General features: G+C 36.4%; 7 protein-coding genes and 1 long non-coding RNA gene across 9 annotated transcripts; 7 read left to right on the forward strand and 1 right to left on the reverse strand.

The window, feature by feature from the left end:
* Positions 1–7,158: 7,158 nt before the first annotated feature.
* Positions 7,159–9,202, forward strand: LOC142621264 (RPM1 interacting protein 13-like). Its single transcript, XM_075794582.1, has 3 exons — positions 7,159–7,523; positions 8,320–8,406; positions 8,518–9,202. The coding sequence occupies exons 1-3, from the start codon at positions 7,290–7,292 to the stop codon at positions 8,818–8,820; spliced, it is 624 nt and encodes a 207-aa protein (XP_075650697.1). The 5' UTR covers positions 7,159–7,289; the 3' UTR covers positions 8,821–9,202.
* Positions 9,203–13,692: 4,490 nt separating this feature from the next.
* LOC142619858 (uncharacterized) lies at positions 13,693–17,906 on the forward strand. The gene is made up of 3 exons (XM_075793195.1): positions 13,693–14,386; positions 15,980–16,066; positions 16,179–17,906. Exons 1-3 carry the CDS (start codon positions 14,060–14,062, stop codon positions 17,544–17,546), a joined length of 1,782 nt encoding a protein of 593 aa, XP_075649310.1. The 5' UTR covers positions 13,693–14,059; the 3' UTR covers positions 17,547–17,906.
* Positions 17,907–20,518: 2,612 nt separating this feature from the next.
* Positions 20,519–28,708, forward strand: LOC142618549 (uncharacterized). Of its 2 annotated transcripts, none has more exons than XM_075791497.1 (8): positions 20,519–20,749; positions 23,954–24,166; positions 24,277–24,468; positions 24,553–24,753; positions 24,925–25,005; positions 26,848–26,983; positions 28,090–28,179; positions 28,323–28,708. In XM_075791497.1, the coding sequence occupies exons 1-8, from the start codon at positions 20,645–20,647 to the stop codon at positions 28,394–28,396; spliced, it is 1,092 nt and encodes a 363-aa protein (XP_075647612.1). In that variant the 5' UTR covers positions 20,519–20,644; the 3' UTR covers positions 28,397–28,708. The 2 variants fall into 2 exon arrangements, with proteins under 2 accessions (XP_075647612.1, XP_075647613.1); XM_075791498.1 differs by having other exon boundaries at positions 20,614–20,749; positions 23,907–24,166.
* Positions 28,709–30,906: 2,198 nt separating this feature from the next.
* On the forward strand, positions 30,907–32,397 carry LOC142618370 (ammonium transporter 1 member 4-like). The gene has a single exon (XM_075791292.1). The coding sequence runs from the start codon at positions 30,907–30,909 to the stop codon at positions 32,395–32,397; it is 1,491 nt and encodes a 496-aa protein (XP_075647407.1).
* A 30,593-nt stretch (positions 32,398–62,990) lies between these two features.
* LOC142619989 (alcohol dehydrogenase class-3) lies at positions 62,991–69,629 on the reverse strand. Its single transcript, XM_075793414.1, has 9 exons — positions 69,425–69,629; positions 69,132–69,268; positions 67,978–68,024; positions 67,564–67,889; positions 65,916–65,998; positions 65,765–65,840; positions 63,768–63,925; positions 63,528–63,689; positions 62,991–63,324 (listed from the first exon to the last, which is right to left on the reverse strand). Exons 1-9 carry the CDS (start codon positions 69,456–69,458, stop codon positions 63,208–63,210), a joined length of 1,140 nt encoding a protein of 379 aa, XP_075649529.1. The 5' UTR covers positions 69,459–69,629; the 3' UTR covers positions 62,991–63,207.
* A 3,170-nt stretch (positions 69,630–72,799) lies between these two features.
* Positions 72,800–75,390, forward strand: LOC142618275 (uncharacterized). The gene is made up of 3 exons (XR_012841229.1): positions 72,800–72,942; positions 74,085–74,170; positions 75,013–75,390. It is a non-coding gene; the product is annotated as an uncharacterized LOC142618275 (long non-coding RNA).
* Positions 75,391–76,273: 883 nt separating this feature from the next.
* Positions 76,274–89,609, forward strand: LOC142620912 (WD repeat-containing protein WDS homolog). Its single transcript, XM_075794221.1, has 4 exons — positions 76,274–77,763; positions 79,102–79,203; positions 88,062–88,697; positions 88,786–89,609. Exons 1-4 carry the CDS (start codon positions 77,110–77,112, stop codon positions 88,969–88,971), a joined length of 1,578 nt encoding a protein of 525 aa, XP_075650336.1. The 5' UTR covers positions 76,274–77,109; the 3' UTR covers positions 88,972–89,609.
* Positions 89,610–108,591: 18,982 nt separating this feature from the next.
* On the forward strand, positions 108,592–119,930 carry LOC142619996 (uncharacterized). The gene is made up of 13 exons (XM_075793428.1): positions 108,592–108,915; positions 110,888–111,031; positions 111,178–111,294; positions 111,376–111,460; positions 115,600–115,708; positions 115,832–115,899; positions 116,038–116,163; positions 116,240–117,279; positions 117,646–117,846; positions 117,976–118,036; positions 119,141–119,254; positions 119,396–119,509; positions 119,593–119,930. The coding sequence occupies exons 1-13, from the start codon at positions 108,836–108,838 to the stop codon at positions 119,689–119,691; spliced, it is 2,358 nt and encodes a 785-aa protein (XP_075649543.1). The 5' UTR covers positions 108,592–108,835; the 3' UTR covers positions 119,692–119,930.
* Positions 119,931–144,179: the final 24,249 nt, after the last annotated feature.

A 144,179-nucleotide genomic window follows, 5' to 3' on the forward strand; every position in this document is an offset into this window, starting at 1 on the left:
AATAGTCAAACAAGATTCTCAGCTAGTCATCAACCAAGTGAATGGAATGTGTGATGCCAAGGAAGATCAGATGAAAAAATACTTCAGCAAAGTGAAACGACTTGCAAGAAAGTTTTCAGAGGTAAGTTTTATTCGACTCCTTAGGGAGGAAAATATGGAAGCAGATACCTTGGCGAAAGCAGCTTTGGCTGGAGGAGTTATGGACTAGTACGACGAAGTCCAATATATGCCAAGCATAGACCTTGTGGACATACAACAGATAGGAGGGGGAGAAAATTGGATGAGTCCAATAGTAACCTATCTTAAAGATGGAAGGCTTCTAGAAGACAAGGACGAAGCTAGGAAGTTGAGGGTCAGGGCAGCCAAATACGTCCTCATAAACGAAGTGCTGTACAAGCGAGGCTTTTCCCAACCTTGCCTAAGGTGCCTAGCTCTGGACGAGTCAAACTATGTTTTGAGGAAAGTTCATGAAGGAGCATGTGGGAATCATACAGGAGCGAGATCGCTTGTCCATAAGGTCGTTCGTGCAGGCTATTATTGGCCTACAATGCAGGCAGATGCCAAGGCCTATGTCAAGGTGTGTGACCAGTGTCAACGCTATAGCAACGTCCCTAGATAGCCGTCAGAGTACCAGACCCCAATGATGGCCCTTTGCACAATGGGGACTGGATATTCTAGGTCATTTTCCCATGAGAACTAGACAAATGAAGTTTTTGGTAGTAGGGATTGATTACTTTACCAAGTGTGTGGAGGCCGAACCTCTTGCAAAAATCACTTAGCAAAATGTCAAAAATTTTGTTTAGAAGAATATTCTATGTAGGTTTCGAGTACCTAGGGTACTAGTGTCAGATAACGAACGTTAGTTTGACAACGCACCCTTCAGGGACTTTTGCGAACATTTTGGAATCAAGAATCACTATTCCTCACCCTTCCATCCACAGGCGAATGGACAAGCAGAAGTAGTGAACCGATCCCTACTGAAAATCATCAAGACTCGGCTCAAGGGGGCAAAAGGGATATTGCCAGACGAGTTATCCGGTGTTCTTTGGGCCTACAGGACGACCGTAAGAACTTCAACAGGAGAAACCCCCTTCAAGCTAGCCTATGGGAGTGAAGCCATCATACTAGCAAAAGTTCATATGGCTAACCATCGAGTGATGAAGTATTTGGAGAGAGAAAATGAGGAACAACTTTGTCTTGACCTCGATCTCATTGACGAGGTAAGAATGGATGCGGAGCAAAAGACAGTAAGATACAAGAATCTTATGGCTAGGCAGCATGATGCCATGGTAAAGCCCAGGCGTTTCAATATCGGGGACCTCGTTCTTAAAAGGGTTTCCTTGGCAATCAGGAACCCAGCTCATGAAAAATTGGGACCCAATTGGGTAGGACCCTATAGGGTAATCAACTGCAAAAGGCAAGGGTCTTACTACCTAGAAGTTCTGGACGGATGGTAGTTAGAGCATCCATGGAACGTGGAGCACCTGAGGAGGTACTATCAGTAATGAGCGGGGACGAGGGACAGCAATGACGAGGTTACAGATATGGACAAAGTTACAGCTATGATCTACGTGTTCACTTATATTTACTGTTGTGTTTTTATTACTATTATGGTGTATTAAGAATAAAAAGTGCACTAGCTCCTAAGCTTTTGCACCGTCTACAGACTAGTTCGTGAAGGACGAGGTTATGTATTTTCTTAAGCATTTTAATAAGGCACTAGCTTCTAAGCATGTGCCATATTTGTGGATAATGTTCATAGAATGATATGGTTTGGATTTCAAATGTATTTAATGCATAAATCTAATTTTCATAATAATACCCACAAGGGGGCAAAACCCTAAGACGAATGAAAATTTCTGGACATAGGGATGTAACGTTCATAAACTTTCCTCAAGACAAGGATAAAGTAAATAAGCCAAGGCATAAAAGGCCATACAGTGAGGCACTAGTCCATGGACGAGCATCAGACCAGTATGCTTAGGTGCTCCAGGACAAGTCAAAACACTAAGAGCGTCTTGACAAAAGGCAAATGCCAAACCAAGCCTATGAACGAGGTTAAGGCCTGACAAGACATCATTGCTATCTTGAATCGTCCATACACAAACATCTCGTCCATAGGAAAACGTGTGGACAAACCTTGAACATCGTCCATTGAAGAGCACGTGGACGAGCCTCTAACATTGTCCATAAAAAAAAGCATATGGACGACCCTCTAATACTTAGAAGTATGCAAATCTTAATAACAACAGTGATAGAGGATAAACTTGTCCATGCAATAAAATTAATGGATGAAAATAGACATTCATTAAAGCATAAAAAGGGGAGATGTCCATCGTCCAAAAACCCTTACAAAGTAAGCCTTAAAAAGGCAATTGTTAATAAACTCGTCCAGAAAACTCTAGACGAGAAAATTGTATTCAAATACATAATAAAAAAAAAGGTCCTAAAAACAGTGGACCAAAATAAAGAAACAAAAAACAAATACTTTGAATGATTAATAAAAAAAATCTCGTCTTCAAGAAGGAGGGGCGTCAGCATTGGGATAGTCCTGAGCTGGCTTTGTAGAGGCATTGTCCTCAATATTAGCATCTTCTAAGCTCGTCTGGAGGAGGGACCTTGAAGTAGCTCCACCAAGGTTAAGTTTAACGATGCTGAAGTCAATTTCAGGAAATTTCTCCACTGCCTCCATCCTGAAACCTTCAAACCCAGCTGCGTAGTTGGTGTCCAATAGATTAGTGAATTGTGTGGATGCCTGAAACTCTGCAATTGTGTCTCCCTTAGCCTTGGCAAGAAGGGCGTTTAACTCGTCATTCTTCTTCTGGAGAAGTTCAAGACGAGCGTCCTTCTCTTTGACGTCTGTCCTCAACTCCTCGACGTTACTCCTCAGCTTCTTTGCATCCTCCTTAGCCTTGGCAGCTACTTCAGCCCACCTTGTAGACTCGTCCTTTCCCTTTTGGATCATCTTCTCCAGCATAATCCTCGTCTTATCCAATTCAGTTGCCTGCCTGGACGCAGCAATAAACTTAGACATAGCCTGCACAAATTAAAAATTTCGTTATAATGGGCATATATATGGAATTGGCAAGACGAGGCATATATATAAAGAAAGAAAGGGGGCATATCTTAAAAAGGTCGTGAACGCCAGAACATTCAAAATCCTTTAGAGACATGTCATAGCACGCCATCACGTCTTCATCCGTCACCACCTTCTCAAACCTTTTCCAAGCCAAGCCCTCGCTAGAAAGAAGGTTTTGAGGGGCCTGTTGAGAAGGCTGAGATGAGGAAGGAGGGTCAGCTTTGGACGAGATCTAGACGGATGGAGAATCCTTCGGTTCAAAATCAGCGTCTAAAATTTGGATGGGACTTTTGGGGACGTGGAAAGGGTGGGCTTGATCGTCCTGGGTTTGAGCCTTCTTAGCCTTGGACGACCTGTGCTTGACCTTCTTTTCCTTGCATTTGCTCGGGAGATTCTCCAAATCTACTCAAAGGGACAAACTCTTTCTTTTGTCCCCAATACAAGGACGAGGCTGCTGAAACTCCTCAGGGACGGGACGAGGCTAAGACTCCTCAAGGACGGGACGAGGCTGAGACTTCCCGAGGGTAGGACGAGGTTGAGGCTGAACCCCTAGCTCCACAGCCTCATCCATTATCTCCTTCCCTTTATTCTCCTTCATGGTGGCCATTCCTGCAGAGAAATTCGTTAGAATCACTTATAGAAATGACAAGAAATCATTCAAAGTAAAAACTTACGTCTACGGACTGTACGCTTATGGGCTGTGGCTTCAAGAGAAGGCTCAGGACCAAGTCCCCAAGTAGCGAGGCGTTGGAAGGTGACCAAGGAGTGGAAGTCCCTTTCAGGGTGTAGACGAGCTTTTTGAACTCGTCCAAGGTGAAACTTGTCCAAATGAGGTCGTCTGGCACCTACAAAAAAGAGGAGGGTGATTAGACGACTACAATACGAAGTGTAATAAGAGGTGAAGGGACAGCCAGACATACCTTCAAGACAAAGGTTCCCTAATTCTCCTGTGTAGGGAGGGAATGAATCCCTGTCAACCTCAATAGGGCGTCCAGCCCAAAAGCCAGAGACGAAGAATAACTCCGTCTTCCATTTCCTATCTGAGGTGACTAAGGATCTTATTAGCCTATACTCTCTCCCCCTGGCTGTAAATTGGTAGAATCCAAGGGATTGGTTAAACTCGGAGGGCTTATAACAGTAGAGGAACTTGTCCACAGCAAGAGGACGATCCCCCTCAAACACCTCTCTCCATAAAACTTGCATAGCGACTATTAGCCTCCATGCATTGGGGTTGAACTGAAAAATACCTAAGCCTAACCTAGAAAGCAACTCCTTGGCAAAGGCATCGAGGGGCAACCTCAAACCCTTTAAGAGGTAAGCTTCATAAATGCCAACACCAAAACGGGGCTAACAACACCACTCATCACGCACAGGTACTCAAGGATTTAAACTTTCAAGGATTTGGTACCAAGACTTAAGGAGGCCTAACTTTCTCTCGTCTGTCTTGGAGGCAACCCCAACAGCACAACTGTAGACCACTTCTTCCTCGTCTTGAGTAGAAGACGAAGGGGCACTAGTGCCAACCCTAGACCCAGACTCAGTCCTCGTCCTAAGACTTTCTTGAAATTCCTCTAAGGGAATCCTAGGAACACCTGACGTATACTCGTCCGTGGTGTTTCCCTCACTACTGCTATTGCTATCACCACTGCTACTATCACTAGACCCATTAAAACTACTAAGGTCATAATACTCGTCTATAGCTTTGTCAACACTATTGCTAGACAAGGAAAGTTCTACAGACATTTTTTGAGAAAGCTTAAAACCCGAGGACGAGGATGTAGAAAATACCTGAGTCTAAATGAAGGGGAACTACATACGTAGGAAACTTCTAGACGAGGCACTAAGACGAGGATGTCAAAAAAGAAAATTTTGAAAAAGTGCAGAGGGTATGAGAGGAAATCCACTATTTATAGGCGTTGAAAAATGGTGTCTCGAATTACATGACCAATCAAGACACACCACCTGGCTTTTCCCTCGAGAAATTCAATCGACATGACAAATTGCCAATGAAGCTACGACACGTGGTACACGTACAACTAACATAAAGATACGTGTCCAAAAATGACATCGTTTTACATGCTTCCTAGACAACCCATAGACAAAGGGGCAACTGATGCAGATAAACTCCAATAATCGTCCATGGAGGTCGTCCAGGGCAAGACCAAACAATCAAAGGCTATCAGAACCTCGTCCAAGAAGCTCGTCCATGGAGGGAGATGTTTGGACGAGGCTTCGTGTGGTCAAGTTTCACAAGAACCCCGCCATGTCGTCTAGGGTCGTCGTGAACCTCGTCCATGGAAAGAGTTGTCCATAAAGGATGAACCCCCCTAGGACGCGAGGTATGCCCGGCTGGATATCCTCAAGACGAGGATTCCTAGACGAACCCTGGACACTTAGAAAAATTCCTAAGCGTGTTGTACAACTTCTTATTACACGCATAACTTCCAACAATAGTTAGGTGAGAAATATGTAACTCCCAAGCAGTTGTGGAAGTTATCTTTGAACCCTCACACCTCCTCAAATCTAGGGGAGGTTACAAGTTTAATAACTATTCTTAGGACACTATATAAATGTTCATTCAGATAAAACAAAGGTACATTTTTACTTCTCCCAAAAAAGTTGGAACTCCAAAAATATAGAGAGAAAACTAACTTTGCCATCGGAGGGTTCTTGGCCGGCGACCCCGGTCACCTTTGATTTCTTTTATTTCTTTTTCAGACCATCGAGAGAGCAAGTAGTCTGTTCAAGTCCGAAGCATCTAGCCTACTGATTTTCTTCGCATCATCACCTATCACAAAAAAAAAAATGTAACACCTAACAGAAGCTTGATGTTTATGAATGAATAAAATGCCAATATGGCAGCTAAATATATGTGTGTGTGTGTGTTTATTACTTTTATATCTTTTTGCTGTCAACTTTTAATGTCTGTATACTTTTCACATCCAGGCTGTCAATATTGAGGGGAACTCGAAGAGATCTAGAGCAAGAGTTTATGTTAGTCAACAAAGCTGCAGAAATTTTAATACTCAACAAATCAGCAGAATTTAGTTAACAGTACTTCAGAACTTAGGCATGTAGTTTGTTATGTAATTGGCCAAATATTGTCACACGGCTATTATTTTGTGATGTTATTGCCAAACTATTAAGGAAATTTAGTTTTTGAAGCAAGTAGACTAATATTGAAATCATTTTGTGATGTGTTAAAGTGAAAAGGCAAGGCAGTGGATTTGTTTCAATTTTTCTTATACATAGGTAAGGCTTGGTTACTATGTAGTATGTTCTTTCTATTCATTTATGAAGAAAATCAAAGATGAAAAGTCAAAGCAAAACTTTGCCCTTCAAAGATGACAAAAACTTTTTTTTTTGTTTTTTTGTCCAGTTTTATATCAACATGTTCTTTTATGAACTAAAAGTTTGCCCTTCAAAGATGACAAAAAGTCAAAGCAAAGACGAGAGAGAAAGTCCAATTTTTTTGTCCAAGCAAAGACCATTTTTTTGTCCATTTTTTTTCCTGGAAAAAACTTATAAAAAAATAAAACCACATGCAAAATGGCGTCGTTTTGGTGGTGTTAACGGCAGCCTTAACTGAGATCTAACGGAGTACTGAATTGACAAACATTGAAAGTTAGAGGGCTGAATTGACAAAACTTAAAGTTAGAGGACTGAAATGAAAAAAATGTGAAAGTTAGAAGGCCAGTTTTGCATTTTTGTCTTGTTTAAAATACCTTACCAATTCTACCCAAAAAAAAAAAAGATACTACGACCACATTATTTTCATAACAAATCAGAGGTGGTTAGTTATTATTGGTTCAAATTTGAATCTAATACTAAGATTAATTTTTTGCCCCAACAATAATAACCAGTAACAACCTGATTTGTTGTAAAAATATTGTGAAAATATTGTGCACATATAGTTTCTTTAAAATAAAATTTAAAAAAAAAAAAAAAACCTTACCAATTATCCCCTAGTTTTCTTGGGATAAGAAAATTCTTGATTTTGAGTTGTTCACTTGGAGCAAGTCACGTGTAGTTCAAGTTGCGTGTAGTTCACAGTTCACACCCTCGCTGCGGTTTTTGTTTTTCCTGAAATCTCTAGAGACCCTTTTTCTCAGTTACCCAATTTCACGCTGGAAGTTTTTCCCTTTCATTTCATGAATATAATTTCCGATTATTACTTTTCTTAAGAAAACTAGAAAACCCTAATCTCCGAATGGAGAGCAAGGTTGTTTGGCCGCGACCAAATCCGGAAACTCAAGCTCCTATAATGAGGTCCCACCGCAACTCAAAGTCAAAGAAATCAACGGTCATGATCAAGGATGTTGTGGTTGACGATGATTGCGTTGTATTGGATTGTGACCCTAATAACTCAGTCGCCAAGGTTAACCATAAGGCTAATTATGGATCCAAATCCAATGACTTGCTTATAGTTGCAGAGAAAGGCCAGGTTTTTTTTTTTTTTTTTTTTAATTTGGACTTGTGGGTATGTTTACAACTTGTTTGGTTTCTGAGAATTTAATTTTAGTGCTTTGTTGGACAAAATTTACTTTGATTTAGTGAGAGTTATGGAGAAAATTGGAGATACAGAATTGGGACTACTTTTATTCCTACTTTAGCAGCTTTTATACTTATTTTTGGTTATTGTGAATTTGTGCTTTAACTTCTTTTTGTGTTGGGTGTGTGTTCCTGATGTAAATTAATTTTAATATGGCCTTTTTTTGAGTTCAAATGCACTAAAATGCGTGTATTTTTGTTTGTCTTTGTGTAAATCAGTCTCCCTTAAAATAATTAATGTATAAAAAAAATTAAGAACAAATAAAGTATAAATTTAAGTACAGTACTACAGTGAAGCACGGGTGTAGGTATCACCATTTCTGAAAAATTATAACATAACACACCACACTAATATAGCACTGCATGTTACTTGTACGACACCAACATGACATGGATTGGCTATTTTCAATTGTAAAAGATGTTAATAAAATTTAAATAGAAAATTTAAATTAGTAATTTTTTGCATCTCAAAAATTAAAAAGGAAGAAGAATGGTTTTTTTTTTTTTTTTTTAATTTTATAAAAACAAATTATAGGATAGGAAGTTTAATGGATATAATTTAGTTGATATTTATTTATTTATTTTAAAATCCCACTTAAATTTATCATGTTAATCCTCAAAATGTATGAATAATCTTTTTCAGGAAAATACTTATTTACTTACCAAGAAAAACAAATGTTTTTTCGCAGATTGCATGCAGAGACTACCCTCATCCACGGCATCTTTGTGTTAAATATCCTTTCAATTCCACACCCCATTATAAGCACTGTGACCAGGTAATTAAGACCACTCTTCTAAGCTACGACACATACAACATAATCTATGTCCTATGTTCATCTTTATACTTTGCCATTCTGATTGATGACCTTGCCTTGCTGAAAGTGCAGTGCCACTGTTATGTTTGCGAATGTCGTGCACCATGTCCATTGTGGAATTCAGATTCTGTGATCTCCAATGACCGCCATTGTCATGCCACCTATAAAGAGGAGAGATGGAAAACTCTGAAGAAGCAATTGTTGAACAAGAGAAATCCCATTAATGTTCAGCCCAGTGCAAGTTTGCGTACAGGCAGGCAGGATTTAACCAAAGTAGATAAGTTGGGCCAACTTATAGATTCCCTGTCCCAAAGCCTAACAAGTCTTGAACAGTTATTAAAAAAAAAGAAAGGGCAAATATACAAGGGTTATTGAAGTTGCTGCTGCTGCTGCTAATGAAGGCAGAAGTGCAGGTTTCACTTGAATATAATTGGCACCATATTACTATCAAGCAATTTATACAGTCGATGCTATGGTTGTTTTTGAGTGGCCTTTACCAACTCTCGTAGCAGCAATTTATTATGGATTGTATAAACCTCTTCAATCAAATTTCCCACGAGGCAATGAAGCACTTTTTCTGTGAAGCTAACCAATGTGCTGATGTCTTGGCTAAAAAATAACCCGATCAAAGCCAGGTTTTTATTATTTTCCATAGTCCACTTGCGGATATTTGTATTTAGCTTTATTATAGTAGAATGGGTCTATATTATGGGAGGCTCTGCCCTCCTAACTATGTTTACCCTGCATTGTTATAAAATTTTCTGGTTTAACAAAAAGAAAAAAATTACACACCGTTTTACGAAAGCTTAATTTGTAAGAGAAAGTCCTAAAATGACGGAGGTGGAATCAGTCAGAAATGCTACCTAACGAGTTGCTGTACGAGAGTTGCCTATTGATTATAGTTTAGACTTTAGAGGTCTTATGGCTTGGTGGGCCTAATCTGACGATAGAAAAATCCACCATTGATTATGTACTACATAGACCTGGAATGGACCACATAACAACTAATAATATCTTCTCTCAAATCTTAATCTCCGAAAAAAATCTAATAATAATTGACAAAATGTATTAATTTTGGGACGTAATGCAATTATGCAAGGAGGGAAGCAGCCAAAGCGCACAAACAGGTTTACCATAGTCTAGTATCTTTTCATGATGATGTTACCTGAGGGGAAAAAAATTGCTTTTAAAATTTTTTTTATTATTATATAGAAACAGGAAGTCTTATTTAATTATAGCAAGAGTTTATACAACAACAGCAATTTTCGGCCTCCAGGAACATTATCTACTACTCCCTCGGCCTATCATATCCCTTACAAAACACTGATATACAAAACTGGGACAGGTGTCGTAGATAGTCAAAAGATGCTGTTGATGGTTTCTCCGTTTCGCTAAAGCGTTTCCCTAGAACTTCCATGCCCGCTCCATAAGGTTCTTGCAATCACATATTAAAGGAAACACATTAGGAGGGAAATTATAATTTTTTGCAGTCAACTAGGATAATACTGTCATAGAATCAATCTTGAGATGGATAAATTTGAACCCCACTTCCCATGCCAACATGAGGCCCTGACGTACTGCTCCCAATGGTGCCATATTGTTAGTTGTTATACCCATATTTAGAGAAAAGCTTGATATCTATAACCCGGAGCTATCTATTTATAGTAGTCAATTTGCAATTAATTATTTAAAAATTTTCTTTCAAGAATTAGGTCTTGAGATGACTTTTTTTTTTTTTTTTTTTTTTGAGAAAAGAAAAAAGGGACTTGCGTGTGGTAGTCACTATCTCACGCTCTACAGTACATTTGGGTAAGCCCATAGGTACCACTAGCTCGAACCGGAGCTTAGAGACCCCGAACTCACACACATCTCAGGCTTTATTGGTTTTTGGTACTTACTAGAAATTGCAATTACAGTCCTTGTGAGAACTCGAACCTAAGATGTGGTGAAATCTCAGCAGTCACTTACCAGTTGTACCACACCTGTTGGTGGTAGGTCTTGAGATGACTTTTAGTAGTGCTTGTACATCAAATTTTAAATATATTTTAAATATATGATAGTATTTATACCTATAAGATACTTTGCGAATAGATTAAATAGCAACATTTACTTCGATGGGAACTGAATAGTGGTGAATCTTTGCAGCCTAACTATGAGAGGCTTTGCCTCCTAACTATGTTTACTCTGCATCGTTTATAAAATCTTCTGGTTTACCAAAAAGAAAAAAATTATACACCATTCTACGAAAGCTTAGTTTGTAAGTTTGGAGCTCCTAAAATGGCAGAGGTGGAATCTGTCAGAAATGCTACCTAATAGTTGTGAATCTTTGCAGCCTAACAGGTACCTTACTAAGAAAGAGAATCCTCAGTTCTAATTGTTAAGTCAGTAAATCGATGGATAGTGTGAGAAATGAGACTGATAGAGTAATAATGCAAGACCTTTCATTTTTTTTTAAAAACAATGTAGCTTTAATGCATCTAAACTTGAATGAAGATCCTCCAGAGTTTTTAGGGAACTCAACCACATGTAGTTCTTTTAATCTTGACATTTTATTTTAAAATAAATAATTCAAATTATACAATATCATTAATTCATTAACAAAAACCGTAAAATAATGATGGCCCATTAGCTATTAAAAAAAACCAATTAACATGATAGTTTTTTTTTTTTTTTTTTTTAATTTAGTTTTCAAGAACTTAGAAAATCCATATTTGAAACCTATTTCATCATTGTACCTCTTCTTCACTGGATTCACACAAACACTTATTTTGAGAATAACTGTGTTGGCCAATCGACCAAAATGAAGGGATTCATAGGCTAATGGTTATGTCATCCCAAGGTGGGTAATTATGGTATTCCTCTATAGTCTATACTCGTCTTCTCGACCATTGTGTTCCTTTGGCATTTACTTGTACTCTTCTTTCTATGGTGAAGGCCAAACCCCCCATAACTAAAATCCACACCTTTTTTATTTCATATATATTTTTCCATAATGTTTTGTGTGTAGTTTCTGGTCCCCCCACACACTAGGTAATTATAGATAAGAATGAAAATAAAAGAACGAAGAAAATTACATTATGATTGATAAAGGAAAACACACAACATTCTTGCCACTAGGCTTCGAAGGGAACAAGGCTTGTACTAGAGACAAGATAAAAGATTTTTTTTTTTTTTAAAGTCCAATTTTTCTTGATTAAAAAGTTAAGGTAATTTTTATTTTGCTCCTTAAAGTCTTAAAATTAGCGTTTGGGTTTTAATCTTTTTGTCCATATGTGGTGTTGAAGTGTTTGTTAAGTGCCACCTCAGTTCAAAATGAGTCACGTAGTTTTAATGTGGCAAAAAGAAGATTGTTTTAATTTGACATTTTGTTTTTGTTTTATTTTTCATTTTCCTTCTATTTTCTCCCAAAATTTCTTTGGCAACTATTCAAATTTTCTTGAAAAACAAAAGCAAAAATGGGGGAGGGGGGATCCCAAAGTAAAAATTGAAGTCAAAAGATTCATCGAAAAACAAACACGAAAGGGCAAAGTTTTGGCTCCAAATTTGTTTGGAACTATAAATTTCCAACAAAACTCGTGATGATTTATTAAACCATTTATGTGTGTTATTTAAATTAGTCGTGCGATTCGTTGAAAAAATGACGTCCTAAAACTACACTACTTTTTCTTTTTTGAGAATACTAAAACTACACTAACAATTTCTGTAGTCAACACATAATAGACTGAAGCAAGATAGTTCTAAATATGTTTATAGCCAAAAAAAATTTTTAAGAAAAAATATTTTGAAGTAAAACCAATGCAAAACATTAATCTCGATCTTGACCAGCCAAACCAATTCAAGCACCACAAAAATTAAGCATAACAAGTTAACAACAAGCCCAAAGCACCTCCAAAAAAAAAAAAGGGATTGGAAGGAACAAGTACAACTTACGAGAATAACGTTGTTGAAATCCATTTAATTTGAGGCCCAAACTTCTATACAGTGCCACTGTACATACAGAGGGCTTGTCCGCTTTATGGAAAAAAGCCCAAACTCACCTGTAAAATGTCGGTTGAGCCGCGTGTACAACATGCAAAAGCTGATTGGTGGGTTCCACTTCCACTTTCACTTTCACTATTTCACTTTTCGTGGGTCGTTCTACTCTACTTCCCGCTCAATTGTAATATTTTTGTCATTTATTTGGGAGAGAAAAAGTCCAAAGGAGTGGGCTAAGGTTTTGTTTGGAATCTGTTTATTTTATTGAAATTATTTTTTTTTTTTGCTAAAAGTATTGTAGATTAAGGTAAAAGTTAGTTGAAATAGTATAGTAAGACTTATAAATAGTACCAAAAAGTATAGTGAGACTTATAAATAGTTTAAAAAATAAGCTAAATATTAAAATAATTTGACAAAATTGATCATACCAAAGAGCCACTAAGATCAAAGTTGTAAACATCAATTTCCCAAAAAAAAAAGAAAAAAAAAAGTTGTAAACATCAATAGCGTCAGGAGGAACTGAATATATTTAACTCCCAATGTGAATAGAATATGTTTAGAGAATATCCAACCTAAACCTAAGTTAATCATAACTTTTTAATGTTGAGTTATTCAAGAGCTAAGCTGATAATCTATGGTATTAGAAAAACAAAAAAAAACTTCACTTGTTTGGACATCACGTTGTGTGATGTGCATGCCTCTATTTATTTATTTATTTTTACAGCTATGCAATGCACACAACAAATTTTACACCTAGATGATGTGGTATATTATTTATTTGTAGAATGTTGTGTATTATTAGTAATAGGTAAAAAAAAATAATGTCAAGTCAGGTGAGAATCAGTAAAATCTTGTCAACTTGTTATTATAACAAAGATTGTCAATTTTATGTGTATATATATAAAGTTAGTTGTCAATTATTAGCAAAATAGATAGAATGGTAAGACTTAAGTATAGTACTTAAGTACTGTTCTTTAGATTCTCTTTTTAACATTTTGGTATGTAGATTTTTCCTCATGAAATTAAAGTGTAATTTTTAGTTAAACAGCTACATGGCTCAATTTTTGAGCAGAGAACTTAAGGAACAGACCTAATGCATTGTATCTAAGTTTTGAGTAAGATAAAAAAGTTCTATCACTAGCGAGTGAGATTAGTAGATTGTTACATTATTAATAATGATTGGTAAATATGTTATCGAAGTTTAGATAAACATTAGTAGTAACTAGTAAAAGTAACTCAACTATAACTCAACAATAATACAGAGCAATCTAGGAGACACCAAGAAATATTCACATCAGTTTTTTTTTTTGGTTGAACGAAGATTGCCCTCTATTATTGCTTTCTTTGTTCCAAAACCAGGCCTTCACTATTTCCCATTTTTCCCAAATCTGGTAACCTCTCTATCACACACTGACACACTTACCCACACACACAGCCAATAAATCCTCTGTTTACTTTGAAAACTGAAAACCCCAAACCAGAAGTCCCTCAAAACCCTAGAGACCCTTGAATTTCTTGTTTTTTCCCCCTTTTATTTCAATAACCCACATGAAAAATTATCGATTTTTTCTCTTCAGGAAACCCTAATTCCTCCAAAAATTTGATTTTTTTTTTGGGTTTTGTTTATTTGGGGGGGAATATGGATTCGTTGCCGGTGATATTGGACATAAGCTCCGACGAGGAGCAGGGTTCATCGGCGGAGACTAAATCCGGCGATTGGCTGTCGGCGCTATTTGGAAATTTGAACTCCGATGATGATGTGGAGGCTGACGATGACGTGGTGGTGGTCAGAGAGGTGGTCAACGAGAACCACCGCAAGTCAAGGAAATCGACGGCGGTGGTGAAGGATGTGGATGATGATTGCATCGTACTGGATTGTGACCCGAATAACCCGGTCGCCGAGGTTAACGATGATAAGGATAATTCTGGGTCTGATGACTTGCTTATAGTTGCAGAGAAAGGCCAGGTAAATTTGTTTTTTTTTTTTTTTTAATAAAATTATTTACAATTATGATAATATTGGACTTGTGGGTTTGTTTATATTTGCTGAGGATTTTAATTTTAGTGCTTTGTTGATCAAAATTTACTTTGATTTAAGTTTGATTCAGTGAGTTATGGCAAATATGTTACTAAAGATGGAGAAAATTGGAGATACAGAATTGGGAATTTGTGCTTTTAACTTTTTTTGGGGGGTTTCAATTTTTTATTTTTAGAATTACAATGATGTTGGTGTTGTGGGTATATATAGACTTGTTGGGTTGCTGAGGATTTAATTTTTAGTGCTTTTCTGGAAAAAATTTACTCTGATTTAGTGCTTTTTCTCCAAACTTTGCTAGAGTGGACAAAATGCTTTGGGTGTTTTTACTTTCAATTCTTTGTTAAATAGTTGTAATTTCTTTGCTTTATAGTTTTTTCTGTTTTTTTAATCCCTTAGTACACTGCCTGTGTGCTTTGGTTTCCTGTATTGTTTTCTTTATTCAATGGAGTTATATTTCTTATCAAAAAAAGAAAATTACTCTGAATTACTAGGAATGGAGATAGAGAATTGGACTACCTTTATTACTACTTTAGCAGCTTTTTTTTCCCCCTTATTTTGGGTTATTAGGAATTTGTGCTGTAATTCCAATGACTTGCTCATAGTTGCAGAGATGGGTCAGGTAATTTTGCTTTTTTCTAAGAAGCATGGACAATTCATTTAGGGTGCTGTACCCGTACCAGTGTTGTACCGGCCGTTTCATGTTATAATTTTTCAAAAATTGCTCATGTTGTTGTGTTTACCTGTGTCTGTATCCGTACATCCTAGGTTTGTTTGTTTGTTTGTTTGTTTTTTTTTATTAATTTTTTTATAACAATGACAGTAACATTGGCCTGCTAGGTTACTGAGGGTTTAATTTTAGTACTTTGTTGGAGAAAATATACTTTGATTTAGTGAGTTATAGTAAAGATGTTACTAGAAATGGAGATACATAATTAGACTACTTTAATTCCTACTTTAGCAGCTTCATACTTATTTGGGCTATTGGGAATTTGTGTTTTCTTGAAGTGTGTTCCTAATGTATATTAAGGGTTATATTGCCTATTTTGAACAAATGCATGTATTTTTGTTGTCTTTGTTTAAATTTACTGTCTCCCACAGAAAATTAGGTATAAAAAAAAAAGAACAAATAAAGGATAAATTAAAATTAAAAAAAAGTGAAGTTTTAATAATGTCTCTTTAATAAAGTAAAATTGATAAAATCATAGTTAAGGTTGATTGTGTCATAAGAAGATTAAGTTGAACGGCAATTCTCAAGTGTAATTGTGTAAAAGAGATTGTTAATAAAACCTAAATACAAAAATTTAATTTGTAATTTTGCATCTCAAAAAGCAAGAAGGTTTTTTTTTTTTTTTTGAAATATAATATAGAAAGTTAAATAAATATGATTTAATTATATTTATAAAAAAAAATCCCACTTAAATTTATCACCCCTAAGCCTCAAAATGTATGAGCTGGCCTTGAGTAGTCTTTTTCACTGAAATACTTATTTACTTATGAAGAAAAACAAATGTTTTGTTGCAGATTGCATGCAGAGACTACCCTCATCCCCGTCATCTTTGTGTTAAATATCCTTTCAGTTCCACATCCCATGATAAGCACTGTGACCAGGTAAGATCACTCTTCTAAGTTACGACACAAAGAATATGATCTAGCACTTGTGTAGTCCTATGTTCATCATTATGCTTTGCTATTCTGATTTAAATCCTTGCTGAAAATGCAGTGCCACTGTTATGTTTGCGAATGTAGCGCGCCATGTCCATTTTGGGATTCAGATTCAGTCATCTTGAACCGCCATTGTCATGCCACCGATAAGGAGGAGAGATGGAAAACTTTTAGGAGGCAACTCAAACCGATAAAAAATACTACATTTTCAGCTGTAAAGTGTTCTGATTCTACTCTCTCTGTGCCACTTGCTCGATGTAATCAAGCTCAATCACTCAACTTTTTTCGGTTACCCAACTCCATGCCTCTAAATCAGGTCGCCAGATCAAGTTTAATCCGTCCTTGCTCCACCTCGAATAATTATACTGTGCCAAATATCATAAGTCAAGGGAAGAGCCAACAGTCAGCACCTATTTTGGCAAAAAACAGAGTCCATCCACATGTGATTTCACAGCAGTTTGTTGGTGTACGTCATAGTGTCACCCAACGGGACCGTGATAGTGTTGGGAATTTGGGTCCAAGAATTCCCCCTTCCAATACACTGTTTAAGAAGACAGGAAGTGTTAAGCCCAGTTCTGTGTATGTTTCGTCAAACAACAATAGCTGTATCCAGGCAGCACAACATACCAGAAATGCTACTTCAACAGCATTGTCAAATGAGATAAATCCCAATAGGTGGCAGAATTTTAGGTCTAGTGTAAATCTGGAGTCATTTAGACCTCAGGACTGTTCTCAGCCTAACTTGGGCTTCACTGGAAATATCATACCTTCCCAACCTCAAATATATAATCAGTCTATTGCTCAATCAAATGATGGCCAGAATTTTTGTCTTCCTGGGTATCAAAGCCAAAAACCTAGTGAAGATATTTATCAGAATGGGAATTGTCTAAATGATGGGCAAAATATCAGTCAGCATGGGAATCAAAGTTTCAGTACCACAGAACCAGGTCCTTTATTTTTTAATTTCAGTTGGCCTAACAATTCTGTTCAAAGCAATCTACAACCTCCAATTGGAAATCTCCATGTTCAAAGTGAAGGATATACATGTGAGTCATTATCTGTAGAGGATTCTAATTCCCAGTTTATGGGTAGTGCTCAGTTCAGTGAAGACAGTCTACCTGAGTTGTTTGGATGTGCAAGTCCCTGTCCAAGCGATCAAGTACCTGCGGTCGAAAATTCTGAACTTCAAAGTACAGGGCCTATGCATGAAGCATCCCATATTAAGGAGTCTAATTGTGAGCTTGCTGGAAACATTAATGACTTTGATATTGACAACTGGTTTTTGGAAAACCAGTCAGTTCCCATGGTTTCAGGTGGTTCCATGCCATCTGAAACAAATATCTTTTCTCCTGTGACTTCTTCCATTGATCCAGGAATGCTTCTGTTTGATTTTGAAACTTCCTGGGATGGTCTTGCACATGCATAGCAATTATAACCAATTGTGCTTCTTGGAAAGAGGCAAAAGCAAGTGAACACAGCTTGTGTTCTGCAAATAGTAGAACATGATCTCTGTTTTGGAGGCTGGGTTTAAAGTTTATCAGAGTTCTAGTGGTGTACAGTCTTTTTTAACTGAAGTGTACAAAGGTGCCCTGTAGGTTAAATGATGCCTGTACATGCTGGTAGGCTTTTTTTAGAAAAAAAATATCTTTTATATCTATTAATCTCACATGTTAAATTATGTCACACCTGCGTATTCTTTCCTCTTGTGACCTTGATGGATGACTGGTTCAAATTTCAGAATCTTAGATCCTTTTCAGTTGTTGAATTTGGTAACTGCAGAGATTTTTTCCTGTAGTTGTGGGTAGTTGGTTTGATTTTCTTGATAAAGGAAGTGAATGAATTGGTGTTAAACTGGGAAATCAGTTTTTACTCTACAGGTTAAAGCTAGCTTTGTTTACAGTACAGCTATCACCAGCATAGAGTACATTATTGTATTCTGCTGTATGTAAATACTATCTGGTGAGCAAGAAAATGAGATTGGATTTTGGGGCACCTTGAATGCTTGTAATTTATTATTATTAATATTATTTCTGAATGCATGCTGATTAAGAGGTATCCATGAAGGTTAGGTAATTTGTATCTTGGGGCATCTTGAAAATCAGCTTTTACAGTGTTTCATAGATTGATACAGAACTTCTTTTATTTAAGTCTAGAGTTTTGTGGCAGCTCCCATCTTGTCTTAGTACAAGCCTTAACAACCCTTCGTCGGGTTTGTCTTAGTAAGTCTTAGGATGTGTTTGGATATCGCTTATTTTGCTGAAATTGAAAAACCCGTGTGAGTATTTGTGAAAATTGCTCATGGGTTCATCATTGGAAGAGCTGTGGAAGAATATATATACATTTTTTTTGAGCTGTGGAAGAATTTTAATTTGTTAGAAAGGGTGAAGACAGCTACTGTTGTGGGTGAAAAGTCACTAGTGGAAACAAATAACAAAGGTGAGCAATGTCTTATAGTCAGATTACTTACTTCCAAATCATACAATAAGGAAGCTATTAAAACGGCCATGCTTAAACATTGGAGGCCAATCTTCAAATTGAGTGACTGTTCGGGATTTGGATGAACATACTTTTTGTGTTTTCGTTTGAAGACTATGGATAAGGAGATTGTTTGCATCAACAATCTGCGGTGATTTGGCAAAAGTCTTGTGTTTTAGGGTGGTCATTTAACAAATATCTCAATTGTGTTTCAGGATTATGATGGAGAAGTTGCTAATCTGCAATTCCGGTGGGCTTTCCTTTGGATTCAATTTCATATTTGCATGGGATACCTCTCAAGGGAATGAACAGAGATGTTGCAAATGCAGTGGGAGATGATTTGGGTATCTTGAAGGAGGTTGATATACCAGCGGATGATGTGAGCTGGGCTGGGGGAAGTGTGTTAGGATGAGGGTGAAGGTGGATATTTTGCAGCCCCTTTTGAGGGGAAAAGTGTTGAAGTTAGGAATATTAGAACTGCTTCGGGTGACTCTTTAGTATGAAAAACTTCCTAGTTTCTGCTATGTTTGTGGCTTGTTAGAGCATTCGCACTAAGTCACCTAAATTAGCATAAAACTCAAAATATTAGCCAATAAAGCCCAAAACATCAAATTATGAACTGGTTATGCAACATGAGATTTTGTTATAGTGTAGTGAATAATGGTTGTGTGTAAAATTAGAAATGATTAATTAATTAATTAATTTATTATAGTTTAATAAAATAATGTTTAAAATAGATAATTTTTTAGAAGAATAAAATAGATAATTAGATCCGAGTATTTTGAAAAATAGTTAGTGAAAATTTTTAAAGAAAAAGTATGTCCTTATTCTAAAATAGTTAGTAATTTTCACATAAGGATATGTGAACGAGGGATAAAGATTTACATAAGCTAATGTAAATGAGGGACAAAGATTGTTGTGATGAACTAGGGGAAACGAGAATGTCAACAAAGTGGCATAGAGCAGTAAGGTGCGATTCAGTGGCATATGACGGAGCTTCTCCGATCAAACAAAATGACAATATGTCTATAGGACAGGGACAACAAACTCATTAATTTTTCCAGCAACAGCTGACAGTTTAAAGCAAAACTCTTCAATGCACCAAGTGGCAATTATTATGGAGAATAATACAAAACGTATATCAAAATTGAACATAAAGTAACAAAATAAACCCTACAACTACATATGGTTAAAATTAACAGTTTTCTCAAGGCCTCAATACTTTTCTTCTTGAGGTGTTGTCCTTTCCTAGGCATGGTCGTGTCCATGACAAATCCACTTGGTTACGGCTTTATAGGGTCAAGCCTCCTCATGCTTTTGGGGTTGCCTAGTTTGACATGCTATTGCACAACCATTTTTCTTCATTTCATTCAATTTCAATGCTAACTTTTTGCCACGAGCTTTTAAAAAGACAACAAATTAAACCCTCAAACTTATAATAAACCCCAAAACAATATTTTCCCAATAAAATGGGGTTAATATTGAATTTATTACTTTTTGAAATTTCAAATTTTAATTTGTTACTTCTTCAACTATTGGATCACCCTCCTACAACCATTTTTCAAAAAAAAAAAAAAAAAACTTCTACAACTAGTCAAACTATTGGATCACCCTCCTACAACCATTTTTCAAAAAAAAAAAAAAAAAAAATTCTACAACTAGTCAACTATTGGATCGCTCTTAAGAGATTTCTTAATATAATAACCAAATGTATGTAAGAACAAGTCAACAAGGTATCATTTAAAGAGTTTTTAGACTTGTAATTACCTGGTATGTGTGGGTTGGGTTTAGTCCTTGCATAAGGAGAATAATAGAGTTGGGTTGGGTTTGAATAGTTAACATATAGTATATGAGTGGGCCGAAGGCTAAACCCACCTGTTCCCCCCATTATTGCCACCCTTTACAACTTTCTCGTATGTTCTTTGCCATTGGAACTGAAGTGCTCTCTATCTCTCTCTCTGTCTCTCTCCGACACACATACATAGAGAGGCAGCCAAGCCAACAGAGACTAATAAGTAGTAAAAGGTAGCAAAAGAAGAAGAAGGAATAATGGCGCTATGGATGGAAACTGGGTCGGAGCCCACCACCCAATCCGAGAAAGATGACCTTGAAGCTATTGAAGCCCTCAAACACTCCACTGCCCTTGAACTCAAGGTCTCTCTCTCTCTCTCTTCCTATATATGTGTGTGTGTGTGCGCGCGCGCAATTTAATCCGTTCAAAGTTTTGAGGACCCATCTCTGTATTTTGCTTAAGCAACCAACATGGCCTTCAAAATTTATAAACTTGCATTATAAATGCTCAAAGCATGTAGTTAGTTAGTAAACTCAATAGGGTTGGCACTGTTGTCTTCTAAATTGTGTTAGATTCTCAGACATGTTATGTGTTGATTATATTTATATCTGATCATGGTTTTGTAATGCTCTATTTACATTGCCATATTATTTGAGGGATTGAGTACATTTTTTTAGTTTTTAAGAGATGCTCAATGACAAATTCTGGGAACGAATGAATGAATGAGATCTTTTATTAACACAAAGGAACCCGAATTACAAGAAGTTCAAAAGAGAACACAACACTAAGACAAAATTCAAGCTACACAACTCAGCTAATCTAAAACAGAAAAATAAATTCCCCAATATCTACACAGCATCCTATTACATTATATAATTTTTAAGCCCTTTGCATGTTGCAATTCTAGATCTCACATCATTTTTAACCGCCCACATGATCTTGTCATAACTTAGAATCTGATCATTATGGAATCTTGCATTTCTTTGGTTCAAATATGGTAGATAAATGCAGCCTAAGAAACTTGCACAAATTATACTTTGTACAACCCTTTACCCTGTAGAGAGTTTATACCCCCAATAAGAATCATAACACCTCACCTGCTGCACACTAACCAAGCACAATTTCAAGACTTGCCACCACAATCTTCTATAAAAGGAGCAATCATAAAAAAGATTGATAGTTACAATACTTTAAACCCCAAATTTATAGCTATTGTCAATTTTAAGCTTACTATTGAATTAAGCCCAATTATTTAAGTATTTAGCCAATTGGCATTATCATTGATAAAAAACATGGCAGAAAAGGCCAAATAAACAATCACACCCACGAGAACACTGAAGTGTTTATGGAGAGAAAAACATGAGAATCAGGCGGAGAAAAAATTCTCTGAGGCTTATAGCCCCAAATGATCCACTAAACAAAAATAGTTGCAGTACACATCACTTACAAAACTCTCCAAGCTAAGTTATGACAATGTACTTGAGTCTCCAGCTCTTGCTAACATCGGATTCTTTGAACATTTTCTTCTTTATAGTCTTTGTATCCGCGATTTGAGCCCCAAATTTCAAAACCAAGTTTCCTTGGTCACTCCAAGGCCACTTGGAGATTTTGGGTATGCTCCAATGATTCCCAAGCACTAAACAGTACCAAGAACTCTAAAGGTTTCTTTGTGTGTGATGTTTTTAATCTCCTCTCATAGTAATTGACAATTGGAGAGGGAGAAGGTAGAGAGAATGAGAAGGTTTTAGCTTCAGTGTTTTAGGGCACTCTCTAGCTCTTCGATATGGGGATTTTTAGTTCTAGAATAGTGTGAAATGAGGGTTATAAAGAGAAGCAAAGGGCTGGTACTGTGGAGAAGTTGTAACTGAATTCTCTCAAGTTATAGCAATTTCGCTCGAGGTAGTGTCCTAAAAGTGAGGTGAACTTGCTGTCTCAACCAGGTTTCAAAATGTGAACTAATCTGACAGATTGCCTGATACTCTGAATTTCACTCATGCAAGTTTCTTCAGCTTGCAATTTCAAACTTCATCATCTAACCTCTTCAACCCATTACAAATTTAACCCACAATAGTACATAATTACAATGCAAATTAATAATTCAAATTACACCCAAATTTGGCACAGAATATGCCAAAACACTAAGGGTCCTAACAAAGATGATCTTTACACTCTAAAATAATGCTGCCTTATGGAATACATTGTAGCCCCGTTTAACCTGCCAATCATTAGTTGATAACCTGTCATTGACAGCTAACCAGCTTATAAAAGGATGCTTAAGGATAGCTTTAGAAAACCAAATTTGTTTTCATCAAACCTCAACAGGTTGCTTCCTTCTAATCCCATCCTAAGCTTAAATGTATGTATACTGTCTAGAAGATGATAGTAGCCATTTAACTGAATCCTCTTGAGCTAATCTTACTTGTAAGAGGCCACTTTGAATATCAACAAGTTCCTCAGATCTAGCAGAGGGCCAGTTCCAGCAACTATTATGCAAAACTTTAGAATTGACAGAACCAGAACCATCACACACCATTTTGAAATGCATGTATTCTGTGATTTTTTTTTGTTACTTATTAAAAAATGATATCATTTAAAAGCTTGTAATCCTGGAAAGATAGCTTTTTTTTTTTTGCAAATTAAAGGCTCAGTTAAATACCTGACAGGAACCTTGCGTTCCTTATATACAACATAAATAGAATCTAATCGTTGATTTTGAAACACACTAGCAAAATAAGTCACTTTTATTAATATTGGCTTCGAGACTTGATAGGAAATGAAACTCATCCCAACACCTTTTTAGTGATCCTCATTGTCTTCAAAATTAATTTTTAGATAGCTTTCCAAAAAACATGCTTAATTGCGGAATTCTGTTGGGATTCAGTGACCTCATTGTCTTCAAATCATTGGCAACAAATAACGTTTCATCAGCAAAAGATGAGATAGCCTTACTTTAAAGCATCTAGGATGGGGTTGGAACCCTTGATCACTAATAGCAGCTTTATGCATGGGCATAGAGAAAAGCTTTATGAGGTGAGTGAGGATCCCCTTACCTTAAACTGCTTCCTATGAAAATGACCATCATGGTTCCCATTGGAGGCCACAGAAAATTTGGGGGAAATAATGAATGCTTTGAGACTTTGACCCAGGCTGCAATCTGATCTGGCACTCCAACAGCAGTGAACAAACTCCCAATTTATGGAATCATTGACCTTTATGTGGTAATGTTTGATACTGCACTTGACTATAGCAGAATCTTTGTGATAATTCTTCACTATTTTCTAAGCTAGAAGAATAATTGCCTGATACAATTGCGATACTTGATGGATCATATCTGGATGCGCTTGATATCCATGGAAGCCTCTTAGATGCTCTCACTGTCAAATATTTGGTCACACTCTAAGTGCTTACTAGAAAAAAGAAAACACCATATATTTGGAGTATCCTTTCTATTAAAAGAAAACATCATATGTATTATCCTGTGCTCAATCACAGTTCGATGAAGGGATTTTTTTTTGGCAGGGTCTTTTTATTGTTACCTAGCATTTTGCGGTTTGGTTGGTTTGCAGGAAAATGGTAACCAGTATGTGAAGATGGGTAAAAAACATTACTCTGATGCTATTGATTGTTACACAAGGGCGATTAATCAGAAGGTTTTAAGCGACTCTGAACAGTCAATTCTCTTCTCAAATAGAGCCCATGTGAATTTGCTGCTAGGAAATTACAGACGTGCTCTAATGGATGCTGAGGAGGCAATTAAGCTTTGCCCGACAAATGTCAAGGTGGAAATTTTTATTTTTGTTTACTCTGCTAGATGCTTTTTGTCTAAATTGGCAGGGATTTTAGCTTTGTCTTGGTTCTTTTGTTTTGATGATGTATGAATTTTGATCAGGCACTCTACCGAGCTGCCAAAGCATCTTTGTCATTGAACTTGTTGGTTGAAGTGAAATCATTTTGTGAAAAGGGACTTGAACATGATCCAAACAACAAAGAACTAAAGAAGCTTGCAGAGGAGATTGATTTACGGAGGTTAGAACATGAGCAGCGTGAGGCTCAAGTTTCTAGGGCTGTTGCTGGGGCTAAGGTTTGACAACTGCACTATTGAAAACATATCTTGTTTAATACCTTGAGGCTCACACTCCCCTTTTCCCCTCCTGAAACATTGCAGGATCTTGTTTCCGCGATTGAAGATAGAGGATTGAAGATTGGGAAGGCTATGTTTCAAGAACTTACTGGATTAAGAAAGCCAACATTAGATAATAATAATATTCTTCACTGGCCAGTTCTTCTTCTGTATGCGGAGGTTATGTCCAGTGACTTTATTGAGGACTTCTGTGAGACTGACATGTTTTCAGCTCATCTTGACATGATATCCTTTTCAGTGGAGTGCTTTATATACATTCCTTGTTTTTTCTTTTTTTTTCCTTTCTCCTTTGGGGGTGGGGGCCCTGGGAAGAGAATCTACTTTTAGAAAAGTTGTAGTTATGAATTTTGTATATGATATTTTATGTGCTTTCTGTGATCTCCTTAGCTTTCAAACATGTTTTCAGATACTTGTCCACCTTTGCCTTGGGACAAAGAGAGCAATTACACCCGTGAATCTATTGAGTTATACTATGAGGTAAGCACTTTTATGTGATTCTTATTTCAGTGACTACTATTGCCTTTTCAACATTTTAGTAATTAGTGTTTCCTTTTTTTATTTTACAAAAAGATGTCAAAGTATTGTGTGACATTGAACACATCAAACAAGTTGCATTTATGTCTGGTTTTTTCATATAATATATGTTTCTCTAATTCCTTGGCTAAGTCAAACATAATTAACAATCTGTTTGACCATAGTAGCTAAGTGATAATAATTATAAGAATCTCAACTTGTTAAATAAAGTGTTTTATGGCATAATATCTTTTGAAGTTTCTGTTGAATGTTGGGTTGAGATAAATATATTAGCATGGAATTAGGTAGGTGTTTGGCATGACTATTTAGATGTTAGATTTGTCTATGTCCTTAATTTGTTAATGACCTCTAGTTCAAAGGACACTTCCTTCCATCATAAGAACAAGTTGGAGGGGCATGTCATAAGTTCAAGACCCACCATTATCCCCCCTCTCTAAAGTAGCAGAAGTTTTATTAATGGAAGTGACACTTCCGTTAACTTTATTGTCTCATTGGGCTAACTAACTTTGATCTTTGGCCTGGCATGAGCTACTCAAAATGGCTAACTTTGATCTTTAGCCTAATGTGAGCCACTCAAACAAAAGTGACTCACATGTCTCACTTTATGTCCTCTTCAGCCTTTTTTTTTAAATTTATTTTGTTGCAGCTTATGCTGCATTACGCAAAACAAAAAGTTCTTCAGCTGCAGTATTGTGACAAAATCCTTTATGAAACGACCAAATAGTTTTGAGAAACATGAAAAGAAAAATAAAAAGAATTAAAAACATCATAGGCATTCAGTCACTTGGAGTAAGCTATTTTAAGTAGCTCATGTAACTTGTAAGGCCAAAGATCAAAATTAGCCAGCCTGGAGAGGCAATCATGTTACACCCAAAATGTCACGTACATTTATGAGGTTTCTGTTACTTTAAAGAAGAAGAAGAAGAAGAAATGGAGCATATTCATGGGACATAAAATTTTGATTCCTAGCATTGGCATGCATGAATTAAGGCATATATGCATACATGCATACATGCACCCACAAGCTGTAGGTATCTGAAACTTTTGGCTTCTTTGTAGCTACACCAATGTAAATGCAAATCCTGTAGTTTTGTTTTATACTTCCTTGATTCTTAGGGACTCTGATTGATTTATGCTACCTATATGTCTACAAATATGTGGTTTTTCTTTTTATAGGGTTCTCTTTTTTTTTTTTTTTGGGAGAGAGAGGGGGAGGGGGGTGGGGGGGGGGAAGATGGTTAAATTAGTGAGTTTTTTAATGCTTTCTGGGACCAACAAACTCCATTGATAATTTAGATTTGGCTGACTAAGTGGCTAAGTTATAATGTAATACAGATCAATAGGTCTGGATAAAATAGCCTAGGAAGCATGGACACTTCATTTAGGGCAACATACACCGGCCGTTCCATGTTGTAATTTTTTCATAAATTGCTTGTGTCATCATGTCGTGCTCATACCTGTGTCTGTATCAATGCTTCCCATAAAATAGCCAATCTGAATTTGCACTGCTACATTAATGTATATGTACATTACAGTTGAAAACAGTATTGGTGTCATTAAAATTCTTAGGCCATTTGCAGTGCTGCACATTATACTATGCTACAGGAAATTGTCATAATAATTCATAGGAGATTACCAGTCCTAAGTTCTCATAATCATCCTTCTGACCATCGCAATTCTCTTGGATATTTTTACGTAGAAATCCTTCAAGAAATAATTATCTGATCTAGAAATTGCCACCATTGTTATATCTCGTTTCTAATTGCTTAGTTCTTGATTTATCAGGCTGGTTCTGGAGTTTGTCTATCAAAGTCAAAACTTCTTCGTTATCTCCTAGAGGGAACTGCCGCTTCTCATGTAGAAAGCATTGATGTAGATGAGAAGGATGTAACTGAGGGTTTGAATCATGGAATCTCTGCAGGTAGGATGTTTTGTAATCTCCCTTACCCCACTTTCAATGTCAACTGATGTCTTTTTCCTTGTCAGTGGTTTGGTGATCATGTTTTAAACATGTTGTTTTATGTTGGAGTCTGGGACTCTGAAATTAGAGAAACCTGGTGAGCACGTCTTTTGTTTTTAAGTTTATATGGAGCTATTTTGTTGGTGGCCTTTGATCATGAATGAAGTAGCTTCATCCTTTTTAAGCAGCCTTAGGTACAGCTACTAATGAGTAATGATTCACCTATCAAAAAACAAACTTCTTGTGGCCTACTAAGATCGAGGTCTTTCAGCTGATGTTATAAATTAGAAACGTCATATTAAGTAGTTACTTGGAAGTCTGATGACAATATATTAAAAATCACTTGTGTAAGTTAATCCAATCATTGTTGACTTCAGAAATACATGAATAACTTATCCAATCATATTACTGGATTTGTTTTCTTTCTATTTTCTTTTCCCTGTTAGCAAATTCATTCAAGAGGTGGTGTTTTAAATTGATGGTCTGGTAGAGTACATCATTTATGTATAGATTTCATGTCTCTTTATAACAGCAATATAATGATATACATAAAAAAAAAAAGCTCAATCATCTATATTGTACATAGATTTGTTCTGACATCTGATTAGGTGGTGCACTTTTTGTTCATACTACTTTTTAGGGTATCCTGAAGCTATACACAGCCATGCAGCCACGTGGCTGTGATACATATTTCCATTATCTATTGACAGCAGATGTGCTAATGCTCATTAACTCATGTGAGCTCCAAACCATTTCAAGACTGATTTTATCTTTTGGTCATTTGCCTAAACTGAGCTTGAGCCCCCGACGCCATTGTCACTTAACTATTATCATAAGTAAGAAATGCTAGATAATGTATGGAACTAAGTTCACCGATACTTTGATGCTTAGACCTGATACTCTATATGCAGTTTATATTTTATTGCCAAAAGCATGTCATTGCTTGTAGTACATATGTTCTAGATGCTTATGTTCCCTCTTTATTATTTTCTTGATGCCCCAATGTGGTTACTCTGTGCGGATAACACATGCGTATCAATGTGAACTTTATACTTAATGTACCACAGGCGAAGGTTCTAAATGGGTAAAAGTAGGCGAGAAAAGAACACTTCACGATGTCCTGAAAGAACCAAACTTTATTATTCCTGGGATCCCAGGTATGTCTTCACTAATGGTTTCAACCAAACTAAATGTGTTATAATCCTCGTGATTCTGACGTTTAATTTCCTTTTCCTTTACAATGAAATGAATTCCGTTTGGTTTCTTTAGTAATCTTGTTTTCTCACTTTATATGATGCAGTCTTTTATGTTGTTTCAAAACGCTCCAGCTTCTATAAAGAGTTCAAAGCAGGGAAGTGGGTTCCTCCACCTTAAGTAATTAATTAGACAGTGAGTAGCATTGCTTGAAGGTTGGCGATTTTGTAGATGCGCCAAAGCAAAGCAATCTTCATAGTAGGATTTGGATATGAATTATGTTGCAATATATGTCACCACCCAGTTAAAGAAATGGTGTTTACACTTGGGAGGTCTATGTTGTTGCCATCGTCATCATTGAAGACAAAGGCTTTGTAATTTTCCTAACGTGTCATTAACTTAGGCAATTTCACTTTTATAATGCTTGTACTAGGGAGTAGAGATTTGTAAAACAAAGTAAAAAATAAAATAAAGGATAAATTTTCTTGCATACGTCTAACACGCACAACCTTGGAAATTGTGTTCAAAATACAACTTATGTTATAATTTAATTTTGAAAACATGATTTTACAATTTCAAAATTTAAAAATGGCACACGCACTCCATACATTATCGGTAATGATTAGGACCTGTTTGATATCTCATCTCAAACTCACATTCTTACATTTTAAACAATATTACACACATTTTCAAATATTTTTTCACTTACATGTATTTCAAAAAACTACAAAAATTTCATCTCAAATTACTTTATCAAACATCACCTAGTGCTCTAAATAGTTTAGAGCAGAAGTTATTTTTTATTCGATTGCCAAAAATTTGTTATTACGTGACAAATGGTTAAATTTTCATTAATCATTAATTAAGATAATTTAGGTAAAAATTTATTATCTACGTTTCAAGAAAATTATAATTCTACTACCTTCTCAAAAAAAAAAAAAAAAAAAAAAAAATTCTACGACATGCCTTTTGATAGGTTCTACAATAAAGTCATGAATATCTTTTGAGATAGAGATACTAAATCATAAATATCTAATCCCTTCTAAAAAGAAAAGAAAAGAAAAATTCACGAGTATCCAATCAATACAATTCTATAGAACTTCTCTTTTTAAATAATATAGGGGCGTTTGGTAACGTTATTCTAGTAATATTGTTTGTATTTTTTTTAGAAATACATGTGAATGAAAAAGTGTGTAAAAATATGTGTAAGGTTATTTAAAAATTGAAAACATGTATTTAAACACATGTATCAAACGGCTCTATAGTGTTTCAAGAACAACTTCTAAAATATTAATTGGGCCCATTTGAAGCAAGAACCTCTCTTAATACATAAGAAAATTAAGTTTCTATTTCAACTAAAATTCTATTTCAAAAATAAAAAAAATTCAAAATAGATTATAATTTTTTAAAATTATTTTAAATACATAAAATTTACAGATTTACCATCCTTAAGTAGCACAATATATGTTTGCATTTTGATAATTTAATCTAGACGACACTTTATTTTAAAGTTTCAAAATGGCTAACTAAGTTTCAATAATATTTTAAAAATATATATTTCTTTTATACAGAATTTTGGAATAATTTTTACATCAGGCATACTACTAGTGTGTGTATATATATAATCTGATCTATAATTTGTGATTTTTTTTTCCAGAATAATTTGTCAAATTGGTAATGGGGTTTACCAACATTTTAGATTAGATAATTATGATTATATATATATATAAAAATGATGTTTATATAGGTATGATTGTATGAATAATGATACCCAAAAAAAAAATTCTGTGACTTGTGAGAGTAGGTTTTTTTTTTTAATAAATTTTTTATGTGAGCCTTGATGAGGTTGGCTAGGCGCTAGAATTGGATCTTCTTTAGTTGGCAATAAAAGTTGTATCTGAAAATAACTTTCCACCAAAAAGACCCACTTTTTTGGGGGTTGATTCTTAGCCCCTGGATTATGATTCTCAGGCAGGCTCCAGGTTGTCAAGGAGTATATTTATTCAACAGGAGAAGATTCGGATTCATTTACCTTTTTTTTAGAAACACACACACACACACACACACACACATATATATATATATATATATATATATGGGAATACACTTCCACGTCAATGCATGCCAGATTTATTTACCTAGACTTAGAAAATATTTATAGCGCAAATGGAAAAAATTAAACAAAAGGAAAAAATTGGTAAATCTGAAGTGTACACTACCATATTTATAGATGTATTTTTTTCCTAATGACATTGAATGTTGCACGCTTCCGGAGCATTTGGTAAAAATATACTTGTACAATTATAGTCTATTTTGATTTCATTTGAGATCCTATTAAGTAGGGAAATCAGTTATGATTCTATGCAATATTATTTTGTTACGCATCAAGTGTCCTAGTCCAATCAAGAATCTGTTCAAATCAGTTTTTGTGTCACGACTTTTGTCACACCACTCATAGTCATCCACGAGCTGATTTGTCTCATTTTGTTAAGAATTAGCGTTCATCCAACAAAGAATCTATTGGAATCTTTTAAAGCCAACCTAGTCCAACTAAGAATCTATTGGAATCCAACCTCACTACGATTCTATATATAATACCATTCCATCAAAGCCTGAATTTCCTCTACAGCCAGAGCCCTTCCTGATTTCTTCTCTTAGATTCTATAGTCTAAACCTCCTTCCATCCTACCATGGCAGCAGCGGGTTTTTCATGTTCTGCTGCTGATCTCAATCCTTTATTGGGTGCTAATTCAACAGCTGCGGCTGAATACATTTGCAGCGGATTTGATGCAGTCGCAAGCAAGTTTGTTGACACAGGATATGCTATTGACAACACGTACCTTCTCTTCTCTGCATATCTTGTGTTTGCCATGCAGCTTGGTTTTGCTATGCTGTGCGCTGGTTCTGTACGTGTTAAGAACACCATGAACATCATGCTGACAAATGTTCTTGATGCTGCCACTGGCGGCGTTTTCTATTATCTCTTTGGCTTTGCCTTTGCCTTTGGTGCTCCATCAAATGGATTCATAGGCAAACACTTCTTTGCTCTACATGAATACCCTACGGCGTCTTTTGACTACGGGTATTTCCTTTATCAATGGGCTTTTGCCATTGCAGCCGCTGGAATCACTAGCGGTTCAATTGCAGAACGAACCCAATTCGTTTCTTATTTGATCTATTCATCTTTCTTGACTGGTTTTGTCTATCCAATTGTTTCTCATTGGTTCTGGTCTGCTGATGGTTGGGCAAGCCCTGCTGCGTCTGATCTGTTGTTTGGATCTGGGGTTATTGATTTTGCTGGTTCTGGTGTGGTTCACATGGTTGGAGGCATTGCTGGTTTCTGGGGTGCATTCATTGAAGGTCCACGAATGGGCCGGTTTGATCATGCTGGCCGTGCCGTGTCAATGCGTGGACATAGCGGGACATTGGTTGTGTTAGGCACATTTATGCTATGGTTTGGCTGGTATGGTTTCAATCCTGGTTCATTCCTAAACATCTTGAAGGCCTACGGAGAGAGTGGTTCTTATTATGGACAATGGAGTGCTATTGGGAGAACCGCAGTTACAACCACACTTGCTGGTTCTACAGCTGCACTGACCACATTGTTTGGGAAACGCTTGCTTTCTGGCCATTGGAATCTAACTGATGTTTGTAATGGTTTGCTTGGTGGGTTTGCAGCAATTACCTCAGGCTGCTCTGTTGTTGAACCTTGGGCAGCAATCATATGTGGGTTCGTAGCGGCTTGGGTTCTCATCGGATTCAACAAGCTTGCTGAGAAACTCAAGTTTGATGATCCATTGGAAGCAGCACAACTTCATGGAGGGTGTGGTGCATGGGGGATACTCTTTACTGGCTTGTTTGCAACGAAAGCATATGTCAATGAGGTTTATCCGGGACAACCGGATAGGCCTTATGGGCTGTTTATGGGAGGTGGTGGAAAGCTCTTTGCAGCTCAAATTATCCAGATTTTGGCGATTGTAGGGTGGGTGAGTGTTACCATGGGGACCTTGTTCTGGTTGCTGCACAAATTGAAGCTTTTGAGGCTTTCACAAGAAGAGGAGATGGCAGGATTGGATTTGACAAGCCACGGTGGAGTGGCTTATGAATATACTAATGGATATGCTGCTGAAGTTGAGAATCAGAGGAACAGATTCGAGATGAAAAGTCCCGCCGCTTTTTAATCTTAATTTATGATTTGCATTCTCTAAATCGTTAGAATTGATCCTGCAAAGCATGTACAGATTTATCATTATGAGAGCGGACAATGTAATTTTAGTTCTTGGTTTCTTTTAGATTTCAATTAAAATGTTGATGTGTGCTGAACCTGTCAATCTTTCTTTGACAATGCAAAATTTCAAATCAAGATGGTAACAAAGTCTTTTCAGCACTATTGCAGTGCAAAAGGAAAAAGGTGCTGCTCTTCGATTTGCATTCAATATTTCCACCCAAACTTGTCCCACTTTACTTATAACTGAGTTTGGCATATTTTTTACATTTGGCAACAAAAATTATCTAAATTGAAGTTTATTTAGACCTCTTATTTCAATCATAAATAGTGTTCGGTGTTTTTGCTACGTCATTCTTAGTAAAGCGTGTATTTAAGATTGATATGTGGAATGGAAGACTCTTAGGTGTGTTTGAGATCAGACCAATACACCACCATTGAAATTGTGGGATTTATCATATGAGCATTGCAAGACCCAAGTAAAACTGTGTTCTTCTTAAAAAAAGAAAAGAAAGTAAAACTGTGTTACATACATGGTCAAGCTTCCCAGCATGTGAGGATGGAGAGAATAAACAATAATGCAAGACTAGTTGTAATTTTGTTACATTAGCCGATATATTGTGAGTGGTGCATTTTAAAATATTTTATAAGAATATACTTACGAGCCATGTTCAATATTTATGGTTGTGTTATGCATTTGGGAATCACCGTCAATAGTATTTTGCATGCATTTTTCTTTTATAAGGCTCTTTTACCTTTTTCATTGTATGTTTGCTTGTTTGTTTAAATCCGCAGTTTTGGATAACTTATTTGCATAATATTTATCAAATAAATTATAAAAAATTAGGAGATCTGTTGAGACTAAAAAAAAAAAGTGTCACAAAAAAAGAATGTCACTTCACAGCTTGTGGACTAGATAATAGGATGAGACCATATATATATATATATATATATATATATATATATATATATATATATATAGGATTTTGCTAATATGTGCACAATAATTAATCATTTTTGGAAATTTTTTTTCAAGAATTGAAAGAGTATTGACAGCTTTTTCAATTTCCGAAATATATATATATAAAGGGATCCACGTGAGGTGTATCTAAATTAAATTTCTACCTTGAACACGCGAGGTGAAAAGTTACCTAATCTGCTAGTCTTCCATCACCTATAAGAAAGGACTAAAGTGAGAAAAAGAAGGGCTAAACGAAAGGTGGGCATAGCTAGGGGTGGCCATGGGTAGGGTATGGGTATACCCAATCCATACCCTACCCGAAAAGTTTGCCCATGGATACCCGAATTTCATTACCCATTAGTATCCATACTCGAATCTTACCCAGATTTATTATTCATGGATATCCATACCCTACCCGAAACCCATTTAATTTTTTTTTTAAATCTAAAACATTTTATCCATACCCTACCACATTCTTCTCATTTAGCTTTGAATTCTTCGCCTCCTCTGCTTTCCTCTCTCTCTCTAGTGCCCCCTCCAATGCCTTCTTCTGATTTTCAAGCTTGTCTTCCAGGTAGATTCGATCCAAATTCTCCAATTGGAATTTCTCCGTCAACAATGCGTTCTCTTTCTTCTCGTTCTCAATTTCGTTTCTCTCGCTACCAAAATCTCTTCGGCATAGTCAAAGTCTTTACTCCGATAAGCAGTTCAGAGCTTCGAAACCAACTCCAAAATGCTCTGGTTCTTTGGGTTAGTGCAATTGCCATTGCCGTCCGATGTGAAAGTTGGTACATGCCATGAACTCATTTTGGGGAAAATGAGAGAGAGACAATCGAAACAACGCTGTGTGCAGGTGAAAATGGTTTTGAGGAAATGTAAATGGTTGTTGTTGCTGGGTTTTGTTGAATACCATAATTTCTAATTCTGTACAAACTATTTGGTGAGAAGCGGAATAGGTGGTAAACGACTGATCACTGACTGAGTGCCAAGTGGTTTGTACTTTGTTCACTTCAGTATTTTTTTATTTTTTTAATCTTTAATATGGGTCGGGTTTGGATAATATTCATACCCTACCCGAACAATTCGGGTAATACCCATACCCTACCTGGTTAAGATCTACCCATGAAGAACTAGGTATTACTCGGAATATTTAGATCGGGTAGGGTTGGATATCCATTACCCAATAGGTATGGCCATCCCTAGGCATAACATTATCAAAAAGCAAGTCTGCCATTGTCCATAAAAAAAGGGAGATAAAGAGTGAAAAGATGGGCACTACTCACATTAATAAAACTCATAATCTAAAAGGGTTATGGGTGAAATTATGTTTGATGAAATTGACTAATTTGACAATTCTTGTTAAACATAATTTGACAATGTTTGTTAAACATAATTTAACAATTCTTGTTAAATATAATTTGACAATTTTTTTAAAACATAATCTAACAATTACTGTTAAACATTGGTTAACAAATTTTGTCAACAATATCCAAACTAACATTTGACAAAAAGAAAGGAAATGAACATTATTAAAATTAATAAAATTAAGAATATGAACCTAATGCTATATTTGAACAAGAATGTTATATTTCACATCAATTGTTTCTCATATAAATCTTAGAAGTATAATGTTGAAATTTCATTTTACATAAATAATAGTTATGTGTGTGTGTGTGTGTGTGTGTGTGTGTGTGTGTGTGAGAGTGAAAATGTGACTTTTGGTTGACTTCGTAATATTTTTTCACATAAGCTTGTAGGGCCTCATAATTTTATATATTATTATTATTATTCTATTATATATCTATATCTATACTATTATTTAAGGGGCTTCCCCTGTTTGGATTCCTATTTTTTTAGTTCAAAAATGCCCCTACAGTTTTATGTTTAAATAGAGACAAAACTAAAGGACAATCTGGTAAAAACTCATTTTTTAGTTCAAAGATGCCTCTACAGTTTTATGTTTAAGTAGAGACAAAACTAAAGGACAATCCGGTAAAAATGCAACTCCAACTCCCACTAAAATATTGCCTAAAAAATAGGACCACTCTCTTATTAATTTTTAAATTGATTTATTCACTTATAAATTAGATTTTTAAAATAAAAATCATATATATATATATAATAATTAAATATAGTGTTTTCCTACAAAATAGGACCACTAAAAAAGAAAAGTCTCATCGCACGCGCGAAGCGCGTGTGATGAGACTAGTTACTATTTAAGGGATTTCTTCTGTTTGGATCAGATTTTTTTTTGTTCCAAAATACCCCTACACCCTACGTTTAAGTATGGGCAAAACTTGATAAAAATGCTCTTTTTAACTTCCATGTAAAATATTATCTACAAAATATGATCACACTCACGTAACACATTAGTTTTCAAACTCTTCTTCATCATAATTTGTATTTGTTTCTTCCTCATATCCTCTCAGTTTTATAAACTTTTTCTCCCTTTCCCCCAACTGCGAGAAAACCCTCACAAATTATGATTAAGGGCCAGAGCAAAGGTGTAAGGCTCTAATATTCCCTCCGAGATTTTTATTTAAGAAAAAAAAAATTCTAACTTTTATTCTTCTCTAAAAAAAACTTATAACTCAATAACCTCAAATCTGCTGTAGCTGGCCTTAACCAAATCAGGTATTTCCTCTTTATTTTCACTATAAATTCAAACTATCTGTTTGATTCCAATTTTGCTGTCTTCGTTCGTATTTTGTAATTTCTCATTCTTATTCGGATCTTCTATATATGCTCAGTGTGGGGGGGTAAAAAGATCCTGATGGGAATGTGGGCCTTTTGGGCCGTGTTAAGGAAGGCCGACCTGCTCCTGGGTTTAGAATTTGTTAGTACTATGGGTCGGCCCATACGCCGAGGATCCGAGGATCCAGCCGAGGGTGAACTTACCCTCGGATGGACACCGAAGAACTCGGGATTTCATAGTAAAGATTAGGGGATGACACGGTTAAGGCCAATGGTAAAAAGGGGTGAACCCTAGAATGCCCCAGAAGCACCGGTGTTGGAGAAATGTCAAGGATAAAGGCTGCCACATCCGCATTAAAGACCCTGCACCTACTACCCTGGCCGCATTAATGGGGAAGTGACACCTGAACAGTGGAAGGGAAACTTCTGGTTACTATTCAAAGGCACTGAGAAAAGAAATATCTAGGTTAAGGGGGAGATGGGACAACACGTGTACAAAGTATCAAAGAGAGGAGTATTTAAGGGGCAACCTAGAACACAAAAGGGGGGACGGACTTTTTGTAACCTAAAAAGAAAAGAAACAAAGAGAGAGATAATATAAGAACAACTCTCGGCTTATGTCCGAGGAAGCTGATTTACTATACTCCTTGTTGTTTCCAAGTATTTGCAATCTTTAGTTTGTCATTTAATCCTCACACGCTTCTAACCTGGGTTTCAAGCCCACACTCTACAAATTCATATTGTTTAAGACTCATTGGGCCTGAGCCCATAACTGTTCTTGGGACCAGGTGCAATTGTGCACTTACAATTGGCACCGTCTGTGGGAAATCTAGTCTAGAAGAGGTAGGAATATTATGGCAGGCTTAGGCTCTCACCATGCAGAGTCACAGGGATCACAACCGGAAGACCATTTCGAACGTCTTGAACGTCGAAGGGATCGTGAAGGGAGTGTCCATACAGAATACCCTGGCGCTAGCCATACTCATGGCGGGGGTAGCACCACCCACAAGGAGGGATCTAAATCCATGCAGAGGGAAATCAATCGTTTGAAGAGGAAGTTACGTCGTGCTAAACGTAAGTTTTCACCGTCCTCGTCTAGTTCTTCTTCGGAGAAGGATAGGGGAGTTGGCTACGGCTCAAGGTCGCGCTCCCCCACCGGTGCAACGTCCTCCGGTGAGGAGGGCGACCAGCCAACCCGCAGACATAAGAAGCTTCGTTCTAGGGGCTTAGGCAACGATACTATGAGTAGGGCGTTGCACCAACTCTCTAAATCTCCGTTTTCACGGAGGATTGAGAAGGGAAGGCTTCCCAAAAGGTTCACCCAGCCCACCTTTACCATCTATAATGGCCGGACTGATCCAGTGGAGCACGTGAGTCACTTCAACCAGAGGATGGCAGTGCACTCTCACAATGAGACTCTGATGTGTAAGGTTTTCCCCTCCAGCTTGGGACCTGTGGCTATGAGATGGTTTAATGGTCTCAAATCGGGGTCTCTAGGCTCGTTTGGGGAGCTAACTAGGGCATTCGCTTCGCGGTTTATTACGTGTAGCAGAGTCCCTTGGCCATTGGACTCCCTGCTATCCATGGCCATGAAGGAAGGGGAGACACTGAAAGCATACTTCGACCGATACTGGGAGATGTTTAACGAGATAGATGGTGACTTTGATGAGGTGGTGCTTAATACCTTTAAGGTAGGTCTTCCTACTGACCACGACCTAAGAAAGTCTTTGACGAAAAAGCCCGTCCGCAGCGTACGCCGCCTTATGGATCGTATTGATGAGTACAAGAGGGTAGAAGAAGACCAGCAGCAAGGAAAGGGAAAGGAGAAGGTTATCCCGCAGGAGAGAAGGGATTTCAGGTCGGACAGATACCACAACAACAAGCTAAGGAGGGATTACTTCGGGCAATCCGGCTCGGCAGCACCTCAGGCTGTAAATACTGTGTTCCGAGAACCAGTGCATCAGTTACTGGAGAAAGTTCGTAAAGAGCCCTTCTTCAGATGGCCAGGAAAGATGGCAGGGGACCCTGCGAAAAGAAACCAAAACCTCTTTTGTCAGTACTATCAGGATGTGGGCCACACTACTGAGAATTGTCGGACCCTCTGGAACCACTTGGAACAGCTTGTCAGTGAGGGAAAACTGAAGCAGCACCTGTGCTACCCTAATGGGCAGGGCAGTCAACCTGTTTCGAACAAACAGAGGAACAATTCATCTCGGCCTGCATTAGGAACAATTAATGTTATCTTCGCTGCGCCTGGTAGGACCGGCTCAGGTCCCACTAGAGTGATGGTGGTTTCCCATCCTCAGGCCGAGGATGTGGGTAGCAGGCCGAAGAGGTTGAAGGGCACCTTGCCCGTTCTAGGTTTCTCTGAGGAGGATAAGGTAGGGACTATTCAGCCCCATGATGATGCTCTTGTGGTCACCCTCAGGATAGGGAACTATGATGTGAGAAGGGTGATGATAGACCAGGGCAGCGGTGCAGATATCATGTACCCTGATCTATTCAAGGGGTTAAGGTTGAGGTTGGAAGATCTTACTCCTTATGATTCGCCGCTCATAAGTTTTGAAGGGAGAGCCGTTGTGCCGAAGGGACAAATTCGTTTGCCCGTTCAATCCGGCTCAGAAACGGTTGAGGTGGACTTTATTGTGGTTGACGCGTACTCTCCGTATACAGCCATCCTTGCCAGGCCATGGCTGCACGCTCTTGGAGTTGTCTCCTCTACCTTGCATGTTAAAGTTAAATTTCCCTCAGGGGAATGTGTTGAAGAGGTCCTCGGCAGCCAATCGGTGGCCAGGCAGTGCATATCGGCTGCTGTCCTGCATCAGACGGAGGCCGAATCTTCGGCCCTGATCAATAAGGAATTATAGCAATTAACTGCTCCCGGTTCATCTGGGATGGTGACAGGGGAGGAGACATATTGTGAGGGGTTGGAGAAGTTTCCAGTAGCCGATGACCCAGAGAGGTTCTTCCAAGTCGGTGTACTTTTGCCACACCAAGAGAAGATGGAACTGTTAGAATTCTTGAAGGACAATGTTGATGTTTTTGCGTGGGATCCTTATGACGCTCCAGGCGTTGATCCGAGCTTCATTTGTCATCACTTAAATGTCAATCCAGCTATCGTTCCGAGAAGGCAGCCACCTCGGCGATCCTCCATGGAACATTCCGAGGCTGTGAAGGAAGAGGTTCTTAAGCTTAAAAAGGCTGGTGCTATCAAAGAGGTTTTCTACCCCGAGTGGTTGGCCCATACGGTTGTTGTGAAAAAGAAGAACGAAACGTGGAGGGTATGTGTGGACTTCACTGATCTGAACAAGGCCTGTCCTAAAGATTCGTTCCCAATGCCACGTATTGATCAACTGGTGGATGCCACTGTCGGACATCCTCGGATGAGTTTTTTGGACGCCTTCCAGGGTTACCACCAGATTCCCTTAGCATTAGAGGACCAGGAGAAAACTGCCTTCATTACACCGACGGGGAATTATCATTATAAGGTCATGCCATTCGGCTTAAAGAATGCTGGGGCTACCTATCAAAGAATGATGACCAGAATGTTCGAACAGCAAATGGGGAAAACCATTGAGGTATATGTTGACGATATGGTGGTGAAAAGCAAAGCAATACCCTCACACGTGAAAGATTTGGCCGACACTTTTCGGATATTGAGAAAGTACAAGTTGCGCCTCAATGCCTCAAAGTGCTCTTTCGGCGTGGGGTCGGGAAAGTTCTTGGGATATATGATTACTCATAGAGGCATAGAGGTAAATCCGGTGCAGGTCAAGGCTATTCAGGACTTGCAGTCTCCTCGGAACCCAAAAGAAATCCAGAAGTTAACGGGAATGATTGCTGCCTTGAATAGATTCATATCTCGGTCAGCTGACCGGTGTCGCCCTTTCTTCCAACTGTTGAATAAGTGGAAAGGGTTTCAATGGACTGAGGACTGCGAGTTAGCTTTTCAACGGCTCAAGCAAAATCTTTCTCAACCACCTATTCTGTCTCGTCCAGAGGCACATGAGATTTTGTTTGCTTACCTGGCAGTGGCCGTCCACGCGGTCAGCCTGGTCCTGATAAGAGATGATGACGGGGTGCAAAGACCGGTATATTATGTTAGTAAGTCTTTAGGTGATGCCGAAGTGCGTTATCAACCTTTAGAGAAAGCGCTCCTGGCCGTGGTTCACGCCACGCGAAAGCTTCCCCATTATTTTCAGTCTCACACGGTGGTTGTTCTAACTCAGTTGCCCCTCAAGGCAGTGCTGCGTAGCGCCGACTACTCAGGAAGGGTAGCAAAGTGGGGGACCATCCTAGGGGCTTTTGATGTTAAATACAAGCCTCGCACCTCGGTGAAGGGCCAAGTCCTCGCTGACCTGGTGGCGGAATTTGCCAAACCATTACTGGAAGAAACTCTGAAAGAGGCCCACATGGGTGAAAAATCAGTTGAGGCAATCACAGTTGCGGTGTCTCCGATTTGGGAAGTGTATGTGGACAGGGCTGCTAATCAAAGAGGGTCTGGTATTGAACTCGTTCTAATGTCCCCTGAAGGAATTGTCTTTGAAAAATCTTTAAGATTGGCCTTCTCGGCTACTAACAACGAGGCCGAGTATGAAGCAGTCTTGGTAGGCATGCAGATGGTACGTAAGATGGGTGGTAAGGAAGTCCATGTCTTCTCGGATTCCCAACTGGTGGTCGGCCAGGTCATGGGGACCATGGAGGCTAGAGACCCCAGAATGCAGGAATATTTGGCCCAGATCAAACGTCAGCAAACTGAGTTTGGTTCCTTCGCCTTAACCCATATCTCTCAGAGCGGGAACACTCATGCAGACTCCTTAGCCACGCTGGCAACTACCTCGGCTCAAGGTTTACCTAGGGTTATCCTCGTTGAGGATTTACTAAAACCCTCTGTTGTCATTGCCGACGCACCCCGCATCCATCTAATAAGGCCTGGACCTAGCTGGATGGACGCGATCGTATCCTTTCTTAAAAATGACCTCCTTCCCGAGGACAGGGCTGAAGCAGAAAAGATACGTCGAAAGGCGCCGCGTTTCTGGTTGTCCGAGGACCAGAAGCTATACAAACGATCCTTTTCAGGACCGTACTTGTTGTGTGTGCACCCTGAATCAACAGACGCATTACTGGAGGAACTGCATGAGGGAATTTGTGGGAGCCACACTGGGGGAAGGTCCTTAGCCCATAGAGCCCTGACTCAGGGCTATTGGTGGCCCAATATGCAGAGGGAGGCTCAGGACTATGCCAGAAAATGTGATCAATGTCAGAGGTTCGCCCCTAATATTCACCAACCTGGAGGGGTTCTCAACCCTCTCTCCAGTCCTTGGCCTTTCGCACAATGGGGCTTGGACATTGTAGGGCCATTTCCGAGGGCCGCTGGAAACAAAAGATGGCTTCTTGTGGGAACAGACTATTTCACCAAGTGGGTTGAGGCCGAGCCCTTGGCAAATATTAGAGATGTTGACTCCAAGAAGTTCGTCTGGAAAAACATCGTCACTAGATTCGGAATACCACACACACTCATCTCAGACAATGGTGTCCAATTCGATAGTAAGGCTTTTAGGAAGTATTGTGGTGACATGGGTATCATAAATAGATATTCCACCCCAGTTTATCCTCAAGGAAATGGACAAGCCGAGGCTGTTAACAAGGTCATAGTCAACGGGCTCAAGAAGAGGTTGGACGATGCGAAAGGTAGATAGGTAGAAGAGCTCCCTCATGTTCTGTGGACGTATCGGACTACACCGCGCAGGTCTACTGGAGAAACGCCATTCTCAATGACTTATGGAGCTGAGGCGGTGATACCACTGGAATCTGGTTTTCCTACCCTAAAGACGAGTTCTTTTAGCCCAGAGAATAATAAAGGACTCCTAGAAAAGGATCTTGATTTACTTGAGGAACGTCGTGAGGCAGCTATGGTCCAAATGGCTTATTATCAACAGAAGCTAAAACGAGGGTATGATGCCCACGTAAAACTAAGACCACTCGCGCCAGGTGATCTTGTACTAAGGAAAGTTGTAGGCACTTCTAAGAACCCAGCTTGGGGTAAGTTGGGACCCAATTGGGAAGGCCCCTATCGCATTGTTTCAGTAGCAGGCATAGGGTCGTATAGGTTAGTTGACCTAGACGAAAGAATTGTACCACGTCCATGGAATGTAAATAATCTTAGAAGGTATTACTATTAATGAAATGTGCATTTGTCAGTTGATATTCCAAAGTTATGATTAGCTCTTTTATTTGAAATTATCATTTTTAAGAATCAAACAGAAACTTGGTTAAGTGTAGTCCTCGGACCACAAACCTTGTGGAAATTGATGTCTTGTCATTTGTTAAACAGAACCTTAGTTATGCCGGGTCTTCGGACCTCCTGCTTTGGGAAAATTAACACTTGAAATTATCATTTTTAAGAATCAAACAGAAACTTGGTTAAGTGTAGTCCTCGGACCACAAACCTTGTGGAAATTGATGTCTTGTCATTTGTTAAACAGAACCTTAGTTATGCCGGGTCTTCGGACCTCCTGCTTTGGGAAAATTAACATTTGAAATTATCATTTTTAAGAATCAAACAGAAACTTGGTTAAGGGTAGTCCTCGGACCACAAACCTTGTGAAAATTGATGTCTTGTCATTTGTTAAACAGAACCTTAGTTATGCCAGGTCTTCGGACCTCCTGCTTTGGGAAAATTAACATTTGGAATTATTATTTTTAAGAATCAAACAGAAACTTGGTTAAGGGTAGTCCTCGGACCACAAACCTTGTGGAAATTGATGTCTTGTCATTTGTTAAACAGAACCTTAGTTATGCCGGGTCTTCGGACCTCCTGCTTTGGGAAAATTAACATTTGAAATTATCATTTTTAAGAATCAAACAGAAACTTGGTTAAGGGTAGTCCTCGAACCACAAACCTTGTGGAAATTGATGTCTTGTCATTTGTCTTGTTAAACAGAACCTTAGTTATGCCGGGTCTTCAGACCTCCTGCTTTGGGAAAATTAACATTTGAAATTATCATTTTTAAGAATCAAATAGAAACTTGGTTAAGTGTAGTCCTCGGACCACAAACCTTGTGGAAATTGATGTCTTGTCATTTGTTAAACAGAACCTTAGTTATGCCGGGTCTTCGGACCTCCTGCTTTGGGAAAATTAACATTTGAAATTATCATTTTTAAGAATCAAACAGAAACTTGGTTAAGTGTTGTCCTCGGACCACAAACCTTGTGGAAATTGATGTCTTGTCACTTGTTAAACAGAACCTTAGTTATGCCGGGTCTTCGGACCTCCTGCTTTGGAAAAATTAACATTTGAAATTATCATTTTTAAGAATCAAACAGAAACTTGGTTAAGTGTTGTCCTCGGACCACAAACCTTGTGGAAATTGATGTCTTGTCACTTGTTAAACAGAACCTTAGTTATGCCGGGTCTTCGGACCTCCTGCTTTGGGAAAATTAACATTTGAAATTATCATTTTTAAGAATCAAACGAAAAATTGGTTAAGTCTTATTCTTCGGACCACGACTTTGATCAAAGTTAACTTCTTATTATCTCTGGGTGCTAATGCGTTGCTGTTTACTAACTTGGATCCTAAGTTTTATATTTTTAAGTGTTAAGCAAATTTGTGTAAGGAATGGTCCTCGGAACTTACATCCTACTAGAAAAGACGATGTACATTACAAGGGTCCAATCGTTATACGAGGTCTTCTCTTCCTTTTCAATCAAAGGCATTGTTTAAATATCTCAATCATATCACCTTCTGTTAAATCTTTAATAATGTGTGTATGATTATGGGGAAGTTATGATTGTGCAATCCTGGGAGTTAGATTTGTTTACTCTGAGAGACTTTCGTTATGTATTAATGGGAAACTTTTGCGATAAATGTAAAAAGAATAAAGTAAAAACAGATGCAACACGAGTAAAAATCAAATAAAGTTGTTCTTCATTAATCATTTAGGTATGCATTACATATAAAGGCTGAACATGGAGAAATAGAAGCCCTAAGCTAAGTCCTAAGCTTTTGGAGGAGGATCTTGCTGAGAAGTGCTGGTTCCCTCTGTCTCTTTCAACTCCAACTCAAAAGCAGACAGAACCTTGTTTTCTTTGTCTGCTACTTTGGTTGGAGGAACATTGGACTCCATGGCTTGGCTCAGTCCCTTCTCGGCATTTCCGCCTCCTTCCTTGTCTTTATTGGAACCTGAAGGTTCTATAGGATCTGGAAGAGCAGGAAGAGTTGTCTCAGGGGTAGGAGTAGCAGCAGGAGCCTCTTCAATCTCCTGTATTTCCAGGGGAAGCCAAACGTTCTCGGATTTCCTCAGATCCAAAGATAGAGGAACTCCTGCTACGTTTAAAGCTTCCCCTAGACTTTTTGACAGTATTCTCGGCACAAAGCCGCGAACTCCTCTGTCAGTTGCTCCTCAGTGGTTGCTACCCCTTCCTCGAAACTCGCCTGCTTGGCAGTTTGTAGAGAGAGTTGGAAGGAGCTAGCTTCTTCCTTCATCAGCGCCAGTTCCTTTTTCAGATCCGAGCACTCCCTTTGGGCTTGGGCGAGCTCTTCATCTCTTTCGCGGAGGAGCTTGCGTTGCCCTTCTATCTGGGTCTTCATAGTCTTCAAGTTTGACTCGACCCCATTTTTCTCTCTCCTCAGCTCAACCACCTCCGAGGTAAGCTTTTCGTTCTCAGCAAGGGCTGTGCCCAGGGTCTTCTCTGTCTCCAGCCTAATCTCCATCTCAGTCCTGGCCTTCTTCCGAGTATCTTCTATAAATTTCTCGGCTGTAAAGACCTCCTGAATGGCCTGTAACAAAGTGTGATGGAATTAGGAATAGTAAACAAACTTATGAATATTGTTAAATGTGGAATCTTCCTAAAAAGGGGTAAACTTACCAGCGCTAAATCCCTTTTTAAAGAGAGGAATAGTTGCGGCTGGTTCATTTTTTCCAAGGTCTCCATGTCCTTGGCCAACAGGAGAGGGCGCTCCAACGCTTCGGCCAAGTGGTGGGCATGACCTTGTTGAACCGCCCTTATACTGGATTGGCAGGAGATGGAGGCGCCGTCCAGTCTTAATTCGGGGGACCAGGTGGTCGGTGTTCGGCGCACTTCAGCCTCGTCCCCAATTTCCCCGCTTTCAACTGAGCGGGCCCTACCCTTGCCTTTGTCCAGCTTCTTCTGCTGAACCGGTGGGAGTTGTTGCCTTGGTTTCTTGGGGTCCTTACTGATCGTCCCCTCAGTATCCCCCTTTCTCTTCTTCTTGGGATCCTTGGCTGGAGGTTTTGGCTCAGCTGGAGGAGGGGGAGGTGGTAAAGATGGGGGAACTTGGGACGTCCCCGTCTTCTTCTCCACAACCTTCGCAGCTCTATTGGTAAGGAGACCCTGCATCCTACCCATATCTTCCTCAGATTCGTCCTCGGGTAGGGCAACCACAAACCCTGCAATTCCAGAGGCCTCGGCGGCTTCTTCCTCCTCGTCGGAAAGTACAACAAACTGATTCCCGCGAGGTCCCTCGGTGTCTTCGAGATGGAATTTGTCTATCTCGTCGTCTAGTGTATGCGAAGAAGACACCCGTTTTTCTGGAACAATAGTTGCCTGGGAATGCACGGCGAGGGGAATTGCCGCTATGGCCTGGTTGTATAAAACGGTGTCAGGGGCGTCAGGGAGATCGTGGTCGTCCAAAAAGTTGGGCCGGGCTACGTTTATTTTTCTTCGCCTCCGGTCACCCGCGATTATGGCGTTTTCTATTTCTTGGAAGTCCGAGGATATGGGATCGTATCCTAAAATCAGATGGGCGGCTCTAAGTTGTAGGTCCTCACTGACAAACACCTCGGAGTGAAGCACTCGGTTTAGATCGGCAACGCTGCAGTAGCTCAAACGTGGACGCACGTGCTGCTTATATGTAAAGAAAGAAGTGAACAACATGGTCAGATTCACATAACGAGTGACAAAGTTAAACAAATATAAACACATATTAGTGTGCATGTTTGTGAGTGTCAAGGAAGTTGCAAGGTGGGGAGGTTAATCCTAAGGTGTCGCACCTGGATCTCCCCACACAACTGGGCAGTGGAGGCCGTCGTGCCAGTTCCCAGACACGATCAAGTAGTCGTCCTTCATGCCTTTGTTGGATTTGGGCAGACAGGAGATCAGCCTAACGGTACTGGACCGAGACTTAATGTAATAACCTACCTTAGAAAGTTTATGGGACTCGTACAGAAAGACGACGTCGTGCCAGGTGAGGTTTAAACCCATCTGCTCGTTTAGAGCATCTACACTACCCAAAACTCTAAAAACGTTTGGGAGGCACTGATCGGGACACAACCGGTGGTTGCGAAGGTACTCCCTAGTTACGGGTCTCATTGGGAGGGTCATCCCACCTTCTATAAAGGCTATCATTGGGATGATAACCTCTCCCTCTTTCCTAGAACCGGCCACGGCTTCTGCCGGACAATATTTTAACCCTACGTCGCTGGGAATACGGTACTTGGCCCTAAAGCCTTCCATCCCAGCGGCGGTATCAACTAGACACTTGAATCTTCCCATTACAGAGGAACGAGAGACTAAACTCTAAGAGGGAGAATGTTTGTAGTGATAGCCGAGGACAAATACCGAGGAGAAAATGTTAAGAATAGAAGGAGCAAGAACTTACAAGGTTGAAGGTGTGCAAATTTCCACGGTTTTCTGCAAGTAAGGTATGATGGTTGATGTTTTGATGGGATTAGCCCCTGAGGAATTAAATGAAGGCGCAGGTTCCCGAAGCGTCACGACGTACGAAAAGGCGGCCTCGAAATTATATTTGTCCCGCCTAAAATTTCGTGGAGTAACGAAGACCGTTGGATGCCCATCTCACCGTTGAACGTGGGAGACAAAATGTAACTTACAGTAATAAATGCGCGTGTTTTTGAAAATAAAACCGCCAAGTGGCATCTTCTGGGACGCGAAACGATTTCCACACGTGTCGTAATTCACAAAATGTGTGGAGTAGGTTCTCGTCGGATCAAAACCCTATTTTTCTCCTCGAACGTTGAAAATTAGAGTTTTGAGGGGCTATTGTGGGGGGGTAAAAAGATCTTGATGGGAATGTGGGCCTTTTGGGCCGTGTTAAGGAAGGCCGACCTGCTCCTAGGTTTAGAATTTGTTAGTACTATGGGTCGGCCCATACGCCGAGGATCCGAGGATCCAGCCGAGGGTGAACTTACCCTCGGATGGACACCGAAGAACTCGGGATTTCATAGTAAAGATTAGGGGATGACACGGTTAAGGCCAATGGTTAAAAGGGGTGAACCCTAGAATGCCCCAGAAGCACCGGTGTTGGAGAAATGTCAAGGATAAAGGCTGCCACATCCGCATTAAAGACCCTGCACCTACTACCCTGGCCGCATTAATGGGGAAGTGACACCTGAACAGTGGAAGGGAAACTTCTGGTTACTATTCAAAGGCACTGAGAAAAGAAATATCTAGGTTAAGGGGGAGATGGGACAACACGTGTACAAAGTATCAAAGAGAGGAGTATTTAAGGGGCAACCTAGAACACAAAAGGGGGACGGACTTTTTGTAACCTAAAAAGAAAAGAAACAAAGAGAGAGATAATATAAGAACAACTCTCGGCTTATGTCCGAGGAAGCTGATTTACTATATTCCTTGTTGTTTCCAAGTATTTGCAATCTTTAGTTTGTCATTTAATCCTCACACGCTTCTAACCTGGGTTTCAAGCCCACACTCTACAAATTCATATTGTTTAAGGCTCATTGGGCCTGAGCCCATAACTGTTCTTGGGACCAAATGCAATTGTGCACTTACACTCAGCATTAGATCTTAGATCTGAATTTATTTGATCCTTCTTGATTATATTTCTATTTGTGTTTTGCAGTGAAAATTAGAAAAACGGATTCATCAACCTCGACGTTCGCTATCTTAGGAAATATATATTGAATAAATTATTACTGTAAATGGTTACTTATGATGGTTTGTTTGATTGTGGTATTGTTAATCATCATTTTTTCTAAATTCAGAATCCAGAAAGGAAAAAAACTTTACTTACAAAAACAAAAGTTTAGTTCTAATTGTTTCAATTCTATAGGTATGTCAATGTGCATTGGGCATTTCTATTTTGTTTTTATAAAGTAATCAACGACGGTCTAATTATTTGTACTTTGAGTCTTCTTCAATTTCTTATGATTATCCTCTCTTTTTTTTTTTTTTTTTCTATGCATTTGTAGGTTAAAGCTTAGTCATTGCCTTTTTTTATTTTTTTTATTGCAATAATACTGTGAATTTCTTTGATTACAATGTTGTAATATACAAACTGTGCAATTTGGATAAGTATCAAATTGTGTAAAAGATATACAAATTGTGCAATTTGGATAAGTATCATGTATTAATTAATTATATTGCACTTAACTCTATTTCAAAATACATACACAAAGGAGAGTGATTAACCATTATATACAACCATATTACTAATATATTTGTAAAAAAAAGAAAAGAAAAAGAATTCTCTGATTGGATCATTGGGCTTCAGTGTGGACAGGTTTTTTGTGCTAGAAAATAGGCAAAAGAGGCTATTTCTCCCGTTCTCCCTACTGCGTAATCAACTGGAAACAAATTTTTTGAAGCACAAGGTACAAAAACCACGTGTGGTGCAAGGTACAAGCAATTGAAACTTGAAACGTGTTTATTTATGGGTAGCTTTTCTTTAGATATTTTTTCAATTTTCTATTTACTAAGCAGAAAGATTGTCAATCAAGGCTGTGTTTGGTTCGACGGTAAACCAATTCCGGACGGAAAATCATTTCCGGAAAAAATATTTTCCCGTAAAGAAAATGTACTCATGCTGTTTGGTTGCACCATGGAAAATAAGGGCAGCAAACAAATTCCACTGTTTGGCATTTTCTGAAATTCGTTTTACTGAATTCATTTTCCCATGTTTGGTTTGTTCACACATTTTACGGAAAATTGGGAAGAAAATTTACAAATAAAAACCTGCATTGCCTAGATGAACCTGTAATAGCACAAAAATAATCATCCACTTCAACAGTTACAAAAAGCATCACAAAAATAATCATCGACTTCAACATCAACAAAGAGCATCTGAATATCACGTGGTAATATTTATATCAAAACGCACATAATGTACTTTCACCATTACAAGTCCATGGTATGCAAAATTGATACCTACACGTGGTATACGAACGACACATGTGCCCTACATGCTTAAAGTCACCACACATAACTTGGGCAATTGTATCGTCCCAATAATACAAAAGAGTTCACATCCTACAGGTTATAAATACATACATAGGCTGCTTACCGATAATACAATTGTCACATATATCATACAATGTTAGGATCATACTAGTACTACATCACACACAACTTAGCCATCACAATCGAAGCACTTAACCGGACAAGTCGAGTCGAGTGAACAAATAACTATCCATCCAAAGTTTCCTCAACTTAGCGAGTCTTGGCCGGGAATCCCCTAGCTACCTTCTTATTTTCACACGGATGGTCAAAGGCGATTTGCAAGCATATCTTCACTATACCCGTCCGCCGCCATAGCCATCACCTCGGAGTAAAGACTATTAAAATCAACGAGGCCCCCGGTGATTTCTTTCAAGGCCACGGCAATTTCCTTGGGCCGATCGGACAAATCGGTCGAGAGCGCTATCATCGAGAGGGAGGTGCACGGCTTCTTTTGCGGGACTTTGAAAGTGTGGACCCGAGTGGTGGACGATTCGACCACATTCTTCCCCATCCACCACACCCTCCTCCCATTATCGACCACCATCTCAGTGCTCTCTGCATTGTCATGCTCTGTGTCAATATCAACATATGACTTAGCAAAGCTTCCTGTGGCCAAATCCTTACCCACTACAATGGCCAACTCATCATACAACTCTATCTTCTTGTTCAAAAAATCAGCATGCTTACGATGCGCACATGTGAGACAGGGAACATACAATAACAATGCAATGATCACTTCACTCATAAATTCAATATTCAATTCAATATTGATGTCATTAGATGATTTATGTGAATGATAAACAAGTATAAGCTATTATTACCACAAGAGACATAATTCATGATTTATGGGATAAAAACAATAGAAAATATAATGCACAAATATAGTTGAAAGCCATACCATAACTTCCTCTTGGTACGTCTTCGCATCGCACGTGATCATTTTTAAGCTATCATCCCAACCGAACCCACTCTTCTTTTGAAGAGTTTGAATGGTAGTCCACATTGTCCTCAAAGTACGCATTCAATTCTCAACATACCCAGCATGGCACTCGACCCCAAACTGTTCAGTTATCGCCTTGGCGACAGTAGCGAAGGAACCGGGCTTAAAAGTGTTCGAGGGCTTGTTGCCCTTCGTGGCCTCTTCGGCAAGTACAGTTAGCATCGTCGTGTGCATTGGTGGCAACCATCGAAATTGCTTACTACCCACCTTTTCTTTCCCTTTCGACATTACTACATATGATAATTGCATAGTGAGACTAGCATTTAAACAATCCAAGTAACATTCACAAATTACTGTGCATATGAACAACAAATCAAACACACATACAACCATGATTATCGATGTGAACAACAAAACGAAACAACTACTGGAAATAATGATCCTTACACCACCAGAAGTCTACAGTAAATAGATTAAACATATATAAAACAAGAATATAGTACATATGACAAGCACATAAATCTAAATAAAGTTCTACTCTCCACTCCTGGTATAATCAGACCACATAGCTTTGCATATCTCATCTCTCTTAGCATTCCACACTCTACTGTCTTCAAGGGACTCCCGACGTGTGTTGTGTTTCTTGTTGAGAGCCACTACCCTCTACTTGGTTCATTGCAGCTTCCATAATATAGTCAGCAGGATCAACCCCCATAATGTGATTATGAATCACACAACATGCTAACACTACTTTCACTTGTGTTTCAAAAGACCAAAATGGTTCTGCATCCAACACTCGAAAACGTTTCTTCAACACTCCAAATCCTCGCTCAATGGTAGTTCTCAAGGAAGTGTCGGAGGTTGAACAATTCTTGTTCATTCTCGGGAGGACGATCACTAAACTCTTTCAAGTGATATCGCACACTTTCCGATAGGGTGACGAATTCCATTTTTATTACCATACCCGGCACATCACCAAGATAATACTTACCTACATATGTTAAAAAATAAAACCAAATCACTACTATGCTTCGAAAAATGCACAAAATTTATTAAATTAATAAACTCAAAAAGGTGAAGTCATCCTATAATACACGAGGGAATTGAAAATCCCCGTGGCCTAGCAAATGCATCATTTAACACACGTGAATCATGTGCACCTTGCCTTCCCATCCGGCCAATACATAAGTGAACTTCAAGTCAAAACTAATGGCGGCTAACACATTTTGTGTGGTTCCACCTTTGCGACCACGAAACCTTCCTTGTATCTCGGGTGGCACGGATGCACGAACATGTGTACCATCTATAGCTCCAACACAATCCTAATTTTCGACAAACATAATGATTTAGAATTACACAAACTTTCACAATTTACACATATACACAAGTCTTAATATTTACCTTGAAATAGGGGTAGAACCTTCGCTATCCCTTATCTGCGAGGTGTATCTTCGCTAGGCGAGTCTTATTAGAGCTCTAAATAATTTCGGGACCCCTAAGGACGACGTTGAAGTATCTATGGACAGTTTCAGTTGATCTATGGAACCGACTACCAATTACACGAAACCTCACATTATGACCAATAATGTGTAAAAAAATTAGCACTTGCTCCGTAACGGACATGTGCGTAGTAGGGCGTATGTGCTCCCCCTCAGTGAGGATGTGACATAAGTGGTGAAAAGCTATAGGTTTCATCCTAATTTGACTAACACAAAGTCTCTCACTTCCATGTAGAATACTATTTATGTAATGCTCTCTTTCGGCTGCATGATTAACATAAGGCGCCCTAGGCAGTCGTCTACGTCGCAATTTCCTTACCAACGCAACCCCCACAAGGAGGACAGATGCAACTAAGGCAAGAACTGCTGCTTTGGTTTTTTTCTTCATCTAAAACATCACAAACATTGTGGTCTAAGAGGTATGCAAACAAGCATGATATTGAGTACACAGTATATAGAAACAACCACAACAGTAAAACAATCCAAATTCAAGCAATCTATAGTATTTTTTTTTTTCTTGAACAGGTGAGATCAAAACCATTATGAGCAGCCATAAAATGTTTAATTCCCCTCTAAATAATAATCTAAACATTTTCTACGTAAACAGTAGGGTACCCATCAACAAAAACACCAAGAGCAGAAAATCCCCAACAAATCACATTGCATTTAATTAAATAATTGTAAGAGCAGCAAAATTGATATTTCTGTATAATTGTAAGAGTAGCAAAATTGAATTTCTGATATCAATAATTTCATAAATAACTAGATAATTATAAAAAACAAAAAAGTAAATCAATAATTAAATAGGTATTTAATTAAATAATTATATATATATATAAAAGCCAGAATGATGTCAACCCAGAGCACCATTTGCAGAGGGTGGTCGGAGGTTTGGTCGGGTTTTGTAGAGGGGTGGGTCGGAGGTTTGTGGGTCGGAGGTAGGTGGATTGGGGGTGTGGGTTTGTCCAGTGGGCCGGAGCTTTGTGGGGATCGGAGGAGTGTGGGTTGGGTTGTGTGGGTGTGGGCCGGAGGTGTGGGTCGGAGGTTGTGGGTCGGAGCTGGGTGGATCGGGATGGGTCAAGTTCGTCGGCGGTGTGGGGCTGTGGGTTTGTCCAGTGGGCCGGAGCTGTGTGGGGATCGGAGGAGTGTGGGTGGGGTTGTGTGGGTGTGGGCCGGAGGTGTGGGTCGGAGGTTGTGGGTCGGAGATTGGTGGATCGGGATGGGTCAAGTACGACGGCGGTGTGGGGCGTGGGTTTTGTCCGGTGGGCCGGAGCTGTGTGGGGTTCGGAGGAGTGTGGGTGAGGTTGTGTGGGTGTGGGCCGGAGGTGTGGGTCGTTTGGTGTGTGAAGGGGACTGCGAGAAACGGTGGAGAAAACTCACCGTGGGAGTGGCGGTGCTTGTCGGACGGGGGTGAAGATCGGACCGGCTTGAGGCAGGAGTGGAGCTTGACTGGAGCTGTGTTTCTGGAGCTTGACTTGAGGCAGCGAGAAGGCGAGGGGAAAATGAGGGCTGAATTCAATTGAAGGTAAAATACAAGTGGAAAAGGATTTCCGGGTCAGACAAAGGCATTTACGGTCAACTGTTTCCTATTTTCCATTTGACCAAATTTTCAGCCCGTGCCAAACATCCGAAAACGCGGAAAATCATTTCCTGAAACCATTTACCGTCGAAACAAACGGAGCCCAAGTTACAAAGTGCCCAAGTTTTTTGTCTTGGTTGTTTTTTATCATATGTATTCTATTAAAGTAATAATTGTTTTGTTATTAGTGATAATTGTTCCATTTTTCTCAATCTCATCTCTTTCATGTGAAATTATCCCTAACAAGTGTTGTGCCTTTTTACTACAACTTCTTTTCATTTTTTTTTTCAAGGAAATACATTCTTTTTAAATTAAATGATATTATTGGTGATTAAGTACCTACTAATGTTGACGGTCTTTCTTATAATTTTTTCTTTTAAGGATTAAATATAACTTCACAACTCCCATTTAAAAAAAAAAAAAAATTGCATATTATTGACTTTGTCATATGTATTCTCTTAACGTAATGGTTGTTTTGTTATTAGTGATAATTGTTCTATTTTTCTCAATCTCATCTCTTTCATATGAAATTATCCCTAATAATTGTTGTGCCTTTTTACTACAACTTCTTTTCATTTTTTTTAAGAAAATATATATTTTTAAAATTAAATGAGATTATTGGTAATTAAGTACCTGCTAATATTGACTGCCTTTCTTATAATTTTTTCTTTTAAGGATTAAATATAACTTCACAACTCCCATTAAAAAAGAACAAAAAAAAAAAAAAACCAACGTGAGAGTTGAGACTGTGAGGGCCTTTTCTATTTAATTTATTTATTTTGGCTTTTAGGTATTTGAATTTTTTTTGTTATGAATGTGTACTCAGTGGCTACATTATAGGACTAAGTGGCTATCTTATAGGATTTAAAAAAAAAAGAAAGAAAATTGATAACCCCTATCTAAATAAAAATTAAAAAAAAAAAACTAAACTCTGAGCACACGCTCATGCGCGTACTTAGAGACTCTTCTATTTTTTGGGAAAAAAGTTAATAATTTGCAACTTTAGGTGATAATTCTCACCTATTTATCCCGAATAAAGCTGCATTTTTACAATAGCATGGGAAACTCTTATGATACCTATTCTGTCAAACTTGAAACTATGTCATTGCAAAAAGAAATACTTATTCTGTCAAATTTTGAGTCAGATTTTTTTTTTGGGACACAGTTCTAGGATTTAGATTGTATATAGTGTGTCATCGTTGTTTACCGGCCTTAATCAGTGGTGTCGGACCATTGTTGTTGTCTGTCTTTGGTACCCAATGATTATCAAAGTTAACATAAAGCTAAATTTTCATTGAACTTCATAAACTCAACAAAAGGTAACATTAATCTACAATTGTCTAGATTAATGTAAAATAACTATAAAAAAATTGTTATAAAAAAGAGTGGTAACTGCCTATTAAAACCTGGATGAAAAACTAATTGTAAGTTGGATAATTCAGGGGAAAAAAATGGAAGTGGGATAACTGGATAAGGGGATTGAGGGAGAAAAATAAGACATAGATTTAGATGGCTAAAAAAAAAAAAAAAAAAAGAAGAAGAAGAAGAAGACATGGATTTATAGAGCTATAAAGAAAAAGTGGATTAAAGAAAGAAACTCTCTTTTAAAAATGCCTGAGTACCGTATTTTGATAGGAGTGATTATAGCAGATTTGAATTCCTATTTTGTAGAAAATGTTTTAGGTGAGAGTAAGTGGTCAGATAGTGTTTTACGTGGGAGTTAAAAAAGCATTTTTACCAAATTTTGTCCTTACTTAAACGTAGGTTGTGGGGGTATTTTGGGGAAAAAAATCCAATCTAAGCAGGAGAAACTCCTTAAATAGTAGTACTAGCCTCTTAGCAAGCGCTCACGCGTGTGCTTAGAGGTTCTTCAATTTTTTTTGGAAAAAAGTTGATAATTTGTATCAATTATAATTTGGAATTACTACATTTTTTAATCACAAAAAACCCTAGGGGTGTGATGAAAAATTATTTCACCTGCAAATGCATAATACTCATCACACTTGTAGGTTTTTTTGTGATTAGAAAATGTAGTAATCTCAAATTATAATAGATGCAAATTATTAATTTTTTTACAAAAAAATAGAAGAGCCTCTGAGTACAGGCGTGAGCGGATGCTCAAAGGCTAGTATTTTTAATTGATTTTAAATTCTATTCTATATTTAAGCTCTCTATCAAAAACTTACCAAATCATATTTTCTTTAAATAATAGAATGTAAAGTTCTATATAAAACCACAATCATAATAAATGCCTATTAATAATTAAGAACTTACCAAATCATTCTTCTAGATTAATTTTTTACATTTCAATGAATTAAAAACTTACCAAATAAATGCCTATTAGTAATTAAAAACTTACCAAACCATAGTATCTTTTTTTTTAAGAAACATTTCCATAGTAGGAAAACATGAGGAAAAACACATCTTTCTCAAAAAAAAAAAAAAAAAAAAGAAGAAGAAGAAGAAGAAGAAGAAGAAGAAGAGGAAAAGCACATACTCTAAATAAATTATTATAGCACAAAATTTACTTTAAACCTTATAGTTTAAGGCTAGTCCAAATTAAATCCTATAATTTCAAATGTACCAAAATAAATCTAGAGTTTTTGAAATGTAGCAAATTAAACCCTTAACAGTTTTACCTAATTTTGACTTAAAAGTTTAATTAGTTACCTATAAAAATTTCAAGTTTTAATTAGACTACCCTTAATCTATAGGATTTATAGTAAAATTTTGACTTAAAAGTTTAATTTGTTACTTATAAAAATTTCAAGTTTTAATTAGACTACCCTTAATCTATAGCGTTTATAGTAAAATTATTATTATTATTATTATTTGGATAATAACTATTCTACATAAAATAGTTTTATATAAAATTTATAAAAATAATTATTTAAATTCCTTTTATATAAATAATTAATGCATACATATAGAGAATTAATATATGTAGTTATTCTATTGACTTTTATGTCAATGAATTTATACTTTGACCTTAATGCAAATTTTGATGAGATGTAAGCCAAAACGAAGAGAATCTTAAAGAATAAGTCACTTGGTAGAAGCTGGACACAATTTGGTTACAAACTTAGTTGTTGTCAATGGCTAAAATGTCACTCAATATTTTTTTTTAGATATGAATTTTGACAAATCCACAATTAAATTATAATTTCTTCTTATATCATCTATGCTTGGAAAATTTCTAAAAAATCAAAAACCAATAGTTATGTTCTATCAAATCTTTAAATTTCAAGTTTTTATATTTTAAAATTATGTATAAAAAAATAAGTTTATGGATCGAAAAGTTAATAAGATTTGATTGACACGAAATTTATCATATATGTTAAGAATATAAAAAATATGTAATCGAACGGTTAGATTTTTAAAATATGTTGCCATGTTAAATTTTTTTTTTTAGTGAAATTTTTGAGGCTAAATTTTGTTCATAGAAGTTTAGGTTATTACAATTAAGAAATCTATTTAGGATAATGTTTGGTTACAAACTTGATTATATCATAAGACTACAACTTTACTCAATATTTTTTTACTGGATGTGAATTTTGACAAATCTCTAATTGGATTACATTTTTTTCTTACATCCTTCATGTATGCAAATTTTTTAGAAAATCAAAGATCAATTGTTATGTTATAAATCAATTGTTTAAATTGCAAGTTTTTGTAGTAAATACATCTGATTAGCAAAAAATTTGAGATGTGTTTTAAGAACGTAAATAACATACAATCCAATGATTAGATTTTCAAAATATGTAATAATATTAATTTTTTTTAAAGAAAGTTATAGCCTATACTACAACCAAGTTTGTAGCCAAAATTTTTCCTTTTATTTATATATAAATTTGCTAAGTTGGTTTTTAAGAGATGAGTTGTCATTTTAATTAGTGAGTTAGCATTATTTATTAGTTTATTTATTTATTGATGCAATTTGCTATTATCAGCCCATTGCAAGACATTGTTGGTTCATCAATTATACTACTATATAACCCATGTTTACACACGAGAATGATGAATTGTAGTGATGTTATTGATATTAGCTTGGGTTATTAAATATATAGAACATAGTAACATATAGGACATAGTTCGACTAGGACATTTGGAGGTACTGAAATAGATTTTCTTTGCAATTTTCATGATATTGGTTACGCCAAGTTTCTAATTACATTGCTATTACATATATTATTTTGAAAATCACTATTAGATACTATATATACAATATCAATTTACAATTATTGTCTGCAAAATTCTACTAAATACAACACAAAATAAAATAATAATTTGGTCAAATAGTATCTTCTAAATTAAATGGCGATAGATGCATGGAATCGTTCAGCTCAATTACAGTTTGTTACGTTCAATATCTACGCATACAAAATATTTGAATAGAAACTATATAAAAAATATGCCAATTAGTTCAGAGAAAAAAAAAACAGCAAAAATCTAAACAATTTAATTTATATGGAAAGCTAACAAAAGTAAAATCCAATTTGGATTCTAATTGAATTTTCTCTAAACTTTGGTGAGTGTGTTTGTGTGTGTGTGTGTGTGTGTATAGTTAGTTAGTTAGTAATGGGCTTTACATAGTCATGGTATATTATAATAAAGAGATTAAATTCTGAAGGATGTGGTGTACAACTCATGTTTTACCTATCCAATCTCAACATGCCACTTTATTTTATCACATATTTAAGAATAAGTACAACTACACCCAATCAATTCTAATACCCATATATAAATCCAACTAAATTGAGAATTTATTGAGATGTTATTTGGTATGGTAAGATGTATTGAATTTTAAGTAAAATGCTAATGTAGTAATCCATTATTGGATGGTGTAAAACATGGGTTTTACACCCCATCCTTATCGAATTCGGACTCTTATTTAAAGAACATATAGATTTGAATTGTTTTTAGTTATACAAAAAAAGGCTTATAAACATAAAATCATTCAAACTTCTCTTTCTCTAATTTTATAAATAGATTTAAATATATAATTAGGTCTTTTATGGTTTATTTATATTAGACTTCTCATTTTCTATATGAAACTAACTCATTTAGCACAAAAATTAAAAACTTAGATTAATAGGATATGTGGCGCTAAATTAAACTCTAATTAAAATCTAATTCTTACATTGAAGTAATTCACTTGGTAAAAAATTTAAAAATTTAGATTAGATGAGACACGTGACGCAAAATTAGAATTTAAATTAAATTTCAATTTAAAATCTAATTAAATTTTCTCTTCGTTTTGCCTATTAACATATATACACACACATATGCTCGCTTTTAATAAAGAGAGCATCTAAGAGATTCTTGGTCATGGGATTGGTACCAAAGCTCATTTAATAAAAATAATTTTTTTTGAGAAAGTAATATAAATAATTAACACTTGTTTGGTTGGGTGTTTCCCAAAATCTAATCTTAAAAATCATGTCCAAAAAATTCTGTGCAGATTTGTTTTCAGAAAATAGCTTCAAAACCTACTTTTAGTTGCTAATTTAGTGGTATGCACAGTTTGGATTGGGTAGGTGGAGGGAAGTTTTTTTAACTAATTTGTCATTGGTGGATTAGAAAATTTTCAAGCCATCGCCAACCTACCAAGCTACAAAAATGGTGAGTTGGTTGAAAATTTAGGCATGTTAGTTTTAGTTGTGTTGTGTTGTATACTAAACTTTAATTTTTATTTATTTTTATCATTTACAAGTAAATTTAAAAAATATTTCCTTTAAATCTAATAAACTATTGAAGGACTTGCAACAAAAATATAAATATTATAAAAAAATCATTAGAATTGTTTACTTTCTATTATATCATAATACATAAACTTATGGTGTGAGTATTTTTTTTTAACTTTTTCTTAAATAAAAAAAAAAAATCAAGTGTATCCATGTCACTGTGTAAGCTTACAAATATGTTGGAAAAATATCACATTTCCCATATTAACATATGAAAATCATGAAGTTAATTAGAAAAAAAAAACTGAAATTTGATATGAGATCGATTAACAAGAAATGACTATATATATAAATCGGGTCTTAGCAGTTTTTAAAAACTAAACTTGCCACCCAACCCACTTGAAAATAAATATCATATCTACAAATGGTGGCATTGCACGTGCCTCATTGCTATTTCTACGCAATGACAATTTTGTTATTTTTGGAATCGGTTTTAATTTGCATTTTCTTTTTGCTATCTCCTATTTTATTTTTATATTCTCTTTCTTTTCTCTCCCAATCACTGATCCTCTCTCTCAAACAGTACTTATTAATGTTGTCGAATGTTCTCCTGAGTCCAAAATGGCGATGACTTTTTATCCCCGATTACAAGGACTGAGAAATGGATTGGTTAATAATGGGTGCATCTAGGGACGGAGCTATTCCAGGGCTTTAGGAGGCAGTGGCCCTTGCTAGCTTAATATATATATATAGGGACTAATTTTAGCAATTTCGTTAATAAAATTACAGTTGGCCCCTTAACAATATCACTGACCTTTTTAACAAAAATTCTAGGTCCAAAATTTTGCTACAATTGTCCATGTGGCATATTGAGAATGGTAGAAAAAAAGTGGTAGGTTCATATAAAAGTGACAAACAACCAGTCACAGTCTACTATGCAAGATAGTTATAGACTTGTGGTAAATGTTGTGGTTTTTTATGTGGTACTAGAATTAGTCTCATTTTCTAAAGGCCATTACAAATTTTATAGATCTAAAAACTAGAACAAAATTAACAAGTCAAAAAAATTAGTTTAACAACAAAAATTACCAATAGCAAAACTAAAAACAACTAAGCCCAATCAACTAATTTTACCAAAAACAAATAAAATGGCCCTTTAAAAATTTTAAACAAAATAATCTTACTCTTACACTGCAGTAAATGCACTCATCAAATACAAAATAAAAATAAAAAAATATAGCAAGAACATTTCGAGTTCTATTTTTATAAATGATAACATTATAATGTATTAAGAAACAATAAATTTGTATCTTTGTTTTCATTGATGATTTGTTAATGCTAAATGGATATTATTTAAAATTTTATATATATATATATATATAGACACACACTTCTGTCTTCTAACTCCAAATCTTAGCTCTGAACTTACGTGCATCTTTGGGTATTACGACATGAATTGTGTACGTCTGATGGCATGGGAGAGGCGACAGAGACTGTAGGGGGTTTATCTAGGTGGCCTTTCGTCTTTGGTGTTGTTGACGACTGGATTTTTTTTGCACGTTTTAGTTGTGGATGGGGTTTACGTGGGCTTTGTTGTGGGTGGATCATTGTTGCTTTGGGTTTTGCAGTCAATGGCTGAGTAGGGTTTGTTATGGTTGCTTTTGTTCCCTGGGCTTATTTTCTAAAAGTAAATTGAGCTATACTGTTCCAAACACATTTTTAATTTTGGTAAAAAAACAGATTATATTTACAATCTTAAAAACTTTTTATCAATGCTTTTTAGAACATTTTTAAGAAATTGCTACCAAACAGCACTACTATTCATCTTTTAATAAATCTGAAGTGTTAAAACAGTTCTCACTGTAATTTGCCAAACACTCAAAACACTACAAAGCTTTTCAATGAAAACTCTAGAGTAAATTTCATTAACATATCTTGAGATTCGGCCTAATGCCAACCAAATCTTAAAACATTTCAAAATTGACCAATTTGGTCCCTAAAATTCAACCTGGTCTCTAAGAGTCTAAGATAGTCAAGAAAAATGACTAACTGAGCTAACAATATTTAGGGCCTAAGTTGGCGTTAGAGACTAATTTGATCAATTTCTAAATGTTTTAGACCAAATCGACATTAGCCTATACTTGTTATTCGAATTTACCAAAAACTCTACTACTACATCTACAGTGAACACTATACTTAATTTTTATAACTTTATTCATGCACCTTCTTTGTTTTCCAAGAAGATTAGAGGGGGGGGGGGGGTTCGAACTTACCTTTTTACATTTGACATCTATTGTTTATTTTATTTTATTTTTTATTTGGCTTCTATTGATTATTTTTTTTTTTTTATAACCAATATAAGTAAGTGTAAAGGAGGCCATATGATATCTCATCATATGCTTAAGGGGGCTTATTTTATAGAAATTGTAGTTTATAGAAATTAAAGAGTGGAATAAAATGATAAATAATGTAAAAGAATTATTGATCAGATTCATAATCCAAATTGCAATTCGGTCCCCCCCCCCCCCCCAACCCTGTTTTTTTTAGTCTCTGATTAGTTGGAGTTCAGGCATATGAGTTACACAATGGATGATAAACATCTCCCTTCAACTCTTCTTCCCCTGGTTCAAAGAGGATTTAATAATCCCAAGTTTCTTGTATGAATTTAATAATCCCAAGTTTCTTGTATGAAGACAAGAAATTATACTGATTGAGTTGACAAACACTTAAGACAACCTCAAGACTCGTTAATACAAGAATTGAATTAATAATGGGGAAGTGTCATGACTTAGGATCCGTTTGGTTGAAGAAGTAGAAAAGTGGGAGGATAAAAAATGAAGAACGGATAGAAAAGATTTAATTTTCTCTCATATATGTTTGGTTAGGAGGATAGAAAAGTAGAGAGATGGAAAATATAAAAAATAAAGTTGGTATAAATTTACAATTATGTCCTTATTAAATATAACAAAAGGCAATACAACTTTTCATACACATTTATTTATTTAAAAAATTATGTATGGACATTTCACTTTTTTAAATTATTATTTTAATGGCAAAAGTCAGATCATAAAACTGGTGAAAAAAAAAAAAGAGAGAAAGAAAAGTGATAATAACAAAATAAAGAAAAAGAAAAAGAAAAAAGTGAGATTAAAAAAAAAAAAAAAACCAAAACAACGTGAACGTGCATGTTGGTAACAGTGGAAAAAAAAAAAAAAGGAAAATAAACTATGGAAGAAAGTGATAAAAACAAAAGAAAGAAAAAGAAAAAAGCGGGATGAAAAAAAAAATCATGAAACAACGTGAACCTGAAACAAAAAGAGAAAGAAAAGAGTTAGCAAAGAAAAATGTGGGGGGCATTTTGGGCAGTTCCTATTAGTGAGCTTCTCCCCATAGTTTTCTCTCCATTTTGGAGAGAATTTTTTGATGGGCCCAAAAAGAAAACACCTAAACCCCACTATTTATTTTCCATATTTCCTTCCTCTCCACCCAACCAAACACACTCCAAAAAAGTTTTTTTTCCTATTTTCTCACCTAAGTTTCCATCCACCCTATTTCACCTCCAAACAAACATACCCTTATACAATGACAATGGAATATGTCATTTGAAATCCACATTGTAAAAGGTTCTGTTCAGCAATACCCTCTCTTTCTATCTCTGCGAATTACTACATTATCCGGTTAGCCAAATTTCAAGTTTTACACTAATGACCTCTATCAGATGCATGAAAGTAATTTGAGATTCATGCCAATTAGATGAAAACCGGAGTGCACAAGAATTCATTGGGAAGAAAACTCAAATATAACAGTCAATATTATCATATTTCTTAAACTGTACATAGCATTTCAAATTTATTTATTTATTTTTAAAAATCCTGCTGGATGATTTTGCTCTGATGTCACTTGTCATTAGAAGAAGATGACATTTTGGCGTGTCATGGCGTCACGTATCTCATGCATGCTCTGTACCAGTACCAGATTGAAAGATCCGGACTTCCATTCATATAACCATAAATATAGTTAATAGACAAAGGCAGTAATAGAGAAATGGACTTACTCCTGGAATTCTTCACATTACCCATTTATACTAGTCAATAGCATCCACACCACTCAGTTTATTTTTACTTCCATTAAAGCAAGGCAAAACAGGAAATCCACTCCGCAAGTAACTCACGATGAACACTTGGATCACCTTATTCATGCACTTTAAGCACACAGCGGAGACATCCCCCTTCATGCATCAAATGAAATGCCTCATTAATCTCTCCAAGAGTCAGATTGTGAGTTATGTACTCATCAACCTTTATTTCCTGCAATATGAACAAGGAGGATGGATAAGTTCATGGCATTCGTTATGGTGTTTTTATAAGTTATTTTGGCACAAGTGGAGGGGGAAAGGAAGATTCATATTAACACCTCCGCTTCATGAGGGGTGATCCTTAGTTGATTGTGCTACCCTTGAGGTTTAAATAATTTACTATAGTGTTAAAGAAATACATGCAAAATGTGTTACCTTCTTCAAGTACTTTTCCACAAGCCAAGGAACTTGTGAACGGCTCTTAAAACCACCAAAAGCTGTTCCTTTCCAGACACGCCCAGTCACCAACTGAAAAGGACGGGTGGATATTTCCTGTCCCGATGCTGCAACACCCACAATAACTGATGTTCCCCAGCCCTGAAAGATTTTGGAAAATCAGTAGTGTTTTATAAATATACATACCATTTGAGCCAGAAATTCACACAGAATACTTGCCTTATGGCAGCACTCCAAAGCCGCCCTCATCACTGAGACATTTCCAATGCACTCAAAACTGTAGTCAACACCACCGTCAGTGAGATCAACAATAACCTGCTGAATTGGTTTCTCATGGTCCTTCGGATTCACAAATTCAGTAACTCCAAATTTCTTTGCTGCATGTCACAATGTAATATAGGCAAATAATCAAGAACTCATAAAAACATAAATTCCTCCTTGAGGTCGGTAGACCCATCTAAGTTAAAATGACAAAAACAACTCTATTAGTTTATCTAGGAGTTCACAACCCTTTGCAATTAAGAACAACTTGAAAGCTGCATGTTTAATAATCAAATAATCCTTCCCTTTGCATATTACTCCTTCTGGAGAAGGGCTTGAGAGTTGCCCATGGGCCTCTTTTTCTTCTACTTCTCTCAGGTTAGATGGTTTTAATTTTGTGGGAATAAATTAATTAAGAAATACACTTATACAAAAGACAAAACACACTTACAAAAACTCATTCACTCATTGACTGACATGCAAAGACAACAAAAAAAAGAAAAAAAAAAAAGAAAAAAAAGAAGAAGCACAATTAAGCAGAAAAGAAGTGGCCGACAAGTGATGAAACTAGAAAAGGACGTTTAGCTAAAAAATAATAAAGAAAGAAGAGAAAGGTGGTGGACTAAACAAGAAAGAAAGACAAACCAACAAGAGAGGCTCACAAAACAAGAAAAGTGGAGATGAAGGGCTTTGGCGTGGGCTGGCAAAGAAGACAATGTGGAGTAGTAAGAAAAAGAAGAACAAGAAGTGATGAGGGCTGTGGTGTGGGCGACTTGGAAAAAGAATAAATCAGAAGTGTGTCCACTTGCAGGCCCAGCACCGCTATTCCAGTGAGTTCATCCACCAGAAATAAATGTATGTTTAAAAAAATAAAAATAAAAACTATTTGTACTGGTATGACAACATTTCAGTGCCCGAAAAAGCCCAGTATTGAACCAGTATAATTCAATATGGGTAAGTGTACTAGATTTGTGGCTGGTATGCAAAATTCTGGCTGTACCAACCGATATGGTGCGGAAGGCCGGAAGCAATAACTGACAGTAACCCATATACCTGGCAAGGTATGTTGGGACTAGGTTTAATTGGCTCTCTATTTGGGCTCATTTCTAGATCAAAAACTATTTGTTCCACAAGTGATAAGCCTTTTCACAATGAATCAGTAAGTGATCCACTGTCTACCCATTATACCAACACATACAACACCGATCTACAATAGAAAAAACCTCTTCTCCTCAAATTATCACCAGTGAGTATCTTTCCCCATACTGCAGTCCAAACAAAGATAGGAACCCGCTTCGGTGCCTTAAACCCCAAATACCTTTTCAAGGAAAGATGGCAGAATAGGAACCTCTTAGCATATTATAAAAAGAGCGGGTATCGCAGTCCCCAGATGCACTTTGTGATTTATGAATGAACAAACACATAAAATTTCTCAATAAAAAGTCTTTTTATCTCCTTTTCTTTTCTTTAGCTTCTGTAAATATCAGAATTTTTCCTACAAAGTTTTAGCCAAATTCCCCTTTTTTATCCGACAATGATAAACAAACATCATATATTGGGATCACCAACTTCGGGGACTTGCAACATGGAATTACAACTTATCAGGATGCATGACTGGCTTTGCAGTTTGTAGGATGTGTAGTCTAGTAACTCTATTTCGCCGTTTGAGGGTAGAGGGTGGGGACCCAGAAATATTCTTAGGAAAGAATTTCTCCTCAAGGGCATGACAATTTTTTCTTTCCCTACATTAAAATAGATAGAATTGCAACATTCAAATGATAACTTGTAACCAACTTTGTTTTTGATAATTAACTTGTAACCAACTATGTACTTCAATACCAGGTTGGATAATACCAATAAAGAAGTTAGGATTAGGAAACTTTATACTGAATCAGCTCAGAATATCATCTGGTACCAAAAAAAAAAAAACAGAAATGGGAGAACTCAAGATATACCTGTATCAAACTTTTTGCTGTCTATATCTATGCCAATGATTCGTGAAGCACCAGCTGTCTTTGCACCCTCTGCAACCTGTCCGGTAATTACTTTAATAGATAATTTATAAAATACATCAGCTGTACAAAAACATGACTACTCAAAACTTACCGCAAGACCAACAGTCCCAAGCCCAAAAATAGCAACTATTGACCCTGATTCTACTTTTGCTGTGTTCCAAACAGCTCCAAGACCTAAAAGACAACACATAATAAGTGGCTTATATAATTTAATTTACTTAGAAAAAAAAAAAAAAGGATAAAGAGAACTACTTTATGGCATTATAATTCATACCATACCACATTCCAACATACAAATATATCTTATGAATAGCAAAACAGAGTTGATAAATATAAGCCTTTTACCAAAGGAGTGATTACATAAGCCCAAAAAAATTCCAGCCAACAGCCCCAAACTTTATCTATAATTAATAACTCCACAGTTTTTTTTTTTTGTTGGGGGAGGGGGAGGGGGAGGGGGAGGGGGGGGGATATGATGCCCATAAACTCCACCACTGATGTATTTCACAACGGATTTCAAAACCAAGTCATGACTAGAGTCTTCAACTGATTCATCCACATTTTAATGTCTATAAGTCTTTTATACCTAGTTTGCAGCCAAGAAAAGGGATGGCGAACACCATTAACATATCAGAAAGCAAGGCATGAATCAAATAAGTTTCATGCGTGTGAAATGTGAATGTATACTGAATAGACAAGATCTCAACAAAACATTTGTCAATGCCAGCTTCAAAGAAAACAGAATATGTGAAGGTTTCCATTTACCAATGAAACTATAATGAATGCTTAACATAAGTTGATAACAAATTCAAAAGTATGTTACTGCATGCTTAAAATACTCACAGATAATTGTGTTAAATCCATTCTTATCCAGTAATACGCACTCATGTGGAAGGTACTTTAATTAAAACTCTTGCAAAACAAAAGTACAGAATGTTTTAAAACTCTTACTAAATCAACAGTACAAATTTCATGGAATTATGAACGAGTTGGTTTTAATGCAATTAAATATGAATAAAGAAAGGCATAGCATTTTATAAATAAAAAATTTAAAAAAAAAAAGAAAGAAAGAAAGAAAGAAGAAAAAAGAACAAGACTGGTTTTTGGCCTTTTAGCCAGTTAAAGGAGTTGAATGTGACCTGAGAGACAAGTATCTATAGTAAGGAAAGCATAGCAATACCTTTCCAATATTTTAGATCGTGACTAGCTATCATCTTTTATATCTATAGTAAAGCTTTTACATTTTTTATTTATTTTTATTTTGATAGAAAAGATAGAATATCAGCCAAAACACCTATCAATTTCAGCCAAACCCAAATCTCTTATTCAACAACAAGAGACTTTACCAATTGAGCTAACTGAATCCAATTACATTGTTTATTTTATTGATTTGTTAACATCAACTCGCTAATGCTGAAATATAAAAAAGGAGAAAGGGGAGTTGACATAACAAGCTCCACAGATATGAGGTTATATTGTGCTGAGCAGGATGATGAAAATTCCTCTGCATGAAGTTTGACAATCTATCTAAAGGGCAGGAAGGAAAATACTTTTATACCACAGAAGGTTATAGGCTTCAAAAGCCCAATGTAAATCTCCATAAGCTATTGTAATATCAGAAGAGAACATGTAGGATTTATGGGCTGATCAAACAGGACTATCATAATAAACCAAAAGATTAACTACTTTAAAGTAAATTAAGATATTCCAAAGAGGGCATGAGTGTAGTAAATTCTTACCAGTAGGAACACCACAGCCCAGAAGGCATACTTTCTCCAAAGGAGCTTTAGGATCAATCTTTGCAACACTGACATCATGAACAACAGTATACTGGCTAAATGTTGAGGTTCCCATAAAATGATAGATAGGCTTTCCATTTACGGAGAAACGGCTCTTGCGATCACTCAACATGACTCCAACTCCGGTTGCAGAACGAACTTTGCCACAGAGGTTTGTCTTCCCAGATTTGCAAAACTTGCATTCTTGACATTCTGCCTGGTAACAGGGAATAACATGGTCCCCGGGCTGAACTTCAGTTACACCTTCCCCAATACTCTCCACAATCCTGTGTCAAAATAAAGTAATGCCATTTTCAGCACAAAACATAATATAACAAGTTAATATCTGACATGATACATGTTCACTTTACATACCCAGCAGCCTCATGGCCAAGAATGCATGGGAAGAGACCTTCAGGGTCCTACAAGACAAATACATGAATCCATATCAGAACAAATGATAATAAGAAACTAACTACTTTTCTTTTAGTGAGTTGAAAGAGGAAGAAGAAGAAGAAGAAAGAAACTAAAGACATCATCCAAAAACAATGACGTTAATAATCTCAATGCTAGAAGCACAGAAAACACACACAAAAGTTTGGTAACATACCCATATAGCATTTAGTTTACGCTACACAACTCCCTCTCCTCCTCAACCACCCCCGCCCCCCCCCCCCCCACAACACCTAAAAAAACCCAAACTCCCACCTCTCTGTCTCTCTCTCTTGTCTGCATATGTCTGAATCTATGTGGGAGATACACAGATAGAAATTGATAATGCATACAAGTTACTTTCAATCAAAGCCATAAGGAATAGGCAGTATATTACTATGCTCCCTCCACAAATGTGCTCTAAATTTCCATATGCTCTAAACCCTTCATTTTCACAATGGAATTGATTGGCTCATCATATCTCAATGAAGGAACAAAACCATCATGTGAAATTTTGCCATTAAAAAAAAAAAATTAGAGCTATCACCATTCACCACAACCACTAGCATGAGTTCAGTTCCATTGTACAATGCACCCTAAGAGTTCTTACAATTTTTTACATCAATGCCTGCCATTTCTGCCAATCTCCCAATGCTCAATTATAATGAAATATAAATGGGTTATTTGAATTCCCATGCAATGTCCACAATTTTACTAAAAAAATGCAAGCCCATGATCTGTTTGTTTTTTAGGGGAAAGAAAAAGTCTACCTTTGCAAGTTCGCTTCTTCAAATAAGGTACCTAATATGAATCCCGCCTACCAAAGAAACCAATTGGTGTCTAGACATGATGGTAAAAGACATTCATCTTCGAGTGGACACCATAGGTTTCAAATCCTATCGAATTTATATTAAAATAAAACAAAACAATGCAAAACAGTCAAACAAAAGCATCTCCACAGATGCCCAAAACTTACATTAAAGTACCAAAATTTAACACGAGGTTCATGAACATAGTAATTTCCACTTATTATATTTTTGAATCTGAACAAAAATGATCATATTAAGAGAAAAAAAAAACGGTGGGTATTACTATACCTTGCCACTCCAAGTGTAGGCATCAGTGTGACAGAGAGCAGTGAAGAGGATCTTGATTCGGACCTCACCAGCCTGCGGCGGAGCCACCTGCACGTCCTCTATCACCAGTGGCTTATTGGGTTCCCAGGCCACCGCAGCTTTTTTTTATTTATTTATTGTTTATGCAAGCAGATCAACCAATCAGAATCACACACACCCATTTCTGGGTTTTCTCATATATATTCAAATATATGTTCATATATGTAAATGAACAGAAAAATAGAGTGTGTGTGAGTGAGAGAGTGAGAGAGTACCTTTGCAGGTGATGACTTGACCTTGAGTAGCCATGGAAGGAAACTGTGACTGTGAGAGCACAAAATGCAGAGAAAAAGAGAAGGGATTTTAGAGGTTAGAAATGAGAGTGAGTGGGACACACACATCAAATGCAATAATGCATTTTACATCCCTATATATAGACTATAGAGCCACCTCTCTGATCTTACCCGATGGCTTTTGGTCATTAGATTTTTTTTTTTTTTTTTTAATTTAAGGATAGCGGTCATGAAAAATAAATAAATTATAAAAAAGATAATTTTTTTTTTTTTTTTGAGGAATAAAGATAATGAATTCTGAGTATTGCAGCTTGACTTGTCTGGGTTGGCTACGTGTTATTTTCAATGAGTTAACAAAAAGGCTAAGAGTATATGACAAAGTTTGGAATCACTAAAGTTTGGAATCACTAAAGTTTTTTATAAGAAAAAATAATATTAGTGATAAATAACAAATGAAAATTTTCCGAAATGAAGATTTAAATTTTTTTGTGTTATTACCTATCTGTTATGTATTATTTCAACGCAAAAAAAAAAAAAAAAAAAAAAAAAAAAAAAAAAGATTTGTGTGTGCATTGTATGCATTATCAATATGGGAGAGGATTTACTAAAACTTTGTATACGGTAATTGTTGTATATAAGATTACGTGACAGTCAAAGAAAAGTGAAATATCCAATGGTTATGCAAAATACACATGACCTGCTTAACCTATGATTTATTGTTACTTCTCTTTGATTATCACTTTATCCTGTATGCAGTAATTGGCTAATCGCTGCATATAAGGTTGTAGCATATAAGGTTGCTGCATATCGTCCCCTATAATGATACACCACTCCCACACAATTTTGTTGCAACTTTTGTCTCGATGAAGTGGCACACACAAGTGGTCAACTGGATCAATTTTACATGACCCATTACTATTTTTAAAACAAATAGTAACAAGAATGTAACACAAGAATTGTTGTCTTTCAAAAACTCTCTTATAATATGTATATATGAATTTTATACGAATGGATTGACCCACATGGGTTGTTACTTACCAAAAAAAATAAATAAAAGAAACATCAAAATAATATATTGGATGTGTAAAAGAGTATTTTATTGCATTTGTCTTCCGCATGTCACTGTCATCCCAGCCTCCCAGCTAAACGTGACGCCCCGTTTCCACATGTTGCTGGCACTGCCAGTCCAAACACACAAATAAAAAGACATTATGGGATTTAAGTGATACTCTACAATCTCAAAGGCTCCGCGTTTAATCTTACCACTTTTGGTCCATGGGTTTCAACCTTTCAGGCTGCCTTATGAATAAGGAAATTATGATTGACAATGAGATGGACCTACGACTTGTTTCCTATAAAACACGAGTGCGTTTTTAGATTCAGGTGCAAGTGCGGATGTAAAATTTGACAATCTTTAAAAAAGTTGGGTGCGGCAGGATATGACGATTAAAAAATTATTAAAAATATTTTTATTTATATTTTCTATATATTGTTAAGCATTCTTTTCATATTATATTAACATATACCAAATTTAAGAGTAATAGTAGATAATAACTAAAATATGATGTTCATATATTAAATACAACCCACAAGTTTAAAACTAAAACATTTCATGATGTTTGGAAATTAGAATACAGGAAGGGAGGCAAAGAGCAAAGAGCAAAAAGGCAGGGAGGCAATGAGAAGAGTATGAGAGATTTTAGGCTTTTTTTTCAACGGTACGTTTTTCACTCTTTTTCTTAAAAAAATTTTACTTGAATTTTGGCCTGATTCAAAGCCAGTTTCGGCCGGAATCGGTCAGTTTTAGCTGGCCAATACGATCCGATTTGACTCAAATTGGCTTGAGTCAGAGTGTATCTGGAAATGAAAAAAAAAAAAAAAAAATTCTGACGTGGCACCGACGCTCGGGCAGCGGCGTCGCCCACCGCACCCTGTGCCCTTGTAGCTGCTTCGGTGCTTTCTAGCTTGTTACAAGTCTTTGAATATCCATAACAATATCCCCAAGTCGAGAGAAGTTGGGACCATACCAATTCAAAGCTTTTATAACATTGACACTATCTCCTTCAATGATTATGTCATTGAATCCCATTTCAATGACAAAAGCGACCACCCTTTGACAAGCTAAGAGCTCAGCTTCTTCACCATCCACTACCTGTTGTCTTTTGGAGCTAAGTGCTACCATAACCTCTTTTGTTCCTTGCATTAATTAGCACCAACCTGGAGCTTGTAAAGTCACTGAAGATCGCATCGTCAAAATTAAGTTTGTAGGAATTATGAGGAGGTGTATACCAATGTGTAATTTCATTCAGTGTAGACACACAAAATGTTCTATATTCATCAAACAAATCACTAGCTCATGTATTCAAAAGATGTGGAACTTTTAACTTCGTTGGTTCCATATATAGAAGCCAAGTTTGTACCATAAATTGTATCAGAGGGGTCTCAAAGTGCACTATAAGTTCATCCAACAATTGGATCATATATATCAGCTTGCCCCTGTGAGCACATTTTTTATACGTATTGAACAACTTGACCAAACGTCTTGAACTGCTCCACATTCCTATAAGGCATGCACTACTGTCTTTGGATGAGCTTACACAATTTGTGCCGGCCCGTCTTCTCTGTAACAACTTACCAAATTCGCCATTTTGGGAAGAATATTTTTGCAAGCCTACCACCCAAAGACTTTTTATCTTGTTAGGAATGTGCATCCTCCAAATACTAGTCCATATTTTCCTACCATATCTCCGTTAGAACACTCAATCCCATGTCTCCTGCATGGCCATTTGTCGAACAACATGGTACCTCGTCTTAGTTATGCCCATTCTCCACACTCCAACAAGTGCCTCTCTTTAATGAGTTATTATTGGGTATTTCAGGAGTATTTTCTCTCTCACATAGGGGTGAGTCTCACTCATCATAGCGTTCACCCTATGTGAGAGGAAGGGAATATACTTCCGAAGTATCTAATAAATTTCCTTCTTTAACAAGGGTTTGGCTGCTATGATGATTTTCTATATGAAGAATTACAATTTTATTTTTTTATTTTTTTGCTTTTGAGAATCTTAAAAAGTGAAAGGTGAAAAAGTTATGACGTAAAAATTGCTGTTAGAATTTTTTTTTTTTAAATGGAGAAATTGCATTTGCATGCGCTGCAATACCGGTCTGAATCTTGGTCTATCCATGGCATGTGGTGTAACACCCCAACTGTTACCCCCCCCCCAAAAAAAAGAAGAAGAGAGAGAAGGGTCAAATTTTTAGACCCACACGTGACACCCCCACCCACACGCTTATTCTCAACCACACATCCTCACAAATATCTCTCTCCCTCTTGACCGACTGCCCCTCTTCTTTCACACTCAAAGCACAAACACAAACACACAAATCCCTCCACCTCTCTCTCCCGAATCTCTCCTCCCTCTTGGTTTCTCGGTTAGCTTCTAAAATTTTGGTCATCAAACTCTTCTCCATGGTTTGTCTTCGCCCAACATGAATGTAAGGTAAAATCTGCATGACCCACCTTCTAATGTTTTTGGGTTTTTATCCTATATTGTTAAGATTGCTCCTTGTTGTGTGGGTTTTGTTTTAGGGGTTGTTTTGTTTTGTTTGTTGGGACATTTAAGAGCTGATTAGAGGTTTTAATTTAATGGGGTGAAATGGATTTATTGTTTGGCAACAATGTGAGTTGGGTTTCTTGAGGAATCATTTGGGTTTTTGATTTATATGGGAGATTGGGATTAATTTTTGAAAGAGGGTTTCCTTGCATTTTGAAATGTCTTTGGCATATGTGGTTATGATTGTGGTGTTAACTATATATTTGTGCAAGTAATTGTGAGCATGTGTCTTTTGCTTATCAAGTGTTTGATGAATTGCCTATATGAGTTAGAGGATTGAATTTCTTGACTTGTGTTATGATGGTTGTTATATTAGGTTATGGGTTGTAATACTAGTTGTTTATGTGTGTTAACACATGTAGCTTTAAGTTTAATCAAGTCTTAGAGCTTTTGGAATAGTATTAACATTATAGTAATTTTCTTTTGGGATTGCAAATCTGTCCCCGACAGATTTGAGTTAGTTGCAATACATGATTTTTAATAAATTATAGAAAAATCTCTTTGAGCTGAATTTTTGGCGGTACATACTAGACACATAAAGGCTTCTCCCTATTTAATTTCAAGCTTTTGGATAACACTAACTGGACCAAACGTATTTTATAAAAAGGGCTGGCCTGTTAGAAGTTATCTGAAAGTGTGATTAGGATGCTGAGACTTTAAGGAATTTACTCCAAGCTTTTGTGGTGTGGTTTAGCTTGTAAGTTGATATGTTCTTTCTTTGACAAATGTTTTACTTTGGCTAATTTTATCATGGATTGGTAATGACATGCTTTGTAATAAGTTGGTAAATGCACATTGTTTGTAGAAGGAAAATTAAAGGATTTGGTTGTGTTGTAGTCCTATGAGTTTCTTGTACGCTTGTTTGATTCCCTTTTAGGTAGGGGTACTAGTCTTGGGATGGTCAAGCTAGGCTTTAGGGCCTTTGGTTTGATCTTTGAGGAAATCCTTTCCGATTTATGGAGACAAATTTGATGGTGTAATTTTGTAGTAAGCCTTGTTATTAATAAGCTTGATACTTGTGTTTCTAGGTTCCAAGGTACTTGGTGATGGAACTAGTTACTTGATTGGTTGAATACAGTGCCCAGTTGAGGTAAATTTGGATTGGACTGCTGAGGTAAGCAGCTTTTTAATGGGATAATTGGAAAATAACCATGTTGCATAAAGCATTGTTTTTGGGTTAAACACATTTTGGGAAATTGTTTATGGAAACTATGTTTTCCTAGAAAGCTTTATGTTGTAACTTTAATGTATGTGGTTATTTGTGAAAAGTGCATCATATTTGGTAATGCAAATGGGAAAATGCATGATTTGTTAGCTTGGAAAAGATAAGCATCTTTTATAAAATTCTTGGGAATGGATATTATGAATTTATTGCATTATTTACAAATTCTGAAGATGCTTTATCTTAGCTTGTATTATTTGGGAAATTTATGCAAAATACTTGTGACAAGAAATGGTTTTGAGGACCTTGAGAATATTATGGATATTTGGTTATTGGAATATTTTGTAAAACTACTTGAAAGTGAACTGTATATTTCAAATACATTAACTTGTGAGCTTTTGATATGGATTTGTCATTGTGCCATGATATTGGTGATTACCCCATCTATGTGACGACCTCGTCTGCATGACGACCATGTCTATGTGACTACCCCGTCTGTGTGACGACCTTGTCATATGACTTTGGGTGAGGTTTCTGGTTTTGATATGGTATTGGATATACTTATGGCTCACACTGACTAATATGTAGTTTCATATTTACTTTGGGAAGCTTGGTGCTACAGTATATCTATCATTCTTGTCATGATATTAAGGAAATTTAATTTGCCGAATTCAAATGGAAATCCCCAAAATTATAATATGTTTGTGAAATGCTCATTATCATGAACTTGCATTCCCCCTACCCCTATTAATTATGCTACTTACTGGGCTTTAGCTCATTCCACTCTCCAACAGTTTTACAGATAAATTGGCTACACTTTGGGAATGAAGCTTGTCTTCTTGGTGGAGATTGGAGTTATATGCTGAATTGGGAGACTCGCATTATTATTGGTTGGTGATTTGGTCTAAGGAAGTAGTAGTTAAATCTATTAGAGGTTTGGCTTTCTTGAAGTTTGTTCGCTAAAGAATTTTGTTGAGGTTGTAGATTTTGGAACATTGGAGTTTTTTGTTAAATCGTTTGGTGTTTGGAATATTTGGGGAAATTTTGGAGGCACATGATTTGTAGTTTGTATTGCTTGTAAATGTATTATAAAGCTCTGACTTGTATTGTAAAAAGATCAATGTATTTATTTACTTTATCAAATGGGAAAAAAAAAATCCCATACAAGTTTTTCATGCTTTGAATCCTTTTGGGTTTAGGGCGTGACATGTGGCATCCAAGAAATGGCTTTGTGCAAAATATTTAACTTTGAAGCATTTATAAAATAGAGTCATGTTCATGTAAGAGTTGCTGTAACAATGCCAAGTTAAGCCTTGACATCACCGAAAGTTTATATCTCCTTTGGCTTTAGGAAAATATAGAATAAAATTCACCTTTACTTAATAATGGTGTGCAAATTTGTAAGGTTTTAAAAGTTGACATGACACCATATAAATTGAAATTACATATAATATCTAGAGTATTGCACCGCATGCAATTACACCCATTCTTCTCACAAAAATTTTTACTCCTTAACTTTTTAACTTTTTAAATTTAAGAGTTGAAATTAAAAGCTGATTTTCTTAACTCTCAACCTTAGCTATTAAAAGCTTTTATAGGTTGAGAGAGAAACCAAAAAAAGGAAAAATGCTTAATATGAGATAGAATTTCACTGAAAAATAGTTATTTAGCAAAAATGGAAAACGACAGCGTGTTGGAGGATTTGCTTGCCTCGCAGTTTCTCCTCTAGCGCTTTGTTTGTTTCACCAATAATGTTTTCTAGAAAATGAGTTATTTTCTAAATAGTATTTCCTATAAAACTATCTCATTTTCTAATATTTGGTAGCAACTTTAAATGACTTGAAAAACAACCTCTTAACTTCCCTTATTTAGCTTGCTGTGAGATAGAGATGTTTTCCAAAAAAATTTAATGAAAAACAATCTCAAAAAATAAGCCATATTTTTTATGTTGATCAAAAATAATTTTTTTTTGACTCATCTTTTTTTATGCTACCAAACACTAAAAAAGAAGGAAACTATCTTCAAACAAAGTTTCATTCAAACAAACAGTAGATTTCGAATCTATCACAATTTGCTAGTTTCCATCCCAAACCGTCACTCACCCAAACCACCATTTTGTTCCCCAACGACCACATTTTTGACACTGCGAATCCCATTAAAGCTTCTGTGTTGCTCACTCTCTCTCTCTCTCTCGCTCTCTCCACCATTTCTACTAGCTCATACCTCTCTCTCCTCCTCAGTAGAACTTATTTTCTCCATTTCTACCCACAAAGCTCTTCTGGGTCATAAACGCTTTTTGCTCTTATCAGCTTTTACGTACATGGGTCAGTGCACTATAATTTCTGTTATTTACTAGCGGTTTTTGGATATTAACCGTTTTGGGATTCTGGGGCTTTGTTCCTTAGTTTTCCCAATAGTTTTTAGGTAGATGGGGGTTGTTCTGTTATAGGTTTATTCGGAGCTTTTGAGGTTTAACGAACTTTTGGGTTTTTTTAGTTTAGAGCTTCAGTATTGTCAATATGAAAAATTGGGTTATTTTTGTTTAGGGTTTATCAGGCTTTACAAGTTTGTTGCTTTGTTCCTTCATAATTTTGAGGTTTTGGGTTGTACTAATTGTTGCATATATACTCAGTACTAAGCTTTTGATTCAAATTTTTATTCTTTTGGATTTGGGTTTTTGGCTTCTTATTCGTTCTACCTCATTTGGTATCTATTTTGAGCTCTTGGGAAATTGGTTTCCTTGAAAATTAGTTCCCAGACTTGAGTGGAAAATTTACTTCTTTCTGCTTTGGGGTCAGTTTCAATTCAAAAAATTCATGGCTGGTGGAGGAAATGGGAGTTTTTGAGTATAAAAGCAAGGAAGCTCTCCTAATAAAACCTGCAGCAACCCCATGTTAATGGAGAATTTGTCGACGGTGCTTGGCTCGAAAGGCCTGATAAGGAAGCATGAGTTTGTAAGAATCATAATTCAGTGCTTATATTCATTAGGATACAAAAATTCTGCGTCATGTTTGGAATCAGAATCTGGTATTTCATACAAATCCATGGATTTTGAATTGCTTGAATCACAGTTGCTTTGCGGGAACTGGGATGGTTGCATTGATACCCTTAATGCAATCAAGGATTTGATGGATGAGACAAGAGCCTCGGCTTTGTTTCTTGTATTCAAACAGTGTTTGTTGGAGTGTTTGAATCGAGGGGATGATTCTATGGCTTTAGCTGTTTTACGAAGAGAGGTTTCTGCATCAAGGTTGGGCAAAGATAAGGCTCAAAACCTTGCTCAGAGTATCCTTTCCTTTAAGGATGTCCAGTTTGGTGAAATAGAAGATAATGTTGTTCGAGAGCTGCGAAAAAAGTTGTTGGCTGAGTTAGAAAAATTGCTTCCTCCACCAACTATGCTGCCTGAAAGAAGGTTGGAACATCTTGTTGAAACTGCTGTTACTGCCCAACTTGATTCTTGTATGTATCACAATACACTGGATGCAGTTTCACTTTATGAAGACCATTGCTGTGGTAGGGTTCAGATCCCCACGGAGACTGTTCAGGTGTGCGTTGGTGCCAATAAAATTGTTACTGCCTTGATTTTTTGAGTTTTTTTGTTTTGTTTTTTGGTCTTTTCCCATAGTACATTTTGAGACATTTAAGTTCTTGGGAAAATTGTGTTTATTTGATCTTCTTGCCAATAGCTATACCAAATTGAATTTAGGGGCATGATCATTGCATACACAATTTCAAAAAATGGACTAGTCATATGCTTTGCATAGTTTAAATCTGTTGAATGACAAGCTCTTCAAACAGGTATATCAGTCAACATTTGCATATTTTAATCCTATCTGAGTATGCAATGATTTTGTTATAATAGAAAATGTTTTGAGACCTGTGAGATGGCAGATTGCATTTGACATGAATCTTAAATGCATATGATACCAGAAGAATTTTTAAAATGATATATTTCCTTTTAGATATTATTTTTGGATTATAAAAAAAACTTTTTAGGAAGAGAGGGCTTGGCCTTCAATGTGATGAAAACCTAAAATGTATTTGATTTCAGTTTATTGTGGTTAGCAAATGCAAATAATACCAGCAGTATAGATAATAGCAATGCAGTTTCTGAACTCAAAGATATGTAGTTAATCTTTGGACTTGGAGTGAGGATGCAACCCAAAAGTGGACAACAGATTAACTCACTATAACCAGTTTTCAAACAACACAATGAAATACAAAGGATCCTGTGCAAGATAAAAATTCAAACCATAGCATTCTCTTGACCTTGATGTCATCTTTGGTATGCTGTATTTTACAGTTTTACAAGCACTAGTCAGTAACCCATGTAATATACGCCAAATTTTAACAAAATAGGAATTTTTTTTTCTCTTATTCTTTTTTATATAAATTTGAAAATTGATAATGACGGTAGTTATGAATGGCATTTATTATAATTTTTTTGCATATGGAACTATTTATTCAACCTGTGATATGGTGTGATTCAAATGGAGGGTCTAAATATAGAAATAGAATTTAGACTCAATTAACATATATATATATATATATATGTTAGAATAATGACGTGTAAAATTGTGAGGCCACAAAAGCTTATGTGGCATAGTATTAGGTCAACCAAAAGTCAACGCATGGGCAATACCCTGTCCCCCAATAATTTAAAAACTTGGTAAAAATGGGCAATACCCTGTCAATGCATTTCTCATACTCTTCAATTAGTCAGGCTATTTACCTAGGTAATGATTATGAGAACTGCTTTCATTTATATTAAATATGAATTCTATTCAATTGTAAATCCATGAAGAATAAACATGACATCTTCTTTTAATTGCTCACATATTTTCCTAGCCTGTACATGCGACATTTGTTTGCCACTAATGCAGATTTTGAAGGAGCATAAGAATGAAGTTTGGTTTGTACAATTTTCTAATAATGGGGACTACTTAGCCTCTTCGTCAAGTGATTGCACAGCCATCATATGGCAGGTACTGTTCAAATTATATATCATTGCATTATGTATTAGCAGTACTAATTTAAGTCTGAAATTGCATTCTTATTCTTCTCAGAAGTTATCTTGTCAATTATGACATTTTATTGTGATTAATTATTCTAGAGGGCATTTAATGCTTTTTGCATTTTGGGATCCTAATTTTTTTTCTTAAATTTTAAAATTTAAAATGGCAGGAAACAAATACGTAATCTCTAGTCAATAGTACTAACTTGTTGATACAATCAACATTAAAGGCTTGCCATAAAAATAAAAAAACTCTATAAAGAGATTTATTTTAGAGAATGGGCCCTGGTTTTGAGGTTTCTTCTGCTCATCGGCATCAGGGGGCTGCCCAAAACTCTTTTTCTCCTCTGTCCGGTCTGGGTTGCGAGGCGGCTCTCTGTCTTGGAGAGGGAGGTGACTCCACTGTGGGTTCAGGTGAGAAGGGAGAAAAATGGAGCAATCCTATTGTTGAGCCAGTGTCGCTGAGCCACTTGGATGGGGTTGAGCTGTTACAGGAAGGGCCCAAGCATCTTCTAATTCAGTGGAAGCACAGTGAAGCTAATCCTAGTGGCTTTTTTCATGGAGAGGACAAGAATGGTTTTTTGGAGTGCTCACCTCTATCTAAATGGGATCCCAATGATCAAAAGGAGATGGAGGTGATCCAGGAAGGTGATGAGGGAGTGGTTCGAGAGTCAGCAGTGAATAATTCAAAATGGGTTAGTAGACTGATGAAAAATTTCTGTAGAATTGTGGGTTTTCCTATTGTTAAGCTCGAAGATCAATGCCTAGCTCTGTTCCATCTTCTTGAACAAGACTGTGTTGATGTTGTGAGTGCTGGGTCTTCTAAATGTAGTGTGAATTCTAAGCAGAAAGGGCTTAGAGAGCTCAAAGGTTTGATTTCTTCTAGTAATTATGATGGGGTAGCTTCTAAGGGGAGGAACAGAGATTTCTCAGTAGGTACGAGGGCGATTACCAGTTTTAAATGAGTTTACAGCTGCTATCTTGGAATGTTCGGGGATTAAATAATCCTCAGAAGTGAGAGGTATGTAAAAATCTTCTCAAGGAGTGAAAGTGTGATATAGTTTGCTTTCAAGAAACTAAGCTATCTTCTTTAAACTCTTTTGTTGTTCGGAGCCTTTGGGGTAGTCCGTTCCTAGATTGGGTTGTTCTAGATGCAGTCAATACTGCAGGGGGGGTGCTATTGGTTTGGGACAAGAGTTTTTGAAAAAGTTGATTGTGCTGTTGGTCAGTTTTCTATTAATGTTTTACTGAAGGGGGGTGTAGATGATTTTGTATGGGCATGTTTAGGAGTGTATGGGCCTAATGAGGATAATCAGCGGGGTGCTCTGTGGGAAGAACTTTCAAGGATGCACTCCAGGTGGAATACGGCATGGTGTGTTTTTGGGGATTTCAATACCATCCGATATCCGAGTGAGAGATTTGGTTGAGGCTTTTAGCCCAACGATGTTTGCTTTTTCAGACTTTATTGAGGCTAATTACCTTATGGACTTACCCCTTGAAGGAGCTTCATTTACTTGGTTTAGAGATTCGGGGTCAGTTTGTATGTCAAAAATTGATAGAACCTTGGCATTGGTGGATTGGGTAGATCACTTTGGAAACGTGTCGCAAAGGGTACTCCCTCGTGTAGTTTCTGATCATTGCCCCCTTTTGGTGGTGGCAAGTAGTGTTAGTAAAGGTCGGAGTGCCTTTAAGTTTGAGAATATGTGGTTGAAAGAAGAGGGTTTTGTAGAGAGGGTTTGGCAATGGTGGAATGGGTATTGCTTTTTGGGTTCTCCTAGCTTTATTCTAGCTCGTAAATTAAAAGCTCTTAAAGAGCACTTGAAAAAGTGGAATAAGGAGGAATTTGGGGATCTGGCCTTTAGGAAGAAATGTCTTTTATTTGAATTGTTGGGTTTGGATGCTAGGGAGGACTTGTCTGGTCTTTCTTAGGAGGATCAAACTCGTCGTATTCAGATTAAAGGTGAGATTGCTCATCTTGCCTCTTTGGAGGAGATTTCTTGGAGACAAAAGTTCCGGATTATATTTGTGAAGGAGGGGGACAATAATACTCGCTTCTTTCATCGGGTTGCAAACTCCCATAGAAGAACTAATCATATTCGGGGTATAGAGGTGGATGGTGTCCTCTATGAGGATGAGGAAGAGGTGCGATCTAAGGTGGTCCACTTTTATCAGAGTTTGTACACTGAGCCAGATACTTGGCGCCCTTCTATGAATGGTTTAGAGTTTGTTAGAATTGAGGAGGATAGCGGCGTGAATTAGAGAGGGATTTCTCTAAGGAGGAAGTGGTAAAGGTTCTTCAAGAGATGGTGGGTGATAAAGCCCCAGGTCCTGACGGTTTCACTATGGCTTTTTTTTCAAAAATGCTGGAGTGTAGTAAAAATAGATGTCATGGCATTCTTCGATCATTTCCATAGGAGCTCAGAGTTCGAACGGTCTCTGAATGCTTCTTTTCTATCTCTGATTCCCCAAAAAAATAATGCTTTGAATATCAAAGACTTTAGGCCTATCAGCTTAGTGGGCAATGTGTATAAGCTGTTGTCTAAGGTTTCAGCTAATAAATCGAGGCGGGTGTTGGATAAACTTATTTCGAAGTCATAGAATTCTTTTGTGGGTGGCAGATAGATTTTGGATTCAGTGCTTATTGCTAATGAATGCTTAGACAGTAGGCTGAAGTGTCGTACTCTGGGGGTGATGTGTAAGTTAGACATTGAGAAAGCCTATGATCATGTGAATTGGGGCACTTTGTTTTATCTGTTGGAGAGGATGGGCTTTGGGGATAGATGGAGGAGATGGCTTAAGACTTGTGTCTGTACCGTTCGCTTCTCAGTTTTGGTTAATGGAACTCTTGCTGTTTTCTTTGGTAGCTCTAGAGGTCTTAGACAAGGTGATCATTTGTCTCCCTTTCTCTTTCTTTTGATCATGGAGGTTTTAAGTCGTATCCTAAAGAAATCTGAGGAAGGTAGTCTCATTCAAGGTTTTCATGTGGGTCCTATTAATTCTACCAGTATCCATGTTTCTCACCTTTTATTTGCTAATGATACCATTTTTTTTTGTGAGGCCTCTAGAGAGCAGATTCTTACTATTAGGTTGGTTTTAACTTGCTTTCAAGCTTTTACTAGTTTGAAGGTGAATGTGGGGAAAAGTGAAATTGTCCCTATTGGGGAGGTGTGGAACATTCAATCTCTGACCAATATTCTTCAATGTAGGGTGGGCAGTTTGCCTATGACTTACTTGGGTATGCCATTGGGAACATCGTATAAAATAGCATCTATTTGGAATCCGATCCTTGAGAGGATGGAAAAGAAGCTTTTAGGCTAGAAGCGGCTTTATTTGTCATAGGGCGGTAGATTCACCTTGCTAAAAAGTATCCTTTCAAGCCTTCCAACTTATTATTATTTCCCTTTTTACTATCCCTAAAGCTGTGGCAACTAGATTGGAACGTATTCAGAGGAACTTCTTGTAGGGTTCATCAGTTGAGTGTTTCAAATATCCTTTGGTGGCTTGGGAAAAGGTTTGCTTGCCGCGTGAGTTTGGTGGTTTGGGTATTCAGAATTTGGCGTCTTTTAATCTGGCCCTATTAGGGAAATGACTTTGGAGGTATGGCCATGAAACCACTCATCTATGGCGAAGGGTCATTGCCATGAAATTTGGGGAGGGAAGAGGGGGTTGGTGCACTAGAGCTTGTCGTAGGGCTCATGGTTGTGGGTTATGGCGGAGTATTAGTGAAGGGTGGGAAACTTTCGCAAAGCATGTCTCTTTTGTGGTGGGGGATGGTTCTTGTATCCTTTTGTGGCATGATAAGTAGACTAGAGATGTTCCTCTTAAATTGCTTTATCCTCAGCTATTTCTATGTTCAGCCAATAATGAGGCCTTTATTTTGGATGTGTTAAGCCCTCCTATGGGTGATAATGGCAGAGTGTGGAGTTTAAGATTTTACAGAGAATTCAATAATTGAGAGTTAGTGGCTTCCTACTCCATTCTTTATTTCATCCAAACCCGCACTCCTAAGGGTGGAAGGTGTGACAGGCTTAGTTGGGATCTTAATGGAAGTGGGAAGTTCGATACTCGGTCTTTTTATCATAAGATTCAAAATGTAGCTCCTTCCACTTTTCCTTGGAAGGGCATTTGGAAAGTTAAAGTTCCTAAAATGGTGGCTTTTTTCATATAGACAGTAGCTCATGGTCAGATTCTAACCTTAGATAATCTTATGCTTTGTGGTCGTCCTTTGGCGAATCATTGTTGTATGTGCTGTTGTAATACGGAATCTGTGAATCACCTGTTACTTTTTTGTCTGATAGCTCATTCTTTGTGGATGTATATGCTTCGGTTATTCAAGATCGATTGGGTCATGCCAGGTTCAGTTGTGGACTTGTTATTTAGTTGGTATTATTGGCTTGGGAAGCATAGTTCTGATGTTTGGACTTTGGTCTCAGGTTGTTTAATGTGGACTATTTAGTCTGAACGGAATCGGCAGTCTTTTGAGGATAAGGGTATAATTGTGGTTCAATTATTAGAGTCTTGTCAGCGGACCTTCTTTGATTGGTCTTGATGTTGGGGTTTCTCGGATTGTTCTACCCTTATGGATTTTCTTTCGTCTATTAGAATAGATTAGGGGCTGCTTATGTCTTTTTGTTTCCTTTTTTCTCTGTTCACTACCGTGAACTCTTTGTATTTTTCTTGCTTTTCTCTTATTAATAATATTTTCTTCTTACTTATCAAAAAAAACATAGAAATTAAAATTCAAAAAGAAAATTTGTTTTCCTTTCTCCATGAGTATGCCTAGGAGAACTCATGGGTGTGGTTTGTGGCGGACTATTAATGAAGGGTGGGAAAGCTTCTCTAAGCATTTTTCCTTTGTTGTGGGTGATGGTACCCGGATTTGTTTCTGGCATGATAGATGGGTTAGGGTTGATCCCCATAAAACCCTCTACCCTGAGTTATATGTGATTTCAGGGGATTAGGAAGCTTGTATTTTTGGTGTTGTGAGTCATCAAGAGGGGGTTGATGTTAGATTTTGGAACATAAGATTTTATAGGGATTTTGAAGACTGGGAGCTTGTTGCTTCTTTTTCTCTTCTTGATTTTATTCAAGCTCATCTTCCACGTGGAGTAGGCAACGATTCTTTATGTTGGGGTCTTAATGGAAATGGTAAGTTTGATACCCGTTCCTTTTACAATGAGTTAAGGACGACTCCCAACTCTATCTTCCCTTGAAAGGGCATTTGGAAAGCAAAGGTTCTCAAAAGGGTGGTTTTTTTTTTTTTTTTTCTATCTTTATGTTGGGGTCTTAATGGAAATGGTAAGTTTGATACCTGTTCCTTTTACAATGAGTTAAGGACGACTCCCAACTCTATCTTCCCTTGAAAGGGTATTTGGAAAGCAAAGGTTCCCAAAAGGGTGGCTTTTTTTTTTTCTATGGACGGCAACTCATGATCACATTCTTACATTGGATAATTTCATGCTTAGAGGTCGCCCTTTGGCAAATTGGTGTTGTATGTGCTGGAGCAGTGGAGAATCTGTGGATTATCTCTTTATTCACTGTCATGTGGCAAATTCTTTATGGGTTTTTATGCTTCAGGCTTTTGGTATTCAGTGGGTCTTGCCTAGCTCTGTGGCGGAATTATTATTTTTTTGGAATCATTGGCTTAGGAAACATGATTAAGATATTTGGAATTTAATTCCAGGATTTTTGATGTGGACTGTATAGATGGAGCGTAATCGTCAGTCCTTTGAAGATTCTGAGAAGTCTTTGGTTGAGTTAATAGGCCTGTGCCAAAGAATTCTTTTTGATTGGTCTCGGTGCTGGAGTTTTACATAATGTTCTTCTATTGTTCAGTTTGTTTCTTCTCTTAGTTTAGTCTCTTGATTGTTTTCTGTGGTGTTCTGTTTTGTGCTTTGCTGTGTTCATTCTCATGAACACATTGTAGGTTTCTTTTTCCTTTTTCCTTTTTCATCAATAATAATTCTTGTATTACCTATCAAAAAAAATAATAATAATGAGTATGTCTAGGTAGCATAATTAAGGGTTGCCATCTGGGAGTGATTTGCAAACTAGATATTGAAAATGCATGTGATCATATCAACTAGGATTGCTTGCTATATTTATTAGGGAGAATGACTTTTTGGTGGAAAGTGGAGAAGTTTTTTTTTACCATTGTTAGTGTTTCTGATTTGATCAATGGAAGTCCTTTACTGTGCGTTTAGTGCATCATTTATGGCCAGGATTTTAAATTTACTATTTACAAATCCCAAGTTTGGCCAAGCCTGATGTGGAATTTTCAAAGGGATTTAAAGGTGGGATTTGGGGATCACAAATCCTGCCTCTAAATCCTGTCAAAACAGATGTTATTTTATAATTCCATATTAACTACCATTGAATGGTTTGCTCTCTTCTTGTGCTAATGGCAGACTGCTTGCGAAGTCAAAATTGGTCTTCTCTCACCTTCCCTGCTTTGAAAATTGAAGAGAACAAGAGAGAAAGGGCCCCGTTTGGTAATGTTGTTCTAGTAATGTTGTTTAAGTGTTGTGGAAATATGTGTGGGTAAAAAAGTATTGTGGAAATACGTGTTGTGTTGTTTGAATGACGAAGACTGTTGTCTAAACAACACAACCAAACAGTCCCAAAGTCTCTCTCTCTTTCTCTCTCTCTCTGTAGTAACAAAAAGGCAAGCATAGTTTTGCCACATGGGGTATGGTAGTGAAATAGTGCACAGTGCACATACTGCGATGCTGCTGCAAGCAGAGTTTTAGTATTAACAGCGAAGTGTTATAAGATAAGTGCTGTGAAATTTACTTATCAAAAAAAAAGATAAGTGCAGTGAAATTATTGGCTTTAGCAACAAATTCAAAGGCCATAAATGTGACACGTGTATGGTATTGAAATAGTGCTCTGAGATTTTCTAGAAACAATACATTCAAACTATCATTAAACAAACAATGAATTTTGTAAATACTGGGATTTTAAATCACGGGAGTTTAAATACTTTCATTTATCAAATTTTGAGTAAATAGTAAATTCTTCACCCAAACACAGGCTTGGGTTTCTTCAAAAGCTCTACTTATAAAAACAAAGGTTTCTTGAAAAGCCCCAGGGATTGAGGGTGATCCTTTATTGCATTACCCTTTATTTTTCTCATGGAGATTTTAAGCAGAAATGTTGTCAAAATTGTGGAGGGTCATTGCAATTTAGGCTTTCAAGTGGGAGATGCTGCTTGGGGTACTATTCAAGATTCTCATTTGTTATTTGCTGGTGATACAATTTTATTTTAGTACATCTCACAGTGGTGAGTTGCATCTAGTTATTGATCTAAATTGTGCCAATTAATAATCTAGAATAATTTATTAGCCAGTTAGAATGCCTAGGTGGAGTTTGTTCCTAAGTTCATCATGTTCGTATTTCTCTCACTGGTGAGTTGCATCCACTTATTGATCTTAGTTTGCATATCAATAATCCAGAACAATTTATTAGCCTGCTAGAAATATATGTAGGTATTATAGCCATGCATTTCCGAGAATATAAACAACAATGCATGAAATCAAAAGATTTTATGCAGTTTGATTCTGCTGTTAAGGGAGGTGGGTTTCTCTTGGTTTCATTGTCTCTGTATTTAGTAATAAACCTGTCAAACTAAAGCTGTCTTGTTCGTGGAAAATAAACTGTAGCAAAACATGTCTCCAAATTTTCCTCTGTTTGGTACAACATCAAATATTGGAAAATGTTTCTTGATGAAGAGAAAAACTTAGCATAAAATCTGAAAAAGAACTTATACCTTTCAAATTTGTTTTTCCTGAATGAGATTCCACCAGCACCAGCCATCTCTTAGCTGATCTGTGATCAAACCTCCATTGCCACTCATCAGCCATACTCAAATCACTACAGGTTCATCAACATGGGTTGGATTCCATAACTATAAGTTGCAATGACAAACAACCATTGCAACTTTTTTTTTGGTGGTGGTTGTTTTCTCCGGAACAGATTTAGTGTAAATCAAACCTTTTTATTTTCCTCCACCCCAGGCACCTATGTTGAACTGAAATTCTGCCATACTAAAGCTGAGTTTGGATTCAGCTTATTGTGGCCACGTTTTGAGTTTTGCGTTTTGTAGCTTTTTTTTTCTTTTTTTTTTCAACGCGCATGAACAGTAACCGATACTGTTCATGCACGTTATTTCACTGTGCAGGAGACCAATTTCACTGTTTACGCACTGTTCATGGGACCCACAAGCACTTTATTCAGGAAAAAATATTAAAAATGGGTTCCACAGCATTATTCACATATTTAAAAATTATTTTGCTACAGTGTTTTCAGTTTTCAGTTTCAGCAAAATAAGTTCTGTTTGGATAGAGCTTATTGCTGAAAATTGAAAACTGAAAACTGAAAACATTGTAGCAAAATAATTTTTAAATGTGTGAATAGTATTGTGGGACTCAATTTTAATGAAAAAGTTGCTGAAAAGTGAAATTTGTGAGACTCATGAACAGTAATTTTGTGTAATGTTCATAGCTGAAAGTCAATATATGCGGCTGGGTTTAAAAAAAAAAAAAAAAAAAAAAACAGAAGCCAAAACGCGGACGTGGACGCAGAACGCGGATCCAAACGCCCTCTAAGTCAATCCTCTGGGAATAAATTTTTTAATTTAAAAGCCTACGGTTTATTTTGATCACAACAATTTTGTCAGTTTGCTCGAGTTTCTTGATGTGTTTTTCTTAAGCACTCATCTGCAAAAAAAAAAAAACTGTCATATAGAAGCTCTAACTGTTATGCAGGTTCCTATTCTTTAATTTTAAGGCACATGAAGCTCTAACTGTACCACCAAAATTCTTGTGCTAGGTACTGCAAGATGGTAAATTAATGTTGCTGCATACTCTGCGAAGCCATCAAAATCCTGTATCCTTTGTAGCATGGAGCCCTGATGACACAAAGCTGCTGACATGTGGAAATGGGGAAGTCCTTAAGCTATGGGATGTAGAAACAGGTACATGCAAGCATACTTTTGGAGATGATGGCTTCATTGTCAGCTCATGCGCTTGGTTTCCCGACTCAAAGAGACTTGTTTGTGGCAGTTCTGACCCTGAAAAAGGCATCTATATGTGGGATTGTGATGGCAACGAGATAAAAGCATGGAAGGGGATGAGAATGCCCAAGATTTTAGATTTGGCAGTGACACCAGATGGGGAAAATCTGATCAGCATATTCTCAGATAAAGAAATCCGGATATTTAATTTAGGAACAAGTACTGAGCGGGTCAGATCAGAGGAGCACCCAATCACGTCACTTTCAGTTTCTGGAGATAGTAAGTTTTTTATTGTGAACCTTAATAGCCAAGAGATTCATATGTGGGACGTTGCTGGGAAATGGGACTCACCATTGAAATACATGGGCCACAAGCAACACAAGTATGTGATACGGTCTTGCTTTGGTGGGTTGAATAGCTCATTTATTGCCAGTGGTAGTGAGAATTCACAGGTATGCTTGTAAAATAACTAAATGTGCAAGCTTAGAAATCACAATTTTCCTTTGATCTGGAATCTAAAGTTTGTTTTCCAAATAGCAGGTCTACATCTGGAATCGGCAAGACACTAGGCCAATTGAGGTTTTGTCTGGGCATGATATGACTGTGAACAGTGTCAGCTGGAATCCTAGGAGACCTCAAATGTTGGCATCTGCAAGTGATGACCAAACTATCCGTATATGGGGACCTAGTCTATCCAAGAAGATTCAGGCTAATAAACTTAATTGAACAGACCAGATTGTTCAATTTTGAGCCAGTGTATATAGCTTTTATTCTTTTCAATAGCTTATTCGTTCATGGGTTTGTAATAAAATTTTGGTGCACATCTACATTCGTAAATTCCGTTTCTGCATTTGTTAAGATGTTAGACTCGTGTTCCCCAGCTTGTGCTCATGTTTTAACCCACCACACCAAAGGCCTTGTCCACCAACTCTGAATTTTGGTCCAAGCACCATCCTGTGGAGGGCTAGACCATTGCCAAATCTAGCCATGCAGCCCACAACATGATCACTACCTATATGCATTTGGCCCCATGTTTTGTCAAGCATTCCACAACCAAGTCACATTATTTCCTCATCGATCTAATATGTCTTACACTCGAGTGGTCTACTCTAGCCTAGCCTTGCACACAAGTGGCACACCCATTGCACCAGAACTTGCCCATGGCCAAGCCTATGCAGGGACACCAGGACAATCCAACACATGCTACACTCGACATATACACCCGCAGGTAATTACTAATAATATAAATACATTTATTATTTATATTAATTACTTTAAGTGGTTCATAAATCATTTAAGTATAATGAAATTTCTGTATTGTTTTATTAAGATTTATATGACTATGAGAAAGAATTCATTTAAAATGTGATATTTTTGCTCAAATTTAGTTGCTTTTGCAACATTTGAAACAAAGTCAAACAAAAGAAATAATAATAATAATAACAACAACAACAACAACAACATAATCAAAAAATTATTAAAGAATCTGTGCATTTTTATTTTATCAAAACGATATTTGCATTCTTGAGTAGATCAAATCACACTCTTATTATCTTTCAATTTTGTGTATAAAATAAAACACTAAAGTTTACAAATTTTTGTCAGAAAAATTATTGAAATATTGGAAAAAACTAATAACAACTGCATGTCGTGCAAGAAATCAAACTTTCATGGATTGTCGATTAAAATCATAAAAAGTAGATCTCAATCCTCCTCTATTCAATCCTAAATGTGAATTTTTAAAAAAAAATTATTATAATACAAAATTTATCTTCACTACCAACCTTAATTTTATTACATGGACATTTTCATAAAGAACAACTATTGTAAAAAAATAATTCTAAAATCAAAATTCATTTTAACCACATAATTTATGAATATAGAACACTACTAGCAATCTTAGTTTTACTATATGGACATTTTGGCAAGAATAGAACAAGTTAGAGCTCCTTCCGTAAAAGTAACAGTCCCTAGATGGGCAAGCTTGGCTTCTGTAATACTAAATTGTCCCAATTGATAACTTCTTGCATGTTTTGAGTTTAAGAAGAAATTACATGTCCTTTAATATTGGTTAATGGAAAAGAGGCTTTACAAATACCATGACAGTTTCATCATTGGATCCTTGTGGCGATGGATGGGGTTTAGTAAGGCTTGCTTCCTAAAGCCATTTGGACATCTTGGGATGAAATGATAAATGTTTTTAGGAGCTTGTCATCATTGATTAGCATGTCAAAGAGTTTCTCTTTGTGGATAAATTCTGTATAAACTCTATGCAAACTTGCACTTGCCTTGATTAACACATTAACCTTCCTTCTACTTCCTCTTTTTATCTCCTGTCATTTGGTTGCTAGGTATTGAGGATTAAGGTTTACTATTTTTGAGTTAATGAATACATGCTCAGGGGTGGCACCAAGTGTTGTTGAGGGTGGTCACATGACCACCAAGACTTAAATTTTTTTTTTTAATATTCCTTAAAAAAATTGAATTTTAAATTAATATGGGTCTTTAATCACCCTAGAAAAAAAAACTTGACCACCCTAAAAAAACTTGAACACCTTAAATAACAATTTGTGCCCATTAAAAATTAAATCTAACCTCTTCAAAATTTTGGTCCGTAGAATGTTGAACCAAAAAATTGTGAGAAATATTATGTTTACAACATTTTCACAACACTTTCGTAACAAATCCTAAGTAGCAGTGTAGACACTTGATTTTGTACTCATAATTTAATTTTGGAAGATGGCTAAAGGGACCATTCATATACCCAAAATTTATAGTTGCATTACATACATTAATTCTTTCATTGCATATCATAAAAATAATCTTGAAATTCTAATGATCATGATGGTATGCCTGATTCCTAAATCGGATTATCAGATTGAAAGATATCATGTGATTAAGTTTTCACGGTCCGCATGCATTTTGTTTGGTGGAACCAATCACGCATGATTAATTTAAATTAATTCTGATTGATTAAACAATTAAAATTAATTAAATAATTTTGTGATTGGTTGTTAATTAGTGTCAAAAGTAAGCCTGTTTGCATGGGAATAAAGTGAATAATCAAATAACAAAGAAGTCGTGGATAATCAAGTCTTTTTAGAATATTTATCTACAAAATAATTATCACTTTGAAGAGCAGAATATCAAGAAAAATGGATTAATTTCTAGAATACGAATTAAAAACGCGACTAGGTGCAATCTTGCACTAAAATCCTAAAAAAAAGGAGTCCAAATCGGACCAAACTCGAATGCGGGCCTGGCACCCAAGAGGGCCTGTTGGCACTTTTGGAGTGCCAATCGACAAATGGCAAGTGCCAATTGGCCCAAATGATCGGCCTGGCCTGAGAATGTCTTGATTAAGATAAAACTTATCTTTTTTGACTTTTTAGAGATAAGGACATGTTCCAATTTGTATTTGATCTCATTCAGATTATTTTTTAAGCACCTCCAACCTCTATAAATAAAGGAAAAATATCAGAATTAAGGGCTCTTCTTTTTAGACTTCTCTGCTCCCCTTATATTAAAGACATTTTGGAGGCTTTTGCTTTAAGAATTTCTTTTTTGTAAATAAAGTATTTTAGACCTCAAAGAAGTGAAAACTTCTTTGATTTCTAAAATATTCTTTTATTTGAAGAGCACACTTATGCAAGAGGTATTTATTTGTATTCTTCTATCTGTTTTTCCTTTCCATTAATTAGTATGTTGTGGCTGTTCATTACATGAATTTGGTTATATGTTTTATTTTTTATTGTGCCTTGTTCTTAATTCATATTTGCCATGCTTAGATTTTGTTGAAATTTTCTTTGACGTGTTCTTTAATTAATTGTTTGTTTTAATTTTTTCTTCGATTTCAAAATCTGCTAATGATCATCAAAACCTTTTTTTTTTAAAAAACTAAAAATTGGTTTGTATTTTCATTAAATACAAGTCTAAATTTTTTATAGTCTAAAAAATGATCTGTATTTTCATTAAATGCAAATATGAATTTTTTCTGGTCTCAAAACTGATTTGTATTTTTATTAAATATAGATTTAAATTTTTTCTGAAAAGGCTTTCTTTTTTATAAAATTGCAGATTTTGAAATTTCAAAGAAGGAATTAAGAGTTAGATTAAAGTCTTTCTTTTTTAATATGTGATGCATGCATAATAAGTGTCTCATGAACATGAATCTTCTTAATTTTTTTTTTTAACTTTCAAATACAGATCTAATTTTTACAAATCAAACCTCATTTTTTTAAAATTTTTCAAAACAAATCTAATTTTTCTTAATAAAGTCTTTCTTTTTTACCTTTTACAAAAACAAATCTGATTTTTATAAATCAAATCTCATTTTTTTGTAACTTTACAAACAACAGATATGATTTTTCTTGATAAAATCTTTCTTTTTTACCTTTTACAAAAACAAATCTAATTTTTTTTTTTTTTACAAATCAAGTCTCATTTTTTTTATCTTTCAAAGTAGATTTGATTTTTCTTTAAAAAGAGGACAGTATTCATAAGGTAAATTTAAATTAATTTTTGTCAAGTGTTTGTCATGTGTATTATAACATATTATTCAACATCATACAAAAATGGTATATAACGGTCATTAGAGTTTAGAAGACCAGACTCTATCTGGGCAGAATGGGTGCCTAACACCTTCACATTCCTTAATCTAGCCCCCGAACTTAGGATTTTGGTTAGTAGATTAGTGTTTTATCTTTAATTTTGATAGATTGTAACTAGGACCAAAGTTTTGTATTTTTTTTTGGGCATAGATTGTAACTAGGACCAAAGCCTTGTAAGGTTAATCTACCAAATTGTACTTTTTTTTTTAAATTCTAGCAATGACATTTGATTTATTTTGAATATGTAAATTGTATTTAATTTTTCTTTTTTTTTTGTATGAAAAAAATAAGTGGCGTATTTTAAATTGTGATTTTTTAAAAGTCCAAATCAAAATTTTATTGTGATTTTTTAAATTGTGTTTTCAAATGGCGTATTTTAAAATTGCTATTTTTTTATATAAAAAAATGTACACTTTTCAAATAGCTGTTAGTGCTTGCTTTAGTTTTTATTTGATTTTTTTGGATTTATGCGATACATTTTTTCAAAAATATAATACATTTTGTTTATATTGTTACTTATTTAGGCAATATGTTGGTAATTCAATGAGAGATCAATAGTTTAATGATTGCTTAATTTTATACATTGAAAAAGATGTAACTAATAATATTGATAATGAAGCCATCATATAATGTAACAATTTCAAAATATGAAAACTTGTGAATGAAATTTTAAAATTTTAAATATTTGCGATTTTTTTTTCTTCTGAGGTTAGTATATTCATGGAGTATATGCTAAAAAGAAGAGGACAATCCTCCTCTATTCAAATCTAAAAATTTCTTTTATTGTGAAAAAGAAAAAAAGTTTTAAATAAAAACTCAATTTGACTAGTTAATTAAATTAACCTTAAAAAAAAATCTATGAATATAGTCCCCTTTACTACCAACTTTAACCTTACTATCTCGGAATTTATAGCATTCTCATCAATACACGTATAATACCACGGGCCCATCTCAATACCACGAGCCCATCTCATCTGACTTTCTATGGGCCTCAACCACGTGAGTCCTCTTTTGTTCCAACTAAATCGTGTGCGCCTGCTCTGACTGAATCCCGTGCTGCTCAAAACTCCTCACAGGTATCGGGCTCTAATGTAGAAGAATCACGTGTTACCCATGATTCCATTAGGGTTCCTCATCCTTCAAACCTGCGTATCCTTCCAACATGGACACGAAAACTCAAACCTGTAATATCTAGTTACAGTACATGGGTGGAGCAAATTTCAGGAACAAAGCGTGATTCATCGTCCATTGCTGACCAGCCAGATTTGTCTTCTAAACGTAATCAAGTCCTTCAAGGTGATGGAGGCGCATTGTGTGTATTAGTGGAGGCTTATATTCAGCTCCGCCAACAACAATGAGTTGCATAGCATGCAACTGTTGTGGGCTTGAGAATCTACATATAGGTAGAGAGGTTGTAGAGATAATATGGGCAAAAAATTCCTCTGTAGTGTTTATAGCTGAGATACTCACAGATGAAGCAATGCTAGAGATCGTTCAACGAAACATAGACTTTAAGCACCGGTAGGTGGTTCCTGGGGAAGGTAGAGGAGGTGGTTTAGTCCTTTATTGGAAGTCATTGATTAATTTCACAGATGAAGCTTTAGGAAAGTATTATATTGATGCGATCATTGACAAGAACATAGAGAATGCATGGCAATTTACAAGTTTTTATGGGGAACCCGAGACGACAAGAAGAATTGAAGCATGGAATAAACTCAGGTCTCTTAACTCTCAACCTGATATTCCATGGTTATGTGTAGGTAACTTCAACAAAATCACTGGACAAGATGAAAAGGTTGGTGGCGCAATTCGGCCTCACAACCAAATGCAGCTGTTTTGAGATGTAATTGATGAATGCAGATTTATAGATTTGGGTTATGTGGGCCTGAAATTTACATGGAGTAGGCACTTTGAAAATGGCAAATCAATTTAGGAAATATTGGATAAAGGTTTGGCGACAAACAATTGGCTTTTGAAATTTCTCGGATCTCGGGTATATCACTTACGGGGTGATTCATCTGACCATTGTCCCTTCCATGTTACCTTTGTAGATTTAATTCCTCCATCAAATAAGAAGCTTTTTAGATTTGAGGAGATGTGGCTATCAAATTCTAGATGTGAGAAAATAGTTCAATCGGTGTGGAATAGTATAGGGGAAGCAAGTATTGAGGTGGACAATTGTGGTAGGGATTTGGCTTGGTGGAATCGAAATGTTTTTGGGAATGTAAGAAAAGAGCTAGACCGTTTGAAGAAGCTGCTGGTCCAGGCCAAATCTGTAGTAGTACTCAGTGGCAATAATCATCAAGTTCGACAATTGAAGGTGAACATTAATGTGCTTTTGGACAAAGAAGCTATGATGTGGGCACAGCGATCACGCTTTTTATGGGTGAGAAATGGAGATAGGAATACAAACTTATTCCATAGTTAGGCGACTAAGAGATTGTTGGAAAAATACATGTTTGTATCGCATATAAAACATATGCAGCGGAAAATTAACGAATTTACTTCATTCGCAATTGATAACATATACTATGTAAATTTTAGAATTCAGGAACAAGAGAGTGTACCTTAGTACGGTGAAATTCAAAACAAAAGATCAAAAGTACTTAGGAATACTTTTAATCTTCACTCCAATTCCACTTTACGCCCAAGAAGTGTGGTCTCTCAATCAGTTTCTAAGGGAGAATAATTGAGTGACTAACACTCACATACACACACCATTTCACAACAATATCTCTCAAAATTCTGTATGTTTTTTCCTTTATATCTAACTGATTATCTAATTGGGCTGGCAATTTGGGCATTTCTAATTGGGTTTTAGTGTGTGGCTTGGAGTGGGACCAAAAGGGAACAAATATGACTCTAGCTCTAATGGGCCTTGGGTTTTTTTGTCAACTCTTCACAAATTCAAAGTTACCATTAATTATATTTAATATCACTATATAAATATAATTGCACTCTAGGCCTTATTAATAAATTATATTTCAAGACTTTATTATAGATGCAACCATTTCATAAAAATATTTGTAGTAATACAAAGTCATGAATGCAGACTGCCACTTTGAAGATTACTACATTTTTATCCTTGAGTATCCGGTTTAATCCTTTAAGTTATTCTTCATATATTTATAAAATCGATTTCATAAATATATACTTTAGTAACTCCTTATTAAAGTGGTTAGACCTAACACTTTGAATAGCCAAATCTATTAAACTTATCTCAAGAAAATATTTTATATCTTCGTTAAGAGATTATGAATTCCATTTTGAGAATATATATTCCATCAACACTAAATGTAGTTGCCCAACATACTGAGGTTTTAATTGTGACTTTAAATCTCACTCCTGATATATCAAAGCAACCTATACCACATGATCAGGTCTATTATTCTCTCAAGATTAAGAGTTCATGTAAATAGAAGTCGTAAGATTTATTATTCAATTGAAAGTTGTTAGGAGAAGAATAAATCTCACAGCAGTCCAGTTCAATATGTTTTAACTCTTAAAAAATAACAACTAGAAGTCTTCCACTTCTATGATCAAGACAAATCATCTTAGTTGATATGTTATAGTTTTCGCAAATAAAATGCCTAATTTTATCATTGACTACAAACTATAATTCTGAGTTTACAAAGAATTTGTGATCTATATCTTCTATGACTAAATTATATAAATCACATACTATGCATCTCATGGACTATATGATAATGTCCAATATTCATGTTACGATTATTTTAAATAATAATAAAACAACTTTATTAATCACAACATTAAGTCATATATAATGTCATATATAGCATCATACAATAGGATTTAAATGTACTAATCCTAACAATCTCTCATTTGCTTCAAAGACTATTGTGCACTAATCTAACTCTCGTTCCCTCTAAATGTGACTCAAAAGCCATTTGGGACAAGGCTTTGGTAAAGGGATCCGCTAAATTACTTGCACTATCAATCTTTACTACTACAACATCTCCTCGAGCAACAATGTCTCAAATAATGTGGTACTTTCTTTCAATGTGCTTTCCTTTCTTGTGATTCCTTGGATTCTTGGATTGAGCAACTACTCCACTATTGTCATAGAACAATGTGATAGAAAGTTGTTCCATTCTCACAACACCAAGTTCAGAAAGGAATTTCTTGAGCCAAACAACTTTCTTTACCGCTTCACAAGGAGCAACATATTTAGCTTCCATGGCGGAGTTAGTAATACAAGACTTCTTAACACTCCTCCAACTTATGGCTTCACCTCCTAAGGTGAACACATAACCTGAAGTGGACTTTCTGAAATCAAGATTTGATTGAAAATTTGAATCTGTATAACCAATAGGTATCAAATCCTCACTATGGTAAACAAGCATATAATCTCTCGTTCTCTTTAGATACTTGAGAATATGTTTTACAGCTTGCCAATATTTAAGTCCTGAATTTGATTGATATCGGCTGACCATGCCAACCGAATAATAGATTTTCGGTTTAGTACATAGCATGACATACATGAGACTTCCCACTGCAGAAGCATAAGGAATTTGTCTTATCATATTTTCTTCCTCAAGAGTCTTAGGCCTTTGGTCATCAGAAAGAGGAACTTGATGTCTAAAAGGAAGTAATCATTTTTTGGAGTTTTGCATGTTAAACCATTCTAGAACCTTATCTATATACCTAGCTTGTGATAAACCTAACATCATATTCCTGCGATCTTACCAAAGCTTGATCCCTTAAATAAAGTTAGCTTCACCCAAGTCCTTCATATCAAATTGGCTTAATAACCAAACATTTACTGATGACATTACCCCTACATCATTCTCAATAAGTAGAATATCATCAACATAAAGCACTAGGAACATGGTTCATCAAGATTTTATCCAAAACCAAATGACTTAATTGCTTGATCAAATCTGATGTTCCATGACCTAGATGCTTGCTTAAGTCCATAAATCAACCTTTTCAACTTGCATACCATATGCTCTTGGTACTTTGCTATGAAACCTTTCGATTGCATCATATAGATTTATTCTTCAAGATTGCCATTAAGAAATGTAGTCTTGACATACATTTGTCAAATCTCATAATCATAATGAGTAGTAAGAGATAAGAGAATTCTGATAGGTTTAAGCATGGCTACTGACGAAAAGATTTTATCATAGTCAATACCTTCCTTTTGTGTATACCCTTTCACCACTAGTCTTGCTTTAAAAGTTTCAACCTTTCCATCTATCCCTCTTTTCCTCTTGAAAATCCATTTGCAACCAATAAGTTTAATGCTGTTAGGTGCCTTTACAAGATCCTAAACTTGATTGGAATACATAGAATCTAATTCAGATTTCATAACTTGGACCCAATGATGTGCACCTATATCATTCATTGCCTCTTCATAAGTGTAGGGATCCGATTCAGTCTCTTCTAGGATAGCTTCATAAGTTTCTCCCAGACCTATAAATCTTATAGGAGGCTGAACAATTCTCCCACTACGACAAGGCTCCTGTGTATTAGTCATCTCATGAATAATATCTTGTGATGTATCTAATACATCTACATCATCCCTAGTTTCATGCATTGGTTGTTTAATTATAGGTTCATCTACTTCAGTCAAAACAACTTTACTTCTAGGATTAAAATTATTCACATAGTCATCTTCCAAAAATTTGGCATGAGTGCTAATAAATACTTTATTATCTTTATGATTATAGAATAAATAACTCTTAGTTTCCTTTGAATACCCTAAAAACATGCATACTTATGTTTTTGCTTCCAACTTACTAGACTTCCCTTTCAACATATATGCCGAACATCTCCAACTGTGAAGGTATCTCATACTAGGCTTACGCCCACTCTACAATTCCTTAGGTGTGTTGGGAGAAGATTTTGATGGAACTAAATTCAAAATATGCATTGCAATTTTTAGTGCATATCCCCAAAAAGAAACTGGTAAAGTTGAATAACTCATCATGGACCTAACCATTTCTAAAAGAGTCTTATTCCTTCTCTCTGCTACATCATTCTGTTGGGGAGTTCTTGGTGCAATTAATTGGGATACAATCCCATTTTGAATTAAGTAGTCCTTGAAATCCCCAAAAAGGTATTCACTACCTCGATCAGATCGAATGGCTTTTATGCGTTTACCTAATTGATTTTCAACCTCAGCCCTAAACTCTTTGAATTTTTCAAAGGTTTCAGACTTCCGTCTCATTGGGTACATATAACCATATCTTGAATAATCATTGGTAAAAATGATGAAGTACTCATAACCTCTTTTTGCTTAGGTTGACATAGGACCACACACATCTGTATGAACTAATTCAAGTAACTCTTGGGCTCTTCTACCTTTTGCATTAAAAGGTCGTTTGGTCATTTTACCTTCCAAACAAGATTCACAAACTAGAAATTCATTAAAGTCTGTGGGCTCTAAGAGTCCATCTTTGATCAGTCTTTGAATTCTATTTGAATTAATATGACCCAAACGCAAGTGCCAAAGATATGCATCATTAGTAGAAGGAAAATTTATTTTTAATGATTTTACATGAGAGTTATCATCCAATTCAAAATTGTATAATTCATGTTTATTTAGAGTTAAAATATAAAGACCATCTACAATATTGCCAGAACAAATAAACATTTTATCATTCTTTATTACAACATTGTCTTTCAAGATAACATAATATCCATGTGTACCTAAATAAGTTGCAAAAATTAAATTCTTACGAACATTAGGTACATACAAACAGTCTTCCAGTATTAAAACTCTAGATTCAAAACATAAATTAAACACTCTAACAGTTACAACTGGAATTATGCTCCTATCAACCAAGGTAAAAAACATTTCCTCTTCATTCAGCTTTCTAGTCTCCTAGAACCCCTACAAAGAATTGCAGATATGATTAGTATAACCTGAATCAATACACTAGGAATCCGTGGGATTCTGTACTAAACATGTTTCAAGAATGAATATATTTTTCATACCCTTATTCTTAGCAGCTCTAAATATTAGACAATTTCTCTTCCGATGACCTTTCTCACCATAATGGAAACACTTTCATTTGGTTTTCTTTCCTTTATTGGCAACTCCTAAGGCAATTTGTTTACCATATTGCTTGACAAAGTCCTTCTTCTTCTTCTTTTTACCCTTGCCTTTCGACTTAGGTTGAGAAGTAGAAGCTTCAGCTATATTGACATATATACTAGAAGTACCAAAGACGCCTTCTGTTGCTACCAACTCATTCATTAATTCAGATAATAAATAAACCTTTTTGTTCATATTATAATTAAGTCTGAATTCATTAAATGATTCTGGTAGTGACTGGAGTATCATATCTACTTGGGATTCTTCATCAATATTGGCACCTAAAACTTCTAGTGTATTCAGATTAGAGATCATCTTAGGACAATACTCACTTACTGAAGTACCTTCAACCATTTTGGTATTATAAATCTGCCTCGTAGTTTCTTGCCTTGCAAAACGGCCTTGCTCACCAAATATCTCCTTCAGACTTAGCATTATGTCCGAAGCTAGTTCTATATCCTGCATTTGATGTTATAGAACATTTGAAATAGATTCTAGGATATAGTACCTAGCCATCTCATTAGATTTCTGTCAATGATCATATCGTTGTTTTTCCTCAAGAGGAGCATCTAATGATAGAAAAACTAGCATATGGTTGAGTAAGCACATATTTGTGCTCTTTTGCAGTAAGAACAATGTCCAAATTTCTTTTCCAGTCAACATAGTTGGATCCAGTCAGTTTGTTTTGATTAAGAATAGTAACAAGTGGGCTAAATGATGCCATGATTTAAATCTGAAAATAACAAACATGAATATAATAAGTAAAAATGGAGCATATAAACATATAGTATAGAACCTTAATAAAACCATAATATAATATATGCAACGACAACCTAATCCCATGTTTATAATTTCTTGGTAGCAAATATATTATAAACACTATGATTAATTGAGAATTATTCTCATTATTAGTGCTATCATGATAACTCTTATCAAACACTAATAATATGTTATATTATCTTTAGTCTCTAAGTAATAATGACATAGCTCTTTAGGGAGGTTAACATTACACTTAGTCTAGTGTACACCATTATCCAGAACCATGTGTAGCCACATTTCATCTCCCTTTATAGTGTTTAAACTTGTAGTACCATGGAACAAAACACCCTCCTTTAGGATCACGAGGCATATACGCCAAGACGAGGTGCTTGTCCACACTACTTTAAACTGATAAGTTTAATCTTGTAGTACTATGAAGCAAACACCCTCCTTTGGGATCGCGAGACATATACGCCAAGACGAGGTGCTTATCCCACACTACTATAAACTGATAATGAATGCCGTGAGATCCAACCTTTGTATCTTTCTCCCACTAGATGTTTTAAATTAGAGGTTTTTAATTAGTAAACATGCATAATCTCATTACACATAGCCTTGCACTTTATACATGTGAAAACACTTAGAAAAAATTATGAATTCCCTTCTTTCGATAGATCGAATGTGCCCCTCAATCGGTCGAAAAAATTAAAAAATTCGCACCTGACTATCTACCTGGCTCGATCGCTACTCGATTGATCAAAAAATAACATTCAACCGATTGACTAGCAATCGAATATCAATCGAATCAAGCAGATTGATCATTGTTTCACTCGATCAATCAAAAACAATTTTTGATTGATCGAAACACGTGAAACTTGAATTTTCCAGAATTTTTTCAAGGCAGTTTTCAACGGTATTTCATGAACAAACAACCATCATATGAACATAAAAGACAGAAATTAATATCAAAATTGAACTCCATTGATGCTATAGCCTTAAAGTTCAATTTAACATACTTAAACTCAAACTTAAACAATATCATAACATCAATATCAATTTTTATCAAACAATAATTTTAACAACCATGCAGAAAATTAATTGAATAGTCTTCTAACAACATGAAATTATTATCTCTAATTCCAAAACTCACAAAACATGTTATATAGATTCGAAATTAAAGACTGCTCTGATACCAATTGTTGGAAAAATACATGTTCGTATCAAATACAAAACATACGCAGCGAAAAATTAATGGATCTATTTTATTCGTAATTAATAATTTGTACTATGTAAATTTCAGAATTCAAGAGCAAGAGAGTGTACCTTAGTATGGTAAAATTCAAAACAAAAGAACGGAATTACTTGGGAACACTTTTAATCTTCACTCAAATTCCACTTTACACCCAAGAAGTGTGGTCTTTTAATCAGTTTCCAAGGAAGAATAATTGAGTGACTAACACTCACATACAAACACTATTTCATAACAATATCTCTCAAAATTCTGTATGTTTTTCCCTTTGTATCTAACTGATTATCTAATTGGGCTAGCCTTTTAGGCCTTTCCAATTGATCTTTAGTATGTGGCTTGGAGTGGAACTAAAATGAAACAAATAAGACTCCAGCTCCAATGGACCTTGGGCTTTTTTGTCAACTCTTGACAAGTCTAAAGTTACCATTAATTATATTTAATATCACTATATAAATATAATTGCACTTTAGGCCTTATTAATAAATTATATCCCAAAACTTTATTATACATGCAACCCCTTCATACCATATTCGTAGTAATACAAAGTCATGAATATAAACTGCCACTTTGAAATTACTACATCTTTATCCTTGAGTACCTGGTTTAATCCTTTAAGTTATTCTTTATATATTTATGAAATCGATTACATATATATATATTAGTAACTCCTTACTAAAGTGGTTAGGCCTAGCACTCTGAATAACCAAACCTATTAAACTTATCTCAAGGGAATATTTTATATTTCTATTAAGAGATTATGAATTCCATCTTGAGAATATATGTTCCATCAACACTAAATGTGGCTGCCCAACATACTGAAGTTTTGTAGGCTGCTTTGATATATCAGGAGTAAGATCTAAAATCACAATCAAAACCTCAGTATGTTGGACAGCCACATTTAGTGTTGATGGAACATATATTCTCAAGATGGAATTCATAATTTCTTAACAGAGATATAAAATATTCCCTTGAGATAAAATATTGACAGTTGTTAGGAGAATAATAGATTTCACAGCGGTCTAGTTTAATATGTCTTAACTCTTAAAACATATCAACATATCAACTAGACATCTTCTACTTCCATGATCAAGACAAATCATTTTAGTTGATATATTATAGTCTTTGCAGATGAAATGCCTAATTTCATCACCGACTACGAACTATAATTTTGAATTTACAAAGAACTTATGATCTATATCTTCTGTGACTAAATCACATAAATCACATACTATGCATCTCATGGACTATATGTTTATGTCCAATATTCATGTTACCATTATTTTAGATAATAATAAAACAACTTTATTAATCACAACATTAAGTCATACATAACATCATACAATAGGATTTAAGGGCACTAATCCTAACAAAGATATGGAAGGAATCTAATTGTGGGTATTAGAGATGAGTAGGATGCATGGCGAGAACAACCAGAAGAAATTGCCATTGTAATAATAAATTATTACAAGGATCTCTTTTCCTCATCTAGGCGGGTTGATTCCACAAATGTGTTGGCATGTGTGCCCAGTGCTATTACTGATGAGATGAATGCTTCACTTTGTTGTGACTTTGTTGAAAGTAAAGTATATGCTGCACTAAATCAGATGGCACCTCTCAAAGCACCTGGTCCAGATGGGATGCCACCACTTTTTTACCAACATTTTTGGGGTACAATTGACCATGATGTGACATCTTCCATTTTGTCTTAGCTGAATTCAGGTACCCTACCATCACCTCTAAATCATACATTTATTACTCTTATCCTTAAGACAAATTCTCCAGAGTATGTACACCAGTTTCGCCCTATTAGCCTGTGTAATGTGTTATACAAAATTTTTTCCAAAGTACTTGCCAATAGATTGAAAAAATTACTTCCCACTATTATTATAGAGCACCAATCTGCTTTTATAAAGGATAGATTGATTTATGATAATATTCTTGTAGCTTTCGAGACCTTACATTGTATGAAAAAACAAAATTCTGGTTCACATGCTTTTATGGCACTTAAATTGGATATGAGCAACGCATATGACCGTGTTGAATGGTTTTTTCTTGAGAAGCTTACGAGGAAGATGGACTTTAATGAAAGGTGGACCAACCTTATTATGCTATGTGTGAAGTCAGTCACTTACTCTGTTTTAGTGAATGGTGAACCTTGTGGCATGATCCATCCCACCAGAGGAATAAGAAAGGGTGACCATTTATCCCTTCTTTTTTTTTCCTTCTTTGCACTGAAGGGCTAAATAGGCTGATCAAATAGGCTGATTTGAATGAGGATGTTCATGGATTCTCCCTTTATAGTAGGAGTCCAAAGCTAACAAATTTTTTTTTTTTTCCAGTTGATAGCCTTCTTTTTTGCAGGGCAACTTTGGAGGAGTGTGGCAAAGTCTTGGAGATTTTGGATATGAATGAGGGAGCTTCGGGCCAAAAAGTGAATAGGAGTAAGACAACTCTATTTTTTAGTAAATCCACTATTGCTGATGTTAGATCACAAATTAAAGAAGTATTGGGTGTACCAGAGATAATGCATTATGAAAGATATATGGGATGTCCATCACTTGTTGGTAGGGGTAAGAAAACAAGTTTTAATTATATAAAGGAAAGGGTGTGACGAAAACTTCAAGGATGGGAGGGGAATCTACTCTCTCAAGCAGGTAGAGAAGTTTGATTAAATTTGTTATTTAGGCTATTCCTACCTACACTATGGGTTGTTTCAAAATCTCTTTAGGATTATGCCATGAGATTGAGGTGTTAATCAAGAAATTTTGGTGGAACCAAAGGGGTGACCTTAGGGAAATTCATTAACTAAAGTGGGATGAGATGACCAAGTCTAAAATGGTTGGTGGGATGGGCTTTACAGACCTTGCTCTTTTCAATAATTCACTTCTAGCAAAGTAAGCTTGGCGACTATTGCATAGTACAACTTCTCTTTTCTACAAAGTCTTTAAAGCCAAATTTACCCCTAATACCTCTATTATGGAAGCAGCTAATTCTAGGATGGGTTCATGTGCATGGAAAAGCATCTTTAAAGGTAGTGATGTTCTACAACATGGTGCTCGTTGGTGGGTAAGCAATGGTGAAAAAATAAAATTTTGGCAACATCATTGGCTGCCAAGGAAGCATCCTCCACACCCATGGAACCCTTTGAAAATTCAACTTTGGATTTACTTATTGACCCAACTACAAGATAATGGATTGATGAATTGGTTGATGGATTATTTGCACTTGATGAAGATGAAATCATCAAGAAAATCCCACTAGCATGAGTTGCTGTTGCGGATAGTATGATTTGACCCTACTCACTTGATGGAAAGTACAATTGTAAGTCTAGTTACAAGTTTCTAAAGGAGGAATTAGATTTGCTCTCTTCACAGCAACCTTCATGCCATAATAAGCATCTTTGGAGAGGGATATGGTCCCTGCATGTGCTACAAAAAATGAAGAACTTACTATGGTGAACTTTTCAAAATGCCATGCTAACAAAGGAGAACTTTGTGTGACGTACCATCATTGAAGACCTACGGTGCGACTGCTGCCTTGGTACCTCAAAAAATCCACTTCATGCGTTATGGTCATGTAAGGAACTTGATAGCATTTGGGCTGACTCGGAGCTATGGGGTTTTCGAAGCTCAATCCAATTTCAGAATTTCAAGGAAGCTCTTTCATGGATTATTGGCCAAGGATATTATCCTGACCTATTTGTTGCCACAGTTTGGGTTATTTGGTCTCAACGGAACAACGTCCGACTCTATAAACCAGCATGCGCACTCCATTAGGTACCCCAAATTGCTAGAGACATTGGTAGAGTTTTGGGCCAGTTAGATTACCCCAATAGCTTAGTTTTGTTCATCAGTTTGCCACAACTGTCGATGGAAAGCACCACTACCGGAGCTTGTGAAGATAAACTACGACAAAGTAATTTTTCCTAACTTCAATAAGGTTAGGATCGGGGTGGTTATTAGAGATAACCAGGGATCGATTTTAGCTTTATGTTAAAAAAAACTACCAAGGGCCTACTGTGGACACAAGGGGGGAGTCGCCACCTAGTTTTTGCGATGGTCTAGGAACCACATTATATATCGTCATTTCGAGGAATGACCTTTTGATCTTACTAGCAGAGTATGAGATCGGAATTTAGGTACGCTCTTGGGAAGGTGTTAGGCACCTAAGATCGCTTAATACTAAGTTGGCCTCCCATCATTGTGTCTTATGTCTTAACCCTATTAAAATCAATCTCAACACTTATATCCTAAACTCATACATACACTAGCATGCATCTAACATATAACATGGAATCTTTCATCCTAAAGCATACACATATCCATCCTAAAGCAAAAGAAAGCCAAACACACAAAAGAAACCCTAACATTCATCTAACATGTGAAAACCCTATCATACATCTAAAATAAGGCAGCAACTTAAACATGGCAGCAAGCAAATCATATCATGAATAAAAAGCAAGACATCAACCTCACACACATATATCAAGGAAGGATTAAAACAATCAACATGCATGTTCATGCGAATGCATGACTTACCTTACTTATCTTACAGCAACACAACACCTATGGCATCATGAATAGACATGTGGATGCATGTTTATGGCATCAAAGCGAGAAACAAACATAAAACCCTAAGCTAAGCATGTTAAAGATAAGCAAGCATACAAGACAGAAGAGTAAATACGTATACACATGTGAGAAGGATTCAAACAGAGGCAAAACATGTGAAATAAGCAAAACAAACAAACAAGAAATCTAGATTAGGGTTTCTGGGCAAACACCTGTGTACGCAACCTGAAGCCTGCGTACGCATGCTCATGGCATGCGTGCATGGGACTAACTCAAAACCTTAACCCAGAAACACGAAGCAGAAAACAGATTATAAAACAAAAAACCTAATTCTAACAACTTAGCATGCTTAGAATATAAACAGAACTATATACTAACTTAGGCAAACATGCATAAACATAAACCAAACCAAAAACAAGATTAAAACAAGAAAAGAAAGACAAAAAAATAAAAAGAAAGTTAGAAAGAATACCTTAAAGCAAAAAGCAACTAAGCTTATTTTTTACTGTTCCCTTCAGTCAAATCTATCACAATTTAATAAAATAGTGATTAACAAGGTTAAACTAAAAGGATTGGCACCAGACAAGGTCCCAATCGAATAAAAATGACTCGAGGGTGTTTTGTGAAAAACTCCTTTTTGATTCATTATTTTCTAGTGAATATTATATAGTGGAAAAAAAAAAGTGGTTTGGAATGGCTCCCAGACGATGTGAGATTCATTCAAAATCTTAGTCATTATTGGAGAAAACTTGCCTTTCTTATACTTTTGAAACCCTAGCTACGTACACGGGAATGTGCCTGCATACACATGCTTTGGTCCATGTATGCTGGTTGCAGCCCACATACGTAGGCTAAGAGCCACTTTGGCCATTTTATTTTCAAAATAGATTTTTGCTCATTTAAAGGGTTATATCTTCCATTTTTACACTCCTCAAGTCAATTTAATATTTGATTGGGCTCTAAACTGGCCTTGAGCCTTAGAGCTTGAGCATCATTGGGGAATGTGGGCTCGAGTCGTAAGGATTACAAAATGCGGTGTCTACATCTACAATGGAGAAGAGATTGAAGCATTGGCAGGGGCTTTTGCTCTTTCTTTTGCTTTGGACATTGGCTTCTCAAGAGCTGTGCTTGAAGGAGATTCATGGACAATGTATAGAGCTTTGATGGGTGATGATTTCTCATTGGCTTCATTTGGTTTATTGATTGAAGATGCAAAGTTTGAGGCACAAAAATTTGAACAATTACTTTACTCTCATACTAAGAGAGATGGTAACTTTGTTGCTCATAGTCTAATTAGATATGTCATTGGCATCTCAGATTTTTTGGTGTGGATAGAGAATGCTCCACCACAGTTTCATGCTGTTTTTCAAGTTGATTTAGAAGGTTTACGTTAATAAAAGTTCAAACTTTTCATTCTAAAAAAAAATCAATACACATATATAGAAAAATGGTATAAAATTTACATATTTTGCTTAAAAATAACCCATATCAATCTATGTATAATTATGTAAATTACTAAATTTACAAAATTTTATATTAACATTCAACACATTAAAATAGTATAAATAACACAATAAAATAATATATCTAACACAATAATACATTAAAATACTTTTTTTAACACTATATTAAAATATTATTTTTTGTTTTGAGTTTTGAGCTACAATAAGCTGCTAGCTGTTTTAAGGGGATTGTTGCTGAATTGACTTTTTAGGCAATTTAGCAACCTTACTACGAATGCTCTAATTATATAAATTTACACTGATACTATTTATTTTGTATTTTTTTTACATATCTTGAAAATAAAGAAATAGAGTGAATGACGGTTATTGTGTATAAAGAAAGAAAGATAATTCAAAAAAATAATAATTTAATAAAATATAGTGTAAAATAGATAATCTGACGTGTGTTATCTTGAAAATTGAGTATGTAAAATAGAAAAAGTAAGTATTTATTTTTTGGGGTTAAAATAGACCATTTTTTATTTCGCACGAAATGATATTATTATTGTGAAAAAAAAAAAATCAAAATTGATTTTAAGCAAGCAATTTATGAATGTAGACGACTTTGCTGGTAACCTTAATTTTACTACATAGATTAGTAAGAACTGAAACGAGTTGGAGCTAGACTCATGTGTTAATGTCCGTCGACTCTCAAATTTTGTCTCAGCCACCCTTCTCCTCTCTATAGGTTTTGTCGCCCCCATTTTCAAATCAAATCTACAGCTACAACCAATTCTTCATCTACTTTGCTTTCTTCAAATATACCCAATTCTGCTCTGCTCCCCAAAAATGTTTAATCTCTCAAAACAAAAGTCGTCTCTAGCATAACAGAAGAAATGATGGGTCTATCTGGGCCGCACGATCAGACCCATCTCTCATCCTCGCCTTCCAATCATTTCCACCACCACCACCACAGGTCACAACTTTTCCTTATTTGAATTTATATTCCTTTTGTGTTTACTATGTTAGTTGGAACTTGGAACTTAGAATTTTCAATGGGAATTGTTCTAATTGTTTTATAGATTTAAGAAAACTCGGCCCCAGGAGCTGAAATCTCTAGCTCATGTAGGTGAAACTCGAGAATGTTGGATTTGCATTTATGTGATGCTTGTAAATTGTAGTGATACCCAATTATGGTGCTCTTAACTTAAATCCAATGAGTATTACAATATATTGTTTGGTTATTATTCCATTTTGGGGTTTCCTAAATGAATTGTTAACAAACATTAGACATTATTTTAAATAATTTTCCTAACTTATCATTTTCTTTATTTGAGCAGTCAATACCCTTTTCTTTTTATTTGGTTTATTTGAGTTCGAATCATGGAGTTTAATGTTGTGAACTGGTAACTTTCTATTGCAAGTCACCTTTAAAAAGTTGAGATTCTTAAGGTGGACAAAAAATTTGAGATGGAGGGAGTGTATGATTTTTTTTTTTGATAATTCAATAGTTGAGGAGAGGGATTTGAACCCTTTATGTTGGAAACACTAGGAGGTGCTAGTTGAGCTCGAAGGTTTTCGGCGGGAGTGTGTAAATTTTGAGTATCTATTATTGCTGAAGTTTTTGGGCATATGTTGCTCTTGTTGATTGTGAGACGCTACGTACTGACACGCATGTTAAGATTTGAAGTGGTTTTATTTTGTGCTGAGTGTGGAAGGAACCTCTTGCATCTTTATGGACACTGAAAGACTTGGATCAATTGAAATCATTAATGCTTCGCACCTTGTTTGAGTGGCCTTGGGTTTGGAGTATTACTCATTGAGCAACCATATTTGAGTTTCATTCTTCTCTTAGATTTGATGGTTGATTGATAATCATTTGATGGTTGATTTTTGTAATTGCTTGAGAGCCTTTGTGCTTATCATCGTGAACTTGAAGTATTTCTCTGTTTTAATAAACATTCATTGCTTATAAAAAAAAAACTTCGGGAACTTTCACTTTGGCTAGCTTTTTTGTAAACTAATCTAACTCGTAGAGTATTTTTTTGAGACAAAGTTTGGCTACAAACTTGGTTGTAGCTAATGACTATCACTCCACTTAATGTCTTTTTATTAAATATGAATTTCAATAAATCCATTATTAGATTACATTTTTTCTTACATCCTCTATGCTCGCAAAATTTTCAGAAAATCAAAGATCAATAGCTATATTATCAATCAAATGTTTAAGTTTTAAGCCCTTCTAGTCTAAAATTATGCATAACAAATAAGCTTATAGATCATATAGTAAATAATATCCAATTAACACGAAATTTGACATGATTGATAAGAACATAAATAACATTCAATACAAATGTTAGATTTTCAAAATACGTAGCCATGTTAATGTTTTTAGTGAGAGTTGTAGCCATTGACTATAACCAAATTTGTAACCAAATTTTTTAATTTTACTTTCTTGGAATTCCCAAATATTTAATTGATTTTCTTCTTCATAAGGTAATAATTTATTAAGAAAAACAAATGGGTTCAACCCAAGTACAAGGAAAGTATACACAAGGCTTGAACCTGTAAAGATGTAAAGAGCTAGCAAGGACTAATGTTTACAGAAGATAGAATTTAAAATAATCAAGAAAAGAAGCGGAAGAAGGAAATTTCAACCAATTCTCTTGTAGTTTAGAATTTTTAATTATTTTGCTTGTATAGGTTTTTATGTTCTATGTTTGGTCTTTGGTGGTGGATGTGGTTTGGAGGGGTGGGCGTGTTGGATTACAGTGCATGAGTGATTTTATTTTGTATCAATAATGCAGTTATCTCAATGACATATGGCAGTGCTTTTGGAATGCTTGATTTGACAGATAATAAGCTTTAGCAGACTAGTTTTGTTGAAGTTTCATGACTTTATGTTCATACGATGCATCTCTGATACAGTGGCATTTCCATTTTTTCAGTGGTAGAAATGTTTTCCATTTGATAGCGCTGAGGGAGATCTCTCCTAGAACAAAGCATGTGCCTAAAAGGCGGTGGGGAGAGGCTTCTAAACCTGGGCCCAAAACTGAAGCAACCAGAGATGCAAGACGTGGTCTTCTTTCATGGTACACAACCAATTTCACTCTTTATCTCTCTATTATGATTTATTATTGTGAAACGGAAGCACGCAATTTGTGAATGAGCATTGCGCCATTTATCCTATCCCTAGGAGCCATCTTTGTTTCTGAAGCTCTTTTTTATTATTTTTAAGGGTTGAGGCAGAGACATTGCGCCATTTATCCGCTAAGTACTGCCCATTGGTGCCTCCTCCAAGGTCAACTATTGCAGCAGCATTCAGTCCTGATGGAAGAACACTTGCTTCTACACAGTAAGCTGTCACTAGTTGTTTCCTGATTCCATTTCAGGCCTCTCTTTGTTATTGAACTTCCCTCTGTTTCGGTTCCTGCAGTGGTGACCATACTGTAAAGATAATTGATTGTCAAACTGGACGTTGCTTGAAGGTCTTAAGTGGTCATAGGAGGACTCCTTGGGTGGTAAGGCAGTCAACTTGCTTCATACAAAAGTATGCTTTATTTATATATATGTTACTGGATCTCTTCTCATCCTGAAAATCGTTTCTTTAAATAAATTATATATATATATATATGTGCATTATTGTCGAGGTCTAATTACGAGGAGGCCTTAAGTTTGAGGTCATGGATATAAGCTACCCAATTTTAATTTACGGTGGGGAGCTGTTAGGGGTGGGTTTCTGTGTGCTTATATGTACCTGATGAAGGTTCTGGCAAAGACAGTTCAATTATTGCTTAGGATTGATTATATGTGTATTTGAAAATTAGAACTTTCCTTAATTAATATTAGGTAGTGAAGTAAGATGGAGACCTAAGTAACATATGATAGATTATAAGAGTGTCATTGCACATGTTCACTAGTTGGAAGGTAAAAGACACTCCTCATGAATGGTCAAATTGACAGGCTTTCACCTTTTCTTCTAAAAACCATGCTAACATTGTTGAATTTAATATTTCAATCTAAAAAATGCGAATGTATTTGATGTCCACTCCTTTCTTTCAGGGTATTGTTGGGCTTAAGAGCTGAGTAAATGTGAGTTGTTACAAGTAGATAACCTGGTGCAGCACAAAATTTTCAAGAAAATTGCAGGAAACAAAAAGAACTGCAATAGAAATAGGTAAATAGAATCAACACCTAGGTTGCTTGGAATTAGAACCTAGGGTTGCTACTAGCTTGGAATTAGTACCAAGAGGGAAAATCTAGGAATTTTCACTTAGGGTTGCCTAGAATTAGAATCAAGACATTGAAAAACGTCCAACAAAACTTGTATTAAACAGGTATAAATTCCAATAATGTTTTTCTCTAGGGCCCTTAGATAGGACTCCTAAATAACATCAAATAAGGAAGGAATTTAATTGCGTATTTCCTTTCTCTTTTACCACCTGTATTTATGTTGCTAATACGCTTGAAACACTTGAGAAAGATTTTTGTGAGTCAGGATGGGAGATGAATCAAAGATTCAAAATTTCATTTGGTGAATTGGGGTGGTGTGTTCTCCATTGCACTAGAATGGATTAAGGTTTCTTATATTGAGAACTTTTAACCAAACTCTATTAGGAAAATGGTTATGGCAATTAAAAAATGAGTGGGATTAACCGTATAGGTGTGCTAGTAGAGTTAAGTATAGAGCGGGTGGACATCTGTTGTGGTTAGAACTTAGAAGGCCATTTAAGGTGATTTTGTTGAAGTTTAGAGGAGGTTGGATTTATTTTTTTGGACATGTTAAGTTTGTATTGGTGATGGCCTGAGGCTGTGTTTGGCATGATTATAGTTTGGTGAGTCTTCTTTAGTTCCCTGCTTTGTTTCTTTTTGCTGCGAACAAGGATGATTTAGTTGATTCATATCTAGGTGGCTCAGCCATTGAAATCCTTCAATTTGCCAATGCCTTTCAGATTGAGAATTCGAATTTGTGGCTATTATTTTGAAATTTTGGATTATCAATTTTCCTACAGGAGGAGAAGATAAAATGAAAATCTATTGGAAGTTTGGTTTGGAAAGTTGGGTGTTTGTTTGTTTTAAGATGCCTTGAGAGGGTCTGATCGTGTGAAGTATCCTTGGAAGAGTATATTGGGGTTGGTAAGGTGCCTCAAAAGTTTGAGGTGCTTCAGATTCGTTCGGAGGAATATATTGATGATAAATTGGTGTTGGTTGTGCAGTAGTAAAGTCAGTTTATCACGTTTTACTCCATTGTTTAATGGCAGGAGAGATGTGGTGGTTGTGTTTTCCCCAATGTTGTTAATACCGTACCAGTGTACCATTTCCAGATTTTATATATATAAAAAGCTAACATTTCTTTTTAAAAAAAAACAAAATTCATCAAAAGATAATGATGTAATAAAGAGCAATGTAAGAAGTAATTTAGTAAAGTTATGAATATTTTAATAGTTTGTGAGAACAAAAGGAAAATAGCATGTCAGTACTTATTCATAAAAAGGTTCGAGTACGTAGTTTCAGGTGAATATGTGCTGTGTGCTAGTTCATGACAGCCAGGTAGTGTTAGAAAAAACAACAAAAGGTGCTGATCTGTTGATCTTCTCTTTTCTTTCTGGCATAGAACAAGAACGTCACAGAAGCTTGGTTCTCTTCTGTACACTCAGAAAGTTCCAAAGCACAAATCAAAGGTGGCAATCGTCTTGTGCTTTGACCATGTTTCACTGAAAAAAGCTTTGCTTCTTCCTTGGATCTGCTAGACAAGCAAGGAAATTCAAAGAAGCAAAGTCTGGAGAATTCTTTGTGCCATTATTATGAAATTGAAAAACAAGGAAGGGGTGGAAAGGAAAGAGACTAATAGTAGTGACGAAGAACTGAAAAAGATGAGTAAATTTGGTGATGAGTTTTTTTTAACCTTGTTATCTTATACCGGTCTGAAACCAATATACTGGCTGAAATTGCTGAAATCCACTGAAATGGCCGAAACAAACTGAGGCAATTCAGTAATTGGACTGGTATTCTTTGAGGGGGTTATTTGTACTGGTTTGGTAACTGGTACAATAAATTTTGGTTGTACTGACTAGTACAGTACAATTTAAACTACATTGGTTTCCCTGTTTGGGTCTCATGGGTAATGATGAATAACTTGATTCAGCTTCTTGCATATTGGCAAGGGAAAATAGGTGTCACAAGAGTGCTAACATTTGGAATGCTATTCCATTGTGGGTAATATGGATGATTTTGAGATAAAAATAGCAGGAATTTTCCAATAACCTTTTTCTCAAATAGCTCTTCTTTACCTTGTGAGAGCAAGGTGGAGGTTGAGATCATGGGGTTGTGTAACTTACCATAAAAAGAAGGAAAATATCGGAATTTTGATGGCGTAGAACATCCTTGACACATTAAGTAGTTATTTTTAGATCATGGTATGAATGGATGATTGCTTTAGATAGTGTCTCTTCCATGACTTTTATTTATTTATTTATTTACTTAGATCTTATGAAGTTTAGATTGTAATAATTTAGGAGTAGCTTTAATACAATAATAAAAACTCCCTATGTATTTTGAATTATCTCCTTTATCTGATAAAATTACTACTTATAAAAAATGAAGTGAGACTTAAAATATTGGCTCTATCATTTTGATGCTTTATTGTACATCATGATCATTGATTTCAACAGAAATATGAGAAGTATGGACATCTCCACAATCAGATTCTTTTTACTCCATTAAAAGTGTCACAACTTTTAGCATGAACTTTATATCTTGTTTGGACATGTCATGGGACCAGCTCCATTAAGTGATAGGTTCAGACTCCAGCCTTGGCAATATGACATGATGGGCCCGGAAAGCAATGATCAAAGCAAAATCAGTAACTTGCAGTTGGAAAAATATCACAAAAAATTATTAAAAATATCTCAATTGATTGCTCAGTTTTAGTTGCTGGTGTAGATTTTGCTAGGCAATTGTAACGAGTGAAGATAGTTTTTTCAGTAACTCATGAGGATGTATTATAGACTTATAGTGTATTTTCCAATAGTTCAAACCACTTGTAATATGTTCTGTTAAATTGTCTAATTTTTTGTGTGCCTATACATCTTTGATTGGTTAGTTGTTTTGACAATTACTATGTTTTCAGCCTGAAACTCCTGGGGATAGGAGTGACTACTTGAATAACAAAGTAGGATTTCAGGAAGAAAGAGGGTTGTGAATCATTTTGTGAGGCTGCATATTTTCAAGATATGTCAATTCTTTTTGTTACTTGTTTTATTTGTCACTCTTTTTGGTCATTTATATCTGCTGAGTAAAAGTTCAAATTTTTTGTTTCCAATGGTTTCTTTGCTTTTACCTGGATACTTTCTATTTGACATGGGTATTAACCCTAAAAATCTATATCTTGTCAGCAGCCACTTCTTTTTCTATTGTTTTGCTTGGATTTTCTGTCTCCATATATCACAATACTGTAGGATTTCAGTTGTTGGTTTGGCTTATGTTTGCATTTCTGTCCCCCTCCTCCTCCCTCTCCTTCTTTCTGTTCATTTTTCCTCAATAATAATGCATTCTAACTTGTCAACCAGATGTGATTTTGAATCTTTCGCTTTGTCATGTGTACGATAAACAATCTTTAAAGTTCAGTCTTTGTATCAAAGTACTAATGGAGCTTTTACAGGTTAGGTTCCATCCTTTGCATCCAGAAATAATTGCGAGTGGGAGCTTGGATTATGAAGTTCGATTATGGGATGCAAACACATCAGAGTGTATAGGATCACGCGATTTTTGTAAATTTTACTGACTCTCTCCTTCAGATACCTTCTGCAATAGTGGCTGCAGTTTTCAGTTAATAATATTCTTTAAGCTTATATTACTAATCGTGGATCTTATTGCTACTTTTCTCGTAACAGATCGCCCTATTGCATCCATTGCTTTCCATGCTAAAGGGGATATCCTTGCTGTTGCATCAGGACACAAGGTATTGATTTTTGTCTTACAACTTTTCTGTAGTTCTATCATGAAAGGTTTTTCTTTTGATCCCAACTTTTTTTATATTTAAGTTTGTAAGCCATGATTTGGTAGATCTATTATTGCTGACTAATCAAATCCTGTTCAGCTATACATATGGCAGTACAACAAGAGAGGAGAAGCTTCACACCCAAACTTTATATTAAAGACAAGGCGTTCACTTCGAGCAGTGCATTTTCACCCTCATGCTGCTCCATTTTTATTAACTGCTGAGGTCAATTATCCAAAAAAATTCAATTGATTATTCTATTTTTCTATAATATATATTACATTGTTGGACTGATATGCAGGTCAATGATCTTGACTCTTCAGATTCCTCGATGACACGTGCAACATCTTTGGGTTACTTGCGATATCCTCCTCCAGCTGTTTTTGTGGCAAATGCTCCTTCCAGTGAACGTGTTAGTTTGACTGCTGAACTACCTCTTGTATCCTTACCTTTCTTGTTTGTGCCTTCATTTGCCATAGATGGTTCGACTAGCATGCAAGTCGAGCCTTCTCCTTCAATGCAGTTTCAAGTGGATGCAAATGAAGTGCAGCAACATTATAATAGTATGGTTTCTCCTACGGAGGCATTTCGTACTATTCCTACTGACTCACACAGTGGAATAGAAGATGCTGCTGATAATCATTTACCTAGTGGAACAGGAAATGCTGTTTACGACCCCACAGTGGATGCAATGGAAACTGATGAAATACAGCCTGTTGGGAGAAGCCAGCAGGGAAGCTCTACTAACTTAGATACTATTGGTGGTGTCAATAATGCGATTCGTGGAGTACCTGTGTATATTCCAAACCGCCTGGATCTTGCTGAGATTGGACACCATCAATTCTTACCTGAGAGAGATCCAAGTAGTTGGGAGCTACCGTTTTTGCAAGGATGGTTAATGGGTCAAAGCCAAGCTGATGTTCCTTCAGTGCTGCCTCTTAATGGTGATGGCAGTAGTCCTGAGCCATCAGCTCAATATATAAACTCTTCCATCTTAGCATCTCATCTGTCTACTCATAACATGACAATGCCAGGCGGCATCAGCCTGTCTGGCATTTCTGGAAGATCTAGCTTGCAAAATCGCTTTTCAAACTCCCACCTTTCTGTATCTGATTCTGTGGAGGGTGCTGCTCAGGTTAATGCCCCAAGTGATTGGGTTGATACTCAACCCATTATCAGTAGAATCCAGTCAGAAATCACCACCTCACTGGCTGCTGTTGCAACTGCGGAGCTCCCTTGCACTGTGAAGCTAAGAGTATGGCCACATGATGTTGAAAATCCTTTTGCCCTACTTAATGCTGAAAGATGTTGCTTAACCATACCCCATGCTGTCCTCTGTAGGTAAGCAGGAAATTTAAATATTGAGATCCAACTTTTATGGTGATATAGTATTGTAATGGGTATTAGTGTCATGGCATGGGTGAGGTCATGGGTTCAAGACCCATTGAATGTGTGTGTAACTTACCAAACCAAAAAAAAAAAAGGGTAGCACTGGGATGGCTTTCAATTTTCAAATGTTTATTGCATTTTCTTTTAGCATAATCTTTTTTCTTTAGGTTACAAAGGCCACCATTTGTCTGGACCTGCAATATTCTTTATTAGGAGTGATGTCATTTTTACTTTTTTATCAGACATGAAGCTCAGCTTGTTGAATTTTAAACAGGGTATTGCATTTAACATTTTTTTGGGCCGCAATTGTATTTGCAGTGAAATGGGTGCCCATTTTTCTCCTTGTGGGAGATTTTTAGCTGCCTGTGTTGCATGCATGCTTCCTCATATGGAGGCTGATCCAGGATATCAGACTCTAATCCATCAAGATCCTGGAGCTGGAACATCCCCAACACGACATCCAGTTTCAGCTCACCAAGTCATATATGAGCTTCGAATTTATTCTCTTGAGAAGGCAACGTAAAGCTTCGTTCCCATCATCAACTCTTGTCGTGCATTCAACAGTTTCCTTCTATTATTGTTTTTCCTGTTAAATTTTTATATTGGTATGTCACTCTATAATTTACCTTTTTTATTTTACCTTTGCAGCTTTGGTTTGGTGCTTGTATCAAGAGCCATTAGAGCTGCTCATTGTTTGACTTCTATCCAGGTCAGTTGTACTATTGGCTGAAAATTTGTGTCAAGTTCTCATATTTCAATCTTATAAAACCACAGTTCTTCATTGATCCATAAAACAACTGGGTTGCGAACGTTGAGGCCCACGGTCTCAAAGGATAGTCTTGCCGTTTTTGGGACCAATCCAACCATTTAGGCAATTGTGATTGGTCCATTATTCAAAAAATGTATTAATTTTTACTTAAGAACTTTACTTTTTATTAGAAAGTGTATGCATTATAGGAAAAAAGGAAACTTTGAGACCTCAATGATGTGCTAGTGATTTCACCAGTACTCCAGTTCAAATTTTATGCATGGGTTGTTCACATATAGGACACTAGTTTAAGTTTTTGCACCATGTACATTGACATTTTTATGTTAACCTTGCTTCAAAAGGAACTGCAGGATGCAAGATGTCTCTGCAGTTTAATAATCCACCAGTTTGGATGGTAATTCAAACTGTTTAATGTAGTTTGGCCGGAACTAAATCAAGACTGGTCAATGAGAATGGCCAACAATCTAAAGCAGTCCAACTTTCCAGTTCTGGGTTAAGACATTGCTCATTACAACTGTGACCTATATATTATAATATGGAAGTCTTTGGCCCTCTTGTTTCTGGAATGGCGTAAAGTTTGTAGTAAGGTCAAAATGTTTTTGTTACTCATTCTGAATGTTAGTGGACATAAGTCTTTTGTATACTGCTTTTCCCCGTGCTTCTTTATCTTAATTTTGAACGCTAGTAATTAGTATGAGTAATGCAATTTCCCATATGAAGTGATTGTTTCATAGAATATTACAAGCCTACTTAATGAATTTTATAAATGGATTTAATTGAGGATGCTCAAAATTTCTGTAGGATTTTGCATATTGTGTAAAAACAACCCCACCTTTGAAATTTGACAGTTTATATACTGTAATTTGGGTATAATTACAGTATATACTTTGTGAATGTTCATTTGGTTTATTTAATTGATTGAAGTGTTGATACCTAGTGTTCTGTTTGCATTGTTGCCTAAATCCTAAGAGGTAAATTTGTTTGGTACAACCAAAAGACTTCATATTATTGTGAGCTGAACATGTGCATTTATTGTATTTGCAGTTCTCACCTACATCTGAGCACATATTACTTGCCTACGGTCGACGTCACGGTTCTCTTCTTAAAAGCATTGTCATTGATGGGGAAACAACATTACCTATTTACACTATTCTGGAGGTAACAACATTTTCTTTTCATGGTTTTTGTTAAAAACTTAAAATAGTTTCCTATCATGAATTTTCTTTTCAATTGCTTCTTTACTATGCTGGTAATTTCTCTGTTAGATTCAGTTCTCTACATTTTGTTTTTGTCATTCAGGTTTACAGAGTTTCAGATATGGAACTTGTGGGAGTGCTTCCAAGTGCAGAGGATGAGGTCAATGTTGCTTGCTTTCATCCATTTGCTGGAGGAGGTCTTGTTTATGGAACAAAGGTGCGCTTGTGTACTTTCAGAGAAATCTTGGTTATTATGAGTGTATATATTTATTTAAATTGCACTTTTACTTTTGAATACAGGAAGGGAAGCTTAGGGTTTTACAGTGTGATGGTGCTCGTGGTGTGAATTGCACTGGATCAAATTACATTCCTGAGGAAAACATGACTCTTGTAGGATAGTGAACCAGGTTGTGGCCTATTCTTCATTTTTTGTTTATGATTTTTAATTTGAATTTGAAAAGCCTTGCTCTTATAACATTTTTATGCATATTCCCCCCCCCCCCCTCCCTTTTTTTTTGGTTCTTATTTCTCTTTTATTCCTCCTTTCATTTGGTCACAAACTGTTTCTAACTTAATTGTAAATACTATTGTAGCTTAAAGAATTTTAATATGCTAAGAAAGCGGTGGGTTATCTTCTACTTGTCATGTGGCTGGAATCGGTGTTCTTACTAGTGTGTGTATATATATATGATATTTACAATAATGGGAAGGGGGATTTGAACCCCGGTTCTCTTCATAAAGGAGAGCAGGAATGCCACTAAACTAGGCTCTTGGCCGGTGATCTTACTAATATGAAATGGAGTTGATTCAATCAACATACATTTAAGAATCATAGACCAAAAGGTATGAGAAATATAAATTAATCTTATTTGTATCTTTTGACATATAACTAAAAAAATTTGTTTGTGTAATACAACACCTTAAGAATAGTGGTTATATAGTAAATCATTGGCACGTGTCAACTTTTTTCCAAGATCAAGCAATTAATTTTGATGAATTATATCTTTTTTAGCAATAAAATAAAAAATGTGTGTAGATGTGCTTTGTGCTTCTTCCAAAACGGCCAAAAAAGTGTACCCAAAGAGCGCTTCATGAATTGAGCTTTTTTTTCTTGCCAAGCAAAGTGCTCAGACCTTGGGGTTTTGAACTTTGAGCTATAAGCCTACCTAAGTAGGGTTGTTCACAGGTCGGGTTTGTACCCAACCCAGAACTGACCCAACCACTTCGGGTCTCCAAAATCTTGACTCGCCGCCAACAAGTAAGATGAGTCGGTTCGGGCATGTCGAACTTCAGTCAGTGTTGGTTAGTGGCCTGTTGGACCTGGGGAAGAATAATATGGCTGAAATGTGCCGAAAATGGCTCAAATTTGCCAGATTTGACCGACATATGGTTGGATCTAGTGAGATTTGAAGAGAACTAGCTGGATCTCGAAGAGTTCTTGAAGGATGTCAACGAGATCTTGTTGGATCTCGACATATCTGGCAACAAATGACCATAAACTTCTCTTACCTGCAGAAATCAACATGTTTTCGATGTATTGGTCGGTCAGGTTGGTTGGAATCAAATTTTGAAGAGAAGACTTGTCCATCAACCCGCTAGTCTCGATTGCTAGAGGCTGAGATTCGTCGCTGACCGTCACTTGTGCTGGGTCGATTGGTTTTCTAGTACGAATCAGATGGTTTGTATTGGGTGGATCGGGTTTTGGGTTCTGGTGGACAGTCCCATACCTAAGCGTGCTTTTAACAACCTTGAATTGGACATTAACATTCCAAGGGTGATATGTATAAAAAGTCCTATTTAATATGTATTAGAACACTTGCTCTCATAAACTATGAGAGTTCATATTTACCCCTCTAAAAAATTACTTATGTAACACTTTACACCCCTTTCCATGGGTAATAGTTTAGGGAAGTAAGTGTGTATTCTTGTAGTTTAAGGGATAAGAGATAAGTATAAAAAGGGTATAAGTTTAGGAAAGTAGAGTATACTTTCTCCTATACCACATCAAAACATCAATTCAAAACCAAATAATATTCATTCTTAATATTTTCATTTTATAACAAGAAGGTTTATTATATCTCATTACCAAACAAGAAGCTCATTAATTTAGGATGAATCAATAATTAATAGGACCAAATTATGATAAATCAAATTAAAAACTATAATTGCTCAAATTTCTAATCACAATAATATCAAATGCTACCAAATCGGAAACATTGTTTTGAAACTTCAGAAACATGTGTCAATTAGACCTGGAATTGTAAATCATTTTATTCTTAAATGGTAAATGCTTAAGAAACTAGCATTCTCTAATATGACTAGATAATAACCTCGATTGCTTAGGTATTTTGTTCAATGCTCGTGATTAGCTAGCTAGCTTGTCAACTTGGTGTTGAGCATCTAGGTTCATCTCTATGACAGTATGACCTCTTTAAGGACCAGGTGGGAGTTAGATGATAGTTATTTTGGTGGGCGAATCAGAAATGGTGATTAGAACTAGAAGTGATGGAAGCCCTGAAGTGAGTTTTCATTGGCAATAATGGAATGTGGGTCATTGGCAATAAATATTCACCATGGAAATCAAGGTCAAGGACCCAACTAAGAATGGGGGCTCTTCTAGAGAAATGATCACCGACATATATAGGACCTGCAACAAAGAAAGGCCACTACACCTAAGCTTAACCAGTGGGGTTGGTCTTGGTCAGGTGTGCTCTGATGATAAATGTAGACAAAGATGACAGGGAGATTCCGAAATAATGATGAAAACATAATGTACTCCATTTAAACTTGATGAGTTGTCATTTCAGTCACCTAATTTAAATTTTTGTCATTTTAATTATTTAACTTTTATAGCGCAATTATTTTAGTCATTTTATTTATTGCCACTTGGAAACACTGTTAAATCTTTGAAAGCGACACTGCTTCACTTTGTGTAACATTAAAAAAAAAAGTTTTAAAATAATGCCATTTTGAGAGAGTTAATGATGTTTTTCAAATGAAAAATGAACAAAATGACTAAAATAACAGCGTTGCAAAGTTAACGGACTACAAAGACAAAATTTAAACTTGGTAAACTAAAATAACAATCCGTTAAGCTTATTGACAATGAGTTGTATTTTTGTCCAATTTTATCAAATTAAGTGTACATACCTTGATTGTGTTTTGGTCTTAATATCTAAAGGGACTGCCTGATGGGAAATATGGGCCAAAATGGGCTTTTACTCATTTTTCACAAATTTTTCTTCAAAATGTCCCATGTTTGAAATTAATTAGAAAAATGCCTTTGTTTTGAAACTCGATTTTCTAAAAATCGAGTTCCAAATCTAAAACACGATTTTTGAAACATTGAGTTATAGTGAACGTGGATGTAGGAAATTTTTTTTTTTTTGGAACTCGAGTTCTATGAACTCGAGTACGTCACATGGTACTCGAGTTCCAAATTTTTTTTTTTTAATTTTCAGTTTGTTATAACTCGATTGTCCAAAAATCGAGTTTTAAATTGAAACTCAATTTTTAGAAAATCGAGTTTTAAATTGAAACTTAATTTTTAGAAAATTGAGTTTCAAGACAGGAGCATTTCTCTAATTAGTTTTAAATATGAGATATTTTGCTGAAAAGTTTTGACGAAAGGGATAAATACTCATTTTCTTCGAAAATACGGGTATTCCCCATCCTTTGAATCTGAAGATTAGGTATGACATCCCCATTTCTTTTGGGGCTACAATAAATCTCACATCAAGCGACAAATAATGCGATTCAATTGACGGTAATTGTTGATGATGTCGAAAATATCACCAATAAGTTGTGAGCACTCTCCAACTCGAGTCAAACCTGCAAACAGAAAACAAAGAGACCTAAAAGAGAGCACCGGTGTGGTGCCGGCCAAAAACCCTCCGAAGGTCAAGTTAGAATTTCTTTTCAACCCTAAAGTGCTAGAGTTGAGTCAAATGTGCGTACCTTTAGTCATGGGGGTTTTGGATGTATTTATAGGGGTGTAGAGTCGACTTTCATCCCTTGACTATCAAGCTCTTTCCTTTTATGATTAAAACTCTTTCCATTCTCATACCTTAAAGAATTCCTTTCCTTATGAAATTCCTTTGATTAAGGCTAACGTGTAGTGCAAGAATTCTTCGTATTTATGTTTGCGTGAATCACACTCAGGGCCACGTCAGCCCTAATCACATAGCGTGGTTTGAGGTAGCCTGGAGAGCGACGCATGAACTCTTCCTGTCCGTCTATCACCCATCCGTCCTCTTTAAGTCATATTACCCGTCACCTTATTGTAACCATACCAGCCATACCGTCATATTGGTTTTACCCTTATCAGTTGTCAACAAAAATAGCTGAGATGAGTGGGATATGTACTTTGTACGGAATCCTAAGTTGGCCTTTGATTGAATGGGAATGGGAATAGCTTTTCTTTTGTTTGTTTGGGATTTCACCTTAACTACATGGTCATAAAGAAGAGGTTATTAGAGTAGGGGCCAACATTAGTTTGAGGTGCAAAGGTGGGAGGCTGGGAATTTTCAATTACTTCAATTGTAATTTCTGACTTGATAATGGGGTGCCTGAATTGGGTTTCACTATTAGTCTATTTGAACAATATTATGGGCGAGAAAGTTTACAGTTTACACCCTCCAGTTGTACCCAGCTTTCACTTGCACAGTTTACACCCTCCAATTGTACCCAGCTTTCACTTGCACAAGGATCCAACAAAAAAGAAAGCAATCCACCTAAACCCACGTCACAAAACATATTGCAAAACTCACCACTGTTGTCCACCCTAGGCCAATTTGAGAGAGTTTTGAAAGTATGAAGAGAGAAGAGAGGAGACTAGAGAGAGAGAAGAGAGTGAGAGATATAGGGAGAGTGCAAGAGAAAGAAGAGAGAAATTATTTAAAAAATGAGTATCAACCTGCTACAGTAACTAGTTACTACTACTAGTAATAGATTACTGTAACAAGTTGCAAATTTTTTTTACCTTTGGCAACCCAAATGTAGGGTGCTATTTGGTATTTAGGGTGCTAAAATAACATTTTAGCTATCTTTAGCACCTCCAATGTAATTGCTCTAATAAATTAGAATCCTATAAAAAATTGAGTTTGATTTTTTATTTTTTTAATAAATTGATCTTACCATCAAACCTATTAATTGGTTTTGAATTTAAATTAAAACTATGAGATTGCCCTACTTGCCAAAGCCGAGGGCCCTCTACCCTATAGGAGAAAGGCCTCCAAATGGGGGGTGGGGGCAATAAGCGATTGATTTTATTTACAAAAAATGTGAGTTGCATATTTTCCCTTCACTTTTAAGAATATCTGATGATAGTGAAAATCGTCAGTAAGCTGAATGGTCCTCACGTGTCCTAGACAAAACCTGCAAAACAAAGAGGAATAAGAAGATGACCTTACAGAGAGTACTAGTGTGGTACTGGCCAAATACCCTTCGAAGGTTAAGTTAGAGAACTTTTACAACTCTAGAGTGTCAAAACTGAGGTAAATTATGCGCACCTTGATTTGTAAGGGTTTTGGGGTTTTTATAGTAATGTAGAGTCGACCTTGATTTATTGATGGAGAGGGTATTTGCTTGTAAGGAAGATCCTCATTAATGCTCGTATTTTGAGGGGTCCTTTCCTTGTATGGATTCCTGTGATTATGGTTGAACATAGAGTGCAAGACATTTCCATATTAGGTTCCTTGGATGATAGGCCAAGAATGTATTGACCCCTTGTGATGAATTAATTGATTAATTACTTAAGTTTATTAATTAATCAATTTAACATGCAATGTACGTGGCAGCACAAACAAATCACCAACTAAAATATAATGCAGCGGAAAATAAAGTTGACACAGTGATTTGTTTACGAATGGGAAAAACCTCCGAGGCAAAAACCCCATCGGGTGATTTTAAGGTCATCACTCCCAAGAATTCACTATTATCACAATAAGCAGTTACAAGTAAAGAAATCTCAGTACCTTATACCAACCTATAGTTGAACTCTTACCCCAATACCCAATTGGATTTGTTCTGTAGTGACAATCTCTCCTTGTATTGCACGGCTCCTAGTATGTGACTAACCAAAAGATGCGCGGATCCCAGTACACGACTTGATCACCAACTTAAGAAGGATGTTAGTTGCAAAGTTTTTCAGTTCATCATACGATGAAGATCACGAAGTTGCTTGGTCAAAAAACCCTATGGTGTACAAACACAACAGCTTCTTGAATAGAAAGATAAACTAGGGCATACGTCTCCAGTTCACAATATGCTTGTGAAAAACCTTTGCATTAAGTTGCATCATCTATGACGGCCCTTAAAACAATCCTTATATATGTTTAGGGTTGGGAGAAAAGAATGCCCAAACATATATTCACAGAATGGAATGAAATCAAATTTGAAAACTGATTTTCATAAATCTCGACAGATACCCTATCTATCAAGCAGATGTTAAGCCACGAGCTAGAACAACCTTTTAAGCCTCGATAGATACTAGCTACTTAAATACAAATAAAGTGAGTTTTGTCAAAAGATTAGCCAATTACATAAAATATTTGTGGGGAATAAAGAGACCTGAGCAAGTATTTAGGCCTTGGGCTTCATTGACGGGTTCTAGACCGTTTTTTTTTTTTGCTAAAGGCCTTTAAGTTTGCGAGTCGGCCCACAGGGTGAAGGTCCGAGGATTCGTCCGAGGACTAATCTCCCCTCGGAAAGACCCGCGATGACCCTGGGATTTGCCAAGAAGATTATAGGCAGTGTTCTGGATGAACTGTTGGTCAAGAGGGGGATCTAAATACCTTCTAGACGCCACGGAGTGAAAGAAATATCTCAAAAAAAGGCTGCTACCTCCACATTAAAGACCCCTGCACCTACCTCACTGGCCGCATTAATGGGGAAGTGACCCCTGAACAGTAGGATGGACCTTTTGACCATTGTTGAAAGACTTCAGGAAGGTGGTGGAAAGTAGGGGAGAGGATCTAAGGGTAAGATTTGTGTGACACGTGGATAAAGAGGGAAGAAGAAGAAGTATTTAAGGAGGGAAGAGAGTGAAGAAAAGGGGGGGAGGTAGCTAGACAAGGACTAAGAACTGTAATCTTTGAAAGAAAAAAGTGGAATAATATATAAATCGTTTTCGGCTTACGTCCAAGGAGGTTCATTTGCCCTATTTGTCTATTGTTTGCAAACACTGTTACATTCTAGCCTATTCATCAAGTTTCGAACACCATCAAACTAGATTGCGAACCCACACTCTACAAATTTTATTGTTTAAGGCTCCTTGGGCCTGAGCCCACGTTTGTTTTTGGGTCCAGGCGCAATTGTGCACTTACAATATTGACATATGTTCCTAACATGATTCACATGTGTCCTAATATTGGAGACAACTTAGGCCACATAGGCGCCACGTGGCTTTGGCAACCGTCTGCATTGAGTCTGTCCACCTCTGATGAATTCGTCTTCTTTAAAGCATCCATTCGCTTCTCTGTCTGCCGTTCAAGACATGATTATGGCTATCATTTCTTTGGTTGTTAGGCTGTCCAGACTGTCTCCTTTGGTAACACCGTCTCTAGTCATTAACTTTGTGAAGGGGATCCATATGCCTTGTGATTCATCCCTATCAATATCTTAAAAATTAGTGATGCTAATAATACTACAATTTAACTACATATTTTTAAATTTTATGTGTTTCCAATCGCAAAAGGTAATTAAATTACTTATTTATTATCTTGTTGAAATGCCACCAATCATATTGTTTATCACGTAAGTTTATAAGTTTTTTTGTAATAAAATTTTTAGTAGTTTTAGCAATTTCCAAATATATTATGAATTAATAGAAATCAATCAATTATCATTAAGTCAATTAATTATTTTTAAAAAGTAAAAGTAAGAATAACAGGTTTTAAATAAAAAATTACAATATTGAACCTAAACTAAACAATATTATGTGACATTTTAATATAAAAAAAGGCACATTTAAATTATCACCTTAGGCCCAAACAATATTGAGCCGATCCTGCTGCTCGCTTAGGCCCCTTCTAATTCCATTCGTACGTGCTCCAACCATGTCATAGAGAATTGTATGGAAAACTTGTATTTAGTTTTATTAAAATCAAGTTGTGCATTCATTTTCTTTCCATTAAGGTTAAAGATTTCTTCCAAACTGGTACATGGTAGTTAAGGAGATCTTCTACTTGTATTAAAATATATGATTCATTAAATGACTTAAATGAGTCACATGATTATTAAGTAAATCATGTAGTCTACTCATACAATAAAAAGGAAAAAAGATGTAAATCATGTGATTAAAATTAAATGCATATAAATTTTTGAGTTGCCTCACATTCATAATGGGTTCGAGAAAAATTTCATCTTTTGGATAAAGGTAAGTTAGTCTTGTACTAGTTTGAGAGGGTATTAGGACTTTTACTTTTACTTGTTGAATTCTCCATTAAGGAGGAGAGTTTGCTGCCCGTGACAAGTCTATGAGAGCATCTTCTTGATAGAGACTACTTTCGATAAATGAAAAGTAATTGTATAATATGGAAAGGGTGAGGTTTGGGTCCAGTGCCTAGTTGCATTGGACCCGTTGAGATAATAACATGTGTTCACTTTTGGACACATATCACTATCTCAACAGGTCTATTGCACTAGATGCACTAGATCTAAGCCTCACCCATATGAAAAGGATGTACAATAGAATGCTTGTAAGTTTTTTTTTTAGGTAGAAAGGAAATTACATTAACAAGCAAGCTAAGGGGGGAGGGGAGGCTCAGAGATGGTCCTATTAAAGTACAAACCAGATCTGCCCAAGCTTAGCAGCTCCAAAAGATCCACAGGTGGATCTTGATACAAAACCAAAGGTCTCTCTTGTTCAGCCCTATTCTAGCCAAACAATCAGCTCAAGAATTAGCTTCCCGATAGCAATGCATGATCCGAACTTGGGCTATTTGGGAAATCATTTGCCTACAATCATATAGGAGAGGCAAAACAGAGAGATTAGAGTTAGAAGAGCTGGTAAGGAGCTGAACAAGAGCCATGGCATCAAGCTGAATGTCTACAGCATTCAGGTGCGTTAATACATAGTAGAAGACCTTCTTTAAGGCCCCACAACTCTGCAATGAAGCTATGCAGGCAGCTGAGCCTCCTGGAAAAGCCCCCGACCCACTCCCCTTGGTCGTTCCTAATCAAGCCACCGCATCCTGCTCTGCGATAGCTAGTTGAAGTAGATCCATCAGTGTTAAGGCGAAACCAGCCGGCTTGAGGCTTCTCCCACCTAACATGCACCACCTTTCTATTACCTGCAATCTTCGGCATCAACCCACAATGCTGAAATTCGAAGGCCTGAAACAACGCATCCTTGTGGACTTGAGACTGCGCATGATGGTTTTTAAAAACCACCTCATTCCTATGCTTCCATAAAAGCCAAATGGCAAAAGGAAATACTGTTAGAAATAATGAATTGAATAGTATTGTATTTCACACCGAAAGAATATACATAAGTGCCTTTATATAGGAGGCATATGAGTGCAGTACAAGTAAATATGAGTGTAGTACAAGTAAGAGTGCTATACAAGTAAGAGTGCTAAACAAGTAAACTAGTTTGGGCCTAAAGCCCACAACACTATATATGTTAACAGCCCCCCTCAAACTCAAGGTGGATGTGAGACCAACTTGAGGTTGTCAACCAAAGTACGAAGGCGTCCCTTAGGATGTGACTTGGTGAAGATATCTGCAAGTTGATCTGTAGAGGAGACTGAGATTAGCTTGAGAGCACCATGGATAAGATGATAACGGATAAAATGACAATCGATCTCGATGTGTTTAGTCCGTTCATGGAAGACATCATTGTGAGCAATATGAGTGGCACTTTTGTTGTCACAATAAAGAGGAGTAGCAGAGGATGTCGACACACCTAAGTCTTTGAGAAGCCATCGTAGCCAAAGAAGCTCAGATGTGGTATCAGCAAGAGCACGATATTCTGCTTCAGTACTAGAACGGGCCACATGAGTTTGTTTCTTGCTTCGCCAAGAAATCAGAGAAGAACCAAGAAGAAAGCAATAACCAGTGCTGGACCTGCGATCAGTGGGATCTCCTGCCCAATCAGCATCAGAAAATGCACGGAGAACAAGAGGAGACCGAGCAGAGTAGAAAAGACCATGGAAGAGAGTGCCCTTTAGGTACCGAAGAATGCGCAGAACAGCAGCATAGTGAGTCGATCGTGGAGCAGACAGATATTGGCTCACCTGGTGAACAGCATAGGAAATGTCTGGACGAGTAACAGTGAGATAAACTAGGCTGCCAACTAAGCGTCTGTAAAGAGAGGGATTAGACAATAGTTTCCCCCCTGAGGGAGTCAGATGCGCATTAAGCTCGACTGGAGTGTCAACAGTCTTGCTATCAGTGAGTCCAGCTCTAGACAAGAGTTCAGAGGCATACTTGGCTTGAGTAATGTAAAGTCCATCTGTAGAATGAGTGATTTCAAGACCCAAGAAATAGCTGAGATGTCCAAGATCTTTCATCTCAAACTGCTGACTGAGAAAATCCTTGAGTTCTTGAATGCCACTGAGGTCATCACCAGTTATGATCATATCATCCACATACAGGAGAAGTAAAATAGTGCCTTTGTCAGTGCGACGAAGAAATAAGGCAGAATCATAATGACTGGCCATGTAACCCAAACGAGAGATGGTAGAGCTGAACTTGGCAAACCAAGCACGTGAAGCTTGTTTAAGGCCATAAAGTGCACGTCGAAGGTGACAAACCTTGTTTGATTCAACAGAGAGACTAGGAGGAGGTTGCATATAAACTTCTTCACTCAAATCCCCATTAAGGAATGCATTTTTGACATCCATCTGGAAAAGATCCCATTTACTGGCAGCAGCAACAGCTAAGAGGGCACGAACAGATGAGATACGAGCAACCGGAGCAAAGGTCTCTTCATAATCAATCCCATACTCCTGTGTAAAACCTTTTGCAACAAGACGAGCTTTGTAGCGCTCAATGGACCCATCAGAGCGAGTCTTAATCTTGTAGATCCACTTACAACCAACCACAGATTTCCCAGGGGGGAGAGTGACCAAGTCCCAAGTATGGTTTTTAGATAATGCATCAAGTTCCTCTTTCATTGCAATCTGCCATAAAGGGTCAGTGGAAGCCTTACGATAGGTGTGAGGCTCGTGCAATGTAGCAAGGGTAGTGTAACAATGATAGTTAAGTAAATGTGCAAGAATAGACCTTACCCGAGTTGAGTGACGAGGTGGAATGTCTTGTACATGATCTTCAGGCGGAGCAGGAGCAGGGAAACCAAGATCAAGGTTGGGTAGCTCTTCTTCGACCTGTTCATCTTCCACCTGTTCATTAAAAGGGGAACTAGGAAAGGGATCAAGGATTTCTGGTGGTTGGATAGAGAAGTTAATAGGAGAATCAGGAGCAGCTACAAGAGGATCAGGAGCAGCTATAGGAGGGTCAGGAGCAGCTACAGAAGGAATTTGCGTCTCATCTGGAAATAGATCTAAGACAGAAGAGGAAGATAAAGAAGTACGGAAGTGAGAGAGCTCAACAAAGAGGCGATGTTCCCAAAAGACAACATTGCGGGAGACACGAAGACGATGAGAAATAGGATCATAACACCGATACCCCTTTTGAGTTTCACCATAACCAAGAAAACAACAAAGTCTTGACCTAGGCTCAAGTTTGTTATGCTCATGTGGCTGAAGAAGAACGAAACAAGCAGAGCCGAATGAGCGTAGGTGGTGATAGTCTGGAGGTGACCCAAAAAGGCGCTCATATGGAGTTTGATTTTGGATGACAGGACTGGGAATGCGATTAATAGTATGAACAGCATGAAGAGCAGCTTCGTCCCAAAAAGGAGCAGGAACTTTGGCAGAGAGAAGAAGAACACGAATAGTGTCAAGAATATGACGAAGTTTTCGTTCAGCTCTACCATTTTGCTGAGAGGTACCTGGACAAGTTAGTTGATGAACAGTGCCATAGGAATGCAAAACAGCTTGGAAAGCATATTGAGTGTACTCAAGAGCATTATCAGATCGAAAAATTTTGATACGTTTAGAAAATTGAGTTTCAACCATTTTTGCAAAATTAGAATACACTTGCAATAATTCAGAACAATGTTTCATATTAAAGATCCAACTATAGCGAGAGTAATTATCAACAAAGACAACAAAATATCGAGATCCACCAATACTAGAGACAGAGGAAGGTCCCCAAACATCAGAATGAATAAGGTCAAAGATATCGTTGGATATAGATTCACTAGAATTGAAAGGCAAAGCTGGTTGTTTTCCTAATTGACATGAAACACAATCAAAATTTTCTGTAGACATTGAACCTAGCAAACCTCTAGAAGCCAATTGTTGTACACGAGAAGAAGATGCGTGACCAAGTCGAGCATGCCAAAGAGCAAGAGAAGGAATAGAGGAAACTGCAGCTGCTGCGGCAATAGAAACAGGAGCATAGTGAGTCGATCGTGGAGCAGACAGATATTGGCTCACCTGGTGAACAGCATAGGAAATGTCTGGACGAGTAACAGTGAGATAAACTAGGCTGCCAACTAAGTCTGGGCTGCAAAAAGTCAACTCTGCGAAAAAGTCAACGGTCAACGGCTGGTCAACGGTCAGTCAACGATGACGTGGCGGGTGATGTCAGCAGCGCGCTGGAAGGTGATGTCAGCAACGCGCTGGAAGGTGACGTCAGCAATGACGTGACAGGCTGACGTGGGAAGCTGACGTGGCAGGGTGACGTGGCAGCTAACGTGGCAGGATGACGTGGCTCAGGGCTGACATCAGCAGGAGCAGTGGTCTTTGCAGTGTTCGAACTCCCCAACGGCAGCTGCTACAGGTTCGGAACCTGAGGACGATGTCTGGAAGACTCGAAGGTTCAACGGCGAAAGGCTGTGGCAGTTGTTGTGACAGCGGAAGCAATATTGAGAATGGAGTTACACCAATAAAGACAAGACTGCTAAGAAAAGGTCAGAGCAGTGGCTCTGATACCATGTTAGAAATACTGAATTGAATAGTATTGTATTTCACACAGAAAGAATATACATAAGTGCCTTTATATAGGAGGCATATGAGTGCAGTACAAGTAAATATGAGTGTAGTACAAGTAAGAGTGCTATACAAGTAAGAGTGCTAAACAAGTAAACTAGTTTGGGCCTAAAGCCCACAACACTATATATGTTAACAAATACAATACTCCAAGGGGGTTGATTGCTCCCTCTATTTCCAATAAACTTGCAGTTTTTTTCAAGCCAAGAGCCCAAATTTCCCTCATAAAAGTTGCTGGATTCATTGATTCCCAACTACCACCAGGTGAATCTAGTTGTCTCACAGTCCCTCAATCTATGCAATATGGATTTGGGTTCTCTAAGACACAAAGGGCAGGTAGTCGAGTCCCTAATACACCTCCTCACAAGGCACTCACCCACTCCAATACTATTATGTAAGCACTACCAAATAAAGATCTTTATTTTAGGCAATGTGTCTAATTTCCAAACCCAAGTTCCAAAAAATGAACTCTCATCCGCAACACTACCTATGGCTATAGAGTAAGCATGCTTCAAATCAAAATTTCCTTTCTTAGCACTTGTCTAGAACAACCTATCTCCTCCCTGATCAGTTCTTATAGAAAAAGGAATGGAGTTAATTTCCATTAGGACCTGATTTGGAAGCTCAATGGATATCTTAGACCAATCCCACCCTTAGAGGCCAAAAACATCCTTAACCTGTAGAGATTCATCTTCAACAGTGAGTGGGCCTTGAATAAGGTTTCTTAAGGAACCATTGGGAACCTAATTGTCATGCCATACGCTCAAGTTGCTATTTGTCCTCGGAATCCACCTAATCCCCTTCTTGAAGATTTCACCTCCCCCCCCCCATTTTCATAGCCTTCCAAGTCCTTGAACAAAGGAGTCTATCACCATTTTTGGCCCGAAGCCTACGGTTAGAGCAATATTTTTTATTGAGAACTTTAACCCACAAAGCATCCTTTTCCACATGGAATCTCCAATTTAGCTTGGCCAACAAAGCTTGGTTCCTTCCCTTAGCTGATTGAATTCCTAAGCCTCCTTCCTCCTTAGTTTAGTCACTTTATGCTAGCCCACCCAATGGATTTTTTTTGCATCTTCCGTCGACCCCCATAAAAAGTTTCATTGACCCTATCAATATTATCAAGCAATTTCTTTGGAAGAGCCGTGCACTGCATGACATACGCCGGGATAGTGGAAGTGGAGGCTTGTATCAAAACAGCCTTTCCTGCCAAGGAAAGAAGATTGGCTTTCCAACTAGCCAATTTATTCTTAACCCTATCTAAAGTAATGTTGAGATCTTCACTGTTGGTTCCATGGTGCTTAATCGGAAAACCAAGGTACCTACCAAGGGTGGGGGTGGAGTGACTATCACATAAGGATTCTCTTGTATTAACATAAACACTTGAGGAAAAGTACACCCTTGATTTGCTTGCACTGATGAATTGGCCAGATCAAGCACAAAAAGCATCCAACACATCCCTAATTATCGAGCAGTTGACATGATCCGCTTTAGCAAAAAGCACCAAGTCATCCGCAAAGAACATATGTGAAAAGGCAACCCCACTGATGGAACTTTTGATGGGGGTTCGAAAATTTTCTTCGCATTTCTCCTCAATAAGATGACCAAGGGCTTCCATACAAAGGATGAATAAATAGGGAGAGAGTGGATCGCCTTGCCTAATTCCACAAGAAGGAAGAATAGGCTCCAAGTTCCCTCCATTAAAAAGAATGGAAGTAGAAACTGACGATGGCCTTCTCCAAATCCACTTTGATCGTCATGTAACCCACCTTACCTTTCTTGCTACTGATACTATGGATGAGCTCTTGAACCACAATGGCATTGTCAACACTTCTCCTACCAGGAACAAAAGCCAACTGAAGAGGAGAGACAAGATTATCTAAATAAGGCCGAATCCTAGCAACCAGGATCTTGGTGACCATCTTATACACAGTGTTGCATAAACTAATTGGATGGTAATTTCCCAAGCTCTCAGGGCTAGCTATCTTAGGAATCAAAACAATATTGGTTCGATTGAGGTATTCTGGGATTTTACACTCCATGAAAGCTTTTTTTACTTCTGCCTTGACTGAATTCCCCACAACAAGCCAGAATCTTTGGAAAAAACCTACATGTAATCCATTTGGACAAGGAGCTTTAAAAGGCTTTAGCGCCCAAAGCTCATCTTTAATCTCAGCATCCGTGACCATAACACCCAAATTGGACCTCTCTTCATCAAACAATGCAGCCTGCCATTTGGAGGGCTGAGGGGATGCAGAAGAGAAGACTCCAAGCTAGTTGTAAACAACTTCTCAAACCCTCCTCTAATGTAATTCATGGTCCCAACTTCACTATGAATCTACTCCCCCATCTCATTCTTAATACAAGAAATTTTATTGTGCCGCCTCCTCACAATAGTAGTCATATGATGGAAAGCAGTGTTTCGGTCACCCTCAACCAACCTGTTAATTCTAGATTTTTGCACCCAAAGCTCCTCTTCTTGATTTAACTAGACATTTAGCTCTTTGAGCAGCACCTTCTTAAGCTCAATCAAAGAGTGCAAAGGGTAAGTGGCTATGGCTATTTGGATGCCATTAAGACGAGCCATAACTCTCTTCTTCTTTCCGAAAATATTTCCAAAATGATCTTTATTCCATTCCGTAGCTTTCCTGGAAAACATATCAATAGATTCCTGGAGCGGACGAGCTTGACCCCAAGCATCCGTGACAATTCCCGGGAAGGATAAGTCCGAGAGCTAAACACTATGAAACCTAAAAGGTTTGGGTAGAAACATTCCAGTACTTGGGTTGGACTCAAGAAGAACTGGACAATGGTCGGACACACATCTAGTAAGGTGAATTACCCTAGCATCTGGGTGAGCAGCACACCAACTTGGGTTGACAAAGAACCGGTCAATTCTTTCTTGGACAAGAGCGGTCACACTCCTTTTATTAGTCCAGGTAAACCGGGGACCAACAAACCCCATATCAATCATGTTACAATAGTCAATACATTCTTTGAAAAGCAAGGACCTATTTGAGCTAACACTTCCACCCTAAAATTTATCCCCCTCAGAAAGAACCTTATTGAAATCCTCAGCAATAATCCAAGGCTTGTCATGAAGCTTAGCAGGATTTTTTAAATTATTCCATATAATGCATCTTTCATTAAATCTAGGACTAGCATAAACAACAGAGCAAATGAATTCAAAGTTAGAAAGGAGAACCTTCACCAAAACATGAATTTCTTGCTCTGACATGGCCAGCTGAGTCACCTGGACTCTATCTAAATTCCAAAGAAGCCAAAGTCCCTTCGCAAATCCAATAGTCTCGGTAACAATAGCCCCATCAAATGGAAGCCTGGAAATGATGTCTCTGGCTCAATCACCACCAATCCAGGTCTCCATAATAATCATCATAGCTGGGTTATAAGTCTGCACCAACTCCTTTACATGATTTCGAAAAGGGGGCTTTAAGGCTCCCCTACAATTCCACGCAATAATATTCATTACTAGACAGTGATTGAAGGTTGGACATACATCAACTAGAGGAAGAAATGTCACCTCCTCCATCAGATTCCATCCGATCAATAGCACCGTTTCCTTCATCTTAACCCTTCTCACAATCAGACTCTCCTCTAGGATAATTTCGCAAAGGGTTAGGGTCATTAAAATCTGTAGAAAGGTGCTCCATACTAGCTTGTTTTCTCCCTCTCTCATCAATCCCCAAGCTGCATCTGTCAGAGGGAAGAACCCCAATGTTGAACTCGTTGGTGTTAGTGGTAGTAATAATTTCCAAGTTTTCCTTAGCATGATTCTCAAAGTTTCCACGATCATCCCATCCACAATGATCACCCACGTTGCTATTAGAAGTGGCACTGAATCTAAAATCTCCAAATACCTTGGCTTTAAGTGTTGAAATGCTCATAGACCAATCAGATTGAGCAAGCTTGTTGGCTCTCAATTTGGCCTTAGAGTTTTGAGAAGATTGGAGAGCCCTATTATGAGCTAATTCTTTTTTTCCCTTGATTGAGGTGGAACTTGGTTTAACTTTAATTCCTCATTTGATGTCTCGGCTTGAACCTTCAGTGAAGGCTTCAACTGGGCCTGTGCTTGCAAGCCCACCCAATAAAGAGGTAAGGTTATTTTCTATGCGTGTTGGGCTTGAAGAAGAGCTATTTACCAACTCTACTTGGGCCTTTCTCTTTCCATCCGGAGCTTTAGCATTACTCGGCCCACCACTTTCCAATTCAAATCCAGTTCTTCCCAATGGCTCTTTGAACTTTTGTTGGTCGTCTCTCAACCCAGGTAAGGAGCTTACATTATTTTTCTTCGCGCCTTTGCTATCTTTCTTTTTTTGTGTAACCACCATCCAGGGTCCATAGGCTTCCTCAGACTGTCCACCCTCCAAAGTGTCTCGAACCTCAGATTGGTTTCCAGCAATTACCTCAGAAGCTAGTGGCCCCTATTCCACTTTTTCTTTGTTGTCTAGCACAGAGGAATCTTTCGATGAAGATGCCAGAGGTTTGATGGTGTACTGGCAGGTTTCTCTCTGATGCCCCAGCTGTCCGTATGAAAAGTAAAGTTTTTTAACTCCTTCATAGACAATGGACTGATGGCGCTGCCCGATTCGGACCATGGTGATCAATGGTTTACTAACATCCACCTGAACACATAAACGTGCGTAACGACCTCTCGCTTCTGTCGCAGTGTGCGTGTCCACCCTAAGAACCTTTCCTAAAGCTTTTCCAATTTGCTGGAGGACCTCCCCATCGTAATACTCAATGGGCAATTCATTTAGCCTGACCCAAATTGCCAGCAAGGATACCCGAGCTTCTAATGGTTTAAAATTAGCTTTCCATCGACGTATAGATAGGAAGTGCCCACCGATAAACCATGGTCCCTTCATGAGCACCATTTCGAGGTCTTCCATGATCGAAAACCTTAGCAAATAAAAGTCTCTACCAAGGTCCACCATATCAAGCCTACTCGATGGCTTCCATAGACTCAAGAGTTTCACGTGTAGGAAATTATATCCCACTGTCTTCCTGAATACTTTCACTATAAGTGCTTTCTTCCATGGAGCTCGAATACGCTGCTTGGTCTCTTTTGAGAGACTAATCGCAGCAAACCCTTCTCTAATATCCTCAGCCTCTTCATCCGACTTAGGTTCTGCCTCCATTTGATTCGAGAAATCAAGTGATTGGGAATATGCCCCTGGTATTTCTCCCACAAGCTTGTCCTTGAAAGAGAGCTTATTAGAATATGTTGAGCCTTCCCGTCGACTAGGGCTGTCAAAAGTGATCATGTTATGTGAATCCTTAACTTTCTTTGTGCTTCGGGCGAGTTCATTTTCTTCTTCTTCGAGAGTGAGATCAAGAGCATTCAACCATGGTGGACCTTTGGCCTTTTTCATGTATGGTATCTTCAATATTGAAGAGAGTCTTTGCTTGTAAGTTGTAAATATGGATTCGGATCTCTCAATTTCAAATTGAAAAATGTAGGATAAACCTAAGTCCCTTAGGGTAAAAAGTGAAGGACGCTGCATCAACGTGATTTAAGGATTTGAGATAGATCCTACGAATAACAACAACAAAAAAAGTATCAACTGATGTTAATATCCTCAGTTTGTTTTGAACTAAAATATTTTTGTAAAATATTTTCTTATTTTTAGGTGTTTGTTTGCATGTAAAATGTGGTCAAATTTATAAAATATTTTCTATTAATTCTAAAACATTTTGTAAAAAATTGTTAAAAGTCTTATCTTAAAATTTTAAGTAAAACATTTTATAAAAACACACAGTGGCTATGTTGTTGGTACAACCACCAAAACCACCGCTTCAACGGCTAGTACCGGCTGTCAAGTTGTTGGGGATGGCAGTTTCAGCAACCCAATCATTGGAGTCATTGGCCCTATAGCCAGAATGGTGGTTCGGTCATCGAACCTTTGGGCATTGTAGCTAAGCAGCCGATTTTTGTTGCTTGTATTTAAAGAATTTTAAATATCATACCAAGCATTTAAAAATATTTCACATGAAATGTTTTACATGTAAAATTTTTTACAAATAAAATATTTTACTTCGAAACAAATGTAGTGAATACAATGAGCAAATGAGCAATTTCCCTTTTTTTTCTTCCTAAACAGAAAATGATAAGATAATTTAAATAAGAGAGTCACCATGCTAACAAATGTGTTGATCTAAGAGCATTAGTATAGGCTCCTGAAACTAGCATTTAGGCAAATACTTAGCTAAGCTCTCTTAATCCTATATCAGTGTCTTTGTGCAAACGTATTTCTTTCTTTTACTTTATGTTTCCTTGGATGTCGGTGGTTAATCCAAATAATAGGATCATAGAGTGATTCTATAATTCTATTAGTTGGAAGCTGACCTCTGAAAGAACTAATTAAGAAATTTAAGTTGCAAATGGGAAGGCTTCTGTTAGAGCTATTTGGCTTTGTTTTTGCATCTCTTAGATTCAATGAACATTAGTGACGGCTTCATAATCAGCCAAAAAAGTTGTGACTAAATTCAGCCACCCAATTTCTTATTAGATGAAACATGCAATGCAAGTTGCGAAGTAAGGGGTCTTCTATGGATGAAGCAATTTTATATGATTGAAAACGGGATGCACAAAATTGACGGTGGTGGCAATTGAACTTGAAAATAGAAAATTAATTAATAAAATAAATGAAGAAGATGGACAACGTTTTTTACCTGGGGAATTATATCAATGCCGTGATAATATTGCAAACCAAGTTCAAAGAAGAATTTTTTGGTAGGAAAATGGTCAGCTTTGCAATAGTTTGATCTATTAGCTATTGAATTTTTTTGTTTTTGGTAAGATTAACTATTGAAATATATATTACTCTTAGGAGTTTGGTAACAACAAAATTGTCTTCTAAAGTTGGAAAGATACCAAAAAAAAAAAAAAATTCTTGCAGTCTAGAATAGTAAGATGCTTTTCGATCAACACAGTATCTAGGTTCTTGAATTGGAAATTTTTATGCGTATTAAAATACACATATTTTAATAGTAGGATGCATTGAAGACACTATCATCATCGTGCATTATAAGAACTAGCTTGTAATCCCATGCATATGCATGGATATACTTAAAAATATATAATAAGATGTATAATATAATTCATATATATATATATAATTTAAATACTATTAATAGTCATTTTTATATTTTGTTAACTCTTTAAAAAATTCTATAAGAATATTATTTGGTATAAAATGTAAATTGTCATTTTTTTAAATTATTGTGAAGCACTTTTTTTTTTTTTTACGATTCATTTATTCTAAACTCTTTAGTTTTTGTATTTAATAATTCACTTGGATGAATATTTATGATATGGTCCCATATTTGATTCTAAAATTAAGAAAAAAAAAACTCTTTAAGAATAACTAATTTATGGCACATGGCGCAAATTTGGAACTTTAATTTGAAGTTTTAATTTGAGTTTCTCTCAGCTTCACCTATTATTATATAATATATATAGATTTGATTAACCTAGCTTACATTTAATGAGTTAGGGCATTCACATTAATATACCTATTTTACAGTGACACACCGCTAACTGTGGTGAGAGACTTTCCTCGCTAAAGTCAAAATATTTAAAAAAAAAAAAAAAAAATTTCTGCTTCAACTCTCTCTCTCTCTCTCTCTCTCTATGTGTACCAATGAGAAGTGGAGAAAATTTTACTGCTGCTCTGGCGAGTCAAATTGTTGCTGGATCTGATGAATCGATCTGGTTCTTCGGTAAGTTGGACCTTCACTAGATCTAGAGCTCTATCAAGATTCGGCTTTAATCCATCTATTTCACAATGTTCTTTGATATTTCTTTTCTTTTTTTTTTTTTCATTATAGTTTCTAGCATGGTGTTTTTGGTGGTGGTGGAGCAATGCCATGATGGTTTGATCTTGGGTTTTTGAATTTAGTTTGGCGGTGGTGGTGTTGTGCCATGATGGATCAATCTAGTTGTCTAATTTGGTGTGGTTGTGTTGTCTTTGGTGGATGGTGGTGGCGTGCAGTGGTGGTTATATATGCTGAGAGGAGAGAGAAAAATAATTATTCAAATGAAGTAAGAAATAGAGTATTAAGTATAATGTGTTTGTATAAAAAACATGGATAGCTAAATGATAAAAAGTAGAGTTTTTTGGATTAGTTTAGCTAAAAATTTGAGGAGACTAATGTGAATGCTCAGTATTCTCTTTTGTTTGTTGATTTATGATTCTTATTGCTAATTTTCTTTACCCCTCAAGAAATATTTAATTCTACTGCTTGAAAAAGTGGTATAAACTTTTTTTTTTGGTACCTATTTGTTATATGATAATTAACTTTAGTGAATAAAATTTCTCTCTAAACTAGTTTGGAAATAAACTTTTCAAACTTTTCATATATCTTTATATTGAATGTAAATTTTAAAAATCTAACCGCCAGATTAAATGTTCTTACTATATCATTCATACTTGCAAAATTTCAAGAATATCAAAGATTAATTGTTTTTTCATTAAAAAAATATTAAAATTTCAAGTTTTTGTGATTTAAAATTGTGTATAAAAAATAAATTTATTGATCGAATAGTAAATAGTATTCAATTTAAATATAATTTAATATGCATGTTAGAAACATACAAAAAAAAAAAAAAAATATATATATATATATATATATATATATATATATATATATAAACTCAACAGTTGAATTTTTAAATTTAATAAATAAATAAATAAAAAGTTAAACGAGGGTTTAAAGAGTCTCAAGAAAAAATCTCAATGAGTAAACGGGAGTCACACATTATGGGCCCAGGGAAAAGCACCTACAACTAATAATGAAGCCACCAAAAGATGCGAAATCTATTGCCCAATCTATGTCTTTTCAAGTAGTTCAAGGAGCCACATCTCCCAGCAGAACTGCAAACTTTGTATCTTAATCACGACAGTTTTAAAAGTACGATAGTGTTGAATGTTGATTGGGCTGAGGGTTACATTGAATGCCCACCAACTTTATCATGCATTCAATGATTATTTTGCTTAATCATTCTTTCTTCTTTCTACCTTTCTTCTTTATTTTATTTTTTTTCCATATTCAAAATATAAATTTTTTTGACGTAAATGAACTTTTAATCCTTATATTTTGACCCAATTTTTATTTTAATCTCTACATTTTATTTTTACTATTTTTAGTCTTTAAACCAATTAGCGCGTCTCATTTTAGTCCTTTCCGTCAATCAACCGACGAAAAAGGGTGACGTGGCTGACAGTGAAATAAAAAAATAATATAATTACATACAATAATTAATTAAATTAAAAACAAATATTAAAATAAATAAAAAAATTCATTAGTTTTTGGGAAGAACATGGCTGTTCATGTTCTTCCCTAAACATGTTTGATTGCCTAGAAATTTAAAAGGTCACATTAGTATCTAATTTTTTTTTAATTAATTTATCAATTTAAGAAAAAAAAACAGCATAATTAAAATTCAAAAAATTCATAAATTTAGATCTGAATTCATCTTCAACAATAACACAATGAACACAAACCCAGATTTAAATATAACAACACACACCCAAACATAACAGATTTAAGTTTCTTTTTCTTCTATATTTTTCTTCTTCCCCAGATCTTTTTCTCAGTTTCTCCGCCTCCCTTTCTTTCTTTAGTCTTCTTTCTTTCTTCCTTTATTTCTTCTCTCATCTCCGACAAAATCTACTCCCACAAGTTCTTGTTCGACTTCGGCTTGAACCCGCATCTCAGCTCTCGTCTTGGACCCACATCTTGGCTGGCCTTGACTTCGACTTCGACTTCGAATTCACGGTCCTCGTCCCCATCTAGGTCCTGGTCTGTGCGTTTTGAGCCATTGTCTTTCTATCTATTTTCCCGATTTCGAAGCTCCTTCGATTCTCTCTTTCTCTTTCATTCAATTTCTCACTGTGTTGCTTGTCGTCAATAAGGCCTTCGATACCTATGAATTTCTCAAAGGTGAAGCTTTGACAAAAAAAAAAAAAAAGGATTAAATCGCCGCCAACGCAAGAGCCATGGTGACGAAGGTTTGGGAAGTTAAGCATGGCAAAAAGCTGAGGGTATTTGAAGAATAAGAACCATGTTGTGGCTGTTGATTTTGTGGGTAAAAGTGTTGGTTTTGGAGGTGGATCTAGGTTTGGATCTGGTGGATCTGAGATGGGGTTAGTTGGTTTAGCCCAATTGAACCCAGTTGCTCGATACCTATAAGGTTTTGAGTCAAGAACTCGTCTGAAAACATGTGGGTCATCGAGGTGGAGCAACCATCTGAGCATGAAGAAGAGGGCTGGGTTTGGGTTGGGACTGAGGGAGAATTCGGTCTTGAATGGTTGATTGTTGTTGTTGTTGTTGGTTTTTTTTTTTTTCTTAAATTTCTAGGATTGTGTTCTTTGATCTGGATTTGTGTTCTTGTTCAAGCAATCTGAGATCTCAATTAATGTGATTTTTTTTGTTTTTAATTTTTTTCATTTAGTTAAAATCAGTAAATTAATTTTTTTAATTTAAATGCTGACGTGACAATTTTTTAATGTTAAAATATATTTTTTTAATTACTATTTTACTGTGCCATTAGCCACGTTATCATTTTCTGTTAGTTGACTGACGAAAAGAACTAAAATGAGACGCACTAATTGGTTTAGGGACTAAAAGTGATAAAAATAAAATGTAGGGACCAAAATAGAAATCGAGTCAAAATGTAGGGACTAAAAGTGCATTTACACCAATTTGTTTCATCCGATTTTGCAAAAATTATCTATTTTTAACTACCAAAAATATTTTAATATTTTTTTTTTTTTACACCCACTAAACTCATAACACATAGAACCAAACAAATAATTATAATACTACATAAAAATGCTACAATTTTTTTATACAACTGTCTTACATGTTATCGTGAGTTTCAATTAGTTCAACTAATAAAATCTCTGCCTACATCAAAAATCAATTGATGTCTTAATCTAATAATAAAAAGCTATCATTAGGAACAGACGCCATAGATTGAAACTTTCTAAAAAAAAAAATCCTACAAATTAGACTATAAATAAATATTTATCACTTTTACTATTTTACATCAACCTAGTTAAGTTCTTAAAATTTTTGAAAACAAAATCCACAGCCACCACAATGTTGCAACCCCCAATAATACCAAACAAATCCCCTGGATTACCACCACCAACACTAAATTAATAGAGAGAGAGAGAGAGAGAGAGAGAGAGAGAGAGAATAACTTCATCTTATGTTAATAGTAGGAGTGGGATTTTATATATTCGGTCGGGTACTATTGGCAACAAGCTTTCACACTGCATGGATTCTCTTTAAAAAAAAAAAAAAAAAACTGAAGCTTTCACATTGCATTCAAGCTGCAAGCATCATCCCCTCTTACTATATGGCAGCATGTGCTTGCTGCTGGTTCCTTGTGCCATTTTCTTTCTTACATCTCTATCTTGATTCTTGGGGTGGCGCCTCAAATAAGCACCTGCAGGCTTACCACTACTCCTTGTCTGCACTGCCTCTCTAAATTAATCGGTTTGACATTAAATACACTATAAATTTCTTAATTTTTCTTTATAATATATCATTCAAGCAAAGTATTATGGCTGGGATATAAAAAATTTTATATTAATAATAATTTCCTGTGAAAATGATATTATATTAATCATAATTTGCCATCTAAATAGTTAAGAATTTTGTTAAGAGCATTCAAAAGTGATAAATCACCACAAAAAAAATATTTTGACATCCCAATTTCCAAACACCTTATATCCGAGGTGCTAAAGCTAAATTTTTTTGATAACTTACTATACTGAGTTGCTCTCTCAATGG

The sequence above is a fragment of the Castanea sativa genome, chromosome 12, assembly GCF_040712315.1.
Source record: "Castanea sativa cultivar Marrone di Chiusa Pesio chromosome 12, ASM4071231v1".
NCBI lineage: Eukaryota > Viridiplantae > Streptophyta > Magnoliopsida > Fagales > Fagaceae > Castanea > Castanea sativa.

Excerpts from the sequence above, each read along its gene's own strand:
- LOC142621264 (XM_075794582.1), top strand. The coding sequence starts at position 7,290 with ATGGAGAGCAAGGTTGTTTGGCCGCGACCAAATCCGGAAACTCAAGCT. Across the intron at positions 7,524-8,319 it reads TAGTTGCAGAGAAAGGCCAG|ATTGCATGCAGAGACTACCC; the intron begins GTTTTTTTTTTT and ends GTTTTTTCGCAG. Across the intron at positions 8,407-8,517 it reads ATTATAAGCACTGTGACCAG|TGCCACTGTTATGTTTGCGA; the intron begins GTAATTAAGACC and ends CTGAAAGTGCAG.
- LOC142619858 (XM_075793195.1), top strand. The coding sequence starts at position 14,060 with ATGGATTCGTTGCCGGTGATATTGGACATAAGCTCCGACGAGGAGCAG. Across the intron at positions 14,387-15,979 it reads TAGTTGCAGAGAAAGGCCAG|ATTGCATGCAGAGACTACCC; the intron begins GTAAATTTGTTT and ends GTTTTGTTGCAG. Across the intron at positions 16,067-16,178 it reads ATGATAAGCACTGTGACCAG|TGCCACTGTTATGTTTGCGA; the intron begins GTAAGATCACTC and ends CTGAAAATGCAG.
- LOC142618549 (XM_075791497.1), top strand. The coding sequence starts at position 20,645 with ATGGCGCTATGGATGGAAACTGGGTCGGAGCCCACCACCCAATCCGAG. Across the intron at positions 26,984-28,089 it reads GAATCATGGAATCTCTGCAG|GCGAAGGTTCTAAATGGGTA; the intron begins GTAGGATGTTTT and ends AATGTACCACAG. Across the intron at positions 28,180-28,322 it reads TATTATTCCTGGGATCCCAG|TCTTTTATGTTGTTTCAAAA; the intron begins GTATGTCTTCAC and ends TATATGATGCAG.
- LOC142618370 (XM_075791292.1), top strand. The coding sequence starts at position 30,907 with ATGGCAGCAGCGGGTTTTTCATGTTCTGCTGCTGATCTCAATCCTTTA.
- LOC142619989 (XM_075793414.1), bottom strand. The coding sequence starts at position 69,458 with ATGGCTACTCAAGGTCAAGTCATCACCTGCAAAG. Across the intron at positions 67,890-67,977 it reads CTTGGCCATGAGGCTGCTGG|GATTGTGGAGAGTATTGGGG; the intron begins GTATGTAAAGTG and ends ATTTTGACACAG. Across the intron at positions 63,690-63,767 it reads CTTTGGAGTGCTGCCATAAG|GGCTGGGGAACATCAGTTAT; the intron begins GCAAGTATTCTG and ends AAAATCTTTCAG.
- LOC142620912 (XM_075794221.1), top strand. The coding sequence starts at position 77,110 with ATGTTAATGGAGAATTTGTCGACGGTGCTTGGCTCGAAAGGCCTGATA. Across the intron at positions 79,204-88,061 it reads GCACAGCCATCATATGGCAG|GTACTGCAAGATGGTAAATT; the intron begins GTACTGTTCAAA and ends TTCTTGTGCTAG. Across the intron at positions 88,698-88,785 it reads GTGGTAGTGAGAATTCACAG|GTCTACATCTGGAATCGGCA; the intron begins GTATGCTTGTAA and ends TCCAAATAGCAG.
- LOC142619996 (XM_075793428.1), top strand. The coding sequence starts at position 108,836 with ATGATGGGTCTATCTGGGCCGCACGATCAGACCCATCTCTCATCCTCG. Across the intron at positions 111,295-111,375 it reads AGAACACTTGCTTCTACACA|TGGTGACCATACTGTAAAGA; the intron begins GTAAGCTGTCAC and ends CGGTTCCTGCAG. Across the intron at positions 115,709-115,831 it reads TATAGGATCACGCGATTTTT|ATCGCCCTATTGCATCCATT; the intron begins GTAAATTTTACT and ends TTCTCGTAACAG.